This window comes from Cyprinus carpio, chromosome A10 (assembly GCF_018340385.1).
Source record: "Cyprinus carpio isolate SPL01 chromosome A10, ASM1834038v1, whole genome shotgun sequence".
NCBI classification, from domain to species: domain Eukaryota; kingdom Metazoa; phylum Chordata; class Actinopteri; order Cypriniformes; family Cyprinidae; genus Cyprinus; species Cyprinus carpio.
Genome location: NC_056581.1, coordinates 4,367,105 through 4,472,164, shown reverse-complemented (window position 1 = coordinate 4,472,164; position 105,060 = coordinate 4,367,105). Strand labels below are relative to the sequence as shown.

Genomic DNA, 105,060 nt, shown 5'->3' with positions numbered 1-105,060 from the left:
TCCCTGAACTACATTTCTGTGACTAATGATATGTTTAAATGAAAACAAAAAGAGGCAGTTGTGTTTGATATCATATTTCATTGTATTGTAAATGCATACAGTGTAGATAACCAAAGTAGCCAAGGCGAGCTGACTGACTTTATCAAGTTCACTACTGTTCCATTTGCAGGATTACCGGACTTGGGTCCTCCCGTCCTCAGGAGTTCACAATCCCGAGTCGAACTTCCAAAGTCCGAACTACCGAGGACGCAAGTCTGTGTTTTGTTGTGAAAGCAAAACTACTTTGTTTGGCCTTCCAAAAGAGGACACAACTAGAAATCAGTGGTTAAGTTGTGTTTACAACACTGTTCCAGAACAGTTCAACCCAAATATTCAGATGTGTGCAGCGCATTTTATGGAGGATGAGTACTGTTTCCTGAACCTGCAGACTAGCCTACAATGCGTCTGTGGCACAAAGGCTGTTCCTATAAAGTGGGGCAGTTCCAACTTTGCAAGGACAGTCTAGCGCTTCTGACTCACAGCCTGTAAGTAAGTTTTTCATATTTAAATAATTTGCCAATGATGATTCAAACGTGAGTTTTGAGCAGTGTAGAGTAGGCTTGTTGTTTATTGTTTCTCCAAACACAAATGCAGACATGGTTTTGTTTACGCAGCGCGTTACGCAACACAACTCGTAAAAAGACAGTATATGTCATTATAATCAGTAATTATGTCCCCACTGGATGCAACAAATGTTTGTAATGGGTTTTAATGGTTTTGTCTCTTCTAGTGATGTCCGGATCGTGAACAAATCGTTCTATTTAACCGGATCTTCTTAGTGAACCGGTCGAATCAGTTCACCAAATCTATCTGAATCATTTGAAGTGGTTTGTGTCTCCAGTAAGCACTAATCCACAAATAACTTAAGTTATTCAGTTTATAAATGTGCCTGACATTCCCTCTGACGTGAAATAAACTAATACCACAAACTATTCAGTTACTCCTAACAGTACATTGACTTAACTGCTAAAAGAGAACCGATGATGGGGTGTGCACGAGCAGAGCAGCTGGACTGAGTCTCGTGCTGCTGGCCTGGGAAACGGCATCACAGTAATATGTTAAGGCGTGTTACATTTCCGTCATACTCTTGAGGCTTTTGGCCAATCACCATGCACTGGATAGCTGGCCAATCAGTGTACAGCTCGCTTTTTCAGAATGATGAGCTTTGTCCCAACCAGCAAGCAGTTTCGGCCCAGATCCAGCACACATCTGGCCGCATGGATTTCACGCGGGCCAGATGTGGGACGGATCTGGGGCCGAAACTGCTTGCTGTCTGGGGTAAAAATCGACATGTTTCAGAAAGAAAGAAGAAAGGAGAAACAATACCTCACAGAGGAGAAACAATAATGTACAGTATGTGTTTTCTTAACCTTTAAACCGTATAAACACATTGCATTACACCAAATACACAAAATAATGTTCTTTTTAGCAACATCATATAACCCTTTAAAAAATTTTTTTGCTCTAGTCCAGGAATGGCCAAGTTTGCAAGACCTTTGGGCATTTATGGACCATGCCATATCACAAGAGGATGGAGAAAAAAAAATGGTAAAAAAAAAAAAAAAAACACTAAAGCATATCTTCATTTCTACTTTTTTTTTTTAAAACAATATACATGAATCTGATTAAAAATATGTTTTATTTATATATCAGTTTAATTTTTTATTTATTACATTTTAATTTGGCCCACGGCCCTATATCGAGCTTGATTTTTCATCCTTTGTATTTAACATTTTTGGCCACCTCTGTTCTAGTATACTGGGAAATAACGTTGTTGTTAAAGGTTGCCATTTGTAGATCATTTGTTATTCTTAGCATTATATGCTTTAGAGCGTGCATAGAGCAATGCATTTCATATAAAAGGCTTCAAATCTGGCCAAAGAATAAAGAAATGGTTCTTATGTATGAAATATTTACACTGTAAATAATACCCAGTATTATTATTACATGAAACAAATATCTTTAAACACATGAATGAGTTACAGTTTATAAAATATATCATAAACATTCTCTTTCCAATGAACAATTTGATAAAACATATAATTATATAAAACATGAACATTTTCATAAAACTATATTACATAATATAAAATAGAACAAAAATATGCATTAATAAAACTTATTTATACTACTTCTATTAGTATCTTTTACGTCAAAATATGTGACATATTTCTTATATGCAAAAATATATAAATATAAATATATATATATATATATATATATATATATAAATATATATATATATACTGGTGGACTGAGTGGCAGTATAAATCTCTTCTGTTTGATTATGATGGGCGCTTTTTCTAGTTGATGACTTGCAGTGTAAATATCATTGATCTGAACGTCCGACAAAAGTATTAATGTCAAGTTAGTTAAAATAATCAGTGACCTGGGATGTCTGCTCTCCAGATCCTGCCACCGCTGTAGAGATGATATGCGGGACGGAACAGTGATGTCATCTGCTTTGAGTCCCGTTAATTCGGCACTTTTTGCAAAGTACAGGACCGACACCTGCTTAACGTGCAGACATTTATGAGAACAACATGGTCAGTTTGCAACTGAAACTGTTTCGTTAGTGTATTTTCGCCTTGCAGGTGGTTGATCAGAGTATTTAACTGAATAAACGATATCAAAAGCAGGCTTACCTCGGTATTCATGTGTATCTGTTGGTTGCACACATGCAAGCTTCAACCCCTCGCCGTGTGGGTGGGTGTTCTTCAATCAACCTCGTGACCGTTTAAAATTACATTTTATAAATTCGTACTTCTCTTGTATTAAGTCTTCATTGAGCTTTTATCATTAAAACCAGCGATATAATTTAACCCTTCCTGAAATGAGCTCTGCATTCCCACTCTTCCCCAAAAGATGTCTCCAAATTCACATATCTAACCGAGCCATTCAACAACCTTACAGTTAAAGGGATAGTTCACCCAAAAATGAAAATTCTGTCATCATTTACCCACCCTCATGTCGTTCCAAACCTGTATGAGTTGCTTTCTTATGTTGAACATAAAAGAAAATATTTTGAAGATTGCTGATAATCAAACAGTTTGTGGTTGCCATTGACTTCCATAGGAAAAAAATGGCAACCACCAACTTTTTGATTACCAGCTGTCTTCAAAATACCTTCTTTTATGTTCAACATAAAAAAACAACTCATACAGGTTTGGAACGACATGAGGGTTGGTAAATGATGACAGAATTTTCATTTTTGGGTGAACTATCCCTTTAATGTATCTCCATATATAAGGTATAAAACACTTTCTTTGTGGTGGTTACTATATTTGGAGACTCAAGTAAGGCCTCATGTGCATATATAACCATTAAAGCTATCAGTATATATATATATATATATATATATATATATATATATATATATATATATATATATATATATATATATAAAGACAATTGTTTATATATTTGTTTTTATTTTATTAAAATGGGGATTGTTTTTTTTGTATTGTTGGTGTTTTGTTTGTGTATTTTGATAAATCCAGTGACATCTGCAACCACAGACCACAGCTGTGCAACGTATGGCCCCGTTTCACAGTCATTGTTATTAACAACGTGTGGCAGGAGACACTTACAGAGTCGTGCATTTCTCCCAATTTTCCGTCAGGGATAGCAGGGCAACAGCGTCCACCTCAGTCATGTCTTGCAAGCTGTTTAATCATCTATTTCTTAAAACTAGTATCTATTTTATGTTACAGGTAGGCCTACTACTTTGTTTTTAACTACTACTAGACTAATTAATCTGATAGTGAGTATAATATTTATATGTAAAACAAATGTAAAGTGAGATAAGAAATGCTACTGACAGATACTAGTAAGCGTAACTAAAAAAAAAAGCTGGTTAGCTGGTCATCCAGCCTGGTCATAGCTGGTCAGCAGGCTGGTTTTAGAGGGGTTTTACAACTTCTTTAGCTGGTCAGGCTGGGAGACTTCCATGACTTCCAGCTTATTAAAGCTGAGATAATTCAAGCTTAAACCAGCTAAGACCAGCCAACTTTTTTTTTCTGGTTTTATATGTTTACTAGTACATAATAAATTAGTAAAACTAGAATAGACCTTAGTCAAGGTAGCACCATAATTTTTGACAGGAATGAAATAGAGGCTGTGAGGTTAAATAGAGTGTGTTAAATTGACTGTACTGTTGTTTACCAACATCATGAACATTCAGCTGATTAAATGACTTTCAGTAGACAAGTAGAGCATAAAACAGTTTTGAAAGTTGTAAGACCTTTATACAGTGTGTACCACTGTAAGGACAGTATCCTTCACAGCCTCATTTTCAATCCAATATGGTGTCTAATCCAATTAAGCTCTATAACTGGAATACATACATAGTACCATAGATATATGCAGTTGCCACATTCGACCGCTCCAGACACATTGACACATCCGCCATCTTTGAACAGTCAAAATCAATAGCTGTGTCCCAAATGAAATGACGCACTATACACTATGCACTTATGTAATTATGCGGTATGTATTCAGCCATGTAGTGTATGAATTACTTAAGGTTATGGTGGCATGCATAATCAGAGTCTGATAGCCCCTCCCCCATCGCTACGGATTTAAAGCTGAAACAGTTGAGTGTATGACGTGCCCAACATTACACACTTCTTCTTCTTTTTTTTTTTTTTTTGTTATTTAAGTGCATCATCTGGTTATGTATAGTAAACTTTTCTTTTTTTGGAATGTTCAGTGTGAACGCACTACTTGCACTGTTTATACCACAAAACAGCATAGAATAGTGCATAAGTATGCAATTTGGGACACACCTAATGAATTTTCCAAGATGCTCTGGTTGTAAGAAATGGATTAACCGTTAATAGGTGAGAATGTGTTGGTTTGTGTTTTTATATGTATAAACTTAATATTATCTTTTTTAAAACTTTTTAATGTTGTGTTAGCTGAAGCCTTTGTCTTGTTGCATTGTGTTGTTGGTTTAGCAAAATCATCTGCTGATGTCTACTGCAGAGGTACATGCTTATACATGCGTATAATTACAGTTACATATGCAAATTAGCTCTGGAGTGTTCAAGGACTGACTTTGACCACTCAATTCAGGGTTGCTAGGTCTGCATAACAAAACCAGCAATAGCTCAAAAGTAGCCCAATCATGGCCAAAACTACCCAAGCTCACAAAATTGCTCCAAAATCATATTTTGGGCAGTCCTCCTCGGTCCAAATCTCATTCTCTGGGGGCAAGGTGGTTCGCTTCACCCCGCGGGTAAAATAACAACCTGTGGCAACAGTATAAAAGTACCCCGATTCCGCGGGAAAACTGCAGACTTGGCAACACTGGCTCCCAACATGGCAGATGGCTTGCATATAGCAGCCAATAGAAACAGCAACTAATGAGGCATCTATGCATAGTACTACAATCCACACTTAGAATTCAATTACAAAAATGTGTTACTAGAAGTAAAGGAATAGTTACTTATCAGTATTGTAATTGTGACTTGTAGCAAATGAAGTACTAGTGTCTGATAAATAAGTATTTGCATTAAGGATGTAACACCTCATCAAAACTGCAAGTGCAAATATTATAAACTAAAGCACTCATCTACACTGCACGAGCGCAACGTCAGAAGCTTCATGGGAGTTTGTCACGTCATGTCGCGTCACTACTAGACAGGGTGTAACGCAACACCCTGATTGATTCTTTTGAAGGAGGATTGTCGTGCTATATTTACAGGATTGACCCTGGGGAGGACCAAACAACTGTCTCAACTATTATTAGAATGACCGTATCCTTTGGTCTATTATTACCCATCAGAATTCACAGTAATAAGCCACTTTAAAAGATTAACACTTATCGTCCCTACTGAAATGGTGGAAAAGTGTCTGGATCTATTCAAAGCAGAGGACTCAAATAGTTCATATGCAGATGCTGTTTTGTTTATTCATATTGTCTGGTTTGTCATACAGTTGAGTATATACAGCTTTAATAATAAAGTGTGTAGTAATGTAGAAAAAAACTGTCAGTTTATAGTAATCCAATAGCATATTATTGTTAGACAGGCAATAATATAAGCCAACAGGATAAATGAAAAGGATGCATTTTGTCCATTTGTTATGTAAAAACTGTTTTAGCAAATATGCACATTTTGAATGAACAAAAATGCATGAATACTTATTCTCTCTCACTCTCTAACACACACACACACACACATCAGCCCTGTTACCGTATAATTCCCCTTATCTACAGTATATAATACAACAATGTTGCTTACAAATTTTTTTATATAAAAAATAAACAAAATACATAATAATAACAGCAATCATCCTTGTGAACTTGTCTTTTTCATAATCGTATATAGTTTGATTAATTTTGGCTGGTACAATCTAAAATAGTCAACCCTGTTACCATGATTTTGAACAGTAAACTGCATATCTGTAGAAATATCAACATTGAAATCTTTATTACAGAGACCTTGTAGTGTCAAGACTTCGAGAACAGTGCAACATTAAGCATAAAACTCGACCCTGTTATTCTGACCACGTCTCCAACATATATTAGCTACATTTTATTTAGCCTCAGATGGCACATCTCAATTTATTCGCATTTAAAGGCATTTGAATTTTCTGAGAATGTTTACAATCCTACAATCAAAGTTTTTTATCACATCAAAATAAACTATTTAATCTGCAATCATAAATCATTCTGTTTCATAAAGTACAAGCTCAAAGTTTGGCATATGTTAAAAGAAAGATATTTATATCAAAAGCTGTTATGCTATAACAATCAGCCTTCTTTGCACATTAAACACAAACAGACCCCAAATCACTTTTCTGCTGTTATCCAACTCTTTGAAATCCCCCCCAAACTCAGCCCCGAATCATAATGTTGCTCTTGGGGGGAGAAAGTTTCTAGACTTCCAAATATCACCTGATAAATGTCGGTGGGCAAACTATTACGATGCTCTCCCCACCCCCTATGAAGTATGAAGACCGCCCACCACAGGCATCCAACTCGAGACCCCATATAGATTTAAAAAGCGAGACGGATTCCGTTTGTATGACAGTCCTGAGTGCGAAGCATCGGAAGAACATCTGTCCGTCTGTCTCCAACGCGCGTCTCCACTTTTTCTGAGGATGCTACAGTTACCGCAGCTCCGCCAGGGCGTGATCGCGCTTCTCATATGGTTCGCGCACTTGATGGAACAGCAGAAAGTACAAGGTAAAGTGACATTTATTCTTCGCGTGCAGTCTGAAAGTCTGAAAAAGGTATATTATGCAGTGTTAAAGCCATTCTTGAATTAATCTGGACTTGAGGAGCTTGAATGGTGCGGTTGCGTGCTGGCGCCTCTCGTGCGTAAAAACTAAGAAAAATGATGTGAACTTTTTTCAAGACAGCTATAAGAATTTATACTAGATATTCATTGAAAAGGCACTTCCTGTCTGATCTTGAAATGATTCATATTTTCAGATGTTATGTTAAACTTCGGAATAGGAAGTGTGGTATTTTAATAATTTATGATGTTTATAATGGTATTATATCTAAACGGTTGAGCATGTTGCCGTGCAATGCACAAAAACGCTTGCACAACCACAATATAGTGTTTCTTAAGTGTCTGAGTGGATTCAGATGCCAGAAAGACTCTTTGAACATTTGGAATTTAAACCCGAGTTCCTTTAAAAAATACCATTTAAATCATTTTCAAATGTTCGTTTGATCTTTTACCTGGATCCAGCAAAATCAGTGGTTATTTTATAGTCATAATGTAACTTGGCACTAAAGATGTAACCAGATATTCAGTACTGAAGGGAACAAAGATAGGAATTTAAGACATGTAAGGTGAAAAAAAAGGAAAAAAATCCAACATGTCCCTCTCAACGTCCAAGGCATGGCCCTGCTTGGCACTAATTGGTTACATTCAGTTACATGCCTGGTATGAGTGATGAATGAACAGAATAGAATTCAGCACATAATAAAGTAACTCTTTCCAGCTGGCAACTGCTGGCTTCAGCAGGGCAAGAACGGGAGATGCCAGGTTCTCTACATGTCTGGAATGAGTCGGGATGACTGTTGTAGAAGTGGTCGCCTGGGCACAGCGTGGACCGAGGAGGATGTACCCAACAATACACTCTTCCGGTGGCTGATCTTCAACGGCGGTGCACCGAACTGCATACCTTGTAAAGGTACCACATAGGAGTGATTTCATCATTTGGATGACTGGAAATTATCTGGAAGTGGCTAAATGTTTTAAAAATTGAATTGTTAGCCTAAGAAGATTTCAGACAGGACATTTTATGGATGTATGAGAACGATAACTATAATTTGAATAAATACAGTGTCATCATTTGTCTGTCCAGAACTGATATGTCAATTAATCATGACCTTCTTTATTGATTCTACAGAGACTTGTGATAATGTGGACTGTGGTCCTGGAAAGCGGTGCAAAATGAACAGGCGGAATAAGCCCCGCTGCGTGTGTGCCCCAGACTGCTCCAAAGTCACTTTTAAAGGGCCTGTGTGTGGCTCTGATGGGAAAACGTACCGGAACGAGTGTGCCCTCCTTAGGGCCAAGTGCAAGAGACACCCTGACCTGACTGCACAGTACCAGGGAAAATGCAAAAGTACGGTCACTTTAACCCTGTTCAAAGTCAAAATGAAATCCAAATGTACTTGCTTAATTGCTCCCATATTATCGGTGTACATTTTTGCAAAGAGAAAAAAAATGTCTTTGCAATCTTAAATATTTAAAATATAATAGCTTGCTTCAGCTATGAAACAACTTTTTATTCCAGTGACATCACCTAGGCCACATGATTTATTGGATAATATAGGAACTGGTTTAACAAACTTTTTTTAATTAAATTTGATTATGTAACACACTTTAAATATGTCACATTACATAAGTAATATGGTCATCACAAAATAATAACCTGCTCTGTCTCCAAAGCAACTTTTTGTTTTGGTGACATCATGCAGGCCATGCAATCTGATTGGATCGTGTAGGAATTGTTTTAGCAAGCATTTTAAGTTACATTCTGTTGCATTTTAAGTACCCACTTTTTATGAACCAATCAATTCCCAATGTATATGGGAAAATTAAGTTCCGACCAAAATTTTCACTAAATATCCTTTGTCACTCAGAAATACACCACATTACAGAAGCAAAATGGTTGTGAATGCTGTTTCACATTGACTTTTAAGGCTAAAATTAAGCCTCAATTCTCAAATCTGAATTTGCATTAAAAGGAATGATTACTTACTAGTAATTGAACAAACATGCATAATTTCATGTCTTTTCGATAAAAATAGTATGACTACCACAATATATAGAGAGAGAATAAATGCAAAATACTTTTATGCATTGACAAAATTAACCACAGAAGATGCCAGCATTGATGGATTGTTATTTTCCTACAGAGTCATGCTATGGTGTGCGTTGTCCTGGAAGCTCAACGTGTGTACTAGACCAGACCAACAACGCCTACTGTGTGACCTGCAACCGGCTTTGTCCTGAGGTGACCTCACCGGAGCAGTACCTGTGCGGGAACGACGGGATTGTGTACGCCAGTGCGTGCCATATCCGAAGGGCCACGTGCATCATGGGACGGTCCATTGGAGTCGCCTACGAGGGGAAATGTATAGGTGAGAATAAGACAAAATCTTGTGCTTGCACAATCCTTGCACAAACATGTGGTTCTCATTACTCTGTTTTCTGTTGCAATAACACATTCATGTTTCACATGGGTAGCTTTGACTGTTGCTGCTTTTCTGCGTTATTTAATACCTCCTCAACCCACACTGAGTGAAATAAGACTACAATTAACAGCCAAAAGGGGCTTGAAAAGTGGTTTTACATAAAGTGAAATCACACTTTAAGTTTTCATTTTTGCATTGTCCTCAGACGCCAGGTCTTGTGAAGATATCAAATGCCGGGAGGGTCGAACGTGTCTCTGGGACAAGGGGACGGGACGGGGACGCTGTGTGATATGCGAGGACACCTGTCCCGAGAGTCGTCCGGGTGACAGCGTCTGCGCCAGCGACAATGCCACCTACCCGAACGAGTGCGCCATGAGGCAGGCCGCCTGCTCCTTGGGTCTCGTCCTGGAAGTCAAACACTCCGGCTCCTGCAATTGTAAGTAGAGGATGCTAAACCTGGCCGCACCCATGTCCCGCATTCCCTCCCCCTGCAGAAAACACCCCTCTTTCTCGCCCCTCCCATTGCCCCCACAAGGAACACGAGGACTGTCAGAGAGAGAGAGTGCGTGTATTTGCCCTTGTGTCGGCTTCCTCTAGTAAAAACTTTGTGTTTTAACTCAGTGGCGATGAGACATTAGACATGTCCGGGACAGTGCAGATGCTCATCTACTGATGAGGTGTTAAGCCAAAATCTTTGAGTTCAAACCTGGAAGGATTTCTGTTTGGGATGCGAGACCGTTTTGAACATGCTGCTCCTCTGATTTGGTAACACTTTCTGTGCATCAGAGACAGAAACGTGACTGACGGTGTCATGTGTAAAGAACATAGGGACGTAAACTCACTTAGCATGCTCTGTTTGTGAATCATCTTTCTGTTTTTGCCTATAGCAGGCTGACCGGCTCTGTGATGATCATGATACAGATGCATGTTATGGACTAAGAAAAGAAAACCTGGTGCACGGTCAGAAGTTCACCAGTGCGAAAATGCCCTGGAATTATAAAATACGGGGGCAGAACTTTTTTAAATGTGTATTTTAAAATATAGATATATTTCTGACACATATTTTAATTGCAGTTTTTGAAATGGTCAGTATGCTGTGTTTTATATGTCCAGAAAATCAATTCCGAGAGACAAATATTGTCTGCGGACATTCATTTCTGACCCCAGCTAACATCTCTAACACCTTTGTCTATCATCTGTGTGTAATAAAGGGAAACTCCATTTTTTCACTGTCAGTTTGTTATGTCCATTTTGCGTAATGTGAAAAAAATTAATAAATCTAATCTAATTTTCAATGAAAAAAAAACACTTATTCCTCGAGAAGAGAGGACTTTCCTCATGTAACGTTTCTAGAGAATATCACTCGTGGGACATAACAAATCTCATGTGGGAAAATGTGATTTTATGTTTAGAAAGAACATGTTTAGATGGTTCAGAGATCAGTTGTTAGTGTCCTAAAGTAGAACCATCTTTCACCAGCCCGAGTCTGTGTGTGGTATTGACAAATCATCTTCCAAACAGCGATATTTTTGTTTATAAGAAGGGATTACGTAATGTCTCTTTGCTTGATTATATTTTATTTTCTACATTGACTTGACAAATACAAGAAATTGTCTCCACTTATAAAAGACAGAGGTAAAGCACCATTCCACAGAGAAACTCAATCCCACCCTCTCTTTCCTCTCTGAGCTGTGATCCCACAACCTTGCGTGAATTGCAAAGCATCAGTTAGAGATGCTTTGGGAGAAAGATGCAGTAAGACTCTGTGCTTGAATGCTGCTTTGTTTTACACTAATGCAACAGCTGCTATATTCCTCCGTAGCTCTCTCTGAAGAGACGGATGAAGAGGAGGATGATGAAGATTACACGGATTATAGCCATGTATCTCTGTTACTGACTGGATAAACCACCGTCAACAGCTGGACTCCATTTAAGCACAGAGTCATGTTCATATTGTACAGACGTGTACTCTTATTTATTTTCCACAGACACGTGGAAGATGCTTATTGTTATAGATGTTTATTTATACATTTTTGTCTTATTATTTATACATTTATAGTCCGAATAAATGGTCTCTCTCGTCTTTCCTTTGTCATCTGTGGAAGAATATTATTTATTATAATGTGTAATGTTACTCTATGTAAGATAAATGTGTTTTGAAAAGTGTGTTACATTTTGTGAATAAAAAAACTTAAACAGTTTTCCCAAATGATATCTGCAGCAAAAAAAATGCATGTTTTTATTTATTTTCAATCTAATTTTCGTTAATAAATGTACTTTGTAGATCTGTATTTGTTTAAAATCAAAGCTTTCTCAGTAAAATCTGATTTGTTTTCACTTTGAGAAAAATAGTTTTATTTTACAGAAATCATGTTTGAATCGATGCTTTCTAAAATCAAAATATACCTTTTTTGCTAATATTTTTCTGTTTTTATGTGGGCGCTCACACAGAGGACTAGTTTATCATATATTGTATAAAATTAACAGTATCATCCTTAGCATTGTTTTCTTGCCATATATTGTCTTTGTATTTTAGAGATCCAGCTATAAATGTCTAGTTTTGTATTTGTATGTAAATGTTTAATGTATATAAAGTTAATGATGCCATTTGTAAAGATGTGATATAAAAAAGTAAAAACTGAACCAAATATGTCTCCTACTTCAGTTACTGTGGTCAGATTTATAACACAGCACTGAAACTAATCTCTGGAAAAAGTATTATTCCAAAACCTTCATAGAAATGTAAATCTTGTCATTTTAAATCTGTAATTCAGTGATGGGATTTTGAAGAACCTTTAAGAAGTTAACTGGCCCTGACCTTGTGTCCTTAAAGTGGGAATTTTTTATTCCTTGCTAGTTGCAAGCAGATTGCTCTGAAAACACACACACACACACAAACCAATCCAAGTTCTGCAGAATCCACCAGAACTGTCTGAGCTGCAGCGAGGAAACTAATTTGTCAGGAAGTCGCACAGACGGCTAATTGGAAAGGAGAGCGATACCACCTCTTTGCTTTGCAAGGCTTCATTAGATGCTTATCGTTAATTCAAACCCACAGAGATGTTTTTCAGACAGTGTGGGAACTAATTTTTCTTCATCTGATATTGTGCACAGATGCCTTTAAATATCAGATTAATAGGTTTTATGATAATAGTTCTTTCTAGACTCTAAGTTGAGCTCTTTCCAATGATAAACTTACATTGGCTTCATTGAAACTGAAGTATGGACAGAGGCTGTGTTCAGTAAGGTGAGGTGTGTCTGTGCTGGGAGGGATGATCTGTGTCTCCTCTCACTGGGCAGCTGAATCAGCAGTGGGCACGGGCTGTTTTGTCATGGGAGAATATGGGCGTCCGGGCCTCGCCGATACCTGCTGGGCAGCATCTGCGATGGCTCAGAAACAGGGAAGAGTAATCATATCTGAAATGACTGCAACGAGGAAGATCGTAATCAAGAGTAAACTCTGTGTCACTGTCTCTGGCTTGTTTTGGAAAAAACATTAGGCAGCCACTATAACAATGTTAAGAAACAGCTGACGTTACAGGAGAGAGAAGAGAATTTTTCCCATAGTCATGCTGATGGAGTTAAAATACCTTGACCTTCCTATGGTAAAGTTTTATATTGAATTTTTTTTTTTTTTTTTTTTTTTTTGGTGCAAATTACAGTATATGACAAAAATGTTCAGGTATGTCCAGAAAAAAAATCAAAACATACTTAAAACAACATGAATTTACCTGTGAAGTAAAAAATGTTTTAAGATTGTTTTCAATGTTGTGTAGGCTATTAAAGGAATCCCAGCTAACTAAAATATGTTCTAAGAACATTTTGCTAAAATTCTCATGAAAATTATTTCAAATAATTTTAAATAATGAAGCCCTTTGTAATGGAGCATGCTGCACAACTTCTTGTCCAGGCCCTTGTCATTTCTAGGCTGGACTACTGCAATGCTCTTCTGGCTGGACTTCCATCAAGCACAATCAAACCTCTACAAATGATTCAGAATGCAGCGGCACGACTGGTCTTCAACGAGCCCATGTTACACCTCTCTTTATCTCCTTGCACTGGCTACCGGTTGGGCTCGCATCATGTTCAAGACATTGATGCTTGCATATAGAACAGCCACAGGCTCAGCACCCACCCACTTCCACTCACTCTTACGAATCAATATCCCCTCCAGAAGTCTGAGATCTGCAAGTGGTACCATCACAGAGAGGCTCAAAATCACTTTCCAAAATATTCTCGTTCACCATTCCTGGCTGGTGGAATGATCTTCCCACCCCTATCCGGAATGCGGAATCCCTGACAATTTTCAAGCGACAGCTGAAAACTCATCTCTTTCGAAGCTACTTGACTTCATCATAAAAAACAAAAACAAAAAACAATTGTCTTTCTCTTTATTTGTTCCTTCTCTTTCTACCTTATATTTATTTGAACAATGTCTAAAACTTGGTACTACAAGCACTTCCTGTGTCTGTTTGCCTCTTTAAGAAAAATCACTTTATGTATCCACCAATTGTCGCTTTGGATCGCTTTGGATAAAAGCATCTGCAAAATGACTAAATGTAAATGTAAATGTAAAATGTTATTTCTGAATATTCTCTGAATGTACAAAACATCCTTTTTTAATTTTTAATGTTTTTCCCCCCTTTCTTTCTTTTTTTTGGTTAGCCTACGTGAACATTAAAGACAACATTAAGAGAACTTTATAACTTTGCAAACATTATGGGAATGTTACTTGAATGTTCTCTAAACCAGGGGTTCTCAAAGTGGGGTCCGCAACACATACAGTTGACTAGTCGGGGTCCGCGGAAAAATTTTAGGGCATTATGATTCCTGTGATGCACAAAACACAGACGGGATTACATAATCCAGTCAAAATGGAATTGTATAACATGGAATGTCACGAAATTTAGATTAAGAAATAAATCTAAAGGGTCAGTAGCCTACTTAATCAAATCGCAATATGGACTAGTGTCTGTGAGTATTAAACCGCAAAAAGACTATTTAAATGAAGTTAAAAGAACTGTATTAAAACTAATTAAAAGAACTGCATGTTCTGTGTGTCTCTGTGTGAATGAATGATGCAGACTAGCCTACTACACACATAGCCTACTGAAGCCCGCATAATGCTCACAATGTTTTCAGCGTCTGTTTTCTCACTACATGAGTACATAAATAGCTACATAACATCTCCAGAACCGCTCTGAGAGTCACTTCATGAGATTTTTCATGGTTTTATTTGAGAAAAAAAAATATATATATAAACTGTATACACAGAAACTCAAAGGTCTTCTCGACAGTCTGTCAAAATAAGAGTTTGGTTTAACTTGAAATTGTGACAAATATATTAGGATTGTACAGTAAAATGCAGCCTACTGTACTTCTCAAAGCAGAAGTAGTAGTAGTAGTAACGAAATTAATTTTTACAGGAATAATCAAACAATTTTTAATCCATGTTTTAATTTTTACAGTAGGTTAAACCTTAAAAGGAACTGTTACATTTTCATTTGATTACATTTTGATTACATAAAATATCAAATTCGCTAGAGCTTTGCTACAGGGCACTCCATTACAGACTCTTGACTTTTTTAATGACCACACTTTTAATAATTCAATTCAATCAAATAAATCAATTCAAGTATATTTGTATAGCACTTTCAGATACAAATTTTAGCAAAGCAGCATTACAGAAAATTAAGTTTCCACAATATATTTAGCAGTAGCTTATCAGTGGTGACTGTCAGTTAATTAATGTACATATGGCAGAAATGTACATTGGACTACCTGTAGCTTGTTTATTGAGGATGTAGGACAACCACCTAGCAGTGCACTACAATAGTCCAGTCTAGAGGTCATGAATGCATGAACTAGCTTTTCTGCATCAGAAACAGTTAACATATTTCATAGCTTGACAATGTTTCTAAGATGGAAGAATGCTGTTTTTGTAACATTGGAAATATAATTTTCAAAAGACAAGTTGCTGTCTAATATAACACCCAGATTTTTGACTGTAGAGGAAGTAACAGTACATCTGTCTAGTTGCAAACTGTAATCCAAGAGATTCTGTGTACAGTTTTTTTTTTTTTTTTTTTTTTGGTCCAATAAGTAATATCTCTGTCTTATCCGAATTTAATATGAGAAAATCATTGGTCATCCAATCTTGTATATTTTTAACACACTCTCTTAGCTTAGATAATTTAGAAGCTTCATATGGTCTTGTTGAGATACATAGTTGAGTATCATCACCATAACAGTGGAAAATAATTCTGCATTTTCTAATAATAATAATAATACCAAGGGGCAACATATATATTGAAAATAGCAGAGGACATAGGACAAATCCTTGTGGCACTCCATACTTTACTGGTGATAATTGAGAGGACTCCCCATTTAAATAAACAAAGTGGTAGCAATCGGACAGGTAGGATCTAAACCATCTTAAAGCCTTCTCTTGAATACCTGTATAGTTTTGTAATCGATCTATGAGTATATCATGATCTATGGTGTCGAACGCAGCACTAAGATCAAGCCTGCACTTGGATCCACTACTCTGTTGTCACAACTCCATGTTACAGAATACTGAGCCATACCCGGATCCAGCGGCTTTATTCAGTTATCCAGCCCAGCCATGATTCCAGCAGCACAAGTTATGTGACTCCATCAAGGTGAGTGGCCCATTGAGGAGTATGTGTCACTCTTTATTGAACTGGCTCACTTAACCTCATTTGACAAGGTGTGTTTAATGATACATTTTCGGGGAGGACTATCTGAACCACTCATTTTGTGTATGCGCTGCACAGCCCTAACTGGACATTAGAACATAACATCAATCTTGCACTGCAATTGAGTGGTTCTGCTTTTATTGTGGGGGTCGTGGACGAGCAACGCGATTCTTACACAGTGTCCGCCATTCCAGAGACTGGTCCCACTATGGCACCCACTTAGAGACTTTTCACAAGATGACTGCCAATCCAGAGTCTCGTCCCTTCATGGCTGCCATTTAGGAGTCTCGTCCCAAGGCATCCGAGACTGGCATCCAGTATGGAGGATCCACCGCTGATGTCGGTGCAAGCAGCGGGCATCCCAAGGGCCTCAGCACAGGCCTACATAGAGACTGTTACCTTAGACTCAGTGCTCCCTGTAATGGCGGTCGCCATTCTATGTGTTTAGGCAACACACACCACCACAATGCTACCAGAGGTGGCGGTTTGTGCTGCCAGGAGTTCCATTCCCTGTTCCAATGACTTCAGTTCCCTCGTCACGGCCAGGAGTGCAGTTCCCAGTTCCAATGACTGCAGTTCTCTCGTCACGGCCAGAAGTGCAGTTTCCAGTTCCAATGACTCCAGTTCCCTCGTCACAGCCAGGAGTGCCATTTCCTGTTCAAGTGACTCTAGTCACTCGAGTCCAGCTCCTCCCAAGGTGGCAGTTTGCACTGCAGAACCTCCCGAAGCAAAGCCGTCCACTCCAGCTCCTCCAGAGGTGGCGGCTTCTGCTGCAGAACATCCAGAGGCAAAAGAGACCGTCTGTGAACCCTCTGATGGTCCTGTCATGTCCAAAGAGGCCGTCTGTTAACTCTCTGCCTGTCCTATCACAGCTATGGAGGCCATCTGTGAACTTTCTGCCTTTCCTGTCACGGCTATGGAGGACACCTGTGAACTCTGTAACTGTCCTATTATTGCTAAGAAGGCCGGTCCTGAACTCTCTGTTTTTCCTGTAATGACCAAGGAGGTTCCGAACTCTCTGACTGTCCAGCCACAGTCAAAAGGGCTGCCCATGAAATCTCTGCTTACCCTGTTACGGTCAAAGATGCCATTTCTGAACTGTCTGCCAATCCTGTTACGGCCACAGAGGCCGTTTTTAACCTTTCTGTGCTCTATGTCCCAGTTCTGCCTGATCCGCCTTGGTGGTATCCTGCACCTTCAGCTCCGTTGAAGTGGCCTTCAGCTCCATCACCTCCACCCTGGTACTCATCTGCTCCGCCGTGGGGGTCTTCAATCCTGTCTGTTCTGCTGTGGTGGTCATCTGTGCCGCCGTGGGTACCTTCGGTCCCATCTGCTCTGCTGGTCGTCTGTGCACCTCCCTCCTGGACTTTAGTCTATTCGGTTTGGAACATCTGGAAGCAGTTCCTTGGTGGTGGGGGGGGGGGGGGCTCTGTCACAATCTCTAGCTGGAGTTCCCATGCTAGTGGGCACTCCATTAAAGACCCTTGCCTCTTTTCCCCGTACTTCATTCCCCATAATCCTTTGCCTAGGCTCATTATCACTGATTGCATTCACCTGTGTCTCGTTACCTCATCTGTTTCACCCTATTTAAAGGCTGGTTTCTCTCTTTCACATGGCTCAGTATTAAATGTTTTGCCTGTGTCTTGCCCTAGTTTCTGTGTTTTCAGAGTTTCCGTGTTCCTTGTTGCCTTGCCTTGCCTTGTTTTTGACCCTGGACTGTTCCTTGTTTTCTGATCATTTGCTGCCTGCCCCAACCTTTTACTTGTGTATTGGATTACCCTTTTGTCTGCCCTGGATTATACCTGTTTGTAGTTGTTTGACCCTGCCTGTCTGACCACACTTTTAATAAAGCCTGCACTTGGATCCACTACTCTGTTGTCACGACTCCATGTTACAGATCCAATGGTGTTAAAGAGTACAAACTGTAGTAAGCATATGCTGAATCAGTGTTGTAATTATGAAGGGGTCCATGGAAAATGTTCTCCCCTGTAAGAGGTCCCTGAGAATTCCTGCTCTAAAAAAGTGACGTGACATACAGCCAAGTATGGTGACCCACACTCAGAATTCGTGCTCTGCATTTAACCCATCCAAAGTGCACACACACAGCAGTGAACACACACACACACCATGAACACACACACAGAGCAGTGGGCAGCCATTTATGCTGCGGTGCCCAGGGAGCAGTTGGGGGTTCAGTGCCTTGCTCAAGGGCACCTCAGTCGTGGTATTGCCAGCCCGAGACTCGAACGCACAACCTTAGGGTTAGGAGTCAAACTCTCTAACCATTAGGCCACGACTAAAATATCTTTGTTGAATGTCCAACAAACATAAACGATGTATAAATAATGTTTTTGTGCTAACGTTAGAAGAACATTATTGAAGACCGGAGAACTTTTAATGATCATTCTATTAACATTACTGGAAGAATGTTTGTTCATGACTTTGTGAGAACTTCAAAATTCAAATTCTGTTATTCTGTTAATTCTGTTACGAAAATAAGCATTATGAAAATCTTCAACAGCAGTTCATATATAGTGATAACCAGCTTCAAAAATCTAAATAATTTAAAACAACCATAAAATGCGGGCCATGTTTTGAGTGTTCTGGACTATTTTTAAATTTTATAGTGCTTTTTAGTCCTATTTGGAGCTAATGAATCAGCATTTGATTCACTTATACTTACTTACAGTGATGTACGACTCAAAATTAAGCAATTTTTGTGTACTTAAGGATTTTGAAAATGACAGCTACTGATAAGTTATCATTACTGATTTCCATATCACAATGTAGTTAAAATAGGCTATAGTTGTTTTTAAAATATTGAGTATGATCCCCTTTATGAGCAACACTTTCTAAAATATAAAGACAGCTGTATGTTTTCATTTACACAGACCCATTAACAATAAACTGTGTTTTATAAAAATACTAAATATACTAAATAAGACAGTAAGTAAAAAAGTTGTTTTGTTTGTAATTTTATTAAAGCCTGTAGGTCTACATATATATATATATCATTATAAATAAATAAATAGCCATAGGAGGGGGAATGCAAAATTAATAGTGGGATGTATATAATGTTTCTTATTTTTGTTGCAAAGTGAATTTTCTGTGTACTTGCTATAATCGGCAATGAAAAAGTATTAAAAAATAAAAATAATAACAATTTTATATATACAGTATATAAATATATATTTATCTATATATAATTTTATATATAAAATTATAACATTTTCCTAATATATATATATATATATATATATATATATATATATATGAAAAAATATAAAGTATATTGAAAATATATAAAGTATATATAATTAAGAAAATTATTTTTGCAGTGCAGTACAAACAGTCACCACTGATTTGTAAGGTCTACGGTGTTCTGCCACGTTTATGTGAGGACACTCTTTTTCTCTCTAGGTATAAACGAAAAAAAGGACAGTGTTTAAAAAAGCATTAAGCGTTCTGTGGCGCAAGCAAAAATGTTTGAAGAGAACCCGTCTGGAGAGAACTGAGCTCTATGGGTCATTTCCTGACAGTTCATTGAGTCTCTCTAGCAACCAGTCTGCCGGATCCCCGCTGGGTCTCTCATAGGAGTTCAATACAATCGTGCGAGTCAGTCGATGTCTGCGAGACAGTCAATGGTCAGCTGAGGTTTAGCACACTCTGTGTGCGTCTGATGCCTGGAAATAGAATGAGAAATGTACTCAGGGTTTAATCGAACAGCTCTGCCGCACTGGACAGCAGTCAAAACAGTCTCTTCTGCATGTCTCTGTCCACTTTTGATGAAAGCAAACCACAGAGTTTCTGTTGCAGCCTTATGCACACAATATACAGACCTTTATCTTGGTTTATACGCTCAGTCTGTTGTATTAAGTGTTTATAGAGCATTATTAAAACCAGAGATCCCTGTTGAACAAGTGAGTGATGGGCCTGTATGGAAAATCCACGCTTATAAATGTGCTGTTGACTGTTTTTGCCATTGCAAAAATGTTCTCTATTAGCAGTCATATAAATTTGGTTTGAATTTTAACAAGGATATGGAATGTGCAGAGCCATCAAAAGAGGCATACGCTTCCTCAAAATTCAGTGTGCTGACAGCGAATCATAGTCGAAACAGAGAGGGAGCCGAATCTGCTGTTAAAAACAATCAGCAATTAAATCCTGGCTTGAGGCTTTGAAACCAGATCACAGAGAGCCGCTATTAGAGACTATCTTTGTTAGTCCTAACATTACTAAGAAGAGGTTTTCTTACTCACTGATGGAGAAAGTGTCCCAAATGAGCATGCATGCCTCGTTACCCCAGACAGGCCTGTTTTGATGTCCCAGTATTGTAAAGCGGAGAATGTACATTTTGTCCTTACATTTGACCTTTGTGTTGCAATACAATGCAAAATGGCATTCACTAATGGAGGCAACGCGAGCTGCAGCCCTAACTCATTATAATCAGTCATGGGAACATGTTTGTGGAGGTATAGCAGCGATAGGAATTGCACATTTCTAATGTGCATGAAGGAAAAAGCAATGCAAAAGGGTCATTGCTTTTCAGACGCATATGCTTTTGCTTTGAGTAACTATGGCCTAGTTAAGTTCATTTTCAATTGCAGTTTTGGGATTCTTTAGTTTCATTATGGCTGATTTTTTTTGTTCCTGCACATTTTTGGGGGTGGTGGGGGGGCTGTTTGGCTTTTTGTAATGTGTTGTGTCAGAGCAGTAGAAAGAAATTATCCAAAATACAGTTCTGTTTATTTTATTGTGCTTTATTTGCATGTAGACTTCAATTACATTGTCTTTAAAGGCTGTTCTTTCAAAATGAGTTTTTTTCTCCTGCACTGAGCCAGAAATCTATACTTCAGTAGCACTTACTGAACTTTACAGTTGTATTCCTATCTATAGTCGGAAGGTTTTCACAGAGGGGTTTGTTCATATGTTGTTTGCCAGATTTTATAACATTTTATTTCTAAAAACATGCTTTTTTTCTTTCTGGCTGTTGTTTTCTATGGAAGCCTGTTTCTGCCACAGGATAATATACTGTATAAAACTTTTTATCACACAATTCAGAATTTTCTTCTCACAATTCTCAAAAAATGTCAGAATTTTTCAATATAAACTCAAATTTCTGACTTTTTTCTAAGAATTCTACGTTTACATCTCAAAATTCTATTTTTTCTCAAATAAGGAATAAATATAATTGCAACTTTTTTCATGCAAATCTGAGTTTAAATCTTACAATTCAGATTTTTTTTCTCTGAGTTTTTTTTTTTGAATACATGTCGAAGTTTTTTTTATTTTTATTATTATTCCTTCAGAGAATAAAGAATGAAAAAAGTAATTATAACTTTTTATCTCACTGTTCTGACTTTTTCTGTGTCTATATATTGGAGTTATGACTATTTTTCTCCTTAGTGCGAGGGGAAAAAAAGGCTGAATTGTTCCATAATGTTTCCATAATTCTCTGTGATAAAAAGAGCTCCAAAATCTCTCTTTGACTCTATTATCTCAAGAAAATGGAACAAGAATTTTGAACTTGGCTTCATCCAATGTTTAAATCTCTGTTCTTGAAATATATAAAAATTAGTGTTCATTAAAATAAATAGCATCTCATTTGCATATATATAAAACATAAACATTTTAGAAAACCTGTCATACTAAATATTTTTGCAATTGTGAATATAAGCAACCAACTGGGGAAGATATGCTGATATCTGTTAGTTATATGTTTTTACCCATGGGGTATCTTGCCTTAAAGGGACAGTTCGACCAAAAATGAACTTTCTGTCATTTTTATTCACCCTCAAGTCAGTGAAAGTCAGTGGGGTCCAAATGACTTCATTGCATGGACAAAAACAGTTATATCCACATAAGTGTTCCACATAAAACAGACAGCATTTTGGGCAAACTATCTCTTAAAGGGATACTCCACCAAAAAATCACTTACCCCCAAACCAGTAAAAACTCCATTCGTCTTCGGAACACAATTTAAGATATCTTGGATGAAAACCGGGAGGCCTGTGACTGTCCCATAGACTGCCAAATAAATAACAGTGTCAAGGTCCATGAAAGGTATGAAAGTCGTCATCAGAATACTCCATCTGCCATTAGACGTGCAATCTGGGTTATATGAAACAACGGGAACACTTTTTCTAAGCGAAGAAAACACAAATAACGACTTTATTCATCAATTCATTTGTCAACAGTCTCCTCTGTGTCTCTCCATATAACCGTATGCTGCGTAGGCTCTTCTGTATCATCCCAGTTTTCATTCGAAATATCTTAAATTGTGTTTCAAAGAGGAACGGAGCTTTTACGGGTTTGGAATGACATGGAGGTAAGTGATTAATAAAAAAATAATAATTTTGGGGTGGAGTATCCCTTTAAAGAGCTGCTAAAGAAAACTAATAATACCTAAGTTTAAGAAAACTTTCTGAAACTCTCCCATTGCACAGGTGTGATAGAGAGTAGTGACGGTTTTAAGAAGATTAACGTAAGGCTGTCAGACAGAATGACACTGGGGAAAAAGAAGAAAATATTGAAAGTTTGTCTTGCAGACAGCTTTGTGAAGTTCTTCAGACATGGTTAAAGTTTAAAGATTAATCCCAAGTGTTCATCTGTCTGCATAATAATATTCGTCTGGGATAGCGTGAGTGAGTCATTTCATATGGTCTCAGGTTATTTTAGATAATGTCTCTTCGCCAGACACAATACCCATTACCAAAAGATGGATTTTTCAGAAGTTCATTCTTTGAACAGCTTCATTTGCATTTCATACTGTCAGAACAGGTTTTGTCAGTCAGATCTGAAAATCAGAGGAATAATTTTCTGTCTGCCCCCAGAAAGCAAAGTCACGGACAATTTTCATGCTGTATTTAGAGATTATTAAGTGATCATCAGTGTCTGTGCTGCTTTTTACTTTAGTTGTCCTATGGTCAAGGAGAAATGAGAGAGAGGTTAAACTAAGGTGCCTAATTATATTTCTGGATGTCTGCTGTCACCCGAAACTAGAAGAAAGTTTCTTTTAAGTCATGGTATAAGAAGGTGGTCTAGAGATTGTGGTCCCGGTTGCCTGAAGTTAGGGACTTTTTTTATTTAATTTTGTTTTTGTCCCCTCTGTTTTGTTTGGTTTTTATATCCCCAGCATCTATAAATGTGTCATTTGACATTTTAGCTAGATCTGGTTTTGTTAAGCTCCTGTATGGGCATGGATACATTATGTTTATTGAATACATGGATATATTAACTTCAGAGTCTGATTTATAGGAATCCCTTCAAGCCAATGAAAAGAAACTGCCTCCATCTCATAGTTTTGTGGGTTATGAGGACAGCTGGAAATGACTGTAGATGATTAATCCATAGACAGGGAAACACTCTGACTAAACAGTCTTGTGCAGATGACCCACAGAGATGCTGGCGTTCCTTACGCTTTAGTCAGTAGCGAGCTCAAAGCCATCCAGATGACCAAAACAAAGTAAAATATCAAAGAAGGCAACTAAACTTATTGGTAAATGGGTCAGTGAAATGATGCTCATTTATCTGGATCTGAATTCCGAATTTAAATGTATATTTATAAATTTAGGAACATGAAGTCAGAAATAAAAGGATGGCATCTTGATATCATGAAGAAAAAAAGTGAAAAGAAACAGTTCATTGAAAAAATTAAAGTTTGCTTAAAATGTTCTCACCCTCAGGCCATCCAATGTGTAGTTGAGTGTTTCTTTATCAGAACAGATTTGGAGAAATGTAGCATTACATCACTTGCTCACCAGCTGTTTGGACTCTCATTCTGACGGCACCCATTCACTGCAGAGAATCCATTGGTGAGCAAGTGATGTAATGCTACATTTCTCCAAATCTGTTCTGATGAGGAAACAAACTCAACTACACATTGGATGGCCTGAGGGTGAGTACATTTAAAAAAAAGAATTTGGTTGAACTAACAATTTTTGGTTGAACTATTCATTTAACTACTTTTCATATTCTTTTATTAATATTTCTTAGTAAAAAGGCAAAAGATGTTAATATATTAAAAATGTTTGCACAAAAAAAAAAAAAAGGAAAGAAAGGGAGGTGGTTGTTGTGGTGTGTGTAGTTTGTTTTTTTTTATTATTTATTTGTCAAGTAAGTGAAGTGTAAGGTACGGAAGTTTGTTCCACTGAATAAAAAATAAAACAAGGTAATTGCGACTTTTTATCTCACAATTCAGACTTTTTTTTCTTAGAATTGTGAGATAAATTCGCAATTCAGACTTTTTCTCGCAATTCAGACTTTATAACTCGCAATTCTGAGTTAATATCTCGTAATTCTGACTTTTTTTTCTCGGAATTGCAAATTTATGTCTCGCAATCCTGGCTTGATAACTCGCAATTCTGAGTTTATATCTCGTAATTCCGACTTTATAACTCGCAATTGCGAGAAAAAAAAGTCTGATTTGTGAGATAAAAAGTCGCAATTACCTTGTTTTATTTTTTATTTAGTGGCGGAAACGGGCTTCCACAGAAACATGATATCATCATATGAGTAAATGATGAAAGACAACACATTTGTCCTTCTTCAGCCTTTATTTTCCATGTTGCTCAGTGGAAATTATGCATAAATACACAAACACTGTCAAACATGTGAATGACCTGATGCCACCTTGGTAAAAGCCTAAAAGTCCACCTAGACATTTTATCTTCCAGTACAAAGACAGGCACATGTCTTTCCAGTGACTAATCTGTAACAATGTAAAAATATTTGAATTACAAAAAGGCAGCTGAACTGGTTTGGAGGGTATAAAATTGTAGTAGATATAAATAAAACCCAAGATGTTGCCCGAGTCTGATGACGATTATGCATTCAAGGTGTTTGTCAAATGATGCTTGTTTCTGGAAGTGTGGCTGATGTGGCACATGAATGATTTGGTTAATACCAGACTGGGCTCTTGCATTAACTTCCTCCTCCATTCATACATCTAGAAACTCATCCAAATGGGAAAACATGTAGACTAGAGGAGGTGTGGTTATGCAAAGAGAGTGTGTTACATTCAGGGCCAACAGAAATACAAAAAAAATTCAAAAACAAATAACGTGATATCCAAACAAGCACATAGTAAATACATCATGAATATATAAAATCAAAGGCTGTGTCACGGTTCACCTAGAGCGCTGATTATGGTTTTAATTTCTTTCAGTGTTATTATTTTTCAGTAGGGCTTTGTCAGCCATTACCATCCAAGATAAAGAGACAGATGAGCAAAATCCTGGATATGATCAGCTGAGATCATATGATCAGCTGAGAAATAATACTAGACCAAGTTATGAAAACACTGGTGTCCTCAATGATCCCAAATTTAAAAATGCGCGTTTATAGGTCACTCTAAAGCTCCAATGGTTCGTCAAGTGCGGCTCCATGCAGTGTCGAGATATTACATTTTATTTATTTTATTTTTTTACAACTGAGGAATCACTCATAATTCCACTTCTTTTCACTTCACAGCCACAAATATTTAAGACGGCCTATTTGAATTACATCTAAAGACTGTCGTTTGTGAAAACATAATGAAACATTTGTTTTAAAAATACATTAGTACTCACTTTAAGGCTTTTAAGTACAAACCGGCATGTCTCTCTCGCTCGCAAACAATCATTCACACAATCACTCACACGCTGTGCTAAGAAAACAAACTATGGACTGCGTGACTTCCAGTTGCCCTACGTGACCAAGCATATGATTACATCATCTATTTAGAAGCAATGTGCGACAAGGTCTGTATTAAAAAGGACAGATACAACCATTTTACTGAGAATGGTAATCGTGTGTCTAACACTTGTTCTGGGTTTACACATGTGGTTTAAGAGAAGGTATCAAACTTAAGGGCTGAGGTACCTTCTTTTTCTGCAGATATGCATCCTTACATGAGGATTTACCATAGTCCATTTTTTTTCCCCATGGCTCAAATTGTTTCACCACAGTAACAATGTAGTATACACAACAGCCAGGCTGAACCGGCATGTGCCGGCCTGTGGTGAGTTGGCGTTCGGTAGTGTCTAAGGGGTGCTGGGATGTCGTCCCCGAGTCATATCCTGCCTATCTCATGGTCCTTCTCCTCAAGCAGATGAATGAGCTGACCAAAGCTCTCCTTCACCGTGTCCATGCTGTCCACCGTGCTGCCATCCAGAATCCAGCTCTTGCCTCGTGCCAGAGGTTCCAGCTCAAAGTATTTCTTTATCTGTGTGATAAAGAAATAAAGCTTAGTTTGGTGCAGACGGCTTACACTATAAACTTGATTTAAATAAAAAATTTAGAAATTAAAATTGTCAATATAGTATTTAAAAAAAAAAAAACTATATTGTTTCCTATAATTCACGGTCACCACGTGATGCTGAATGTAAAATCTGTTATCCTGAACTGCTGCTGTAATTGACCTCATTTACTAATAAGACATGAATCAAATCTGCAAAGCATTAGCTTGCATGCTGACAAACGCTGGAGTTAGCATGACTGGCGAGTTAACAACACTGCTAGCATGTGTCGACTTACAATCTTTATCTGGGTAATTATCTAACTAATATTATAATAGCATTGTACTGAAATCCATCCTCAGATCAGACTGTTAGTTTATAGATTTAAAAAGAGTTTTCAACAAACATTTGGCTGGGGTGGTCATATTAGACCAAGTTTCCCCTGTTGACCAATAATAGCGCCGGATAAATTGTATCTGTAAATATTCAGCTTGTAAATGAGTTCCAAAATGAAACAACTAGATCTTTATTCAACTGAAGTTAGAACATATGAGGTATCAGCCAAGAAATTCCAATCTATTAGCCAGGGGAATATGAGGACAAACTTGTAGTACTAGCGCCAGTCCTTTTCAATGGGGCAGAAATGGGAGGGGAGACAGGAATGCGCGCACTCCACTGATCAGTGTTTGCTACGGTAGATGATGTGGAGGAAAACTTGAGGTAACAGGAGAGAAAAATTCAAAAAATCTTTTTTTTTTTCAGCCCTATGATTAGCAAACATGACTAACATAAGATTTGAGAGACATTAATATCACAGGACTGATTGCAGCATTACATGAGATAAAGAAAGGTTCTTCTGATTATAAGCAGCTCTGTGTTTTCAGAGTTTCCAAGGCAACAAAAGAAAGCAACAAACACAAACATTTCAACAAGAGCTATTTCCATGCTTGAAGCGCTTCAGGAAAGATCTACAACCATCTTATTGAAAATTAAAACAGCCAGGTGTACCATGTACAGTGATCCTAAAAGACATTTGGAAATTTCTGCATACAAAAACTATGTCTGAATGTCATTGCATTCGATTCTCAACACTTTTTGAGCTATTTTTGTGTCCTATCAGAGTAACCACATGTGTAGTTCTCCACTTTAACTATTAACATGTTCTACCAAGTATTCAAATACTCAAAATATTAAAAAATCAGTTTAGTTTTGCAAATTTTTCTTTAAAGTAAAAATATTTTTTTTTTGTTATTCATTGAAAAGAAATCTATTACTGTGGCATTGTATGTAAGGGATAACAAAATTGGGCCCAATTTATGGACATAACATTAATAAAATATTTTGTGTGCACAGAGGAAAGAAAGTCATGCAAGTTTAAAATGTCACGATTAAACGATGACAGAATAATCATTTTAGGTTGAACTACAGTAGCATGATGCCAGGAAAACCTTGACCTTCGCATGAACAACAACAGCACAAACAACACATCCAAAAATGTCCCTGTCAAAGTGATTTCTCCCCTTCAGCTCCTAAGTTATGCCTCTACCCAAATCGTTGATCTCTGACCTCGGGGGACTTAAAGAAGCCCAGAATAAATATAGAGTAAGCCACTAGCACAGGTGTGAAAAGTGAAGGCTGGAAGGCTAAATCATTTTAAATGCTACACACACATTATTCCTGACACAAAAGAAACACACTATTTTCCTCTTGTTTTGGCTGTGTTTCTGGAAGCTGGCCCACCTCATCATCTGATTGGCTCAGCCCCAAACCTCCCCGCTGTGGAGAGAGACCACTCCACCAGGAGCACTTCGTCAAGCCTGGCCTCTGATTCCACATTTAAACTCACTCACAGCACTGAAATATATGGCATCAGTGTCACATCTAGTAGGAAAACTCTGAGCTTAACTGACAGCCAGCGGGAAGGGGCCAAAAAAAGCTGGTGGAATTTTTTACTTCCCTTTGAGGGTGCAATGAGAGGGGAAAAAAATTAATTAAATAATCAAATAAAACATCCTTTGAGCCAAAGCTTTCCTATTATGCCAAGAATGTTGATTAAGATTTCCCTGTCTGGGACTTCACTGCTACAAAATTACACAATCCTGCTGCTACGAAGAGCAAGAACAAACTTGGAATGCAAAGCCATATTTGTCTATTGTTTCACAGTGAAACCTATCCAGACTTAAAAAAGCAAATGTAACATTTGCAGAAGACAGGAGGTTTAGGATGGTCTGCCAGTGACGTTCATGAGAAGTACTTAAAGATGATACAGATTGATACAGACTGCTGGTATGTCTGACGACAGCTGATGCAGCAGAATGTGTATCATCTCTAAATTGCACAATGGCTAAAAAGACAAGGCAGAAGTGATGGGTCAGAATGAACAACTCTGGCGGGTGCTTATACCTTGTTTACACATACATGGAAATTTCTGAAAAAGCATTTTTCGTCTTACGTTTCATGAAACAACCTGTCCTCACCAACAGCATCCATGCAACAACACAAAAACACCATCACTCTAGCATGCCAGGCCAGTAGTTGGCGATATTGTGCTATAAAGATTTAATGTAAAAAAAAAAAAGAAAAAAAAAAAAAAATTAACAACAGACACTTAAAGGTAGGATAGGTGATTTAGTTTAAAGTCTCTTCACATCCCAATAGCAATCACTAAGTAAAGTGATTAAGTTAACTTAACTTAGCTTCATGGTCTGCCTATGCGCGTTCATGTGTTTTGGAGGGGGCATGGCTTATGCAGGGAGGGTGGGATCTTGCATTCAAAGCTTGTTTGCTATTCATAGTTTTCATGTGATGTCACACCCTTACAGGAACGCCCAAATGGAGAGCAAAACAAGGCTTTCCTCCACTGACCGACAGTTATTTTTACAATGTTTGTTTAAGTAGTAATGTAGTAAGACAGTGATATTTAAAATTCAGTAAACATCTTATTGACGATGCATACTTTGTACAGGCAAGCAGATGAATCCAGATTATAAAAGCAATGTTCAATGTTTCACATTAAATGTTTTCCCATAGAAAACCATTATAAAGAAGACGCTTAACCATTTAGCGCATTGCATTCATTTTCTGAGCTCACTTGCTTGCCTGTATATATACACCGTACAGACCAAAAGTTTGGAAACATTACTATTTTTAATGTTTTTGAAAGAAGTTTCTTCTGCTCATCAAGCCTGCATTTATTTGATCAAAAATACAGAAAAAACAGTAATATTGTGAAATATTATTACAACTTAAAATAATAGTTTTCTATTTGAATATACTTTAAAAAAATAATTTATTCAAAATAAAAAACAATTTCTAATAATATATTTTATTTACTATCACTTTTTAGCAATTTAACACATCCTTGCTGAATAAAAGTATTGATTTTATTTAAAAGAAAGAAAGAAAAAAAATTACTGACCCCAAATTACTGACCAGTAGTGTATATTGTTATTACAAAATATTTATATTTTAAGAAAAACATAGCTTCTTTTTTTTTTTTTTTTTTTTTTTACTTTTTATTCATCAAAGTATCCTTAAAAAGCATCACATGTTCTGAAAAAATATTTAAGCAGCAGAACTGTTTCCAACCTTGATAATGAATCATCATATTAGAATGATTTCTAAAGGATCATGTGATAATGATCCTAAAAATTCAGCTTTGCATCACAGAAATAAACGATAATTTAAAGTATAATAAATTTAAAAACAATTATTTTAAATTGTAATAATATATCACAATATTACATTTTTTTCTGTATTTTTGATCAAATAAATGCAGGCTTGATGAGCAGAAGAAACTTCTTTCAAAAACATTAAAAATAGTAATCTTTCTAAACTTTTGGTCTGTATTGTATATACACACACACACACACACACACACACACACACACACACACACACACACACACACACACACACACACACACACACATATATATATATATATATATATACCCACATATACACATATATACATATACACATATATACATATACATATATATATATACATATATACATACATATATATATACACATACATACATACATATTATATATATATATATATACACACATATATACATATTATATAGATATATATATATATATATATATATATATATATATATTAATTCTTTTGAGAGGTGATCTAAATATTTTTGGATTGCAACAGATAGAAAATTCAGTCACGTGACTTAAAACTATGAATTGCTAACCTCTCCGAAATTGCCTACCCTACCTTGTGGGTAACTCAACGTTACTAGAAAAATTAATGCGTTTTTTTTGGGTGTTTTTTTTATTGTTGTGTTGTTGGAGCAGTTTTTTTTTTAGAAGAGGAGGTTATTTTGTGCCAATCAAAGGCTGGTGAAAAAAACTTAAACAATAAGGTAAGGAAAGGAAATGGTAAGGATCTCAAATGTGGCTCAGGTGAAAACTAAATTTTGATTTGCAGAAGGAAAAACAAAAGTAAAATTCTGAATAAATGATATAAATAAAACAATTGACAAAAAGTTGACATTAAAATTAAAAGGCAGATCTCTGAATGGTATCTGTGGATGTTCTAAGAAATCAGATATCAGTACCAGCACACAAATATAACACAAATATTAGCATGGGTCCCTACTAAAAAACCTTGGGAAAGCCCAAGATGAAGCTAACCTCAGGACACGTGCAAGGCTCTCATGGCGCCATCTAAATCTCCACACTCTTCAAGCCAGATTGGCTTTTACACCTGGTTTACTGCAGATCTTTCTGTTTATGACAAGTTTGGATGAAGCCTTTCCGGGGTCAGTGGGATAAACCCTTACTAGAGACAAGCCATGACTAAATCGTCAGAGACCTGACTACCGATACCCCTTCACAAAGTCAGAAGCTCACAGGTTCCAGGTCAGGGGCCGTGAACACGTTTTTTGTCCTATGCGCTTTCATAGTGTGTTTGCCTGGTCACAGGGCAGATTTACAGTAACTCAATTTGCGTCAAGCTTGACGGTTCACATCTGGATTAGCAACATGATAAAAAGGAACTGGGATTGAGCTAATTAACTGCAGCATTGCAAGACCACAAGGTCTCTTATTGGTCAAACTATCCAACCGCCAATCGGTTGTCCTCTTGCCCTGTGCGTTTTTGTGGACTGACCTTCACTTGAGGAATTCACCCACAAAGAAAGAACATACGCACACAGACGCACTGCCTAAGGCACTGACAGGTGACCTGCTGGCAAGCCCACATCAACAAACCCGCTCAAACTATGATCAACAAATCCATCTGATATCCATCAGACTCTGAACTTCGTACACTTAACCACACACACAGAACCACCTGCAGCCCTGCTGCCTAAAAAGGGAGAAATTTGCCAATGGAAGTACTAAATTCTTCAGCATACTGCAAATGTTACCATTGGGAGAGTCTTTTCGAGGATCATGTCACAATAAGTTTCTAAAGATAGGAATGCGTAAGCATTGTGATATTCATCAGTTTCGAAGACAAAAACATGAAGAGGTTTTCAGTCCAAAGATGGAGTTGAAGCAGACCACTGTAGAGAATCAGTGGAGTGAACACCTCCTCCCCCAAATACTGAGACTCTGTCCAGTTGTTTTGCGAAGCTCTAGTTTCTGTTATTCATGTGTTAAATCAGGCTCATTCCACAGCAAACCACAGCAGTTCCATGGGCCCCCTCTATTCACATGCTGGAGGCTGCACTCCCTTTCTGAAGAGATTTCTTCATATTAATAAATGGAACAGTATTTCATGCAGGGCAATGAAGGCCCTGTCGCTGGGGATTCCTCAGTGAAGAAACATTCCTGACAAAGTAGCTCAGAACAAGAGCTTCAGCCAAAATCGTGTTCAAGTTTCAAAACAAAAAGTGCTGGCCAAGCAACATGGGTATACATGTGCATGTATTAGAGGTGTATACATGCGCTTTATGTATTGCTCAATCTCTCTTGACAGCAACGTCTTTTCAAATCTAGAACATGAACAAAGAGACAAAGCTGCAACAGACAGACAGTTTATGCTGTCAGATGTGGAACAGAACAAAATGTATTGCGATCACTGGATCTCTGCACCTGAGATGAAAATGCACCATCTGCTCTGATGCCATGATCGCCCCCAACCCCCCCCCCCGCCCCCCAAATAATAACTTCCCGTCATCATGATTAGTGTTGGTCGACTCTTATGTAAGCATGTGTTTGAGTTACGGTGATGACTGAAGTGAAGTTCAGAGTTCTCAAAACTCACCGAGTCTGGCTCCAGAACATTAGGAACATATTAAAAGGAGCTGAACCTGCCCCCCTGGATATCTTCAACAACACTTTACCTAAACATAATCCCAACCGGGAGCCCCAGGCCATATCAGCGGTGATTCATAGACAAAAATTCAATCCTTGATACTACCCCTGCAGACAGTCATCCATATGTTATTTCCCTTTCCTTTACACATGTTCACACCCTTCTAGCGTGACATGCTCAAACGCAAATGTTAGTCAAGACTTGCTGTTCAGACTCCCAAGACTGCAAATCAAATTGGTTCAAAACACCTAATTGTAGCAGTTGATAATGTGAGACGTGATTCAAGTAGAGTGGTTTCTGCAGGCCAAATGGGGTTGCAAAAGTAAAAATAGTCTATTACAAGATGAGCAATCTGGTGCAACCTTTGCACATATTGCATATTGGACAGATGCCCATTCTTGAACCACTGCGGGTTAGAAAAACTGGTTCCAGACTGGCCCTAAAGGCTTCCCAATCTAGAACCAGAAGCCTACTATGTCAAGGAACATGGTACATAAAAATCTGTAGTCACCAGATTGATCACCAAGTTTTCTGAACAACAACAGTTTAGCTAACTAGCTACCACATTAAAATCTGCAGTAAGGAGTAGTTCTGAACTCTACAACAACAAAAACTCTACAAGAACTTCAGCTCATGGAACTCTCCTAGCAAGCTGATAATCTGAATCATGCGTGTTAAATATGAGAGACATACAAAATCTGCAGAGTGCTGGGTTCCCAGGACCAGGACTGAAAACCGTTGTTGTATATATGAGGGCTATCTGGAAAGTATCCAGCCATGTAATATGAAAAATAGAGATTTTATCGTAGAAGATACAAGAAACGTTATACATAGGACAATAACGTCTCAGTCCTCTTCAAAGGTGATTTTAATTTTGGGAAAAGCCAGAAGTTGCAGGGTGCCACATCTGGGCTGTAGGAGGGCTGAGTCACCTGGTTGATTTGATATTTCTACAAAATACTCTGCAAGAGATATGATGCATAGGTGGGTGCATTGTCGGGATGAAGCTGCCAATCACCTGTTGCCCATAGCTGCGGCTGTTTTCGTCGTATTGCATCTCTCATCTCGTACTTTTTAATATTATGTGGCTGGATACTTTCCAGACAGCCCTCTTAGCTTGAAGAGAAATCAGAGAACTTGCAAAAGATTTAAAAGAGACTAATGAGGAGATACGCCAAGAAATGCTAAATGTTGACAGTTGAATGCGAAACCTTCAATCAGACATCAGCATTCAGTGCTCAAGTCATTGGAAACACGGACACGGCCAAGAACCAGCACTATCTCTGAGGTACTGTAAAGCAGTGTGGGTTGATTATGGGGCACTGCATTCTACTAAAAAGATAGCTTGTGATGATCAAACACATGGTGGTGTCTACACATCCCCTGAATCTCCTCTGTCAATGCTTCTATTATAGCACTGTCTTGCTCGTACAGTCTGTTCTATACATTATCTCTGCTCAAAGTGCAGAGGAAAGGACAATAATTGCCATCATGAAACTATAAGATGTTCCAGCACATGATGTTTCCCTGTGAAATGCTTTGTACACCACAATAAATTATTTACTGTGATCTCGATGACAAGTTGTTCTCTGGTTTGCGTGCTATAATCTCGATACAGCACATTGTCCAAAAAACACAAAATTGGACTGCAAGAATTTGGATACTTCAACTGCATAGTCTATCCGGGATCTATGACCATATGGTCTTCAAGCAGATGGCTGCTGGTTGTTCAGACACTGGGCACTGCCACCAGACAGAAGTACTCCTAGTGGCAGCACCAGTGGCCTCTCTCAGCAGAATGCCCTGAGTCAGGCTGCCAGCTGAGCCACACAATAATGTCTGGCCAGCATGTTTCTTTCGAGGCCAGACAGAATACAGAGTCCACCCAGCCAGCCAGTTCTACCACAATTCAGCCTCCTTCAGGCACACAAGATGGCCTTTGTCTTCACATCTCAAACACATCTTTCAGGATGGGGAAAAATTCCTCCCCCCAAAAAACATTCAATTGATGGCGCCTGATGGCAATGAGGACTTCTCTAAGATTTTCTTCACCCATTTTCTCAAATGTATTTCAGAGATTGACAACAAACCACTCAGCACCACTTACATAAAGTGCCTTAAGGTATGTTGTACATCTTATTGCTCAATGTTGGTCAACACGTTGAGATTCAATTCCATTGTAAAGCTAAATGAATTTGGCGAGAAAGCAATGTCCAGGAATGAGAGTATCCTTGAGCAAGCAGGTTGTATGAGTATTGAAAATGAGAAAAGCAAATCAAGAGGGTCAATGAGGACATGAGAAGATGAGCCAAACACAAAATATGTTTGCTTTCCAGCTCTCTCTCTGTAAGGAAAGCAATGTCAAATCAATGGTACCTGTATGCATTAGTGGAGAGGACCTGAAGACATCTGTCATATGAAACAGGTCCAGTTCTGGAGCTTGGGGTCTGTGTACGTCTCCCACTCATGTTGGTTCTGTGTGCATCCATCTCTCTCATTCATAACTTTATTAGAGCCAGATGTTACGGGTGCCCTGTCTACTTCCAGAGCCATGGTAATTTTATTATTACTCTAAATCACAACCCAGTGAGATCAGCCACAGGAGAAGGGGAGGGGGGTTTGGATCATGCAGGGGAAAACCGGGCGGTTCTTTTAAAGGTAAGACATTGACCCCTTGCTATACATACCACATGGGGGAGCTGCTTCCAAAGAGCAGATGGGGAGACGGGGGCAGTAAATTACACCAGTGACTGTGACTCTGCTGGGTAGAGTTTCAACTGCCAAGCCCTTACATTTGAGGACCATAGAGCTCCAGGGTTACCATATATCAAAGATACAAGAGTCTCTCTTAAGCATGAGGAAGGGATTTAAAAAGTACACACACACACCTGTACTGGTCAACACTAGAGTGCTGGTTTGAAACCATTGAATTTCCTCAGAATTGTAAGACTGGCTTAGAAAAGCATCTAAATCAGTTTTTCTGGTGACAGAAGGCAAATTAAGTCAAATTAGACAGATGCCAATATGGACAGGTTATGCAATCTCCAAAACCAAATAAGCAAAACTATGCAAAGAAACCAGACAATATTGAATATAAACTTGCCTTGCAACAAGGATAAAATATAGTTACTTTAGAATAAAAAAAAAAGCTTAAAATGTTGGCTTGAAATAGAAACCCTATTTTCTATTCACCCTATTTTTGATTCATGCATGTTTCTTTTTTGACCTTGTAATTTTCAATCTAAATTACTCCTGTTACACTGAAACTTAAAAATTGTTGCTCATGAATATGAATTACATGATATGGTGTCTGCCTCACAGTCTTAACTGATTTGGCAAATGTAGAAAAACAGTCGCTACTCATAAGAGGATTACTGCTTACTACTTCTGCATTTGCTCAGTCTACTGTTGATGCAAAGATCTGAGGCTTTAAGTCATCAATATAAATGGTTGGCTACTTTTTTTCTTCACAATGTTGGCAAGCAAAACAGAACTCTTAAAATATAATGATTATTTTTCAAAAAGTTGAGTGGAGGGAGTCTGTTCCTGTTCAAATGATACAGACAAGCTTGTTGAGTTTTATTTGGTAATATTAAAAATGATCATTAATATATGAATACAAATGAAATCAAGGGGTTCATTAGGCTCCAGTATCTTCGCATAATCAAAATTAGAACAAAGTTAGTGAGAGGGAAGGAGCAAAAATGAACAGCACCAATCTTTCCCACAGCAAGTAACACGAGAGACTGAGGAAGGGGTGTAAACCCAGACAGACACCCAGACAGTGCGAGTGAGTGAGTGAGTGAGTGTGTGTGTGTGTGTGTGTGCGTGTCGTATGAGGGAGAATGGTGTTTCTCCTGCTGATCAGACACCAGCCTTGGCACCCAGTGCTGAAAACCATGCCAATGTCGGCTGAGCAAATTCCGAGCAAAAAAACAAACGGGTCTGTTGTTCGGACCCAGATTGCTGTGTGACCACAAAGGACACAGATTCCAGGTCTGTACTGACTGAACTGAGACAGTCTCTCACATCACTTCTTGGAGCTAGTCTCAGTGCTAACTGAATGGTACTAACTGGCTTTTCTCTTCTAGATCTTCATAAATTTTGTGTTGTCAAAACTTTTTCTGTCCATTTGGCTCTGGACTTTCAACAGTCCAATGATATGATGACAGATTTCCAGATCTGCAAGAAAAGAAACTCCCCAATTCCCTTTTAAAAATCTCAATTATCAAAATATGCTTTGAATAGCTACATTTGTCCCCTTGAGCAACCTTAATTGCAGCCTCTGGTCAACTTGGCACAATTTCGCACACATTATTTTTCATGTGGCTGATGAGACAGTTGTGCATTGGTTTATCCAATTTTAGTACAACAGGTCCCCAATGCCACATTTTTAATCACTTGTATTATTCTCACACTCAAACATCTCAACAGGTCCTAAATTTACTTTTTCATCTCATCTTCACAAAGCACAGAGGAAAACATAGTCATAAATCTAGCAGTCAACGCAAATGGGTTCTCTTGAAATTCACATTTTTTCAGATATACAAATCACAACCTTTTCCTGTGTCATATATCGTATGCAAAACAGAAATTGTACACTTGACCAACACAGTTGGGCGAAACGGAGTCTCAAGCTGAGTGCTCTTAACCATGCATGTTGTTGAGTGACATACAAAAATATTTTCAAATTTGACTAGTCATTGGTTGTCTGAATCAATTAGTCAACTAGTCTAGTGCAACATTTAAATCCTGATAAACTGGTCAACTTCAATAATCAACTATGTGGTTGTAAGACGACTAGTTAGTCTTCCACTAATCCAATTAAAAAAAAACTATGCTCAATCATCTGTGCTGTTATTATACTGATGCTTCACTTACGAGCTCACATTTCTGCTTGCTGAAGACCAGATGGTCACATCACTGCACATGGGCTGAATGTGTGTCCTTCATATGGACTTAATCTCATAACGTAACCTACTGTAAATCAAAGTATTTATGTGCAAATATCCACAGACAAATTGCAGTAAAAGCAAGTGAGGCTCAAAATCCCAATGAAGAACAAGACAAAGCTGTCTTATGTCCTGTCACCCAGTCTGGAGCCTCCACATATAGAGCCAGAGGACTATGAAAAATGGTTTGTGCTTACTAACATGGGAACCAGAAGCAGAAAATTAGGTGATAGGGTCATAGGGAAACCTGCAGAAATCAGTCACACTAGATCTCTTGCAGCTGAGCTTTAGGGACTTGCAGGGGCTTGCAAGGGGGTGTTAGGTGGTCTGTGGAATATCTGAGATAAAACAAATGAAATATTTTTTCTTACCAGCAGATCCAAAATAAAAAATAAAACAAACTGGATGTACTAGGATTTAGTACAAATAGAAATAAAATTTTATGCTAAACAACACGCCATCTTTATAATAATACATTTACTATTTTTTTTAAGAGTATAAATGAGTCTGCAGACATGAAAATACACAGCTGCCTGCAGTTGAGAAGGGGGATCATCATATTTGGAGTTCCCTGGCAATAAATATTGGAAAACTCTTGACATAGGTGGATTACTTTGTAACCTTAGTAGTATATAAATGTTTGCTGGACTCAAACGCATTATGAAATGGTCATCCAGGGCAAGACAGATGATCCATCACAGTTCACAACACCCTGTAATATATAAAACAAACAGGCTGATGTTGGCGTAAAGGCCACTTCCATGTAAAACAGAATGCAGCGCAGACCTTCATATGATACGCTTAGTAATTTACTGTATATCTGGCAAAAATGAAAAAAAAACGATCTAAAATATCTCCACAGACTAGCGTGTGAGGATAGTATAGGGGGAAGACTGGATTTCAAGATTACATTTAACAGCAAGGCTGTTAGCTGAAGACTTGTGGGAGTTTATTTGGCAATTGCAGTGGTGGTAGCAAGTAGACAGTCAAAAACAAATAAATAAATAAAAAGTGTGTGTGTGTGTGTGTGTATCTATATATATATATATATATATATATATAGATATATATATATATATATATATATATATATATAGGATATATATATATAAATAACGCACCTGCCCCGCCCTCAGACCTGTACGTTCATCATATATTTCATACAGTTGACTGTTGACAAACATGATGCAGGTCAACAACTAGCCTACAAAATGCAGTTACATGCCCTTAAAATGTATGATATCGGGACAAAAAAATGCCTCTGTATGAGTTTTTTTTGTCTCATATTTTCTCAGCAGTTAAAACGAATCGAATAAATTAATGACTCAATGACTTACTCAAAGACATTTACCACCACCTATTGGCAGTATTGGTTTCTTATTTAGAGTATCATTGCATTTAAAAAAAATTAAATGATTGTTTGCCCAAACAGAAACATTCTGTCATTATTTACTCAACCTCTTGTTTGTTTTAAACCTGTATGACTTAAAATAATGAAGAATGTTGGCAACCAAGCAGATTTGGTTACCAATGACTTTCATTGTACGAACAAAAACTACTGAAATGTTTCTAATGAAATATCTATTTTCTTTTATGCTCCATAGTTTATGTTTATGTTAGGCTGTTGCTGACTAAACGTTTATGTGTAATACATTTTGTGTTAAATCAAAATGCTGGCAGTAACTTTATCCCTTATAATGACCAAAAAATATTGGACCAGTTCCCTTTCTGTTTTCTGAATCTTTTCTTCTTTCAAAAAAATCCCCATAGGAGGTCCAGGAGATCTGATCCAGTTTGAAATCGATTTAGAGCAATTTGATGGAAAAACAAGCTGGGTCAGGTCCGATCTTGTGTAACACAAGTTGCATCTCCAGCAAGGAGAGCGAGTGTCACTGCCAACTGAAAAGCCGCATTTTGACACACATCAGTGAACTGGCATGTGTTATTCTCCAAAGGCAGATATTTACTGCTCACTCAGGACCACTTCTCAAACGGTTTAATTAGTGCTCTGTGCATTGGGTGATACCCTGCAGCCCATGGACCGATTTCTCCACTCTGAGCAGATGTGCGTGCATGCATGCTCACACACGGACACACAAACCAACATGCATGGTATTAGGCAAATAACGCACACAGACACAAAATCATTCAGGAAAAGACGCACAGGCTGAGTAATTCAATCCTCCAAACATAAAAGTGACAAGAGGACCATTATAATGTGACAGCAGAGACATGCCACACATTCCAACTGTTTGCTATTACTAACAGCAGTCAGCAATTCATCTTAATTTCAATGCCACTTGCTTTTTAAATGATGTTTGAAAGAATCTCAAATAGAGTAAATGATAAAATGAATACACTCTTATGAGATGGGACAACAGCTGTAGTGTTTCCCCACACCAACAGTATTTTGGGCTCCTAACAATACAAAGACTTATTGTCAGGAAAGCCTGAGAAAGTGGATAAGCTGGGTGCTACAGATCTGTGGGGAGAGTGTCTTGTGGCCTGTGAGTGTTTTTGCAAATAACAATCAAATCCTCTGAAACAGACGTAGTGTTGCCTAATGTTGTTATTATTTAAAGGGTTAGTTCATCCCAAAAAGAAAATTCTGGCATTATTTACTCAACCTCATGTCGTTCCAAACCCATCAGATGTTTTTCTCCTCTGAACTCAAATGAAGATATTTTAATTGTCACATCTGAGAGATTTCTGTCCCACCACTGAAAGTCTTCTGCAAGAACCAATGAGTTTTGTTCCTGTGTATCAAGCAAGTATGGCTGAGCTTCACTATGTGAATAAAAGCCTACATTAAATCTGTTCATCATATAAACCGATTGTGTCTCTTCAGAAGACTTGGATTAAACTGCTCAATTCATTTTTTTTTTTGACCTCTTTTACAAAGGTTTTGAGGGGTTTTGAGTGATGCTACTTTCAAGTTTCATCTCTCAGGTTTCATTAAAAATATATTAATTTGTGTTTCAAAGATTAACAAATTTATTATTGGTTTGGAACGACATGATGGTGAATAAATGATGACAATTTTCATTTGGGGTGAACTAACTTTTTAATATTTACAATAAATATCTCAAAAGTGGGGATAAAGTTTTAGTATCTCAGCAAAGGTTTAAAGATGTGGTTGCATTTATCATTCCTCAATGAAATTCTGTGGGTGAGATCCAGTCATAAATCTAGCAGTCAACGAAAATGGGTTCTCTTGAAATTCACATTTTTTCAGATATACAAATCACAACCTTTTCCTGTGTCATATATCGTATGCAAAACAGAAATTGTACACTTGACCAACACAGTTGGGCGAAACGGAGTCTCAAGCTGAGTGCTCTTAACCATGCATGTTGTTGAGTGACATACAAAAATATTTTCAAATTTGACTAGTCATTGGTTGTCTGAATCAATTAGTCAACTAGTCTAGTGCAACATTTAAATCCTGATAAACTGGTCAACTTCAATAATCAACTATGTGGTTGTAAGACGACTAGTTAGTCTTCCACTAATCCAATTAAAAAAAACTATGCTCAATCATCTGTGCTGTTATTATACTGATGCTTCACTTACGAGCTCACATTTCTGCTTGCTGAAGACCAGATGGTCACATCACTGCACATGGGCTGAATGTGTGTCCTTCATATGGACTTAATCTCATAACAGTAACCTACTGTAAATCAAAGTATTTATGTGCAAATATCCACAGACAAATTGCAGTAAAAGCAAGTGAGGCTCAAAATCCCAATGAAGAACAAGACAAAGCTGTCTTATGTCCTGTCACCAGTCTGGAGCCTCCACATATAGAGCCAAAGGACTCTGAAAAATGGTTGTGCTTACTAACATGGGAACCAGAAGCAGAAAATTAGGTGATAGGGTCATAGGGAAACCTGCAGAAATCAGTCACACTAGATCTCTTGCAGCTGAGCTTTAGGGACTTGCAGGGGCTTGCAAGGGGGTGTTAGGTGGTCTGTGGAATATCTGAGATAAAACAAATGAAATATGTTTCTTACCAGCAAGAAAAATAAAACAAACTGGATGTACTAGGATTTAGTACAAATAGAAATAAAACATTTATGCTAAACAACACGCCATCTTTATAATAATACATTTACTATTTTTTAAGAGTATAAATGAGTCTGCAGACATGAAAATACACAGCTGCCTGCAGTTGAGAAGGGGGATCATCATATTTGGAGTTCCCTGGCAATAAATATTGGAAAACTCTTGACATAGGTGGATTACTTTGTAACCTTAGTAGTATATAAATGTTTGCTGGACTCAAACGCATTATGAAATGGTCATCCAGGGCAAGACAGATGATCCATCACAGTTCACACCCTGTAATATAAAACAAAACAGGCTGATGTTGGCGTAAAGGCCACTTCCATGTAAAACAGAATGCAGCGCAGACCTTCATATGATACGCTTAGTAATTTACTGTATATCTGGCAAAAATGAAAAAAAGATCTAAAATATCTCCACAGACTAGCGTGTGCAGATAGTATAGAGGGAAGACTGGATTTCAAGATTACATTTAACAGCAAGGCTGTTAGCTGAAGACTTGTGGTGTTATTTGGCAATTGCAGTGGTGTAGCAAGTAGACAGTCAAAAACAAATAAATAAATAAAAGTGTGTGTGTGTGTGTGTGTGTGTGTGTATCTATATATATATATATATATATATATATATATATATATATATATATATATATATAATATATATATATATATATATATATATATATATATATATATATATATATATATAAATAACGCACCTGCCCCGCCCTCAGACCTGTACGTCATCATATATTTCATACAGTTGACTGTTGACAAACATGATGCAGGTCAACAACTAGCCTACAAAATGCAGTTACATGCCCTTAAAATGTATGATATTGGGACAAAAAAATGCCTCTGTATGAGTTTTTGTCTCATATTTTCTCAGCAGTTAAAACGAATCGAATAAATGAATGACTCAATGACTTACTCAAAGACATTTACCACCACCTATTGGCAGTATTGGTTTCTTATTTAGAGTATCATTGCATTAAAAAAAATTAAATGATTGTTTGCCCAAACAGAAACATTCTGTCATTATTTACTCACCCTCTTGTTGTTTTAAACCTGTATGACTTAAAATAATGAAGAATGTTGGCAACCAAGCAGATTTGGTTACCAATGACTTTCATTGTACGAACAAAAACTACTGAAATGTTTCTAATGAAATATCTATTTTCTTTTATGCTCCATAGTTTTATGTTTATGTTAGGCTGTTGCTGACTAAACGTTTATGTGTAATACATTTTGTGTTAAATCAAAATGCTGGCAGTAACTTTATCCCTTATAATGACCAAAAAATATTGGACCAGTTCCCTTTCTGTTTTCTGAATCTTTTCTTCTTTCAAAAAAATCCCCATAGGAGGTCCAGGAGATCTGATCCAGTTTGAAATCGATTTAGAGCAATTTGATGGAAAACAAGCTGGTCAGGTCCGATCTTGTGTAACACAAGTTGCATCTCCAGCAAGGAGAGCGAGTGTCACTGCCAACTGAAAAGCCGCATTTTGACACACATCAGTGAACTGGCATGTGTTATTCTCCAAAGGCAGATATTTACTGCTCACTCAGGACCACTTCTCAAACGGTTAATTAGTGCTCTGTGCATTGGGTGATACCCTGCAGCCCATGGACCGATTTCTCCACTCTGAGCAGATGTGCGTGCATGCATGCTCACACACGGACACACAAACCAACATGCATGGTATTAGGCAAATAACGCACACAGACACCAAATCATTCAGGAAAAGACGCACAGGCTGAGTAATTCAATCCTCCAAACATAAAAGTGACAAGAGGACCATTAAAATGTGACAGCAGAGACATGCCACACATTCCAACTGTTTGCTATTACTAACAGCAGTCAGCAATTCATCTTAATTTCAATGCCACTTGCTTTTTAAATGATGTTTGAAAGAATCTCAAATAGAGTAAATGATAAAATGAATACACTCTTATGAGATGGGACAACAGCTGTAGTGTTTCCCCACACCAACAGTATTTTGGGCTCCTAACAATACAAAGACTTATTGTCAGGAAAGCCTGAGAAAGTGGATAAGCTGGGTGCTACAGATCTGTGGGAGAGTGTCTTGTGGCCTGTGAGTGTTTGCAAATAACAATCAAATCCTCTGAAACAGACGTAGTGTTGCCTAATGTTGTTATTATTTAAAGGGTTAGTTCATCCCAAAAAGAAAATTCTGGCATTATTTACTCAACCTCATGTCGTTCCAAACCCATCAGATGTTTTTCTCCTCTGAACTCAAATGAAGATATTTTTAATTGTCACATCTGAGAGATTTCTGTCCCACCACTGAAAGTCTTCTGCAAGAACCAATGAGTTTTGTTCCTGTGTATCAAGCAAGTATGGCTGAGCTTCACTATGTGAATAAAAGCCTACATTAAATCTGTTCATCATATAAACCGATTGTGTCTCTTCAGAAGACTTGGATTAAACTGCTCAATTCATTTTTTTTTTTTTTGACCTCTTTACAAAGGTTTTGAGGGGTTTTGAGTGATGCTACTTTCAAGTTTCATCTCTCAGGTTTCATTAAAAATATATTAATTTGTGTTTCAAAGATTAACAAATTTATTATGGGTTTGGAACGACATGATGGTGAATAAATGATGACAATTTTCATTTGGGGTGAACTAACTTAATAAATTAATTAATAAATATCTCAAACGTGGGATAAAGTTTTAGTATCTCAGCAAAGGTTTAAAGATGTGGTTGCATTTATCATTCCTCAATGAAATTCTGTGGGTGAGATCCAGTCATTTCAATAGGAATGTGAGATCAGGAAATTTATGTGAGGGTGAAAAGTTCCTCACGCAGATTACATAAATTGGCCGCACAGATTTGCCTTGTTGACCAGCATAAAGCTGCTTGATTTAAATTCCGTGTGAACGGTGTTGTTTATGCTGTACTAGACTATTGGACAACGGACCGTTAATTTGCACATGAAAGTGTGCTGAAACTTAAAAAGCCTACAACTTAAAGGGGTCATATGATGCGATTTCAAATTTTCCTTTCTCTTTGGAGTGTTACAAGATCTTGGTGTATAAAGAATATCTGTAAAGTTGCAAAGACTAAAGTATCAAATCCAAAGAGATATTCTTTATAAAAGTTGAGACTCGTCCACGCCCTCCTGAAACGGCTCGTTCTAACACGTCCCCACAGATCTACGTCAGTATGTGGGAAGATTTCCAGAAAACCGCCCAGATGTTTACGCAAAGAACGAAGGCGTACCTTTTACTATCGTTGTAGTATTGTTGTTGCCGCCGCCATGTCGTATAGACGGTGTGTGTTTCACTGTGAAAGCGAAACTACTTTGTTTGGCCTTCCAAAAGAGGACGATATCCACTTCGTCATGCCTGGGGCTGATCCGTGCTGGTCGCTGAGGAAATACATCAACTTTGCACTGTGGATCGCAGAATGGGCTTTCACCGTGGATGAAGCGAAGTCCAGCCCGGGGTCATCACATGTGGCTGCTGCAAGTACAAGGTATGCTCCTTCATAAAATCCGCCTCAAGCCGCCCACCTCTGCTCACACAAGCCGGCCGCGGCTCACTCTAGGCCTCTGGCCTCTGCTCACTCAAGGCCGCGGTGTCTGACGCTCTTTCGTTGAGAAAGCGAAACTACTTTGTTTTTGCCTTCCAAATGAAAACACGACTAGAAATCATGTATATATCACGTTTATAATTTTATGTTTATGTTTATGTCTCGTCGCTCCAGCCAGACAAGGCATCACAATATGTTGAGAGGCATTGAGGCATTCGGCCAATCACAATGCGCTGGATAGCTGGCCAATCACAGCACACCTCGCTTTTCAGAGCAATGAGCCTTGTTAAAATCTATGCGTTTCAGAAGGTGGGGCATAGAGAGAAACAATAATGTACAGTATGTGGAAAATAATGTGTTTTTTTAACCTTAAACTGCATAAACACATTTCATTACACCAAATACACAAAATAATGTTCTTTTTAGCAGCATCATATGACCCCTTTAAAAATTATGAAAACAATAATGGGAAAAATCATAACACTTAATATGGGGGCCATGGTCCCACCTTGCAGTTTTCATTGAGGCATCGCTCGTTTGTTTAGAATGTGCAATTGCTTAACTAGCCTTGACTTGACAGTTTTTGTGTGATTTGAGCTAAAGAAACACAATTTATGATACTGTAGCTGTCATTGATTTAACATAACACTGACAAACTGTTTTAGGAAATTCTGCTCTATCACCATTTCAAGTACAGTAAATAGAGCATTTGTACCTATGCCACGGTTTGGTCAGTTACCCGGATGCATGGCCATATTGGAGATACTCAGATGTAAACAACAGAATGGATTGCACGGCTAATGTACTACTGAAGACATTGTTCTACTAATTTATTATGTCTAAACCACGGAAAAAACAAGTGGAATCTGCTAAATCATATAGAGAAGGACTTCGTAAGCTGGAAAGAGTGCGATATTTTGACAAACTAAAGTTAATAGGTGGTAAAGATCTGTACGAGCTGTATTAGTTAAGACTCTCTGCACATTTTGTATGTTTCTCTTATCACTTCATAGGTTTGTTCTATTCAACCATAAGTGCTCTGCAAAGTGGACATCACAGGATATTCCGCAATGTTTCCACGGAGTGTATATGTTCCTTTCAAAGGGCATAAAAGTGTGATCATGAATTTAAATTGTATTTATTTACAGAGGTATATATGTCACACTTCTCTAGCAAGTTTTGTCTGTGTGGGTTAAGACGCAGGCAGTGGTGAAGCGTAAATCCCTGAATGAATGTTCTGAATTGAAGTAAACTTGCTCAGGGAGTAGGTAGCACCGAGTTACAATATTAGCCTAATATTTCACCTACCTGATAAGATATGATAAGAACAAACACAGATGTTGTCAAGATTCTTGCCCTGGAAATCCTGGTTTAGTTTGGCCAAACACAAACGCCTTCTTTCCTCAGACAGTTTTTGCACTCTTCTCTGTGATTTGTTTTAACTTTTGGCAGTCTATAGGACTCTAGTATTTTTCCCGGCCCCACTGATTAGTACAGCCCAAAACATGACAATAATTGACCATTTTCAGCAGCAAAAGTTCTGTTGGGTTCACTGGTGTTGTTATTATGCTATATAAATGCCTCATTTATTCATTCATTGTTTACATTCAGTGCCACCAATATGGCCGACTTGTTGTGAAAACACTCTATAGGAGCTGTACTTGCATGACTGGAAATATCTGCCCAAAGTGCCGAGCGGCATCTTGCCTTAAGGGTAGGGACACACCAAACCTATGCCAGAGATCTAGCGCTGAGGAAAGGTCACTGTGGCGTTGCCTCATGTTGCCTATGTCGGGGGCAAAAAATGTTGCACTAGAAAACACCTGACAGACTACTGTTGATGGTCAACTAGCATGTAGTTGGCTTCTTGCGTCAGAGAACATAACTCTCCCATACCAGCAGGTGGCAGTAGCCTGTATTCAGCATTCAAACAGGGAAACTGGAAGACCTAGAAGATATACAAAGCCAGCAGCACTTGCTTTTAAGATTTTTTTGACCAGCTTTTACTATTGCTTACGGATTTGTGTATCATTACTTTTTTATTTGTTTTGTTTTTTTTTGTAATTTGTGCTTGGTTTATAAGCCCTTGGTCTTCTTCTAGTGGATAAAGAAAGAAAGAAACAGATATTATGACAAGTGTCTGTGCATTCCCTCTTTACTCCTCAGTTCTCATCAGTTTAATTTTTTTCTTGTGCGCTCAATCTCTAAACTGAATAGCCAATTGGAGCTCCTTTCTCGCCAACATGCTCCGCCACTGATTCAACATGCAGAACCGGCTGAAAAACCACTGACGGCATCTGACTAGAGCCAATGGTTCAGAACACCAAAAAAACTAAAGCTGACTCACACTCAAAAACCACCCGACATTGCCCAACTGCCATCGGCTTGGTGTGTCCCAGGCTTAAAAGGGACTTCTGTCATCATTTACTCACTCACAATATCATTACAAACCTGTATGACTTTTTTTTTTATCTACTGAACATAAAAGAAGATCATCTGGGAAAAAAAGTATTTTTGTCCATGCAGTTAATGTTTGGGACCCCTCTAACTTATATTGTATTATTGACAAAACATATTTTGTGTTCCACTGGAGAAAGTATGTCATACAGGTTTGGAATGAGGGTGTGTAAATATGACAGAATTCTTATTTCTAGGAGAACGATCCCTTGAAGTGACCTCTTGAATGGAGTGTATGATCAGTACATGATGATGATGGGAGGTATAAAGCATTAGGTTCATTTTTATACAAAGGGGGCGGCAGGCGTGTCCTAGTGGTTGGCCAGTATGATGATGGGAAGTATTAGGCGAGTATTAAGTGAGTGTAAAGTTACAGCCTGTACAGAGCGGGCGGCAGGTTTGTTCTGGCGGTTAGCCAGGGTGAGAAAGGGAAGTATTAAGCGAGTATTAGGTTACCTCTTGTACAGAGCGGGCAGCAGGTTTGTCCTGGTGGTTGGCCAGAATGAGGAAGGGAAGCGTGCAGAGCTGCGGATGTTGCAGGGCCGAGTGGAGCTCTGTACGCGCCACTTCCAAGTCCTCCTCCGACGAAGCGCTGTCCAAAACAAACACCACCCCCTGAGAGCCCTGGTAGTACCGGCTCCAGTACTTTTTAATTGAGTCCGCTCCTACACCGCAAAACACATAAATTCACACCGTCACGATCGCAGCAAGGAAGTCATAACATTTAATACACACATTAACCCCTTTGCAGAAAAAGGGTGTTTTTCCTGACGGATGTAAATCAGATGGTGAAACCAAAGCAAAACTCTAAACAAAAAGCACAACGAGAAACTTTTTGGTAAGCGAGCGGGAAATGGAATACAGCGTGTTTCAACACAGCATCAGTTCAAACATTGCTGGAATGCATTTGGTGAGGACCCTGACCTCCTTTCAAAAATCACTGCGGATATTGCATTATGTATTTTTATGACTTCAAGAACGCATGCCAACTCGCACTCTCGCTCAGGGAGGCCTGTGGGAAAAGCCGTGTCCAAATGAAGAGCGCTCAACGCAACAGTGTTTCTTTAAAGTCGACCCTGAGAGCATATTAAAATGGTTTCTTCTGATGGCCAGTCTACAGCACAGTTCAAATGGGCCCACTTTTACAGTGAACATATGGTTTCTCTTGTGCACAGCAATTTGGGGGTACAAAAATGTGGCCACCAAGACACACAAGTGCAGCATGGCTTTGGTTAAAGTGAGTCACTGTGGGGCCTGTACCCTAACCGTGAAAAAACAGAGCAGTTTGTCTATATCTCTTGTCCTCATGATTTTCCTGAATGGAATGCACCATATTAATAACTAGCATGCCTCGTGTGCATCATATATATGTCATAAAAATTAGCTTTATTTCTGTTTTCATCTCTAGGCATGAAATAATAAACAGAATGCTATTCGAAAAGGTGGCATCTTAAATCAACGCCAGACAGTAATCGACAGCTTTATTCAAAGCTCTTGAAGTTTGACAAAATGTATAAGCTGTTTGCTTGACACTAAGCAGCTGCGCAATCCTTTTTTCCCCTCGCTAAACACACTGGACACGAGTTTAATGGTTCCACTTCCAAACTTCTAAGCCTTTGTCACACCACAAATTGAGCTCTTAGTCATGCCTTGCCAAATTATAAGCACTAAAACTGTTCTAGAGGTCTCGGTTCAAGTTTGGAACAGACTCCACCTAGCAGATTGAGTTTCAGAGCTCGACTCCCCGATATCATCGCTGTGTATGATGCACAATGTAATACTTCCAGTTTTATCCACTGCGGTATTCGGCAACAGCTTTCCAACTGCTGACATGCAAACCTGACAGGACTTTTACGACAGCCGGCCAAAGAAATAATAATGTTTTTTTGCAGATGTTTAGACAATTTGTGACTCATAATAAATATTTGGGATCCTCACAGACGGGCCATATCCAAGGCTGACTCATCTAATTAACAGGCGTTTGATCTGCTGTTGCCATTTTACCAAGCGCTATAAAATATTATCGCATAATAGCTTGATATTTCTTTCCTATATGGCCTGTTTTTTTTTTCAAAACACAACATCTCAATCAGTCTCAAATGTGCATCAACACTTTCTTTGTCATCTAACTTTTGTATAATTTTGCTCAAAGTCTCCATCTACTGGCTGTGAAAAGAAAATCAAAACACTGGGAGGTCTTGGGCTTTGAAAAGCAGCGGTTTACTTTAATTTCAAACGGATAAACATGTGCATTAAGACGAAAACAATGTGACGGAACAAAACAACATTTATCAGCAACGGGCCGGTGCATTACAATCTCATGTGATAATACTACTAAAGCACATTTTCGCAGAAATCATTATATCATGGCCGTGGTCCAGAGAAACAAAGAGAGAGTCTGCTAAGTGCTTTCAGATGGTCGCTGCGAGATGGTGAAAATGAGCATGTAGGGCTCCCTTCTTTGGTGTGCCTGTCAGCATGGCGGATTGCACAGGGTGTCATCGTGACAATGATGGGAAATGCACACAGACAGTGTGGCGCTTTGAACGTCTCTCGGCTTCCTGAAATCACTAATGCAGACCCAAAACATGGGCCAGACGGGCAGACCAAGCAATAACACGGGAGAACGATAAACCGTCTCGATGGCCACGGCGGAAACAACGGGAGAGCCAGCATGTCAAGCCAGCACACAACCTCCATCAATAAAGTGTGACATGAGCCTTCCGCGTCAGGTTCAAGGTTAATGTCCCAGCCGTAACCCTACACTGATGTTTTTGGGGTAAAAGAGGTCGCGCTCCACAGGCCCCTGACACTGAGCTGAACTCGTTGGAGGTCTGGAGGAAAGGTTTCCAAAGTGCTTTAAAAAAAAAAAACAGGACATAATTATACCATTTTTCAAGGAGAATTCAGAGGTTCATCAATTTCAAGACGATCTCCCATTGTGGGCTTTTTCTTACCAAAACCTGTCCTATAATAATTCACTTTTTAAGGATTAGTTCTTCCAGAAATGAACATTTGTCATCATTTACTTCCTTTTGAGAAACACAAAAGAAGTTTGATTCTCAATACTAGTTTCACAATATGATACTCTGACAATACTGTAAACAAAGCCAAAATTGAGTTAAATTTCTATTTGTGTAATAATAAATAGTTAACAAAAAGTATTTTCTTTAACCAGAAAGGCATTTTCATAATTCCCATTTAGCTAAAAATACAGATTTTGTACTGATCATTGTTTAAACGTGAATAAAAAACCTATATTAAATCGGGCTAAACATTCTTTTTTGAGTGAATTATACATGATTCATACACTCTAAAATGCTGGGTCAAATATCGACTAACCAAATTTTTGGGTTAAAAACGTAATTTAAATTTAAACCAACGGTTGGGTTAGTCCATATTTGAGTGTATAGTCATTCTCTGTGATACAAAATGTTGGATTTTTGTATCATGGTATATTGTGACACAGCACATCAGGGCTCTAGAGTGCTTCCTAATTTCTCAATGGTGCGACTAAAAAAAATCAGAGGTCGCACCGGTGTGACCAACCGTTCGAGGGAAAAAAAAAAAGTCTCCAAGACTCTGAAAGTCTCCCTGTGGTTCAACAACAGACACTAGAGCCCTGCATTTTCAACTTTTTTTCACGTCAATTTTCACATCATAGTTCAGACGCGGGCCCAGCCTCCCGCCTGTTTTAGACTTAGACTCCTTACTTTTATATTTTAGACATCCATCAATTAGTGATAAAAAAAAATATTACTAAGCTGGTGGAAACAACACGAGACCGTGCTACCGTGACTGTCAAGAGCGGCTCGACGGTGTTTAGTGTCCCGCAGCAGCAGTATGGTGCGTGCCGTCAGCAGCTGAACAGTTCTGCATTCAAACACACGCAATAAGCTTAAGCTTGCTGCAAAGCACTGGCAAAAGTTATTACCATAAATGTGACAGGGGAAAATAGTAAGAAGATATTTGAACTATTTACTAATAAACTTGTGTTTTCTGAGTCTGTGTTGCAAGGATGAAGTTGCCGATCCTGACTCGCCATCTCCTCAGACGCGCCTTTAGAGAGAAGTGCATCTTTACGGATTATGATTATAATGAAAGAGTTTTTGTTTTCGATTTGTTTTATTTCGTTAAGTAGTCATTTAAAGCTTTCTATAGATATATTTATCATGTCTGTGAGGCATGTTTTCACTGAGTTTCGGTTTATCTGGGTCTAACGTTTAAACATTGTTATATGCTTGAACTGTTTTATATCTATAGATTTTATTTTAGGCAAGTCGCGATGATTTGAGAAGGCTAAATTGATCAAACATAGGCTCATTGTCTGCCGCTGGCCGCTTGGTTGTTACTTTAAAAAAAAAAAAACCTAAAACTTATATTTAACAAACAAAAAATACTCCAAACTAATTAATTTTTCCAAATTAACTTAATAAAAAAAGAAACGAAATATAATCACTTTGCTATTACATACAAAACTATTTTGAACTATTTTAATAGCTGAGACAGTAGTATAAGCTGTTTAGGGACTGTTTAGCTTTTCAAATCCGACACTAGAGCATCCCTTCATTCAGACACAGTGGAAGATCTGATAAGAATCAGTGTAGAGGGGCCAATTCTGGAAGATTTTGATGCTAGAGAGAGTGTGGCCAGCTGGTTTAGCCAAGGTCAAAGACCAAGAAGGCCAAACTACAGGAGCTGGCCATCCGAGGGGCATGTGACTGCAATGGAGGATAGTCAATAAGACAATGAGCCATGAGATGTTCAGTTTGAAGCCCTTCAAATACATAATTTAGATTTTCTTTTTATTTTATTTATCTTGAGACGTTTTAAGTTTAAATTTCAGCTCAGTGAAGCACTTTAAGCACCAACACTTTTTCAGTAAGTTACCTTTCTTGTAGAATTGTACTTCAAATAATGAACTTTATGTTGACCAGATTGTTAGTTAATCATTAAGGCTACAAGTCTATATTGCATATAAGGACAGTGATAAAAAAAAAAAAAAGTGAACTTGTAAAACTGCGGTGTTAAATGCGATGCGGTTGAAAATTTGGGTGCACCTAACTTTTGTGCTGGTGCACCTAAAAAAAAAAGTTAGGCACACCAGTGCAAGCAGTGCAAAAAGTTAGTCTAGAGCCCTGTACATTGTTACACCACTAATGGGGTCTGAAGCCTTTAAGCTTTAAAAAGACAAGTGGCAAAAAATAATTATAAATGTGGTCCAAACTTTGTGACAGAAACAGGTCGAAATTTAAAGTGATGGCATGCTGATTAGATTTTGAGATGTGGACGTTGCTCTTAAAGATGAATTCACACCTGCTGTTAATTGTAAGCAAGGGGCAGGGTTTAAGCAAACTAAATGATTGAAGATATCTGGCATACATCATGAGGGAGATGTCTGTTGTCCTAAAGAGATACTCCACCCCAAAATACAGATTTGGAACAACATCCAAACTTTACTTTGAAGGTGATATTTCCCTTCTCTAACTCTACAGGCCCAGGTGGAAATGCCCCTCTTTAAGTTCATCAGTTCCAGCAGTTATGAATCCAGTGGGGGGGGTTCCTCCTCGCCTATCAAGCCCTCCCTTCCCCTCGGGTTCCCTGCATCCTCAACACCCTCTTATTCTTGTCATCACTCACTCATTTTAAAGACAGATTCAAAGCCTCAGCCCATCACTCTTACGAAAAGGGAAATGCTGGCCAAGATGGCTCTGGATTCATTGAGCGAGTGACATCTGAAACATTGCCTTTGCGTGCCGCATCCAAGCACTGGTGCTTTCTAGGGTTCAATTTACCTTTAAGAGAAAACTATCAGTCATCAAAGAAATGAGTTTGTATCCTTTCTGGTCAGGTCCTCATGTAACATCTGTGTCAAATAACATTCATATTTCTCGTGCTGTGTCAGATGATGTGTTGCCGAAGTTTACTTTTCAAAAGATCAGATGTGAAATAATTGTGAAATAATGGCTTGAAATGTGTCCGCAGATTTTCGCTAATGGGTCAGTGACATAATGGTTTTTTTTTTTCTTGTCTGGATCAATTAATTTATCCATACATTCAATGACTTGACTGCACTTCTTACATTACTATTCAAAAGTCTGGGTTAGGTAAGATTTTTATTCAGCAAGGACACATTAAACCGGTCAAAAGTGAAAGTAAAGACACTCTTAATCTCACAAAAGATTTATTTTTCACATAAATGCTGAATTTTCAATTAATCAAATAATCCTAAAAAATGCATCAGGTTACCATAAAAATTGGAAACTGTTTTCAATATTTATAATAACAAGAAATGTTTCTTGAGCATCAAATCATCATATTAGAAGGATCTTGTGACACTGAAGACTGGAGTAATGATGCTGAAAATTCAGCTTTGATCACAGGAATAAATTACATTTTAAAATATATTCAAATAGAAGTCAGTTACGCTGAATTGTATCACTATTTCAAAACATTTCTGTTTTGACTGTATTTTTGATCAAATAAATGCAGCCTTGGTTAGCATAAAAGCACACATTTTTTAATAGAAATGTTTATGACCAAATATTTTAAGAAAAATACTTTAAAAATATCAGATGATTTGAATTTTTAGTGCAAGTTAAGTTTAGAACATGTAAAATGTCAGGTAGAGTGACAAAAACAGCTGTTTATGAAATAATAATTCATGGAACATGCTTAATTAAAAAACTGAATTATTAAATTGTGCACACTCGTTGTTGTGAGGAAAATATGTTATTACTTTTAATTTGATGGTTATACCACATGACATTACAATTAATTATAAGATTAATTTTCTAAAAACTTGACATCTGCGTTTAAGGCATTTTGAAAAGAATTTCCTTCTCTTTATTGCGGACAATCTTGTTTTGTCATTGACCAATCAATCGATCAATCAATCAGTGAATAAAAGTAATATTCTCTTTAACAACAGAGAGTATTTACCTCCAAGTTCCTTGACATTTAAAATGGCATTCTGGAGCGGGACAGCTTTAATGCTAAAACCTGCAAATAAAAGTTAAACAACATTAGCAACCGCAGCCATGAGGAATTCATAAAAGGAAGTCATTAAAACACCTTCATTGCTACACTGACCGAGATATAATCAAGTACTCTGTTAAAGACAATCACAAGGCAAAATCTGAAGGAAAGGCGTATACAAAAGCAAAGAGGAAATGCAAAGATCTGTGTTTGTGTTTGCAGGACGGGCCTGGTATTGCTCTACAATGGTGGGCTGACCTGTGGTGGGGACGATGTTGTCTGTTGCCTCACTGCAAAGTCTGGAGAGCAGGCTGGTCTTCCCAGAACCCGTCAGACCGATACAAACCACGTCATATTCTGGTCTGGGAGGGGGAGGTCCTTTACAGCACAACGTCCTGAAACACTGAAGACGGGTTAGGAAGAAAGTTAGAAAGGTTACAACAATTTCGATAAAAACTTCCCACTCATGTTTGTGTTTATGTGATTTTTTCGACTTGCGATTCTCCGCGAGAAAGGCTGTGGGTGTAAGCGTGTGTCACTCTAGAAACCGAAACACATCTCAAAGACATCTGACATCTGTTGACACCATCTGGATGAGGAAAAGTTACTGCAAAAGAAAAAACAAGTCTACCGCACAGTGCCTCCATTGAAATCATATGAGCCCAAAGTCACCGCAGTGTTCTGGGATAAGTAAGCAGCACTATATATTTCTGCCCAAAAAAACAGCCCTGCTTTCTGTAAGCCACTGTCAGAGCCCCTCGGCTGACGTCATGACATTGAGTGATAATGCAAATAAAAAATTACCCAATAAATTTCAACAGAGCAGAGTAGAACTAACCGCCAAAACACACACAAATAAAGAAACCCCGTAATACTGCTTAAACCGATCACATCACATCAGATCAAACGCTTCCTACTATACAGACTATGCCAGGAAATCAACGCATGCTTGATGTGCACATTTGTGCAAGGAGAAGGCATTGTGTTGTGTTACGATGGTATGGACAATATGGTCAGAAAATCAAACCCATATTTTGTATTATATTTTTCTAGGTTTTTTTTTTTTTGAGTTACAAAGTTCATTTCACATCTGAAGGTCTTTATCTGGTTGCCTGCGTATAGCCTAGCTGTATCACTGAACAGAGACTCATAATAACCTCTGCTGCAAAACTTTCTCCAGCCTACGTAGCATCCTGACCCAGACAGACCGTCAAAAGTGACTAATATTGGAATGCTCTACATAGACATGTTGCTAAGCTAACAAAATGAGAGCCGAAATATTAGAAAAACAATCCTTTTAATTTAAGTTTTTTTTTTTTTCAAACATTTCTTTAACATTTTTTAATTCATTGCATTCTGGGATTACATGAAGGAAAAATTATTACCTTTTGGAACAGCTTCTTTTTTTTTTTTTTTTTGTGCACCTATAAATGCCTTAAATGGCTGTCCAGGTTTGCAACTAGGTTCGGGAAGTCATAGCCTAGTGGTTAGAGAGTTTGACTCCTAAGCTGTGGGTTCGAGTCTTGGGCCGGCAATTCCACGACTGAGGGGCCCTTGAGCAAGGCACTGAACCCCCAACTGCTCCCCGGGTGCCGCAGCATAAATGGCTGCCCACTGCTCCGGGTGTGTGTTCACTGTGTGTGTGTGTTAACTGCTGTGTGTGTGCACTTTGGATGGGTTAAATGCAGAGCACGAATTCTGAGTGTGGGTCACCATACTTGGCTGTATGTCACGTCAAATCACATCTTTTAAAAAGAGTCCCTTTAACAGCTGGTTTTCAGAAAATAAATTTCAATCAATTGGGAGGTGGCAATACATATTTTCAAATGCCTGCATCAATATTCAAGAAGGTGGTTATAAAGTTCAACAAGTGCTGCCCTCTTTTTCAGTGGCCTTGGTTCTGGAAGCATCTTTCCCATAGGGATTTTAAAATGTCATTGTTAAGGAGTTACAAGTCATGAACCAAACCAACCAGCTATGAAAAGAATCACAACATTACAGACTTTAATTTAAAGCAAAAAAAGTATCTGAAAATTTTCAAACTGTAACAAGACTTTAACAGCTTTATTGAGGAAAAGACCTACAACTACAATAATCCCATGAAACACTGCGAATGACAATCAAATAAAAAATGATGGAAAAATATAAACCTATTAAAGGGATATTCCACCCCAAAATGAAAATTTTGTCATTTATCACGTACCCCCATTTCGTTACAAACCCGTAAAAGCTCCATTCGTCTTCAGAACACAATTTAAGAGTCTCCTCTGTGTCTCTCCAGTATACTCTTCTGTATCATCCGCTCCACAAGGATGCTCTGTTTTCTTTCAAATCAAAGCTAAAAACACATAGAACCAGCACATCCTTGTGGCGCGGATGATACAGAAGTGCCTACGCAGCATACGGTGATATGAAGAGACACAGATGAGACTGTTGACAAAGGAATTATTGAATAAAGTTGTTATTTTTGTTTTCTTCGCTTATAAAAACCCAGATTGCACGTCTGATAGCAGATGGAGTATTCTGACGACGACTTTCACACCTTTTCTAGGACCTTGATGCTGTTATTTACTTGACAGTCTATGAGACAGTCACAGGCATCCCGGTTTTCATCCAAAATATCTTAAATTGTGTTCCGAAGACAAATGGAGCTTTTACGGGTTTGGAATGACATGAGGGTAAGTGATTAATGACAAAATTTTCATTTTGGGGTGGAGTATCCCTTTAATCTAAAGATGCTGATTATATAGAAATAATATATTTTAAGTTTATAGCGAAATATGCATGTATATTTTAGTATTTTAAATTCTCTGATTGATAGAGAATTCTTTGAGGAATCATGGGTAATGCAGTTTCTTACCAGGATTCCCACAGATAGACAATTATTTAAAAATACGTTGAAATAATGCAAGCTAATTGCATCAACAAAAGAATACACCACTGATAAATAACTTCGTAGCTCACTGTAGATCTGTTTGTTAAGGATTTATAAGTTATTGTTAAAAATCAATTCCCATGTAGAGAAAATGAATGGGATATTTACTTCCGGAGCTTGACAGTTGCACTCTAAGATACTGACAGTTCATCTAACTTCAACTAACTTGCCTTGTGATAAAGCTGACAATGAAATCTATAAGACTGCCATGTTATAAATTGTGCCCTGAGAGATTATGGGAAACAATGTGTGAAATCAGGCTATCAAGGTGAGTCTTAGACACTACTGACAACAAAAATTCTGGCTGAGAGGTAAAAGAGTGTGAGAAATCTCTTAATGAGAGAATGAGAAGTGCCACTGGAACAAGGCATGCCATCATCACATAGAATATATGTGCATTAAGTCGTCATGTGACATTCAGTCAGCTGAGCCAAGCAAACACTGGCACTGATGCAGAAGAGGGTAAACCGTGACCAGTACAGCAAGAAATCATGACAGTTGTGCATTAGTTCCATCATTCATCCATCATGTGACTGTAAGGAAAGTGTGAGGGGGTGTTGTGGGTTTTCACTCTAAATTGAATACAGAATGAGTTTAGATGGTTAGTAACTGCTGTCCTCTAGTGGACACACAGAGCTTTACACCAATGACTGTGGAGACTGCAGTGGTTTTTGATTGTTTCTAAATGCAGAACAGGCACCTGCCTCCCCGATGACCACTCAAAAGTAGTGATTAAATGCTTTTGCAAGCATTCCAAATATGTTATGATATTTATAGACGTACCAGTGGCCAATGTTTTTGGAAGGCTCTGAAAGATGTGAAATGAGATGTATGTGGACTTTGTGCCCATAAGCCACATTTTTACTCTAGATTCCTATAATTTTGTTTTTGAAGGCAACATGAAATCTCAAGTGATCCTATTTACTTTCTTAATACATATTCTTGTTCTTGTACGTACTTCTTGTTTTTTTTTTTTTTTTTTGCTTCATCATTTAACATTATTGCAAAACATTTGTTTTTGTTTTCACAACCAGCTGATGTATAGAGACCACTATTCACAATCCATCAATTCCCAATGGGTAAATTCAAGTCTCGCCCTACATTGTTTCTTCCCAGTGAATATCCTGCTATTCTCGGAAACACTTCTCTGCTGACATAAACCAAGTCCTAGCAAACAGGAAAAATAATATCTGATTTTTACATGTTTTGAACGAAAAGTGAGTCTTAGTTCTCTGTTAAAAAATAACCACCATGATCCTGGCGTGTTTTGGGCATTGCTTTCTAGTCCAAAGTCACTGTCTAAAAAATGTCAATTTAATATGTTAACTTAGCGTGGGTATTTAAAGAAAACAAAATGATAGAAAACACAGCTTTTTACTATAAACAATACCCTGCTAAGAATTATTCTTCAAAGTTGTAAATAAAACAAAGATTATTGGTGTACGTTTTACAAAATAAATAAATTACATAAAATAAATACTGAATTTAACATTCATTGTTACTTGCCGTTTAATTGTTCATGAAATTTACTAATATTTTCTACACTATTTTTCCCCATGTTGTTCATTTAAAAATGTAAAAAAAAAAAAAAGTTTCCAGGCACATGATCTAGAATCCATAGTTTTAGGTGTACTATTCCTTTAATACTACCCATTATTTGTCACCCAAGTACAACAACTACTGGCCTACTTTCTCTCTCTCAAAAGGAGACAAAACCAAATATAGCCTGCAGTGGTCCATGAAAACCACCTCAAAACTGAAATGCTTTTGGAACAGGAAACTCAAACTCCTCATTGAGTAAATGCTAGAAGCATTTCAACAGACACAAGATGGCAGCACAAACAATGTTCCAGTCTAGTTCAGATTGCTGATAGTGTATCAAAAAGATAACAAATATGCAAAGACAATTCAGTCAAGACTACAGCCGAAATTATCTTTGTAGGTTACCTATCATAACAAACCATCCTCTTAGGTAGGAACAAGATTAATGCATTTTGATGTAAAACAGGTTGGACCTGTAAGTGATGATCTAGGGTTTTAAACTGAGGCAGTACGTCATACAGTGGTGTGTTTTGAAGATTTTTTTCTTAGAAAGAAAAAGCTGCTCTGATTCATGTACAAGCTTGTCAGCATGCATAAGGATAAGCACACCACAGGTCCTTTAATTATACTTTGAAAATAAATGATTAAACTGGTGAAGTCTTAACTTACGAGGGTCAACAGCAAATAAAAGTGTTCAAGATAAAGAAAAGGAAAAACCTTTTAAAAATCTGATTTAAAACTTTCATCTGGTTCTGAAAATTTTTTACATAATTTTCGACATAAGTTTACCTATAACTTATTACTATTAATATTGTATAAATTATACAATGGTATATTATTATTATATATAAACATTTTCCTTACACCTTTCTTACATCTTTTTCATTATTTTCAAAAAAAGTTTTCAAATATATAACACAAAATGACTTAGATCTGGGGGACAAATATTATTCAAATATTTGTATTTTAACACAACCAAAATAGTAATTAAATAAATAATAATACATAATTACAATATTATGCCAGACTACTAACAGGCTTCATTTACATTAATATTTTCCGTCTGCTTAGAAGTTCAGTTGTACCATCCTGACTAGAAGAAGCTATTTAATTCAGAAATTTACATATGAAATAGTGACAGATCTTTTCTTCCACATAGCGAATTAAACCTGAGCAAAACAGATTATCGAAAAGGAAAAATTGTAGGGCGGGACTTGGTTTTATCAACTGGTTGTTAATGATGGAGTTGGAACTGAATGCAAGTTTGCAGTGGATTGTAAGCAAGGGCCGGAGTTTCAGTAGATAAAAAGATTGGAGAAATCTGGTATAGGCCTACATCTCCAAAGAGAAGTCTGACATTTCACATGAAGATCCAGTTATGACATTTTGATTAAAAATTATGAAGTAAAAAAATTTTAAAATGCATGAATGAAGCGGTCACTATAAGATCAGTAACATGCATTTACAAACCAAGGTGAATTTCCATTTCATGTTGTGTTTTTTAAAACAAATTAATAGATACACTAAAAATGAACATTCCACTGACCCACAAAATAAGACGAAAGTGGAAGTTGAAATATTGTTCAGTGGCATGTGAGTATCAAGTATAAACACTTTATCCTGTTAATCACGCACAGAGCAAATGACACCATCATTACAATATCAACATCAATGGGCTAATCTTTACAACAGGTAGTGCAGGACAGGTGAGTCTCCTGATACATCACTGATAATCAACATCATATAGCCTTCAACAACAGTACAAAGGGCTAAATCTGGAAACCAAAATGTCAACTAATTCTAGAGCTCCAGTCACAATGGACTAGTGTTGGTTTCATAAGGACCCAGAGGCATTGTCATAGGGGAAACGGCCACCAATGGCAATGATGCCCATCTTACTCTACACTGCCATTAAGACAGTGCTTCCAGGTTAATACGGGCTAGGTCCACTGCCAGCTGGAAAGGACAACAACAGGAAACAGGCAGGGTCTAAACTATGATTGATGCCACAATCAGAGGACTGGGAGGAAGAGGTAGTCCCATGCCTGAAATGCACCAGAGCCATGCTGGCGCATAATAAAAGCAAACGGCACCTGTTTGTTCTAGAGTAAAGCTAAGGAAAATGGAAAAATCATATCACAGATGCAAGGTCTTAAAGAAACAAGCAACTTCAAGTTGCCAACTTGCTTGGCAACCGTTTAATTGTTTAATATCTAGAACTCAAAAAAGATTAAAGGGGTATAAATGTTGGCAGGAATCACTGTGGAAATGCACTGTGGAAGTTAGGATCAATCGTGCAAAGATAAACTACTGTTTAACAGTTTGGGGTTGGTAAGATTTTTTGAAAGAAGTCTCTTTAGGCTCACCAAGGCTGCATAAAAATACAGATAAAAATACAGTACAAACGGTAATATTGTGAAATAATATTACAATTTTAAATAAGCATGTTCTATTTGAATATACAATATAATTTATTCCTGTGATGATAAAGCTGATTACTCCAGTCTTAACAGTGTCACATGAAATCGATGCTCAGTTTCTCAAAAAATAAATAAATAAATAAATAAAAATAAAATATAAAATATATATATATATATATATATATATATATATATATATATATATATATATATATAAAAAGAAGGGTAGCTTAAAATTTTATATAAGCATTTACATACATTTTTCTGTTAATTTTAATAATTCGATCTGTAAAGCTGTTTAAATCATTTTGAAGTCATTTTAGAGTTTTAGGTTTTGCACTGCAACAGCAATAAAGTTGTAAAGTTGGATACATACACACATATACGTGTGTGTGTGTACAGTGGGGAAAATATTTATTTGATCCCCTGCTGATTTTGTAAGTTTGCCCACTTTCAAAGAAATGAAGGGCCTGTAATTTTTATGGTAGGTTTATTTTAACGGATAGAGACAGAATACCAACCAAAAAAATCCAGAAAAAACACATTATATAAAGGTTAGAAATTGATTTGCATTTCAGTGAGTGAAATAAGTATTTGATCCGACCAGCAAGACTTCTGGCTCCCACAAATTGGTTATGTGCCCATGTGGAAAACAGATCAGTCCTGTCACTAATTTTTACTCCAGAAGTTACTCCCAATGTCGGCTCGTTAGTAGGGCCATGCAATTAATCGCATGCGATTGTCACGCACATCTCATCTGTGATTAGTAGTAAATCTCCATCACCTGCTTTCAGATGGAGCAGCATTTAATACACAGAGCTGTAGATCACTGACAAGCTATGCAATATTGTGTTAATTTATTATCACAGGCCATTCGATCTGCGATAATGCCTAATTGTCAGTGATCTACAGCTCTGTGTATTAAATGCTGCTCCATCTGAAAGCAGATCATGGAGATTTACTACTAATCACGGAACCGGCTTTACTGATGAGATGCGCATGACAATCGCATGCGATTAATTGCACAGCCCTACTCGTTAGGTGTATAAGACACCTGTCCACACAATCTGTATCTTCCATTCCAACCTCTCCCACCACCATGGGCAACAACAAAGAGCTGTCAAATGATGTCAGAGACAAGAATGTAGATCTCCACAAGGCTTGAATGGGCTACAAGACAATCAGCAAGAAGCTGATGGTGAGGAGGAGACAACTCAGGGCTCGACATTAAGCTTTGACGTGCTTGTCCTTTGGACAAGTAAATCAGTCATTCACTTGTCTGTGTAGTAAAGTTGTTTGTTGTGGGGGGTTTTTTTTTTTTTTTTTTGTTTTTTATGTGTTCTATATGGTGTATTACTTTAATCAGCATATTTGTGATATTTGCCTTAAATTGACTGCTGTTACACTTTTTAACTTTATAAAGAACAATATTTTCCTGACCTGATTAAATGTACATGTCACAATTTATATCAAATTCTGAAATTTGATCAATACATTAAGTAAGAATAATAAGAGACTATATGGTTGAAAGTGCTGTGGTCAGATGAGACCAAAATTGAGCTCTTTGGCATTAACTCGACTCGCCGTGTTTGGAGGGAGAGAAATGCTGACTATGACCCCAAGAAAACCATCCCTACACTCAATCACGGAGGTGGAAACATTATGCTTTGGGGCTGTTTTTCTGCTAAGGGTACATGACAACTTCGCATTGAAGGGCAAATGGATGTGACAATGTGCTGTAAAATCTTGGATGAGAACCTCCTTCCCTCGGCCAGAACACTGAATATGGGTCATGGATGGGTCTTCCAGCATGACAATGACCCAAAACATACCGCCAAGGCAACAAAGGTGTGGCTCAAGAAGAAGCACATTAAGGTCATGGAGTGGCCTAGCCAATCTCCAGACCTCAATCATATAGAAAATCTGTGGAGGGAGCTGAAACTTCAAGTTGCCAAATGACAGCAAAGAAACCTTAAGGATTTCGAGAGGATCTGTAAAGAGAAGCGGACCAAAATCCCTCCTGCGATGTGTGCAAACCTGGTGACCAACTACAAAAAAGTCTTACCACTGTGCTTGCCAACAAGGGTTTCTGCACCAAGTATTAAGTCATGTTTTGCTTGGGGATCAAATACTCATTTCACTCACTAAAATGCAAATCAATTTCTTTCCTTTATATAATGTGTTTTTTCTGGATTTTTTTGGTTGGTATTCTGTCTCTAACCGCTAAAATAAACACACCATAAAAATTACAGACCCTTAATTTTTTTGTAAGTGGGCAAACTTACAAAATCAGCAGGGGATCAAAAATAATTATATATATATATATATATATATATATATATATATATATATATATATATATATATATACACCCTTAATATAAAATTTTATGAAATTATAAGATACACATTTCTACTTCTACAACTCTCTAAAAATCTAAAAGCTCTGGCTCAACAGTAAACTGAGAATATTCTCTTCTCCTCTCATGCTGGTTAATCAAGGTGACTGGATACACTGTGAATATCTCACATATCACTGTATTGGAGTTGAGTCAATAGAGTGCATGGGGATTTGCACAGTATTAAAACTGCAGCAGGATAAAAGGAAGGGGCTCAACAATGTTCAACAAAGATCCCCCCGCTGCTCCTGCACTGTTGGCGTTAGGCTATAAATCTCCACCTTTACCCCTCCTTCAGCATTTAAACATGTTGACTAAAAAGCTCTTATCTCCAAACATCATGCTATTCTCAACCCTTAGAAACCATCAAACAATCACATCATCCATAAGGTTAAGCGGTGCCCTAAATAACCGTTGAATGGGGATTTTATTTAGACTTTCTGAATAGCGAGTGACTGGTTTGAGTTATGGTCCCAGAATCTGGAATGGAAGGGGCAGCCTACAAACCAAGTGGACTGGGAGTTTATACAGGAAATTTCTTTTTGGTTTTCCTATTCCATGATGATTTACACACAGTTCCCACCTTTGATGGGCTGTATTTGGAGTGGTATCCTGTTTGGTCTGACGAGGCTTCCAATTCCCAGCAGCTCCTGGGTCCCACTACCCATACTGGACTGTGGGATATTCCCCGCTAGAGAGGAACTCTGCGACCTGACTGCCACATCCTGGCTTATCAAAGCACGGAAGTGAAGTGCACAGAATACATGGATGGAGTCTCCATTTAAACACTAGCCTGTCTCCAATGGGGGCCGCTGTCTGCCAGAGATGTTGTCCACCCTCATACTGTACCGTACGGAATGAAATCCAATGAGATCGGCTTTAAAAACACAATTAGTCTAGAACTGAAAAACACAGAACATATTGCTGGATGATTTCTTACTGTATTCTCTCAGGGATAAGTCATGATGGTTAAATAGTCATCCAACAACTGATTAGTTGGCTGACTAGTTGATGTTTTAGCATACTTTTTAATTAGCATGATGTTAAGGCCTTCTGTTTTTAAACACAAGAATGCATGTTATTTTAACACTCTATATATAGGGCTTAAGATTAAGAACAGTTCGTCGACTTGCTTTTCCAACAACCCTCTGATTAGTTGAATTTTGTACAGTTTGCCCATTCCGAAACCTCTAAAACTGCAACCTAGACCAGAAGATTGACAAGTCTAAGTCAAGATCGAATCAATATGCTCCAGAGTCTAAGACCAAAAGTCTTGGTACTTGAGTATAGTCCATGTCAAAGGTCTTGGTCTTGTTGGTCTTGTGTGGATCATACATGGTCTTGAACTCTGGAGACTGGAGAATTTGTGGTCTTGGTTTTGTCGGACACAAGGCCGAGCTGACATGCTCTTTAGCCTGAAAAGGCCAAGACATCAAATTCTCAAGCCAGAGTTCAAGATCATATAATCAAGACCAAGACCTGGAACACAGACTTACGGACCTTGTCAGACTTAAGATTTGAGGGCCAGGATCATGACAAAAGCCATGAAACCATTTTCATGGTCTTGGTCTCGATAGCATGTGTACTAAATTGTACTCAACCCTCTTCTAGTCTCCGTCCTGACTCTGACTTGAATGAGCTAGTCTCTACTACATCACTGTGTATTAGTCTGTCTTCAAATTAGTGTATTGTATGTTCCATGAATAAAAAAATAAATAAAAAAACTCTATAGATTTTGTGAAAAACTGAGGACATTAGCATTTTCTAAGATATTCAAATAACCGTGTCAGGCACCAGCGATCACTTCACAGTCAGAGTCACTTAGATCCCATTTCTGGCCCACTCTTTTTTTAAGGTATCAGTTTAAAGTTGTAGTGAATTAGATATCATTTCTGGGTCAGAGTCACTACTACCTGCGTACCACCTCAGTTGAGGTTCTTGTGACACACCATTAGAAACAACAGACTCTGCTGATCAGATTGTTAAATCAGCACCAGCGTCACTGAACTTGGACACAGAGACACAAACAGCAACTAGATTTAAATTTGAACAGAGCAGAACACTGTTTTTGAGCACAACAACCAAAGCACCTTTTTCACAACGCACCTTGTTGAGGAAGTATAGACGTTCCTCTCGTTGATAGCAGAGGAGCGGATCCAGCGAGAGCTTGATGGGGCGATGCGGAATGAAAACGTTTTTCAGGAGTTGCAGCAGTAGAGGTGGCGTAACTATAATGACATGTAAATAATCCCTCCCACTCTAAAGCGATACTAAACTGCAGTGGAAATGCAAACCGAGCTGTGCCTTGCCAAGGCAAGTCGTACCACGCAGTGGAAAAGCACCATAAGTTTCAGTTGAACAAGTGACCTGCTTAACCATGTCTGCATGTTTTGGGTTGCATGCATGCTTTTGGATATAAACCACTTTAACCTAGCCTATGAACTAAGGTCATTTAGTGTGCAGAAGTGACACTAAAAACACCACCTAACTGGTTTTACACAGTAAACCACAGGTAAACAAAGAGAACTCTAGCCTAAGGGTGGGTTCTTTACAAGGTTGCTTATATTTGCATGCTTACATTCACTATCTTAGCAACATCAACTCAAATGTACTAATTACAAGCAATTTGTCAATTATTTGACAATTTTTCACCTTGGAGCAACCTGGGCTGAGTGTCTTGCTCATGAATGATAGTGTGTGGGGTTTGAACCTAAGCTCTTTTCTTTTCTGGCCCAAATCATGAAGAACTAGACAATACAAAACTGCTCATGAATGAGAATCGTTCAAAGATTTGATGCCACTGTATTTACCCAGTACTTTGTAAGCAAGACTTTGACTGGATGCTGCATAAAGCTAGTCCGTCAGACTGGAACTATTGCTGACGATTTGTATGTGCAGTATGCATCAGAGGATCAGTGAATGAGGTGTGGGTGGTCTGTGGTTGTGCCTTCAGCGGCTGAGAAGAACAGGTGCATAGCCTGTGGGCTTCTATGGTCCAACTAAATGCTCAGCTTTTTTCACTCAAGCAGTGAAGCTTGTTTTGGCCTTCAAATCAAATTGGGCTTGAGCCTGTTGAATAAACATGAGCCTGTGACTAGTGACCTCAGAGCATCCATTTGGAGATCAGCCTGATAAGTCAACTATTTAACACACCATTAGCACTGAAACTAGACCACAGAGACATTATACGAGCCTAAAGACCTTGTTTGGTCCATGTCTGTGTGTTTTGAGGCCATCTAAAAGTTGACAAAATTCACTTTTAGTAGATATTCACATTTAAAATGTCTTTCTTTTTTGGGAAAACAGAGTAAAATACTGATGACTCATCATGCACTCACGGGTGTATTCAAATTCAAATTCATTTAGACCAATCAAACACTCTAATGTAATGAGAATGTCCTTCCTCTCAATGCCACTTGCAATCTACGATGTAAACTAAAGCCTGGTTATTTAACAACAAAAAAAATAAAAATAAAAAAAGCTAGTGTCTTAATGTGTTTCAAAAGAAAACTGTACTCTCCAAACTTTTTCATGCAGTCCTTAATAGATTTGGATGTAGACCACCCACCCAGAATACCAAATTTGTATCTTTATGATTACATTAATAAGATCATTACCATAACTAACCATATAAAAGCCACATAGATCATTACCATAATGAACCGTATAATAGCCACATAAACACTTTAAACTATTTATATAAAATAATTACAAATATGAAAATTAAAAGAAAGAAAATAAATAATTAAACAAGTCCTGACTAAACACAGAGATGTTCTTCATGCTGATTTTATCAGTGGGAGATATGAGGTCAAATCTTTGCAGGTCACCTCCTGACAAAACATAAAAGACAAAATTCTCATTATTAGCACTTTTTTTGAGACACAATGCACTAATGCTTTCTCCTGACTTAAGGTTTTCTTCAAACTACAGGTTTAACTTAAGGATGTGGAGCAGAGATGGAGTTCCGGACTCCCGACACCTGCAGAGACACCAATGAGGGGGACGGAGTACCTCCTACTGCAGGAAGACCCAAGAGGAACTCAAACCTAAGGGAAGGACCCTAGATATGTAACGTTATATAGCATGTCATGAAGTTTCCAAACCCAGCTAGGAAATCCAAAGACGCCTGGAGAAAATGAGACTTGTGCTCCACTGCCCCAATGACATACTGTGAGCAAAAGCCACTAGGCAGATAATCGATCAGGGACGAATCCTGGTCTTCACCACCCAGGAGCTTCTTTGTCAAACCTCTCAATTTTATCCAAGCTGTGATAGTTTGAAAATACACCAGGGAGAGGGCTACTCTAATTTTAGAGTGCCTGAGAGTTTTGGAAATCTAATACACTTGAGCTAATTATGGTGTGTTTATTATGAGGTGTTATTGGTATCTGATGTTGTTGTTTTGTAGTTATATTTTTGGAGTTAAATTGTAAACACTGGCGCTGCAAATGAGTGCAATACTAAGATGGTCTCCAATGGGTTTTAAGCAATCAAGAGATGGATGCAGAGATGACTGTTTAATCGCATCAGTGCAAAACCACTGGGCAACAAGTTCAGGTGTACGTTTGAGATTACAATAAAGAGAAGTTTAATGCTCACCAGGGTGAAAGTTAAACAAATAATTCAAACACAATGTTCCAGGACACATATTTTCCATGAGCCAATATGATTTTTAACATAAAAATACAACCATCAACAATGAAACATAAAAACATAATAATTCTGACTTTTTAGCTTAATGGCTTTAACACGCTAAAATAGTCCATAAGAACAGTGAACAGTCACTGCTTTCTGTCATTAAATGCAATGGTGCAGCACTAAAATCCATTTGCCATTGATCCAGTTTCACTCACAACATCTATATCCACGAGCTATGATAATAAAAGTCCATTAAGTAAAACCAGAAGCTGCATTACTCTTTATGATAAAGAAATTTCACATGCCTGGTAGAGATCAGAACTGCAACTAATGAAATAAAATATACACGACTGCTCAAAATTTGTGGTCAGTAGTTTTTTTTTTTTATGTTTTTAAAAGAAGACTCTTATGCACACCAAAGCTGCATTTATTAGAAAAACAGTAATATTGTGAAATATTTTTACAGTTTAAAATAACCGTGTGGGATGTGCCTAAACCAGATAACAAGTGGCCCACTCTGAAGTTGTTCACACACACTTGTTCACACACACTTGAAGTGGGTGAACTTGTTATTAAGCAACTGTTTCACTAACTACAGAATTAGAACGCCTCCACCCGTCAATCACATGTCCTCTCTCAAAACCCTGCCTTTCAAAGATACATGTCAAGTAGTATGGATTTTTATTTCATGGTATTCCTGAAAAAAAGTGCTTATAAATGCACAAAATCTAGTAACCTGACATACTCTCTGCTGAAGTCTGACCTTAGTTTCTCAGTTAACCATTACATAAAGCTTCCGGTTTGGCTGTAAATTAGCTCAGTTGCCTGAATAACATTTGAAAGGATTAAAAGGATACAGCAGCTGTATGCGATCCAGCTTGATTTAATGAGAGGGCCACCAAAAATGTCTGTTGGACAAATGCTCGAATACATTGAGATTGCTCTCACATATTAACCATATAGAGTCAGGGGGAAAAAAACAAATTACAATAGGATCATTGTTGCACCCATTCATTTCTAAATAAAGAGAGCTTGAATCCACTGTGTCCTTTAATAATGGAAAACCATGGGGACACCCAGAAGAATGAACTCAAACCTGAACAGTTAGAACTCAGAACACACATTAAAGCATTGGCCACATACACCCAGCACATAAAAAGCTTGATGGAAAAGCACTGCTCTGGAAAAATATACTAAAAACGTAGCTACAATGATGTGGTTTCCATGACAACTACAAAGACACAGATTTAAGCTCCACCCATTTCGAGGAGAGGGGAGGCAACTATGCATGGCATGAATCCCAAGAGCCGACAATGATAAAGCTTTCACTGAGCACTCTAAAACCTTTTTTTCTAAGCCCACTGTTGATGGAAAAGGACATTAAGTCTGTTTAGAGTTGTGTATAGTACAACCTGTACAAATATACACTCGTACTGGTGTGCACATGTGGTCTGGAGCAGTCCAACCAAGTTTCGACATTCTAGTGAAAAACAAAGTTGGCCTTACACTCAAGAAGTACAACACCCTTCGATTTTATGATCTATCAACTGAAGATAAACCTGAACCTAGTGAGAAAAGGGGTCTGACTTCCTCTTGTCCTTACTGGCCCAAAGTCAAAAGTGAGATTTGTCCGGACGAAAATACTTACATAATCAAGCATGCTCCTAATCCACACACTGCCAGCACTTCCAGTCTCTTTTCAGTTCTGCTTCTTGAGGAAATAGTTCTATTCTGAGAATCCTGACCGGAACATCCCAAAGGAAACAGCCCTGTGACCTCGCTGCATATGTCCAAGTCAAGTATCAAAGCACCAAATGTGCAAGGTGTTTACTGGCACCAGATTTCAATGCTGTCACGCTGTGGAGCGGCACCAACACAACAGTACAGCATTCCCGAAAAACTGTTATTATCACTGAGTATTGTTAGCAAGTTATATAACACCAATGGGGCAAAAAAGGACTTTGAAAGAGTTCACGCTGAGGCCTAGTAAGCTGATAATAAACAATGTTATAAAAAAAAGATCAGATGTGATCTGTGACCACATACATCCCAGATAAATTCATTAATGGAGTTCTGATAACCACAAGACAAGTGGCTGTTCATGTCGCTATGCTATCTAGATGAAAATAAATCTCATAAAATGTAATAAACTGAAGAGAGAGTAAAGACTGTAATACATGTTTTAAAAAAGATTGTAGCAAGGTCACTTTAAAGGGTGTCAATTTTGTTAAAAACAAATGATCCAAATGATAAGCTCCAAAAAAGACATTTAAGTCATTCACTAAAGCCTGTATGACTTTATTTATTTAGTGGAACACAGAAAGAGATGTCCAGCGGAGTGTCCAAGCTTCTCTTTTCCATGAAATTAAAGTGAAAGGGCACTGGTGCTGTCGTGATATAAACTCATAATTCTGAAGGAAAAAACTAAAAAGTCAGAACTGAGACTATGAGATATAAACTCACAATTGGCACAAAAAAATAGAGAGAGACAAAGGGTGGGGGGGGAGCAATAAAAAGTCGCAACTGCCTTTTTCCCTGTGGCAGAAACAAAAAGTCTTCTGAAAAAAAGTAAGAATTGTGAGATGTAAACTTAGAATTAAGATGTAAAAAAAAAAAAAAATCTGAGTTTGTATCTTACAATTCTGTGTTTATATCTCATAATTCTCAGAGCTGCGAGAAACAAAGTCTGAATTTATCCCATAGTGGAAACTTATTCCATAGCATTCACTTTCACTGTATGGAAAAGAGCAATTTGGACATTCTGTTAAAAATAGTTGTTTTGTGTTCAGAAGAGTAAAGGAAGTCATATGGGATTAGAAGGACATGAGGGGGAGTAAACAATGACAGCATTTTCATTCTTACCTGATTTCTGATAAGTGCAGCAAACGAAATTAGATTTGAAGACTAAATAAAGTATCTTATCTTACAGCAAACTGCATCTAATGTGAAAAATTGTATACTGATCTAACTGCAAACATGTCTACATTTTTTTCAAAAAGGCAGAACAAAAATAGCTAAAAGAGATGCCTACAAATTGTTGCTATATCAGGAAAACCCTTCCTTCAGTAGTGTTCAGAACTGCTGTGTTTTCTGGACATCCATCTCTATTGGCTTATGTGTGTTTGTAAGCAAAACAAACAAGAAACTGTAAGTGACTTCGCCCATACAGTGAGTACATTTGAAATGAGCTGCAAACAAAACATAACAACTGCTCAAAAACAATCCCGACCAAGGCTGATAAACTGTGGGGGCAGCAATGAAAACAAAACACCTGATCCTACAGGCTCTGGCCAGCTACAAAAAGAAATAAGAACACTCTACCAGATAATCCATGTAATTCCTCGATAGCTTCTGGCTGTCGTCTCCGGAGATAAGGCGACTATGAAATGAAACGCTGGTGTTAATTGAATGCATCCAAAAGTCTTGATTTTTTGACGGCTTTGGCTTTGGATTCCCCGCCTCTCAGATTTGGAAAATAATTTATGAATAAAGCGGCTAGCAGCGTTAGCTGTGCACTCCTCTTCCTCTGTAAATCCCGCGCACAATTATGTGAATAAAACAAGTCGTGGTAAAAAAAGGTCCAGGCTTGTTAATACACTCAAAAACATTACTATATATGTATTTTAAGTCGTAATAATTCAGACTCGGATGTATATACGGCGAATGGACTACAGTTTAATGGTGTGGGCGGAGAGAGGCGCTGTTTGTTTTGTGTTCGCGAGCTACAGAAGCTCGAGCATCTCGACTTCCACGTGACGTCACTGTCACGCTGAACTTGACGTTCATTCATCCGACGTGGATTTAAATTCTTCCTCGTTTCTCACTCCTTTTAAACCGACAGCTGTATAAGTAGCGACGCTTTTAACGAAATTATTGTATTTGTGCAATACGGCAGTGTACGTGCTAGTTGTGCGAAGTACGTCTAAGCGTTCACGTGATCGTAGATCGTATCTGAAAGCTGTGAGGCTACGGGTTCTTTAACATCACGTGACAAGGAACTAACGGAGCCAGATATTTGTTTGACGGTGACCTCTGCTGGTTAAAGTGATGTATTATTCTTCAAGAAGATTGACAGGATGCCTACAGTAGTGTGTTGTGTAATCTGAGAGCATGCGTCCATAGAAACGTGTCCTGCTCGTATTCTTAGTTTCTTTCATAATGCATAACTTTTTCCGTTTACCTTTCCCAGATAGCACACGTACGTCTGCAAGATGTCTGTTAAAGATCACTTCATCTGGAAAGCATCTGCTGTGTACAAACATCTGATAGACGTCTTTAAGATGTCAGTTTTACATGCACTCTAAATCATAAACATCTTAAAGACATTTTCTCAACGCCTATTTGACATCTGATAGGAAACGTCCTATACATGTAGCCTATTGTAGATGAGCAAAAAGTCTAAAGAATAAAATAAAATACATCTTGGAGATGTAAATGCAGACTTCAAATAGACGTCTCTCTGATGCACGTGTGCTATCATCAGGGTTAAGTTTAAAATACACATATTTATAATTTTAATACATAATACATTAAAGTAGTTTGGACAGTGTGTTCAAAATAAAGGGAAAGTAAAAACACAAAAATAAATTTTGTTCATGCTAAACACTTAATTTAAAAACAAAATGTTTGTCAGTTTAAAATATCTAAAAAATTAGGGGTTCTTATGATGTTTTAACATGTTTATTTATGTATAAAACATTTTGAAACAACTTTTGATCAGTTGCCTAATACTCATCTGTATGAACAGGCCATGATGACATGCAATAAAATTACAGTTTAGGCACAAATGAAGTCCAAAGGTTAATTTGCTACCTAGTATAAACACTAACTAGTGCACAGTTCTGTGAAAGTGAATAAAATGCTCTGTATGATTTGCACATTTTTAGATGACATGCATGTTAGACAACACAGCGGGCACCTTGATATCATTTTGACGTCAAATATTGGTCAAGCCTTGATCAAGATGCTGTAACATCATTTTCTTCCAGTAGTAACTGGGTTAAAACAGGAAGGTAGTAACACAACACTTAAATTGGTTTAATGTGTAGGTAGCCTATATGCCAATATGTTTGACGTTCAGTTTACATCAAATCAACATCATGTCAAGTTTTTGTCAGCTTGATTTGCATATTTGACGTCAATTCTGACGTCTTTTCAACATCAAACGCCCACCGGGAAGCTTGAGAAGTATTTTTTTGAACATTTTATTTGTGTCTATTTAAGATTATATTAATTTCAGCACAGTGACTTGTATGACAGTTAAGGTCTTTAGCAACTTATACATTTTCAGGCAATTATGTTGGTAATCTTTTTAATCAACACATTATCTTCTTTACACCCAATCCAGGCTAAGTGAACTATGAAATACTTTTTTTTTTTTTTTTTTTTTTTTTACAAAGCACAAGAGAAAATAGGTTACACATGAAAATATTTTTATTCAGTATTCAGTTAAGAGTCATTTTTACATTATATGTTTAAAACTGTTTAATAAATATTAATGAACACAATACTTAGCATTATAGTATGACTAATAACAAAGTTATTATAAAATGTAACAAAGCGTTAATAATAACAACAACACATAATGACTTAAAAGATAACACTAGATACGTCTATGCTGGTTACAGTCAGAGATATTACTGTATGTTTGGGCAGAAGGGTTTATTCGTGACCCCAGGCTGATTATTCTGACTGGCTCCACCCTCGATTATTCTGCCCTGCACCGCAGAGCGCATTCAGAACAGAGAGGCAGACGTACACAAAACCCACTTTTTCAATACTCTACTGAGAGGTTTTTCCAACTGTTTTCACAGGATAATGTCTTCAGACGTGTTTTGGTAGAAAACCGACAGCGTAAATTCCTGAAGAGGTTGATTTAACGGGACGGCGCGGAGGAGAGTTTATTGTAACTTTGTAAACTGAGTTTACAAAACGTTTCCACACAACTATGGCGCTCAGAGCGAGAGCTTTATACGACTTTATCTCTGAAAATCCCGGCGAGATCTCTGTGACAGAGAATGAACTTCTAACTTTGAGTAGTGAAGAGGTTGTCGATGGTTGGTTGGAGGGCACGAACAGCAGAGGTGAGATGGGACTCTTCCCTGCATCATACGTGGAGATTATAAGGACTGACACATCACTACACGGTAACGGGACACCCGCCAGTCAGCACTATTACTGCCAAACTAGTCCTCAGAGGAGGGATACCTCAAATGAATCGACTCCCACTCATTCCGCTGTTTACCAGGGACATCTTCAGCAGCAGCGACACAGTTTTCAGACCAGTCAGGGAAGTGATGAGGATTGGGATGATGACTGGGATGACAGCGGAACTGCGGATGAACACGGAGGAACACCTGAACGTAGGGAGAACACCTGGGAATGCTCAAGTGGGATATCCCATGACAAGCACCTCAGCTTCTCGACGTGGTAGTGCACAACAGTCCAAAAGTACAGGAACAGTTGGGAAAAATCTCAATAGGTTTTCCACCTTTGTAAAGTCAGGCGGTGAGGCGTTCGTTTTGGGTGAAGCTTCAGGTTTGGTCAGAGATGGAGACAAAATATTTGTGGCTATGGGCCAGCACGGTCCCGAATGGCAAGAGAACCCATATCCGTTCACTTGCACTATTGATGATCCTACAAAACAGACCAAATTTAAAGGCATGAAGAGCTATATGTCCTACGGACTCACGCCTAGTCATACTCAAAACCAGGTGAATAGAAGATACAAGCACTTTGACTGGCTTTATGCACGACTTGTAGAAAAATTTCCTGTCATTTCGGTTCCACACTTGCCTGAGAAACAAGCCACGGGGCGATTCGAAGAGGATTTCATTTCGAAGAGGAGGAAAGGTTTAATATGGTGGATGAATCACATGACAAGTCATCCTATTTTATCCACGTGTGACGTTTTCCAGCATTTTCTCACCTGCAGCAGCAACGACGAAAAAGCCTGGAAGCAAGGCAAGCGAAAAGCCGAGAAGGATTACCTGGTCGGCGCTAACTTCTTCCTCACTATCTGTCCTCCAGCTTTACCGCTTGACTTACAAGAGGTGGAAAGCAACATAGATGGTTTCAAAGCGTTCACCAAAAAAATGGACGAAAACATCATACAGCTCAATGTAACTATTAATGAATTTGCAAGAAAGCAGATCACTGGTTTTAAAAAGGAATATCAGAGAGTTGGACAGGCTTTCAAACTTCTAAGTCAGGCCTTTGAATTCGACCAGCAAGTTTATTCAGCTCCATTAAACAAGGCCATGGTGCACACTGGAGAAGTCTACGAGACCATTGGGGATTACTTTGCAGAGCAGCCCCGTCAGGATTTGGAGCCAATTTCCGATCTTTTAGCGATTTACCAGGGCCACCTTGCAAACTTTCCAGACATTATCCATGTTCAGAAAGGTTTGGTTTTTTTCTCACATGTTCTGCTCAAATACTGCTTGTTAGAATTGCATGCCATAAAATTGGATTTTGGTCAATAGGTTGGTAGTTTGTGCACATGCCATCAGCTTAAAGAAGTGATGCCAACATATGTCGAACTCCAAGCTGAGTTCTACATGCAATGATCATTTAATCACAGTATGATGTAAAATGGTTTTGCTTTTTCTTAACTTTTTGTACCTAATAGCAAATGGCACATAGCAATAGGTTCTCGGCAGTATGTCAAATGACATTTCTCCCTGGTGTGAGAGAGAGGGAGCATATGAGGCCTGCTAGCTCTCGCAGCTTGAAATGTTAGTATGGTGGAATGATGCCAGCCCTGTTGTAATTCCCACATCCCTTTGGTCTAATCTATTTTTCCTTTACTGTGACATGAAATTGACTGATGTCATTCTTTTCTGTAGAATCATATCTCAGGGTTTATATGACGCAAATAGTTAATGCGGTTTTGAATGAGAAATTGCTAGTCTACATAAAACATCTGATGCTGGGAAAGCTTTTGTTTGGAAGGCTCTAATCCTAAAGTTAGGGCCCCAGCACAGGGTAGCTGTAAACGCTTACAGCACATTTTAACACAGAGACATAGTTTTTCTGATGCCTTGGATCTAGAAACACAAATTTTTAACTAAACATTTGATGTACTGTATGTGACTGTCTTCTTAAAGTCAATGTGAAACTACGTTCACAACTTATTCTATTTCCGTAATCAGTGAAATGTGATATTTGGTGGGAAAAAAATGTAGGCCAGGATTTTTTTCCATCTGGAATTGATTGGATCCTGAAAAGTAGGTGTTACATATCAGAATGGAACCCGGTTGGAGGGGAGGCGTTGAAAAGCAAAAGGTATTTTGATTTGATACAAGAATCCAGTGCCAAACCTTTTTATTATTTGAAATACTTATGCACTGAGTCGTGTGCAATAGGACCAGGAACATGAAATTAGAAAGTAAGAAAGGAAGAGCACAGGGAATATTGATTTCTCCTTGAGAAATTCCAAAGAGAGCTGTAAGCCATAAATCAGAAGCCTGACTGGTCAGAGCTTGCATTTTAAAGGGATAGTTCACCCAAAAATGAAAATGACTCCCCCTCAAGTCATTCCAAACCCGTAAGACCTTCGTTCATCTTCGGAACACGAATTAAGATATTTTTGATGCATTCTGAGAGCTCTTTGACCCTCCCGTAGACAGCAAGGGTACTACCACAATCAAGGTCCAGACACGTAGTAAGGAAATCAGTAAAATAATCCATGTGACATCAGTAGTTCAACCGTAATTTTACAAAGCTACAAGAATACATTTAGTGCGCAAAGAAAACAAAAATAACAACTTTGTTCAACAATTCTTCTCCTCCTCCAGTCTTCTGTGGCTCGCCTCCATTTTGGGGAGTGTCACGACGCATGCGCGCACTTCCGTTTCGTGTAAACAATGCATGCGCATTGTGCTGCTGCTTACGTCAACACGGACACAAAGCGGAAGTGCGCGCATGCGTCGTGACACTCCCCAAAATGGAGGCGAGCCACAGAAGACTGGATACCCTTGCTGTCTATGGGAGGGTCAAAGAGCTCTCGAAATGCATCAAAAATATCTTAATTTGTGTTCTGAAGATAAACTAAGGTCTTACGGGTTTGGAACGACTTGAGGGTGAGTAATTAATGACAGAATTTTCATTTACGGGTGAACTATCCCTTTAATGTGTTCAAAATGAAAAAGAGTGCATGTGTGTGTGTTTTTGCAGATGTGATTCTGTGTCATAGACTTTAATACTTTAGCTTAACCATTGCTTTCCTTGTTTTTTCCCTTTGTGTTCACTTCTGTCTTTCACCAGGGGCCCTCACTAAGGCCAAGGAGAGCCAGAAACACGGGGAGGAAAAAGATGTCATTGCAGGTGGCGGCATCCACGACCGCTGCAACATCATCTCCTGCGCTACGCTAGCTGAGATCCAGCACTTTCATCGCATTCGTGTGCATGACTTCAAAGCACAGATGCAGCATTTCTTACGGCAGCAGATCAGCTTCTTTCAGAAGATCACAGGCAAGTTGGAGGAGGCCTTTGACATGTATGATCAGGCTTAGGAGCTAACATTCCCGCACTGTTGTGAGAGAACTGAAATAAAAAACACAAAGAATCAGCCTTTTTTATTATAGGTTCATGAAAATACACTTATTTTCTTGTAGGAGTGTTTGGGATGGCTTTGAGAACAAAAACGTGCCAGAAATTGATAATTGTCCTGAAAATGTAGACTTCATTATTATTTAGTAAAATACTATATAATATGAATACACATAAGTCATAATTGATTTGATTTGAAACCCTTGAAACATAACCACAATTTTAAATTTACATTTTAATCACCTTAGAAGTAATCGATATAAACTACATAGATTACTCACTTACACTTGTGTGCCTGTACTGATATGCTCTTTACCAGTGGACTCATTGCATGGACTTGGACCTGTGGTGATGTTAAATAAGAGTAGATTTGAAGGCATTTGTGTCTTTTGAACTGTCCTCTGATTCCAGTGAATTTTAATACAGATATAAAGATACATTATGCATTTGAATGTCTTATTGTGTCTGTCTGTCAAGTATGGTTCTTTATGATCCTTGTCAGTCTCTGCAAGTTACACTTTTATTAACCTTTATCTAATCTGCTCTGCGGGAGAGGCCTGTGTCTGTTTTACATTAAGAGTTTACAAGAGAAAGATGAGACACATTTTCTCAGCTCTGGAGGAGAAGTGCAAAGGAATAATGACCTAGAAAACATGGGCTGAACCCTCTTTATCTAGAGGACATTCCAGATGAGGCAGAGAGGATCACTCACGGTAATACTTCGCTAGCACTTTTATTATTCAGTTTAGATTTTTTCTTCCATGTTACAGCATAAGTATTTTAGTTAGTTTAACTACAGCAGATGAGAGCTTAGTGGATATATTTTAAGAGCTCAAGACCATTGCCAGCTGTATGAGAAAGAAAAACTGAAGTGAAACCTTAAAAATGGAACTGTGGTTCTCAAACTGGTGGACTGTGAAAGATTCCCAGTGGTCTGCCAACAAAACAGACCTAATTTAAATATGTATTTGACGAAAAGTACAAGCATTTAAATAATCAACTCATAACAATTAATTATGAGTAATACAACAATCAGCTGTTTGTGTTAACATAAATTTTGACAAATTGTCTCACTTCTATAATATAACTCAATGTAGCACGTCAGTGTAAGCAAATGTTCATTCCAAATTTTTAGCTTGCAAATATTTGGCTTGTGCAAATTTAGTAAAAGTAGTCGTCTAGTTCATTTCAAAGAAGAACAAAAGCAAAGGGTGAGTAATGAGAGCCCCACCTGAGATTTGGGTTGTTAGGGGTTCTGCAGTTTTTGTTTTACTCATTAAGAGGTCCATCACCTAAAAAGAACCATTTGAAAAAGAATAAAAGTGGAAAAATAATCAACTATCAATGAAGAGTAGCATGCTCAGCCCTCAGAGCTCCAGTCAAATGACCTCTTGAAGGAGTCTGTACCATTATTAGTTTCTGTGCTTACTAGGGGGGAAAACCAGAGCTGTCCGAGCAGTCAGTCTCTCAGTGCGTTTGAATTATTTATCAGAGCTAAAGTTAGGCTTCTCTTTCCACACACTCAGGTCCTTAATCATGAAGAATTTATTTCCACACCCTGATCACTAACAAGCTCACACATATTGCGCATAAAACAATGCTGAGAAGAAAAAGAAGGACTACACTGTTCATTTGTGTTTTTATGAACCACTGTTATATAAATAATTGGTTTTATATAAATTGTCAGTAATGTAATGCATAAGTACACTAATATGTTATATACTGTGTGAATCATAAATATGTATTGTTATAATTCAAAAGGATTATAGAAAAAAAGCAATAATTTTATTATAATTTCATATTTATACATGTAATAATAATTTTTACATGAATATATTTAAACTTAGAGATACTTTATCTGTCACACAGACATAAATACACACATACATGTAAACATTCATAAATCTGTAGCCCATAGTAAATTACAAGATAACAAATACAGATTGTCATATTTCACTTCAGAAGAATGTAAAATTATTAAAAAGAGATGTCTGAACCACATTCATCTTTTAAGCAAACTAGGCATTACAGAGTGTTTGAATTATTCATCTTCTTTCAATAGCAACAAATTTCTTTTGCATATCCTGCTAATGCAACCTTGCTAGGAATGTAAAAATTGTGGTGCAATATTTCTGAGGGTGGATTTGTTTTTGTGGTCAGCATAATATTTTAAAATTTAGACACTCCTTTAAAAAGCACCTTTGAGTAGTTTCAGTTCAATTTCTTTACATTCTGACAGACTTCAGAAATGTTACCGTATAAATAAACGTAAGGCATTAGGTTACAGCATAAATCTATAGTGTTTTTTTAACATTTAAAGAGGAAATGTGAAAGAAATATTCAGTTTAGTCATCTTGTAGAAGTAGTACTTATTTTATATCTTGCACTTTATATAATTACAAATAAACTGAACAATAAATCTTTACCTTCTCTAATTTTACTTACCTGAAGGCTTAAATGTAATAACAATACTTTATTATTTAAGCAATCCTAGAATCAATAAAACAATAATGTATTGCTACCACATGAAGACTCAAGTAGAATAATGACTTGTATCAGAATTGTATAAAACCAAGAACATTTGATGTAAACGCTGGAAGATATATATTATATATATATGGTGTTTGTGCTCTAAAAAGTTTTTATATGTAGCCCATTATAAGAGAAATGTGCAAAAACCCATTGTTTGTCACTGGGGTAATCCCCTCATCTACCCATGAAGGAAGCATATTAGTGCTAATAGTTTTAGAGAAGGTACAAGTGTACCTTTCAGTGTACTGCCCCAGTGACAAGCTAAATGTACCATTTCTGCACATTTTTTTTTTTTTGACAATGTATAATGGAAAATGTAACTGCAAAATATTCTGACCCTGTAAGAAGATTTTGTGGCTATCTTTGTTTTGAAGAAACAAAACAAAACAAAAACAAACTATCAAAACCACAAAACCATCTGAGCTCTGGCAGGACAAAACTGAAACAATAGGACTAACATAAAAAAAATAATGTTAAAATTATAGTTACTTGGCAATCCTTCCCTTGATACTAAGTCAAGAGACTTTCAAAAACCAAATTCCAGCAATAGTTTGATTAGATATTTAAGTTTCTCAGTGTATGGTATGAAACTTAGAAGCTTACTTTCTTCTGCTAGTAATGCTAAGATTTGGCTCAGATAATGGTCATGCACAGTGATAGTTCATAAAAATTGGTTCAAGCAACATCTGGATGTGATAAAAAGTGTTGAGTCAAACCCAGTGTTGGTTTTGTTTAAGGGATGATGTTGCTGGTGAACACAGCTGGGCAGAATCGGGGTTATGTGGACTCCATGTGCAAAGGAGAAATGGAGACACAGCTTGTTCAATTGCTGGCATCAAGGCTGCATCATGTACTTCCTGTAAAACAGGACTACCAGGGCAACTCGGAGTGAGTAGGGTTACTATAACTGAAGGAACGGCGAGACTTCTCTCGGGCTGACCCAGATATGGGCCTCTGGCTAAAATATCTTCACCAGGGTTCCCCGTCAGTACTTGTATCATTTCCGGTTGGGCCCGCTTTTCCCTGTGGTGCCGGAAGACAAGTATGAGAACCACAAGAATAACAATCAGGAGAAGGCAGGCCAGAAGTTGCAGGATAATGAGCAAGGGATCAGATGCAGGTCTTGGTAAAGACTCCATCCTCACTAAAGTATTTTTTGGGGAGGGGTCCAACTTGCCCATGGTGGTAAGAGGCACATGAGGAACCGTGGATCTGCTTCGTGTGTGGTTCCCCCCGCGGTTTCGAGGCTTCAGCTTTGAAGCAGTCCTGTGTGGTCTTGTTGATGGATCTATGTGAGCATTTGTTGTTCTGTTCAAAGTCGGCAACTTGGTCGGCTCTGAAAGTATATGCTTCCCTGTAATGGGGTCATAAGGTAATACTAGGTACACAAATTCGCCTCTGGCAGGCTGGACATTGGCTGCCTTCAAAAGGAAAACAAATGAGTCATTAAGTGTATGGACTGCTGTGACATTGTAACTGCCTGCTGTTGTGTTGCCATAAATGGCATGGAAGTTGATGTTTTCCTCAGTGGCCACTCTGCCTTGTTCCACATCCCTGAATGAGAAGGACTCCATCGAGTGAGAGGTTCCTCCAAGGTCAAATGTGACTTAGACTAGCTTGCCATGTTTTGGCGGCTCAAGGATCTCAAAGATGGGATCGTTAGTACTAAGGGAAGCCAATTCTGTTGCATCCAAGACGTCCTTTCTTAGCTTCACTGGGATGCCATCTGGGACCCTGACATGCTCTCCAAGGTGGATCAGTGGCTTGACTGTGATGTTGACCACCTGGTTGGTCAGGTTACTCTCGGATGTGAAAACCATGAACTCAAAGCAGTCTTGAGGGGATGACAGGTCAGTCATGTTATAAAATATTCTGCCAGTGTGCAGGTCCTGTTGGTCAAAGTGTGTGACTGGTTCTTCCATAACCATGACACTCCCATGACTTGGTGGGCTTGTAACTAAATACTTAATGGATGCATCTCTCTCATTGGTCACTGTGGCCAGGTTCTCAAATGTCAGAGTCACTGTGGCCTGGCCTTGCAGCAGTGTCAGTCCCGTGTTGTTGACCACACAGATGGTGATATTCTCTACCTCTACACTGAAGAGCTTGTAGAGTGGTCTGTGGAATCCATCAGTGATACTGAAGTATAGATGACCCCTGATGAGTGTTCCCCCTTTTGTACTAAGGTCACCCTTCCCTGATTTACATTAGCTTGGGTAAAGGTGCTGACAGTCTTATTGAGCTGACCGTCCAAAGCAAGGAAGCCATTTTTGGGCTGGCTGATTACAGTATAAAAAAGCTCAAATAAAAATCACCAGAAGTCAGAAATCATTACCAGTATTTGTTAAGAGTGCACTCCTATGCTCCGGGCCCGTATTTTCATAAGAGATGTGGATATTAAAAGTGTGAGCTTGGAGGGATGCTGGGGGGCATGACGCAATGAAGGTGAAGGAATCTGTAGCGATCCATGCAACAGGTTTAGTCTGTGCATACAGCACAGCACGTTCTTTCACCTAAAATAACAGAAGTCATTTAGTTTATTTATAAGTTAGAATAATCATATCCGCCTTTTTCCTGAGTAACCGATAAGTGCCGTCATGATGGATTCTAAGATCGGTTTGGATGCTGTCGTGTTCTGGTCTTCATAGAAATCCATGTTAAAATGGGGTAAAAAGACTGAATTAATTTAACTTAATTATATATATAATAAAATATAAAAATGTGTAGGGTTGAGCTGTGCTGTTGTTGGTTGCCACAGCAACAGCAACAGCAATGAGCTTAAGGAATTCCTGTAAAGTACTTGTTTTGCACAAAAGCAAATCTGTCCGTGTCCAGCAGTGTATGCCTTGCATCCTATGATAGCATCCTATAACACTGGCAGAAGAAAACAAGCATGGCTTGCAGTGCCTAAGTTAAAATACTGTGTGTAATATAATAAAATAATGTGTTAAAAATAATGTGTGCTCTTATCATTTTGTGTACAAAATCCCCTGAACTTAGCCCCGATCGGGAGCTATATGTAGGATATGTGCGCTCATGTGTTTTCAATGCAGCTAACCTCAGACCATTTCATGTCATCTACCCACTTATTAAACTATGACAGTTGAGTTATTGCAAAAAGACACTGTAAAGTGATGAAAACATGCCACCATGTGCTTTTTAAAACCATTTTTTATAGGTTTAATGTTATATCATCAGCTCGGAAAATATGTTAATATGAATAGAAATTTCTGCATTCAGGAAAAAGGTGGATAAATGCTATTTAAAATTACATTTTAAAAATAAATCAGCTTAAAGAACAAGTCAGAAGGAGATGAGAAAGCATTTATTTTGTATAGTTGGCTAAGATAACATGCAAAAGAGTGAAGTATACATCTAAATTTCTTACTGCCCAAACAAAAATTGTGATGCTAAAAAATAAATGAATTTGGGCTTCAGATATGGGCTGGTGATGACATCATGCAAACTAGATATACCACAATACAAATTGTGAACAACTTTAAAGGGGTCATATGATGCTTTTTTAAAGATCATTATTTTGTGTATTTGGTATAACAGAATATGTTGACATGCTTTAATGTTCAAAAAACACATTATTTTTCAAAAACTGTACATTATTGTAGGTCTTCTCAAACGCGTTGTTTTCTATGAAGTCCCTCCTTCTGACAAGCGCAGTCTGCTCTGACTGGCCAACTGACCCAGTGCATTGTGATTGGCCGATCACTGCAAGAACTTGTCAGAAATGTAACGCCCCTTTCCATAATTGCAAGCTTCATCTTTCAAAATAAATATAAAGACAGTTAATAATGTCCTTAGTTTTACCATCAGTTCAAGCCCGAAAGGAGAACAGAGTCGCGTGACAGACTCAGTGATGAAGCTCGTATGTGTTTGCAGTACACAAGCCACGGACGGTTAAGACAGCTGACTCCACTGTGTGACCCTGTCTCTCTGTCTCTCTCTCTCTCTCTCTCTCTCTCACACACACACACACGGCGCACAAAACTCTGCATTTGAACAGTCAATAGCAAATACTTAAACTAATAACAAAACATACTTAGCTGACATTACAGTAGCTGATTCAGAAGCATCAGATTGTGGTAGCAAAGCCAGAATTACCTCCTCTCCTAGGTTCACGAAACGGTCGTCCATAAAATGCATTGCTGTTCTGTTGTAAGTAATCTTAAAGATCTAATCTACTTTTGGAAGGCCAAATAAAGTGATTTTGCTTTCACAAACACACAGCACCTCCCTGTCATGGCTGCTTTAACACTAACTGCGGTTACTGAAACCACGACTTCTTTCTTTGCGTGAACATTTGGGCGGCATTACACAAATATTTCCACATCGTGATGTAGATATGTGGGGGATATGTTGAAACGAGCCGTTTTAGGGGCGGCGTGGCAGAGTCTCAACTTTTATAAAGAATATCTCTTTGGATTTGAGACTTTAGTCTTTGCAACTTTACAGATGATCTTCTTCATGCACCAAGAGCTTGTAACACTCCAAAGAGAAAGGAAAACTTGAAATCGCATCATATGACCCCTTTAAGTTATGCTCAATTAATGTTACATGAAACTGAAATGTTTTGACAAGGAAAAAGCAATCTTGAAATAATATGTATGTTCAAAACATCTATACTGGATGACATCTGTGGTAGAGCATTTAAAATGATAAACGTTATCAGAACTCACCAGCTCAAACGTAGTTTGAGTTTGTCTTAACAATGCACCTATCCTGCACCAATTCCTCTCTGGAATTAAATAACATTAAATAACTTTTGAAAAGAAGTACACATTTTAACATCAGCCAACTAAACTCAGAAGCAGATTTCATAAATACCATGTTTTGGGTGAAGGATGAGATTTCTTCTGTAGAATCTTCATCTTGTTTTCACATCAGGCTGCCAAATCTTGGAGGTGAGGTCACAGTGTATGTGATGGTGCGATTCCCATAAATATCATCAAAGTCATTTGTGGTTATCAGCAGCTCATCCTCTGTAATTAACCTTGAAGAACCTGTAGAAGGATACAGGAAATACATCACAGAAAAGTGTACCGTTACGGTTTCAAAAATTAGGCTAGTCTGAGCTTTACTTCTTACAATCCAGTCCAGCTGCTGCAGTGTGCTACAATATCTTGTTCTTTTCTACCCTATTGCTTCATGTGAAAGGCACCCTTACTAACCCCTTTTAACTAAAAAGTGTATAATTTTTAATATTAACAGCAATACATTTGTACTAGTACAGAATAGCACTTGAGTTTTACTTTTTTCTTTAAAGCACAATAAAATCAAACTTGGGAAAACTCTTGAGCTCTTGATTTTTCTCTAAGCTGATCACCAGAGATTGGGCTGCAACACTGAAGATTTGTCTTGGAGCAAAGTTCATCCCATCATTGACTTGAAAGTGAAATCCTCCTGACAGGGCATCTGTCAAAACATAAACACCACAAACCTACTGAGAGATCAAGGAAAATCGATTATCAAATCATTTGGGCACATTATAATGTAAACTAACCACTATTTTCAAACACCAGCTGGTCATGATGAATATGCTCTTGGGTGAACAGGCCTGGAGGGGGCGTCTATCTTCAGGGCTAGATGCCCATTACTTGGTGGAGTGATGATGAATTCTAGGCTCTCAGGAGGAGAATCTGGATCCTCAGAACTGAGGTCTTCAGTGCTTATCTCTGTCACAGAACCTTCCCACACCTAATGAAAGAACCGTGATGCTGTCAGTTTTGATCATTTTTTGTCAGGTGAGGTTAAACATTTTTTACTATAATATATATATATTTTTTTTTACAGCAGCTATTTCAGAATGTGTTTACTGAACCTCTTGCTGGTGAAAGGGGGCATCGAAAATCTAGGCGTACACAGTTTAAGCTGGTTTAACCAGTGATTTGTTTTGTTTTCCCGCATGATTTAAATGGAAAAAGAATGTGCCAAATTTTCTTAACTTGTATTAATTGAATGTACCACTATTTTAGTGCTAATGCACAAATTTGTTGGGTCTGTGGGAAGCAGATAAAATCTGTCATTTGAAAATCCAGGTTGCAGTCATGTTTTAATGTTTTGGTGTGGTTTTTTGTTTAATATAACTTAAAATTTTATTTCACAAATACTATACATATGAGTAGAATATATATTAGCTTAAAGAAAAAACCTCACCTTGAGAATCCTGTTGACAGTTACAAGTGGAGGTTCATCATTTATGGGTGTTATATTGACATAAACCACAAAAGGCAAGCTTTGCTTCTGGATATCTCTATTATTGGCCACCACGGTAAAATTATCAGCCATGGTTTCACTTCCATCATGGACATAGAATATGTATCCCTGTTCAGCCTGCGGCAAAAGAAAGTATACAATTCTATTTTTTATTATTAAAAATATGTGCTCCTGTAGCTCAAGTGGTAGAGCATTGCGTTACGAAGTGCAAGGTTGGGGGTTCGATTCCCCGGGAACACATGATAGGTAAAAATTGATAGCCTGAATGCACTGTAAGTCGCTTTGGATAAAAGCGTCTGCTAAATGCATAAATTTCATTTCATAAATTTCATTTCATTTCATTTAAAAACTACTAGTAAACACATTACTAGTGAATAATGTCCTTTCATAACGATTATACGTATTTAATTTACTTAAACTGTGAAATGTATTGTCTTGTTTTAACCTTTGTTGTATGGGAGTAAAGAGAAACAAAGTCAAGTGAAGAACAGAAACTCACTTGAGCCCTTGTGAAAGATGGAATTGGGACACCAGGGATCCTTGAGTGTTCAATTTGTCCATGATGAGGCCCCTGGGTTACAAGATAGAAGATTTGGAGTCCATGAAAGTGTTGGTTAACTACTTTGATGATGGCCTTGAGTGAGAGCTTTTGAAGAACCCTCTATTAGGGTCATATTGGACACTTCTAGTGGGATGTACAAGGGGATAATATCCACTTCGACTATGAGATCATGGATTGTTAGAATGCCATTGGTTATGTCAAGTGAGAAAGAGTCATTAACATATCCATGCTCTGTTTGAACAAACTGAATATGCCCTTTATTGATCTCACCCTGTGAAAAGCTTTGGATGGGATTCTCCTGACTGCCACAGTAGTGATCTTCCTCTAGCATAGATATCCGCAGAAAACCGTAAGTGGGTGCCACCTTCACAGTATACACAATCTCAAAAGGTTTGTTATCCTCATGAACAACCTGGAACACACCACATAAGCACATCAAATAGATAATAGTCTACACTTAATAGCATATGAAAAATGATTTTAATGAAGTAAAATTAACCTGGAGAACGTCCTTGTTGATTTTTTTACAGGCTTTCCTTCTTCCAATACAACTGGGTTATTTTGGATAACTCTTGGGGGCTTCTGATGACTCTCGAGGTACACCTTAACTAGCACAATTACATCTAAACGGAGGCCTTTAACCTTGCTGGTGAAGTTAAAAAAGTCCTCCAGTATTTCACCGTAATCATGATGATACATCACAAGACCCATCTTCCAAGTCATGTTGTGTAAACGTATTTGCTTTTATACTATTGCAGCAAAGAGTCCCATGGCTTGGTGGTAGGAAAACCTCAAAGACCACTTCTTCATGATGCCTGATATCCATATTAGTGGAGATACTGAAATTCACAAATTGGCCATCTGGCCTTTCTGAACCAATAGACCTGTGTTGTTTGCCACCTTAACAATTGGATCCTGGGCCGACACTTCAAGTAGTGTTGATGTGTAGTGCTTCCCATCGGATAAGAAGAGGACAAAGCGTCCATAACTCACCCCTTTGTGAATGAACAGCACTCTCTTCTCTTCTAAGTCCTTTTGATGGAATTGATAAAGCTTGTGTGTGGTGTCATTTACCAGGACCAGCTCACCCATAGGGATCTTTCGTCTGGTATAAAGCAGAAGCTTTGTCATTAAAATCCGTGTCAGCATCATGGTAGCACAAATCTTCCAGTGTAAGCAACCGCTGGCTGTCACGCACCACATGGAAAACTTTATCCACAACACGGATGGGTTTCTGATGAATGGAACTGGATGGAAATATTAAATATGCCCTCCGTGCCTCGGGTCTTATTTTTCAGAGAGCCAAAAGAGGCCAGGAATGTAAATGCATCATGGGTGGTTTCACTATCATCATGGACATACAAGATGCGTTCCTCTGAAATGTCCTGATTGGTAAACTCTATTATGCTTTCATTGCTGGCAGAGGAATTAGAGAGGTTTATTCTCTTCAAAATCCCATGTTTAGGGCTGCTGGTGACAGTGTAGTGTACTGCTCTGGAGCTGGGTGTCTCTAAGAAAAGCATTGCCTTAGTAATGACCTTGCTCTCCCCTTCCAAGAGAGACAATTCATGATTTCTTAAAATGATGTTCTGAATATCTGCTTTGATACTGATTCTGAACTCATGAATCCCTGACATGGCAAATTTTCGAGAATACTTGAAAGTGAAACATGTCCCTTGTATCATCGTTTTTCTAAAAGTTCATACTGCAACTTGTGATTAGTAATGTCATCTTGACTGAAAGTAGAGTTCTTTTTTAAAATCTAACTATCAAAAAGATGTAACTCCTTGGTAATGTCAATAAACTAATGTGAAGGTCATTTTCCAAAATTCTTGCACCCTTGGTAACAACAGGAAATTTTTGAGTTGTCAATGTGACTTTCTGTTCACCATCTATCTCCACCTTATTTCGGGTGATTCTATAATGAATCCAGTGTACTCTAATCAAAAACAACAACTCGTTCATAATGACTGAGCCGACTGTGACTGTGCATTTGAAACTGTCATGTTTTATTACTTTGCTGTGTCCCTTTTCCAGAAGTTTTTGCGTAAATGTGCTAGTTTGCTTCCACTGCCCACTTGAATGCAGTCTTTGCAGCTCACCATAGACTAGTGGCACTGTGACATTATAGCGAATATCCACGACTTGTTTAGGAACATTGACTTGCGCAGCAAGATGTTTGTTACTAATAAACGTTGCTTCACCTTGGTTTACCTCTACTCCGGTGTGTTTCTTCTCTTTTGTTTATCTCTACTCCGAAATGAGGTAACTGCTCTGCCCAGGTGTTCCTTGATCTATAGAACACCTGAACCAGCACTCAGGTCTGTGGAGTTAGTGTCAGGGTCGATGACCCTGAGGACATCTGTGCTCATACGACATCTTGAGCACTCTAGAAGAATGAAGAGACTGCCCTCAGGAAGGCTAAGTTCAGGAGCATCATTAGCCGCGTTTCCACTCTCGGGCTTAAAGCGGGCGTGCTAGTGCGTGCCAGGGCCAGTCGCGTTTCCACTGTCACTTCCGGGGCTTGATCGTGCCTCGTCAGGGCTTCCTCGGGGCCAACGGGCCAGCTGGGGCTAGCGGAGTGGTTATAAACAGAGGCGGAGTTTCTTCGCGCCTGGAGAGCGTCAGCGCCGTTCATTTCAGAAAGATAACAGCTATGACATCAACATTAAAAACTTTTAAAAATAAGCTGAGCTCATATATCACTTTCAGTCAGCAGCGAGTGTTTGAAATAACGTGATCCGATGTGGATTATAATCACCATAAAAGGCAGAAATATTTATAAGCGATGTAAAAGACTATGCACGCTAATACATAAATGCAACCACTTGGAGAAATCAGACGTCAGCTTCTTATTCTCTATCACAATTGTGTATTTATTTAGTAACATATTTTATCTGTCATAAGTCTCGTCTCGTCTCGAGAGTTTAGCTCCGCGTAGCATGTCATCAAAATATAATTATGATTTTTGTTCGGGAGCTTTTATAAAAATAGAGTTATTATCATTCATTCTAAATGTGACGTATATAGGCTACTGTGGCTACAAATAAACAGAAACAGACTCGACTGAATAAGCAGGCTATTTTCATAAGCGTTAAAAATAAATAAATAAAATAGAAAAAAAATATTTCTGTGTGATTAATTTTGAGTCCTGATAAATTGATTCATTATGATCAATGTATCACTTATTCTATAGTAAACCATCGATGCTTTTGAATTTGAATATTTAACAAAGCATGCAAACAAAAGGCCGCTGTTATCGTGTTCGTTTTGTGATCGCGCATGTTCCAGTGACTTATTTCTGATTAGTTTTCTGATAACTTCTCTTTGTTGGTGAAACGATGGGATTGCATGACGTTGTTTCTGAGAGGCGTGTAAAGGGCGGGTTTTAGTGAAGTGCAGCGGAGCTTCAGGCCCGACTGTGGAAACGCTGCGCTATTCTGGCCTCGGTGCTACTGGCCCGAGGCTATTAGCCCCGCACGGCCCATTTTAAGTCCTGGCTCGCACTGGCCCGACAGTGGAAATGCGGCTATTGACAGATGTGATGCTGGTGTTAAATCTGTGCAGACTGTTCCCTTTGAGATAGCTAGGCACTTTCTTTTTGATATGTGATGGAAAACATGAAAAAGTCAAGTAGGTCCTCAGATCCATGGACATACATGACCCTTCCATGCCAGAGATCCACCATACTGAAGGTGTTCTCACCCAGATCAGGGTCAACATCCAGTCGGAGTTGCCCATGGACCGGCTGCTCTTCAACCCAAAACATAATCAGCGATTGATGGATCCCAAGCTTACGGAACTCTAGGTTAATCTTAATGTGTTTAAACTCAAGTGCTGCCCATCCGCCTTTAAGAACCTCCAAATCCTTGAGTAAAAGGAAATTTCTCTTGTCCATCCCAGGTAAAACATCTGTGATATTTTCAGAATCTATGGTAATAACTAATGGACTTGTGGTACTGGGTCCAAGCTGCTTTTCTGGTTCACATCCAACAGAAATATCCTTGGTGACCAATGCTTTTGGAAGGCCCATCCTTTGGTAATTGATTCTGATATTCCTTAGGCAGCCTTTAAATGACACTCCTCCTATGTGCTTCCCTACCATAGAGAGCAATCCATACTTGTGGACTTCTGTGTAAGTGCTGACATCGACCCCACCTAGGAACAGATGTCCAGTAATCGAACGCACAGGCATTTATCCCAAAGCTAGAATTGTGCATCTCCAAACCCAAAGTAACGTGAAGATACAAAGGAGACAAATAGAGCCGCAAAATGTGCCATGCCCCATCATTGACAACCATCAAGGAAAGCAATGCTGTCTTCGTTACACTTATTTTAATGATAGCAACAAGGTGACCCTTCTGGATTCCAGGGCAAAATAGTTACCATGGCCTGCAGAGCTGTATAAAAAGGATCCACTCTGAATGTACTGTATGCAGTTCACATTCAAATACACCCTCTTGGGGTACGTCCCATGTTGGTAGGGGCATGTATGCTTTGGAACTGAAAAAGCTTATTGAATCGTTGACAGTGGCTGAAACCTGTGGGCTGCAACCAAGGGACAATTCATTAATCATTTTGTATCCAGAGTAAGGCCTAAGGGAGGAAAGGAGGTTATGCTCATTGAACAGAACCTCATCCAAACATCCACGAAAGCCAAAAGGAATTTCATTTGCTGAGAGGTAGGATTTTTCCAGATCCCCAACACCACCAAAAAAAGTCCATCCTGGACATCCAGTTCAAAGTCAGGTCCTGGCATCTTAACAGATGTTATAGAGTTTTTGTCTACAGTCAGCGTGATGTTGTCATGATTATGTTGAAGTTCTACTGTATGCCAGGTCAGATCATTCAAGGGGATACCCTTCTCAGAACGAACAGTACGTTCCCCAGATCCAAGCTGAATCTGCACCTGACAGAGATGGACAAAATATCTTTACAGTAATGTAGGACATAATCTTTTAAAAAGCTAATTACTCCCGGTATCGCTAAGAAAATCATACTACATTAACTGCAGGCAACAGAGTTATACCATGTCAGTATTCCTCAGCATGAAAAGACTTGTCAGTAGAGTGATGCATGTGGAGGTTTAGACTATGAGCAGAACTTTTCTGTCTGGAAGCAACATAAAATCACTTGCCTTTTGTTTTTGCATTTGGGCACAAAATATCTGCATTGAGTGTGTACCTTATTACAAGTCAGATAAATGTAACTGCCATAGATGGGTATAAATTTAGACTCAGTAAGAAGAACACTAATTTTAAGAATCCAACATACTGTAGTTTAGCAAATTCATCTGAACTGAACAACATATGCAACATTTCAAATCTCAGCCTCTTACAGCAGTTGCAAAACTGCAATTAACTCAGACAATGATTGTACTATATTTTTATGCTAAATCATTCTTTCTGTTTTTGACTCGTCACTGAAATGAACACACATTCTAGAAAACACATCACGTCAAGAGAAACTAATGAATAATATGCAATTAAAAGTTACAAAATATCAAATTACACATTACAATAAAAGCTATACCTACATATGTGACCCTGGACCACAAAACCAGTCTTAAGTGTCAATTTGAAGATTTATTGAGATTTTTAGATTTATACATCATAAGCTTTCTATTGATGTATGGTTTATTAGGATCGGGCAATATTTGGCCGAGATACAATTATTTGAAAATCTGGAATCTGAGGGTGCAAAAAAATCCAAATACTGAGAAAATCACCTTTTAAGCTGTCCAAATGAATTCTTAGCAATGCATATTACTAATCAAAAATTAAGTTTTGATATATTTACGGTAGGAAATTTACAAAATCTCTTCATGGAACATAATCTTTACTTAATATCCTAATGATTTTTGGCATAAAAGAAAAATCTATAATTTTGACCCATACAATGTTTTTTGGCTATTGCTTCAAATATACACCAGCGACTTAAGACTGGTTTTGTGGTCCAGGGTCACATATAGTGTTGTTTATGAAGACCTCTTTTTAGTACAATCATTTAAATGTAATGTATTTAATTAATCACCTGTACTCTGCAAGAATGCAGCCCAACCCAGAGGAAGTCCGTTTGCCCAGCAGCCAAGAACAGCAGGCCACTGGCTCTGGAGGTTCGAAACCGTACATGGAAAGACGTCTGACTTCACAACTCAACTGCTTTCAAATGCACAAACCCATCTCCCTAGAAAGAAGCTGCAAAGTAATTTGTACTAGGATTAGTTATTTTTTTCTTTAATATAAATCCCCTATTGATGAATATTTTATAATATTCATGTACATGTGAATTCTATACATTCTATGTACATATCCATTACACATTTTGCACTTTACAACAGTGAGGGCAAAGGACACATTCCTTAAAACAAAATGCCAGAGAGTAAAATGTCTTTCTGTTTGAGAATTATAACACATAAATTTAAATTACTAAATTTCATCCCCTTAAAACAAGCTTTTGTCTCTCCTCATAAGTGCATGGACTATTCTTACATACTGTATATATCTGTTACTTTAGATGCTGCTATTGTTTCGAGTAAATTAAGAGTTTTATTGGCCTGGACAGCTCTGTGACAGCTACTCTGTGCCTAGTGCAGTTTAGACTAAGTGCTGTTGTGCCTGCAGCCCTCTAATGCTGTATCAGAATTCAATTAATGCATTTTAATGTGCTAAACGCCTTTTAGGAGCACAATAGTAGAGCTTAATTTCTAGAGCACTGTGTGGGATAAGCACAGTGACTGGGGATGAACATGCTTTAAAAAATGCAAACCATACTAAGTTAGTAGGGCGGGGAATATTTACTAATTAAATTGCTCAAATTTGATTATCAACATGTGAGAGACAAATTGTAAAACTATGTCCAAGTTACTGTATAAACTAGTCATGCACCACAGTCTATGACATCCATCCTAATGCACTTTTTACACTGAGATAAAGAAACATCACATGAAAGTTTCATAACTTCAAAATTATTTTTACCCAAACAAAATATTTACAACTTAAATACAGAAGAATTACACTCATAAACGTATTTAAGTCATGAACACTGGGGATCATATTTTTAAACGTTTAAAGCAACATCATCTAATCTTTCTAGAAATGTTCAGATGTTTTTAAAAATGCATTTAATTGCAGATTACAGTCTCTATCTGTTTTAGGACTGGGGAAGGTCGCTTCAATTAATGCTGCAAGTAAACAAAATGAACCTGGACAGATGGTAGTCATGTGCAGAAGTAACTTTGTACAGAGAGGCATAATTACTCCATACATGTCACTATATCCAAATGTGCTGTTTATAAATGATTGTTTATACTATTTTATGTGGTTTGCATAAAAAATCGTTCCATTTAAGCAGAATAATTGAAGCCAAACTGAAATTCTACTGAGACGAAACTAGAGATATATGAACTAATGAAAACAAAACTATCTGTAGTTTTAGTCTCAAAATAAAAATAAAAACTGATCATTATTGTATTATATTATATTATAACTTATTGCGTTGGTCTACTCACCTCCGAGAGCTTTTCCATCAGTCAAAGAGAGCAGCACAAACACGCGCCACGAAAAAAGGAAATGTGAATCCACGTTTCATAGCATTTCAGATCAATTCAAATGTAATGCCTTATTGATTTAATGTTCCCCAAAGTATGTCCATTGTGCGACCTTAAATCACTGTACCTGCATCTAAACCCATCCTCTACCCAACGTCACGGGAGTGTGACCCCGCCCCTTCATGCATATTCATAGCGCTCACGAGAAATACACCACAGTCTCAGAAATTGAGCAGCCTCTTCATTCATATTATTCAGTATGCTTATACTTCATACAGTAACAGTAATGAAAGGTGGTGAAATCTTAAAGCTGCAGACTAATATATTTTCACTATAATTTTTTTTTATATGTAGTCTATTTTATGTTTTACTTGTAAATTTTCATGTTTTATAAATATGGCATACATTTAAAAGTACCAGAATTTATAATCATTATACAAATTAAATAATTATGAATGTTATTACATAAATAATTATATAGGCTATATAATATTAGTCAAAATATACGTATATTACAAAATGTCAATTCAAAATCTGCGTTTAGTGGTGTGAACTGATAAAGTGGTCCTTGTAAAAATAAACGGAATGTTTTGATTTCTGCAAACCAGATGACCCAAGTGCTATTTGGTCATCTACTGTAGTTTGCAGAAATCAAAACAGTCCATTTATTTTTGCAAGGACCACTAGAGGGAGCAAACACACTACATAAACTATTAAAACGTTCCTGTTTTTTCACAATGAGTGTTAAAACTAATAACATCGTTTCCTTTGTCTTTGTCTAAATAGGATTATATATATTATATATTTTATTCTCAGGCCAGTGTGAGTAAATAACTTCTTTATTCAAGGTAAATGTATTTGCCCAACAATAAGTAATTGACATAATTTTAATTTTGTATTTTCATTTTCTTTTGAATCATATAAAAACATATAGCCTACAAGAAGATACTGTATTAAACAAAATGCTATCACAACATTTCTGTGACTAAAATGTTTTTTAAAAAGTGTTTGTACGATGTAGTTGTACAAGCTGGGATGGTATTCCTTCAGAGTAATTCCACAGTATATAAATATCGTATCACTCAGTACCTTGGTATATCAAAGTACCATGGTATTACCTGATAGCATCACAGTTTTGTTTTGGTAAGGGAACTCAAACAGTGAATACAGACGGTCTATCTGACAGCTACAGTTCATTATGGTGTCTGCAGAGGCAATAAGCCCAAAATGAACCCAGTCATAAGTAGATATGCCAAGAATAGCAAATGTTAGGTAACAAACACACACACACAAAATATTTTTAAGGAGCATTTTCTCCCACTTTCTGGGACAAAATTCTCCATTTCTGACTCACATCCAACTGCTGCCAATAATGACTCCCTATTGTATGGTTAAACTCTGTACCCCACTGTCTTTTAATATGAGGGGGTCCCATCTGCCTTGTTCTTTAACATGAAAAAACATAAAAGCTGTGTTTTTTCAGCTGCACTACTGAATCATCTTAACACTCTTATAAATAGCGTTCAGGGAAAACATGTTTGTTATTGCCAAAGCTTTAAAAACCTGTTGTTTTTGAGTGCCAGTGAAGTGGCCGGGATCCAAATGAAGGGGAAGAGAACACAGCTAGGTCAGCACTGGGGCAGTGTGGAGAAACTGTTGACTGATTCACTTAATTCTGAATGTCCGTAATTGTTCCAAACGAACACAAGCCAGGCCTGTATCCTGTGATATAGAGCGGCGTGTTCTGGGCCATGTGTTTACTGCCATTAATTTGGCTGTGGTGGGTGGAGATCAACCGCTACATCAGGAAAGACTTATGGATCATTTTGACAAATGTAAATATGTCTTCAATGAAACATGTTCTTCAGAAATAGTTCACCCAGAATTGAAAATTAACTGACAATTTACTCACCCTTTGGCCATTTAAGATGTAGATGAGTTTGTTTCTTCATGGGAACAGATTTGGAGAAATTTAACATGACATTACTTGCTCACCAATTGATCCTCTGCATGTGAATGGGTGCCGTCAGAATGAGAGTCCAAACAGCTGATAAATACATCACAATAAAGCACACCACTCCAGTCCATCAAGTAACTCCTTTGAAGTGAAAAGCTGCATGTTTGTAATAAAACAAATTCATCAAGACCTTTTTAACTTTAAACTCTTGCTTCCAGCTAAAATACTAAAGTCTGTAATACATAATGTTGCTTCCTCCAGTGAGAAAGTTGTCTCATCTGAATAAGGAAACAAATATGAACAGATCAAGCACTGTTTGTAAGCGAAAATAGTCCAAAACATTTCTAAACAAATATGTGTGTGGATTTTTATCTGAGAGGACAACAGGGTATTTTTACTGGAGGAAGCGTTATTATGAATCATGGACTCATATTTTGGCCATAAGTAATTGTTTAAAGTTAAAACATCTTGATGGATTTGTTTCTTACAGAAATGCAGCTTTTCACTTCATAAGACATTAACTGATGGACAGGATTCATGTGGATTACTTGTGATCTTTTTATCAGCTGTTTGGACTCTCATTCTGACGGCACCCATTCACTGCAGAGGATCCATTGGTGAGCAAGTGATGTAATGCTACATTTCTCCAAATCTGTTCCCATGAAGAAACAAACTCATCTACATCTTGGATGGAATGAGGGTGATTAAATTTGCAGCAAATTTTCAGTTTTGGGTGAACTGTTCCTTTAAATACATAAGTTTTACATCTAACAAACTATATGATCAGTTAATGTAATGGGACCTGAACATTCAAACTAAGAAATGCTAAGAAAAGTTTTAAGAGCAAATATGGTTGTTTCAAACACATTACTGACCCTGAAATGGTTGCATAACGAAAAGGAAGGGTGCATTTTTTTCCCCCTCAAAAGGCCTACTTTTTTCGGAGATTACCAAATAAGCAATGTCCCTGAGACTGCTCCAAAACCCACAAGTTTTGATTTGACAGATCAGTGTCAGCTTCCATATACTCTTAATTATTTCAATATGCAGTGGATGGAAAAAGCCTGCTCTGGACAGAGTAACTGGGCTACATGCATACTTTATTCGTGGATCATGGTGTAGGCTGACACCAGATTGCATAACAATCCACTTTTTTGGAGCTCTGACTGCCATGAGACAGGCCGTATCCGGAGTGTACGTAGACAGCAGGCCTCTGGAATAAGTCTGGGATTGTGCAAGAGCAAAACAATTGAAACCAGACAGCAAATGCTCCTGCTAATTCTGATATGTTCTCTTTGATGCACATTTAAAGAGACATTTATAAACACAGAGTTATCGATTTGCATTTGGTTGGCCTAAAGCTGTGATGTCCTTAAAATTAAACATTAAATTCCTTGATATTACCACAAATTGCACATACCTAGCAATATGCAAAATTATTAACATGATAAAGCCTACTTTTATATTAGAAATGAAATGTGATTTTAGGGACAGTAATTGTTTTTTTACTTTTATTCAGCAAGAATGCATAAAATTGATAAAAAATGACAGTAAAGACTTAAAGAAATATTTTAATAAATAAACTTTCTATTCAAATTCAGAAAGAATGTATCATGGTTTACACAAAAAATATGAAGCAGCACAACTTTTTTCAACACTTATAATAAAAAATATATATATTTCTTGAGCAGCAAATCAGAATATTAGAATGATTTCTGAAGGATCATTGAAGATTGGAGTAATGATGCTGAAAATTCAGCTTTGCATCACAGGAATGAATTACATTATGTATTAAAATATATTCAAATAGAAAACAATTATTTAAAATTCTAATATTATTTCACAATATTACTGATTTTATTGTATTTTTTGGCAGCCTTGGCCAGCATTAATACCTTACTGACCCCAAACTTTGGAACAGTAGTGTTTATATATTTGGTAAATAAAATTAACATTACAATTTAGGTATTTGACATAAGTGTTCAGAATGCTGGGTTTATATGCTTAGAAAAAATGGCTTCATAATGCCCCTGAAATGGAGTAATGCATAATTTTCTGTCTGCAACCCTATCAGAACAGAGCTGTGATCCATTTATGAGAACCACTGCCCTAAAACATTTAGCAATGGCATGTGTATAAACACAAAGAAACATGTAAACACAATCTGACTGATATTCTAGATTGCATTCAAATTCAATCAGCGTGGATCTGCATGCCTGCAAGACACTGCAGATTAAGGCTCTACACTATTAGGCAGAGGCCTCAGTGCTCAGGGGAATTCCTCTGACATCTGATCTGCTCAATCTAGACGCCTGGTGGAGGGAAGGGCCAGCTGGTGGCCCTCATATACTATTGGGGATGAACAACTACATTGTGCATCCATTATACTCATATAATGAAGAGAGAGAGAAGCACATGTGATAGAGAGCAACTGCAAAAACATTAAAGATCATAATTTACTATATATATATAAATATGTATGTATGTATATATATATATATATATATATATATATATATATATATATATATATATATATATATATATATATATACACACATACATGCATACATATTTATATATATAGTATATATATAGTATATTATTATATTATTATATGTATGTATACACACACACACACACTTTTTTTCATGTATGTATATCTATATTCACATGTACACTTGTCAATTCCTATTTAACCAGAATAACAACATTTTCCAGAGAGATTGGATATTTAGTGGTGAGGAATATCCAACAAATCCCTGTTTTTGTTTTATTCATTTGCCATCATGTGAGCGAATGGATATGTCTGTAACTGAGAAGGGGAAAGGCTGATCTCTGTGCTGATACTAAAGGGATCTGATGTAAAGGAGATTAATGAAAGCCCCCATTTGTCTATTTCCATACCCGCCCACTAGGTGAGTCTCCCCCTAACAGAAGCTAGGGGAGGATTACAAGTTTAAATCCCAGGGGCAGAGACAATTACACAGTTTAGACTGAAAGAAACACACAAGATGTAGGCTATAACAGGTTTTAGAGCCTCAGGCGTATTTATGGTGCAGAGGCACCATTTCTATTGCTATTATTATTGTAAGTATTAAACTTCAGCACATCATGTACCCCAGCTTGCAACAGTAGAAGTGGGCTACTATTCAAAGATTTCACATTAAAAATTTTCATGTTAAAAAAAAAAAAAAACATGTACACTTACATTAGGGTAGATCCATATCTAGTGACCAGAATGTTATGGAGACTTGGGATGGTAGGCTGTTTTGTCCTGTACGCAACCACTTAGTAATTGCCAAACACCCTTAGCAATTCCCTATCAATTACCCTGAACTCCCTAGCAACACCTTAGTGACTCAAAACACCCTACTAACTACTAGCAACAGACTAACAACCACTCAGAACTCCCTAGCAACACCTTAGTGACGTGACCCAAAAGTCCCTGCTAGCAACAGACTAACAAGTCAGTACTCCCTAGCAACACCTTAGTGACCCAAAAGATCCTATTAACTACTAGCAACAGACTAACCACCACTCAGTACTCCCTAGCCAACACCTTAGTTAACCAAAATAACCTACTAACTAGTAGCAACAGACTAACAACCATTCAGTACTCCCTAGCAACACCTTAGTGACCCAAAAGATCCTACTAACTACTAGCAACAGACTAACAACCACTCAGTACTCCCTAGCAACACCTTAGTGACTCAAAAGACCCTATTAACTACTAGCAACAGATTAACAACCATTCAGTACTCCCTAGCAACACCTTAGTAACGTGACCCAAAAGACCATGCTAGCATCAGACTAACAAGTCAGTACTCCCTAGCAACACCTTAGTGACCCAAAAGCTCCTACTAACTACTAGCAACAGATTAACAATCACTCAGAACTCCCTAGCACCTTAGTGACCCAAAAGACCCTACTAACTACTAGCAACAGACTAAGAATCACTCAGAACTCCCTAGCAACACCTTAGTGACGTGACCCAAAAGACCCTGCTAGCAACAGACTAACAAGTCAGTACTCCCTAGCAACACCTTAGTGACCCAAAAGATCCTACTAACTACTAGCAACAGACTAACCACCACTCAGTACTCCCTAGCAACACCTTAGTTAACCAAAATAACCTACTAACTAGTAGCAACAGACTAACAACCATTCAGTACTCCCTAGCAACACCTTAGTGACCCAAAAGATCCTACTAACTACTAGCAACAGACTAACAACCAGTCAGTACTCCCTAGCAACACCTTAGTGACTCAAAAGACCCTATTAACTACTAGCAACAGATTAACAACCATTCAGTACTCCCTAGCAACACCTTAGTAACGTGACCCAAAAGACCATGCTAGCAACAGACTAACAAGTCAGTACTCCCTAGCAACACCTTAGTGACCCAAAAGCTCCTACTAACTACTAGCAACAGATTAACAATCACTCAGAACTCCCTAGCACCTTAGTGACCCAAAAGACCCTACTAACTACTAGCAACAGACTAAGAATCACTCAGAACTCCCTAGCAACACCTTAGTGACGTGACCCAAAAGACCCTGCTAGCAACAGACTAACAAGTCAGTACTCCCTAGCATCACCTTAGTGACCCAAAATATCCTGCTAACTACTAGCAACAGACTAACCACCACTCAGTACTCCCTAGCAACACCTTAGTGACCCCAAATATTCCACTAACTACTAGCAAAAGTCTAACAACCACTCATTACTTAACAACCACTTAGCAACCACACAGAAACACCCTAGCAGCAACCATTCAGAACACCTTAGCAAAATTCTATAAACTGACTTGCAACATCCTAACTGCTAAGCAATACCCTAGCAACCACTTACAACATCTTAGCAACACAAGTGAAATTCAAACAAATCAGAACTCATTAGCAACACCCTAGCAACTACCAAGAACACTTTATTAAAAGCCTACAAACTAACTAACAACATTCTAACTGTTAGGGAATGCCTTAGCAACCACCAAGAACATCCTAACAATACAAGTGCTCTTGCAATGAACTACAAGTGACACCAGTGACATTTTCTTCAAAAGTTGTACAAATTTTCCAAGGTTTTAAGGTTAAGAGAACCATCTATGTACTGGATAAGCTTTACCTTTATAGAACTTAACTCCTGAACCCTAAATTATACAAATTGCTAAACCTAAGTAGCACAACTGTGTAGACAGGAAAACATGTTCATCCCAAACACCACATATTATAGAAAACTAACAATTATAAATGATTTACTGATATTATAAGCAGTTTATCCCAGCTAAGAGGATGTGGATGGATACTTAGTGAGCATAATCTCTGCTGTGCTGATTTTGGACTTGGACAAAGACACACAGCAAAACAGTCTGTCTGGAACATTGAGCAAGAGATGATCCAAGCTCTTTATCTCACTAAATGTATGTGTGTGTGTGTGTGTGTGTGTGTGTGTGTGTGTGTGTGTGTGTGTGTGTGTGTGTGTGTGTGTGTGTGTGTGTGTGTGTGTGTGTGTGTGTGTGTGTTGTCATCTAAAATCAGGTCATTCACTGATTGATGCCCGAGGTCTTCCTAGATCGAGAACCAGGCAGACTTTAGTGCAGCAGAAAACAGAAAGGGAAGACAGGAAGGGAGTGTTTGACTAACCGTATGGGAACAAATGCCATATTATGATACCCACCACCTGGAAACCGCACTTCCTGAAATATGTTCAACATCCTTTTTTCTACAAAGTTTGCAATAAAACCTCTCTAACTGTAACTAGTATTATCTTGCATCAAATCCTCCAGTTGATATCTATGAATGTCCAGTGTTTGTGTTTTCTTTGGGTGTTTTCCGTGTTTCTCTTGAAGCCCTGTATGAGCCGCTAAGACAATAGAGGTCTGCCACAGCTGTGTTTACCACTATGGCCCCATTTCCACCTCTCAAGGTGGGCTGCTTTTAAAAAGCCTTTTCAAAAACATACAGAGGCCCTAATGTACACAGAGACACTCACTAGGGTAAGCCAACACACCTTTATCAGCACAAACGTCTATTAATGAAGTAGCACATTGCCATAACAAAGCCATTAGCATTGCATTACATTATGGCAACGGACACCAAGTGCTGTTGCTGAATAAGCAGAAAGGAAATTTAACCATTCTGTGCCATGTGAGGTCATCTGCTGTTTTTCTTCAGTGTAAGGTTGAGGCCATCTCAGGAGATTGTTTGTTATTCTGGTGACTTGGCTAGCAGGAGTTCTGCGGTAGACGCTCTCACAGCTTCTGTGATTGTACCGCTGAGGCCCACATAAGGTTACCAGACTGTTTGTCTTGATGAGAGGACGAGATTTCAAAGTCTGCTTGAAAAGCAAAAAGTTCACTGTAGAAACCTTGATGAATAAAATGACTTAGTTTTTTTTTTTTTTCCCTCAATGGTGATTCTCATTGCTGGAGTACATTACTTTTTTCTGTATAGTAAATTTACATTTTTAATTAAAGTATAGTGAAACAAGTGATTTATAATTTCTTTACAATTTAATGCTGAAGTGTTTAATTGCTGTGCATCTAAACACCAAATTGAATAATAAATTCTCACAAACACTGCCTCTGTTTGCCATAGGTCAACAAACGGAGAGTCCTGCCCCAAACTCATGCTATTGGTCAAGCAAAACTTTGTCGTGTTATGTTGGTCAGGAGGTCTAAACAAACAGAATAATGTTTTGATAGTGCCACAGGCGCTGTGTTATATTTTCTGGCATAATTATCTCTTAATTAAACAATAATTTCTGCACTTTAAAGAATAAAATGACATTTTAATTTCACATAATATAGTTTTTTTTTTTTTTTGCAGTACAGTAATAAGTATTTTTATTTATTTATTTATACATATAAACCAAATGGATTTAGTAAGTACAGAGGAAACCACAATACACAAGGGAGTAATTTTATCAATTTTTTGTTTTAGAAGTTAAATAATGTACAAAGATAACACTACCGTAAACAAACATCCCAATTCCCAACAACAACAGTGTCTCCAGTGACTGTTGATTATGGCACATTTTTTACATGCTGTGACGCACGAGCTGTTGCTCTCTGCCCTGTTTTCTTACTTTTATCACTTTGGGTTGGAAAGAGATGGAGCGAATGAGACATGGAGAGAGAGAGAGCAAACTTTGAGAATGAGATCCTGTCTGGTTGAGGTTGTTCTCCTTCAGTTTCCCTCTCTTCCTGAAAGTCCCTCCCTCTCCCCTGTTGTTTTTCCTGGCCAGCTGTACTTACTGTTCCTGCTTTGTGTGCATGTACATGTATGTGAGCTTGAAGAGTTGCACTCCTATCCACTCCCTTTCCCTTGAGCTTGAACACACACACATGCTCATAATGAACAAATCTGTCTGCATGGCTGCACAATGAGGCTCTGTTGGAATGTTACTACATTCTAACTGTGCTCTTTAAAGTAAGTGGTAAACAAATTTGGATCACGTAGGAGACAGAGGAGGGCTACAACAGCACTGAAATGTAATGACACTGCCATGTTGCAGCCCATCCTGTTTGTATAATTTTTACCTTCCCCTCCAAGGACTCTTCCAGCCACCTGCAGCTCTAAATATAATTATTCAACATTATTTAGCTAGCCAAGCCATCATATTACTAATATTTTGATTAATTTTAATCTATTAACATTAAAATTTCATAAAATTTTTTTTTTTTGAAAATTTTAGAATATTTAATAAAATTATGAAAAAAAAATATTTTCTCATGATTATTTCAAATATTTCATTAGCAGGTTTAAAAAATATTTTCAGTCAATAATGACTTTTCACCACACAAAA

At 37.9% G+C, this 105,060-nt stretch overlaps 2 protein-coding genes and 2 pseudogenes across 3 annotated transcripts; 2 read left to right on the top strand and 2 right to left on the bottom strand.

Annotated features, from left to right (window-relative positions):
* Positions 1 to 7,034: 7,034 nt before the first annotated feature.
* LOC109054182 (follistatin-A-like) lies at positions 7,035 to 12,380 on the top strand. The gene is made up of 6 exons (XM_019071481.2): positions 7,035 to 7,231; positions 8,002 to 8,193; positions 8,413 to 8,631; positions 9,428 to 9,652; positions 9,912 to 10,142; positions 11,529 to 12,380. Exons 1-6 carry the CDS (start codon positions 7,147 to 7,149, stop codon positions 11,609 to 11,611), a joined length of 1,035 nt encoding a protein of 344 aa, XP_018927026.1. The 5' UTR covers positions 7,035 to 7,146; the 3' UTR covers positions 11,612 to 12,380.
* Positions 12,381 to 24,961: 12,581 nt separating this feature from the next.
* Positions 24,962 to 72,814, bottom strand: LOC109068939 (ADP-ribosylation factor-like protein 15). 2 transcript variants are annotated; one of them, XM_042764797.1, is made up of 5 exons: positions 72,193 to 72,814; positions 55,194 to 55,338; positions 54,900 to 54,959; positions 48,414 to 48,622; positions 24,962 to 26,629 (listed from the first exon to the last, which is right to left on the bottom strand). In XM_042764797.1, the coding sequence occupies exons 1-5, from the start codon at positions 72,283 to 72,285 to the stop codon at positions 26,477 to 26,479; spliced, it is 660 nt and encodes a 219-aa protein (XP_042620731.1). In that variant the 5' UTR covers positions 72,286 to 72,814; the 3' UTR covers positions 24,962 to 26,476. The 2 variants fall into 2 exon arrangements, with proteins under 2 accessions (XP_042620731.1, XP_042620732.1); XM_042764798.1 differs by lacking the exon at positions 72,193 to 72,814 and adding an exon at positions 70,520 to 71,291.
* A 1,743-nt stretch (positions 72,815 to 74,557) lies between these two features.
* On the top strand, positions 74,558 to 80,044 carry LOC109073692 (annotated as a pseudogene).
* A 336-nt stretch (positions 80,045 to 80,380) lies between these two features.
* On the bottom strand, positions 80,381 to 97,047 carry LOC109073696 (annotated as a pseudogene).
* Positions 97,048 to 105,060: the final 8,013 nt, after the last annotated feature.

Bases quoted from the DNA above. Each gene is read 5' to 3' on its own strand.
- LOC109054182 (XM_019071481.2), top strand. From the start codon at position 7,147: ATGCTACAGTTACCGCAGCTCCGCCAGGGCGTGATCGCGCTTCTCATA. The intron at 8,194-8,412 runs GTACCACATAGG...TTGATTCTACAG, and splicing joins GAACTGCATACCTTGTAAAG to AGACTTGTGATAATGTGGAC. The intron at 8,632-9,427 runs GTACGGTCACTT...ATTTTCCTACAG, and splicing joins GTACCAGGGAAAATGCAAAA to AGTCATGCTATGGTGTGCGT.
- LOC109068939 (XM_042764797.1), bottom strand. From the start codon at position 72,285: ATGCATTCAATTAACACCAGCGTTTCATTTCATAGTCGCCTTATCTCC. The intron at 55,339-72,192 runs GTAGAGTGTTCT...ACCCGTCTTCAG, and splicing joins GGAATTACATGGATTATCTG to TGTTTCAGGACGTTGTGCTG. The intron at 48,623-54,899 runs GTAAATACTCTC...TTTGCGGTGTAG, and splicing joins AAATGTCAAGGAACTTGGAG to GAGCGGACTCAATTAAAAAG.